The sequence below is a fragment of the Triturus cristatus genome, chromosome 1_2, assembly GCF_964204655.1.
Source record: "Triturus cristatus chromosome 1_2, aTriCri1.1, whole genome shotgun sequence".
NCBI classification, from domain to species: Eukaryota; Metazoa; Chordata; class Amphibia; order Caudata; family Salamandridae; genus Triturus; species Triturus cristatus.
This window is the reverse complement of record NC_140580.1, coordinates 378,462,624-378,606,802: the sequence shown is the minus strand read 5'-3', so window position 1 is coordinate 378,606,802 and position 144,179 is coordinate 378,462,624. Positions and strand designations below refer to the sequence as shown.

At 43.5% G+C, this 144,179-nt stretch overlaps 1 protein-coding gene across 1 annotated transcript; it reads right to left on the bottom strand.

Moving 5' to 3' along the window:
- Nucleotides 1-64,971: 64,971 nt before the first annotated feature.
- Nucleotides 64,972-124,947, bottom strand: PPIF (peptidylprolyl isomerase F). Its single transcript, XM_085604953.1, has 6 exons — nucleotides 124,525-124,947; nucleotides 110,105-110,135; nucleotides 105,086-105,174; nucleotides 69,414-69,510; nucleotides 68,682-68,757; nucleotides 64,972-66,729 (listed from the first exon to the last, which is right to left on the bottom strand). Exons 1-6 carry the CDS (start codon nucleotides 124,729-124,731, stop codon nucleotides 66,573-66,575), a joined length of 657 nt encoding a protein of 218 aa, XP_085461079.1. The 5' UTR covers nucleotides 124,732-124,947; the 3' UTR covers nucleotides 64,972-66,572.
- Between the last annotated feature and the right edge of the window lie 19,232 nt (nucleotides 124,948-144,179).

The following is a 144,179-nucleotide window of genomic DNA, read 5'->3' as shown; positions in this document are numbered from 1 at the left end:
AGGAGAAGAGCAGCATGAGGCATATGGATGGAGAGTGAGGAGTAGAAAAGCAGCATGAGGCATATGGATGGAGAGTGAGGAGTAGAAAAGCAGCATGAGGCATATGGATGGAGAGTGATGAGGAGAAAAGCAGCGTGAGGCATATGGATGGAGAGTGAGGAGGAGAAGAGCAGCATGAGGCATATGGATGGAGAGTGAGGAGGAGAAAAGCAGCGTGAGGCATATGGATGGAGAGTGAGGAGGAGAAGAGCAGCGTGAAGCATATGGATGGAGAGTGAGGAGGAGAAGAGCAGCATGAGGCATATGGATGGAGATTGAGGTGGAGAAGAGCAGCGTGAGGCATATGGATGGAGAGTGAGGAGGAGAAGAGCAGCATGAGGCATATGGATGGAGAGTGAGGAGGAGAAGAGCAGCATGACGCATATGGATGGAGAGTGAGGAGGAGAAGAGCAGCATGAGGCATATGGATGGAGAGTGAGGAGGAGAAAAGCAGCATGAGGCATATGGATGGAGAGTGAGGAGGAGGAGAGCAGCGTGAGGCATATGGATGGAGAGTGAGGAGGAGAAAAGCAGCATGAGGCATATGGATGGAGAGTGAGGAGGAGAAAAGCAGCGTGAGGCATATGGATGGAGAGTGAGGAGGAGAAAAGCAGCGTGAGGCATATGGATGGAGAGTGAGGAGGAGAAGAGCAGCATGAAGCATATGGATGGAGAGTGAGGAGGAGAAGAGCAGCATGAGGCATATGGATGGAGATTGAGGTGGAGAAGAGCAGCGTGAGGCATATGGATGGAGAGTGAGGAGGAGAAGAGCAGCGTGAGGCATATGGATGGAGAGTGAGGAGGAGAAAAGCAGCATGAGGCATATGGATGTAGAATGAGGAGGAGAAGAGCAGCATGAGGCATATGGATGGAGAGTGAGGAGGAGATGAGCAGCATGAGGCATATGGATGGAGAGTGAGGAGGAGAAGAGCAGCATGCGGCATATTGATGGAGAGTGAGGAGGAGAAGAGCAGCATGAGGCATATGGATGGAGAGTGAGGAGGAGAAGAGCAGCGAGAGTTACTAAAAGCAGAGAGATATTAGCATAATGCTCAAGGAAGCAGGTAGTGGGACTGGTGGTGGTATATTGTGTTGGTGATCCTGGTGGTGTTGGTGTGATGCAATGCAATAGGTATCGCATTTGCTAGAGTTTGACCAATTGGCATTGTAAATGACAATGCCATTTATTTATGCGTTTAAACAACACCTGCAATAATAAAAGGCATTGTCATTTACAATACCAATAGGTCAAAGTGAGACCTATTGCATTGCAAATGCTTATTTGCTACGCCACTGCCTGTACCTTCAATATGTTCTAGTTGACGTGATTTGCTGCTGCCAATACTAAAACCACCTAAACAAATCGGTTTATTAGGTCTCGGCCTGGCGAAAGCAGCGCATGCGCGGGCCTGCCACACAGAGGCCTTTTGGAATCGATACGATTCCAGCGTATACGCAGGGAGACAAACGAGACAGAAGATATGCACGCTGGGATTGGATGCTTTACTGGTGGTGTGATACACTGGGGACTTTTTTTTTTTGCCAGTAAAGGCAGTCCCCACGTGCACATCTTCTGCCCTTCCCATGATGGGCCGCGCTTGTTTATCTAGACATCCTTCTGCCGTCACTTGTTTATGATCCCTCCTGCATTTGCCCATTCCACCCCACTCTCTGCCCTCCCTGTCTCCCACCCAATCCTCTTACTTCCCCGATTTCCTTCTCCTAAGCCCCTCCCATGTTTCCTCCTCCCCTCTCTCCTCCTCCCTACCTCGCCACCCTGTTACTCCCCCTCCCCTCTTTCTTTCTTTTGGCTCCACCACTAGTTCCCAGAGCCCCTCTTCTTGTCCCGTGTTGCCTTGCCCCCCCGATGCTGCCCCCGTGCTGGCTTGGGGCGGCCCCACCGGCTCCAGTTTCTGGGCTGATCATGGCTGAAAGCAGGCACAGCTCTGGGCTTTACTTGTGATGAAGTATAAATCAGTTGGACGCACACTACGCCTTGTGTGTAAACTCCTCAGCCAGCCACGGTCAGATACACACCCTTCGCACCCCCCACGAGGCCCTGGCTCTCCAGAGCTGGGCACTGCCCGACCTCCCTGGCTGGTCCTGGTAAGTCCCTCAGACTGATCTCAGCATGGCATGGCGACATCCACGCCTTTACATGCCAGGGCCGTGTCTGTTCTCACCTCTGGTCGGTCTGTTGGTCTTACCTTTCTGCCCTCGTTACGCTGACCTCTGCCTGTCCCAACATCTGCCCTGCCCCCTGTATGTCCCTACCTTTGAGTGTCCTCGCAGGGCGTCATATATGTCGTCACTTCTACTCTCGCGTTGCCCATGCTCTCGCTACCCTCACCTGCCGGCTCTTACAGTGACCACCCCTGTCTGACCTCTTGAGCGCTCACCTGCCTGTCCTCACCTCTGTCTAACCTTGCCTCTACCTATGTCACTCACTTGTTTGCCTTCTGACTGCCTACCACTCACTGCTATCAACCATGCCCTATACTCTTCCTCTCCTGCACATCCGTTTGGCTTTATTGTGCCCATTTATTAACTCCTCACATATGCCGTGGTTCTGCCTGTCCTAGTCACTAATTGTCCTCACTTCTATCCTTGCCTCAGCCTGCCCTGCTCACCTGTCTGCCCTCTCTATGCCAATCACTTCCTGCCCTAATGAGTTTATCTCTCCCTGTACTCGCCTCTACTGACCTCACCTGTCTGCCCTCAGCTTTCCCTGCCCCACTCACCTGTCTGACTCTGCCCATCTCTCAGTAGCCTCACCTGTGCCTTTCCATACCTTCACGAAACTCTGCGCTCACCTCTGCTTGTCATCACCTCTGTCTGACCTTCTCACCTGTGTGTGTTCATTGTGCTCTCCACTGCTGTTAAAATTGATAAACTTTAGGTGTACATAAGCGGCGTTCATTTATGTTCACCACAACCATATTGTTAAAAGTAAAATAACGTTCGTGAACATTGCCTGCGCCATCTTGTTTAGTGGGAATTTCTATGTGCACAAGCTACAGCCATTTTAGCCATCACAGCCATTTTGTACTCTGTTGGTCACCTTTGTCTCACCCTGTCCTTGCTAGCATCCTTCTGACTCTCTGACCAAACCTGATATGTGTGCTGGGGGCTATAAACCCTATTGTCACAACAAACCTCAGTGCCACTTGCTGCCACAAACTCGTTTTTCCTCTCATCTCTGTTTACAGGCAAACCCTTGGACACCAACAGGTTCCGAATACCAAACAGACTCTTGCAAACAGGGTTTATTGCACTGCAAACAGCAAGACTTGTTTTTGCCAACAATGGGACCTGTTTTTATCAACAGAACAGACTCTTAGATCTGGCTGGTCTCACATGTTTTAGACCCTGAAGCAAGGTCCAGCTACCAGATAATATTGTCTGTTTAGCCTGGGTGGGAGGAGAATAACAGTTGGGCTTGTGTGACAACCTGCCCAGGGCGGGGACTCAAATCTTGTGTAACCATGTTGATGAAACAATGTTGGGCTTGTGTGACAACAATGCATTGTGTCAAAACCTGTATAAAAGGAAGAGCCAAAAGAGATGCAGTTAGAACACCTCCCTGAGACATCCCGGTGTCTGCAGTGGACGTGGTCTCCTCATGAGAAATGAACCTTTTTCTTGTCTTCCAGTTTCCAGCTCTTGCCTCGTTATTTTGATAGCGAACCCAAAGTGAATTAGAGGTGGAACCCTGCACCAGGCAGCATTGAGGGTCTTAGGAGACTCGCTGCTTTTCACACTGCCATCACCTCTTCCTGTCCCACTTACACGTGTCCTCCGCTCCTCCTACCCATGCCCTGACGGTGCCCACCTCTGACTGCCCTCTTTGAGCTCACACCTGCCCAGGGCTTTAAGTGGGATGAAAAATCTTGGTGGACTCTCATGGGGGCGTGGCCAATGTAATTAAGTGCGTGGCTTAAAAACACATACCCAAATATGTTGTGCTTATGTGAAACCTGAATCTGCTAAGTAGCCATGTGCCTCACCATCTTTGTGACTACAGTGTCCATTTCACCTATGTTTCACTGACCACGTACATGTCGACCTGCACCTCGAGCTGACCTTTCCCCGCACCCATGCTAAAATGTTCCAGGAGTGTTGAGATGGCAGATGACCTCGCCCGGGGGTTCCATTCCTGTTCAAACTACGCTGCAAGCGGCAGGTGATGTGCCTAAGGCTTAGACTGCCCCATTTCAGCATCAAGCTCCGTGACAAAGGTGATCTGTATCTCCATCCCCGCAAGCTAAATGGACTTTCCACGTTCCTGCTCTTGCGAGGGGAGTGTCAACATCCTATAAGGGGTGCTGCGTGCTCCTTGCAAGTCGAACAGTCTCCCATTACCTACCTCCAGTGGGTCACGGACACTTTTCCATCTCTATAGATTCCTGTGTGAGATTAATAAACCTGCGTTTCTTCACTCCCAGTGGTGTGGTCTCCCATTTTTTAACGTACTTGGAGGAAGCTGTGGACTTGGGTGTTTCCTGCACCGCTGGGTGGTTTACTTCTAAGACCCCCCGGTTCTTCAATTGGTGCATCAACGCGGGGCTCCATCAGAGACTCGGTGGTCTCAGCTTGACGACCCGGAGAGGAGGGGAAGATCGGTAACTGAGGAGTGCACCTTCGGAAAGCAGACCTGAGTCTCCGCAGCCAACGTTGCCTGGATCTTCTTCCCTCTACGGTGTCTTCGACTACAGTGGCCCCAGTCCTGACTGGAATCCCTTTCTGGTCCATCTAGTCTGTCTGAAAAATAAGGAGGAGAACCACCCGGGAGCGGAGAAACACATCGGGTATTCTGGTAGGGTCGCTTTAAGCGACATAAAAATAATTCTTATATACTGATTCAGTTACGCATGCATGTGTCTGTTTTTCTGTTTTCATTAATAGTTTCTGATTCGATCTTTGCAAAGACCGAAGGACAGGTAATGTGTTCCTGATTGGGAACTGTCTGGTTTCTGAGAGAAATATTATTTAAGTACAGTAAACATGCCTGTTTTTAGTAAATTCTGTAAAATCTGTTGTTGTTGCTCGAACAGTCAGGATGTGTTAGAAGAAAGTCAACCAGCCCCTCAAGAGGGGACCCCTAATAAAGAGATGTACATCATATATAGTATTTCCGGTATAATTTATACTAAATTATAGCAGAAATACACAAAAAATAATGCTGAGTTACAGTGGCCTGAATTCGGTTCCTTTGAGGTACCTAAACTTACATATTTGGAAGAGCAGTTGCATAGACAGAAGGTGCAAACAAGTATGTTTGATTCCTTTGGTCTATGGCGGAAAGAAATTAATGAAAGAAAGAGAAGAGCTCAAGCTAGAGAAAATAAGACACTCAGAAAACTTGCTCAGCAAGAAATCGCAGCCCATAGAGGACGAGAAATAGAGAGAAATATAGAGGGTGTGATAGGGAACACCGACTTCACACAACAGGACAGTACCCCTTGCTGCCCCAAAAAATTGACGAAGACGATGCTATGTTGCTTTTTAGACCTTCCGCTTATCATGAGACACAGCAATTGATACAGCCGCAGCCAGCACCTGCCCAGAACGCTCCCATTTCTGACGCCCCAACCCCACCGGCTCAGGTGGAGGTACCTGACCCAGAGACTGAAACCCTTGCCCCTGTAGTTATTCCTAAAATTGTGAAAAAATATGACAAAAAGGGACTCCGAAAGGAGGTTAGAGATTCAGACAGCAGTTATGATTCCGACCCGGGCGAGTATAAAAGGTCACATTCTCCTAGACTCAGGGACGAGGAAAAGAAAAAATAGATCGCATAGCTTACAAACTAATTACCGACTATGCCTCCCCTTCAGACATCCACGCCGTATCAGAGGGTCAGGTACATTCGACAAGAAAGAGCTATTTTTTAGAAAGAATGGCTTACCACCTTATGGCCAAACAGGAGGACCAAAGGGTGGAAATACCGCTTGATTTCCGGAAAATATATAGGCGCTTGCACGATGGCGAATCTACAGAAAATGACAGAGATGCATTACTAGCAATGATAAAAAATACTCTGCATTCCAATAGTCAGACAGAGAGTATTGTTCAGATGCCAGTCAAAGAGGCTGCTCTCATCTATGTCCCTCCACGGGGTACTGGAACAGTCCTGAATTACCCAGATGACCCGAATGCCTGTTCCAGATTAATGTTTAGCTTTGTATATACTCCTTGGACAAAGGCTGAGATGCTACAGTTACGAAAAGATATACCTGACATCAGACAGAATCCTACGGGATTCTTTGAGAGTGTCCAGCAGATACTGAACACTAATACCTTGACCCTAATTGACATCACTCAATTTTTTGGCCTTATATTGCCAGCCGAACTTTGGAAACCGCCCAGATATGTTAACGATCAGGCAGCTTTCCATGGTACATGGGAAGACCTGGAAAGAAGGGAAAAAGAGAGAAAACCTGGTGAAAAGCAGCATGAAGATATATTAGCACTGCCGAAAAGACTGTTAGCCAAACTAAAAACTCTCGCTCCAGAGAGAAAGGTAGATTGGACCCATCTCAATGCTTGCAAACAGAATACTGATGAATCAGTGGTCAGGATGTCGCAACTGAAACTGGTCGCCACCTGCTTATTCAGACTTTTGTTAAAGGGCTCTTACCAACAGTGGGGAACAGGATTATGGCCAGTGAAAGTAGCAGGCCAGCGGCAACGCCCGCCACTATATTGACAATGGCACAATATTACGAGGATCAGTACAAAAACGCAGAAGAAGAAAAGGAGACTAAAAAGAAGAAATTAAAAGAACAAGTGTTGCTTAGCCAGTTAGACACCCGTAATCTCCCCCGCGACACAAATAATGTCCGTCAGCAAAATGCCAGGTTCACCCCGAAAACACAAAACACTCCAGTACAGAACCAGCAATCATATCGATCTGGTCCCCAGTCTACTGATATTTTTGCCTATTGCAAGAAACCGGGACATTGGAAGAAGGATTGCCCGATATTAGCTGATAACATTGCCACAGGCAAAACGCAACCGCGACAGTTCAACACCCCCTCCCGACCCCAATATCAATCTAGAGGCAACAGGTTTGATAATAATACAGAACGCCTGGCTACCCTTCAGGATTATGCCGAAGACGATATTGAAATGAGCCCAGTATATTGATCAGCCTAGGGAGGTCAAGGATGGGGGAAAGAACTAGTGGAGGTACCTGTAGATCAACAGGGACCCGATGTTACAGCATCGGTGGCTGCCGCTAAAGGATGTTTCCTTGTGGATACAGGAGCATCCCGCAGCACCTTGACCACCCCACTGATTCCGAGGGCTCTTCCATCCGGCAAACTAATTACATCGACTGGGTTCGATGGTAAGCCCTCTGTGAAACCCCTTTCCAAACCTACGCCATTCTCTATCAATGGTGCTGACACTTCTGCAACATTCTTGCTATCACCAGATTGTCCTGAGAATCTCATGGGGTTGGATTTGTTAAAACATTACCGTGCCACAATCAGATGTTCTCCAGATAATGTTACAGTCATTCTGTATGACAATATTTCCCCGTGCCAACTATCTGTACAGCTACTCCAACTTCCCGACATTCAGGAAGATTCAGCTACCATCCCAAACACCTTATGGGCAACTTCTGATACTGATGTTGGTACTATCCAGATGCTACCAGTTCACATCACTGTCAGGGAAGGTGCACACTTGCCTAGATTACCACGGTATAAAATATCTAAAGAGGGAGAGTTCGCACTACAAAAAATTGTAACAGACCTCATTCAGGCTGTGGTGGTGGAACAGGTTCCTTCCAACTTCTGCAATAGCCCCATTTTGCTGGTATTAAAACGATCGGCTACACACCAAAAGATGTACAGATTTGTGATTGACTTGCGGGACATTAATAAGATAGTAGTACCACAGGTTGTGCCCTCTCACTTCTCTGTCAAATGCATGGTACACACAAACGACCCTGTGCCTATTTTTCTGCTGTTTTGGATCCAGTTTCCCGAGCTTTGCCTACCTGTCTGCGCACTGTAGTAGCGGCTGCTGTGGCAGTGCGCCAGACAGAGGGTATAGTTCTAGGGTCCCCATTAACAGTTCTGGTACCACATGCCATTGATATGCTGTTGAATAAAACCAAAACCCAACACCTTACTAGTGCCCGACTGTATGGATACAAACCTACCCTGTTAAATGCGCACATAACTATTCAACGCTGTACCACTCTGAATCCCGCTACACTCTTACCCCTACCTGATTCCGACCCCCTCACTCAGCCACCCCATCATGATTGCGTATTTCGAACAGAAGCAGAAACCAAGGGAAGGGTGGACCTTAAAGACACAGCCTTACCAGATGCAGAAGGCCACCTGTGGGTAGACGGTTCTTGCCTGAAACTCCCGAATGGCACCACATCTGCAGCCTATTCTGTCACAACGGCACTTACAGTAGTTGGGACTGCCAGAATATTACAGAAATCAGCCCAAGCGGCAGAGATAACAGCACTTACGCACGCTTGCATCCTCAGTACAGGCATGACTGTAAACATCTACACCGACAGTCAGTATGCTTTCGGGGTAGTACACAATTTTGCACTACTGTGGAAAGAAAGAGGGTTTCTCACTTCTCATGGGACACCTATACAACATGGTGAATTGGTTAATGCCCTTTTGGAAGCCATCACTCTCCCAGCTAAGTTAGCGGTGATCAAATGCGCGGCACACAAGAAAGTTATTGACGAAGTAGGACAGGGGAACGCTCTGGCCGACAGCACATCCTGGAACACAGCCTTAGGAATAATACCTGCACCAATGTACGTCCTAAAATCACAAGCTGAGAAATGGCATGATGCCAGACAACGGATTATTGACATACAAGAATCCGCTGCCATAGAAGAAAAAGAGCAGTGGAAAACAGATGGTATGTTGGATGAGGAGGGATGTTGGAGATCTCAGGACACTCTTAGGTGGAAACTACCAACAGCATATGTTATTCCCTTACTAACAATGACACACTAACCTGCACACATTGGGTCCCAAGCCATGTATACTATGCTCAAGGAAGTATGGGACCATCCCAAATTGAGACCCCTGGCCCAGCGATTTGTCAAGCACTGTCTGACCTGTTTAAGATACAATGTGGGAAAGGGAACAAAGGTTCCGACAGCAGGATTTGCACTGCCCTCTACCCCTTTCGAAGTCCTCCAGATGGATTATATCCAGATGCACAGAGTTAGCAGCTACAAGTATGTCTTGGTGGTATACAATGTATACTATGCTCAAGGAAGAATGGGACCATCCCAAATTGAGACCCCTGGCCCAGCGATTTGTCAAGCACTGTCTGACCTGTTTAAGATACAATGTGGGAAAGGGAACAAAGGTTCCGACAGCAGGATTTGCACTGCCCTCTGCCCCTTTCAAAGTCCTCCAGATGGATTATATCCAGATGAACAGAGTTAAAAGCTACAAGTATGTCTTGGTGGTGGTCTGTGCATTCAGTAAATGGGTGGAAGCATACCCCCCCAAGGATAATACTGCCATTACTACAGCTAAAGTACTCCTGAAGGAATTCTTTCCCCGGTATGGCCTTTGTAGATTGATGCAAAGTGATCGAGGATCACATTTCATCGTCCAGACAGTCAAACATATCTTAGAGGGACTGGGAGTCAAGCAAAAATTCCACGCTGCATTTCACCCCCAGGCAGCAGGATTAGTGGAACGTTATAATGGAATCCTGAAGGAGAAATTAGCTAAGATAACAACTGAGACAGGATTGAATTGGGTAAATGCTCTACTTCTAGCTCTGCTGTCTATACGATCAGTCCCACGATCAGGCACACAAGAAAGTTATTGACGAAGTAGGACAGGGGAACGCTCTGGCCGACAGCACAGCCAGGAACACAGCCTTAGGAATAATACCTGCACCAATGTACGTCCTAAAATCACAAGCTGAGAAATGGCATGATGCCAGAGAACGGATTATTGACAAACAAGAATCCGCTGCCATAGAAGAAAAAGAGCAGTGGAAAACAGATGGTATGTTAGATGAGGAGGGATGTTGGAGATCTCAGGATACTCTTAGGTGGAAACTACCAACAGCATATGTTATTCCCTTACTTACAATGACACACTTACCTGCACACATTGGGCCCCTAGCCATGTATACTATGCTCAAGGAAGTATGGGACCATCCCAAATTGAGACCCCTGACCCAGCGATTTGTCAAGCACTGTCTGACCTATTTAAGATACAATGTGGGAAAGGGAACAAAGGTTCCGACAGCAGGATTTGCACTGCCCTCTACCCCTTTCGAAGTCCTCCAGATGGATTATATCCAGATGAACAGAGTTAACAGCTACAAGAATGTCTTGGTGGTGGTCTGTGCATTCAGTAAATGGGTGGAAGCATACCCCACCAACGATAATACTGCCATTACTACAGCTAAAGTACTCCTGAAGGAATTCTTTCCCCGGTATGACCTTTGTAGATTGATGCAAAGTAATCGAGGATCACATTTCATCGGCCAAACAGTCAAACATATCTTAGAGGGACTGGGAGTCAAGCAAAAATTCCACGCTGCATTTCACCCCCAGGCAGCAGGATTAGTGGAACGTTATAATGGAATCCTGAAGGAGAAATTAGCTAAGATAACAACTGAGACAGGATTGAATTGGGTAAATGCTCTACCTCTAGATCTGCTGTCTATACGATCAGTCCCACATTCTAAGTCACACCTTACGCCCTACGAGACAGTTTTTGGTAGACCTATGAATATTTGGAATGCCCCATCTCCGAAATCCCTGACTGACCTTCCCCAGGAAGTGTTGACTGATTATCTGTACAAACTCACTAAAACAATGTCTTTACTCCATGAACAGGTCCGGGCCTCCATCACAGACAGATCTCAGGGCCCTGGCCATGATATCAAACCCAGAGACTTCATTGTGGTGAAGAACTTTGCACGCACCCAGTCTCTGCAGCCTCGCTGGAAGGGTCCCTTGCAGGTGCAGCTGGTGACCAGAACGGCTTTGTGAGTAGAGGGAAAGAAATCCTGGGTTCATGCCTCCCACTGCAGAAAAGTGGATCCCATAACTGAAGACAACTTGAAAGTACACAAAGAAGTTCTGACCCACAACAGACCAATAGACTGTGACTCTGATTCTGAACCTGAACTAGAACTTTGTGACGAAGGAACAGACGGATACTACCTCCGATCCAAGGCTAAGCTGAAGAACAAGCCCAGCTCCAAGGGCCGTTAGTACTTCATTGTCCATTGCTGCAGGGCGGTAGTAAAACCTGACTGAGGGTCCTGGGTACCCCTAGTAGTGGTTTACCGGGGCAGATATTGGTCAGTGAAGCAACCAACAACTATCGGCGGCTATTAGGGACATTGCAGTACTCTCTGGACACTTGTAGAGCTATTATGGCTGGAGGTTACCATGATGTGAGACAAATCTCCCCAAAACCCGAATATGTCACGATCCGTCCTATTCACGAGTACCAAAGACTACGCACTGCCAATGTTCCCTTCGATGAGGAAACCAGTCAACGACACGGGAACAGTATGGATCCAGAGGTCACATGCACCCGTGATACAACCCCCACACTGAAGAAAGCTAGAAGGAGAGTTTACAGTACCCTGACAATAGTACTGATTGTCCTGACTACGTTAGCTGTTCTGTTCAGTGTCGTGTTCTGGATTATTGAAGATACAGCTCCAGCCCATCACACTGTCCTGCCTCACACCCCACAACCATCTGAAGTCCCTGAACATTCGTATGTTCCGTAGCCTGATTCTCAATTCAACAGACATTCTAAATTCAGTGTTAATACTTTCATCCAAATGCTGCACCAGTTTTATCAAGTTGCGGGTGCAACTGAATGTTATGTTTGTGGACTTCTACCTCATGCAACTCAACACACCGTACAGTTCCTAGTTTTCCCTGCCTCGTCTGCTTATACTTGCACTCTGATGTACAACCTGACAAACATCTTTCCCTCACGTGACGACGCTGGCAACTTGACCACATTCCAGCCCTTTCTTTGGACAATCCATGCCCACAACAATACAATATGTAATGCATCTGACTCAGCACCAATGCGTACCATCATGTCCACCCCTATGCGAGGTACATGGGGTTACACTTTCGTTACCATTCGAGCTAAAACAGTTGCCATTTCTGTCACGCCACGCCCTGGTACATTATGTCTGCAAGGTCAAGGAAGGTAGGAGTCAGTCTATGCAATACTACAATGACTTATGACAATTTCACCCCATATCTCAGCCTTCCTACAGGATTGCATTTTGTGTGTGGAAACAAAGCTTACACGTGGTTACCCCCTGACTGGAGTGGTACATGCTACATTGCTTTCCTCCTACCACCCGCTTTCAACAGAGACAATATGTACCACTGCCAGAAAAGACAATTGCCAGATGTGTACCAGACAGACACCACAGGTCAACAGTTCTATGATGCTATGAAAGGACTGTTGCTGTACTGGGGTCCTATGTCCAACAGCCTCCAGATCAGAGCTCTGGCCGACGTTCCGATGGACGGCTACGGAGCTACAGAGCTGCTGAGAAAGAAGCCGCCGGAGCGCTGTTCACCATGCTGTTGCCATGCGAAAGATCTGCTACTGTACTGCCGTAATCCCGTAATGCTATACACAGGATTGCTACGGGGGTTTCGAGACTGCATAGATATGAAGCATTAAGGTACACAGGACTACGGGGATTATTTTTGTTTATGCCTGCACGCCTGCTCACCTTCTCGCCTCCTTGCTTGCTCGCCTGCTCCTTGCTATTCTGGGACTGGGACTGTATTGGTGAAATGGGTGCTGTGCGGTGGTCTATCGGCACGCTTCGGAGGAGAGGAACGGAGAGGAACGGAGAGGCGATGAGAGGCAAGGAAGTATAGGAGCCCTCGTGACCCTCTCAGATCACATTGTTTCATCTCTGTCTTATCTCTCGCCCCCGCCCTCCAAGCCTAAAAACGGCATTGTTTCTACCTAAATCTCGCTGCACCAGATAATCCCCACACAGCAATGGCGACAAAAGCAAAGAGTAGACAGGCCAAGATGGAATTGGTCAGGGAGCTCCCGAAGTCGACGATTAAGATCTCGCCAGTGCCTAATGGAGGGAGGAGAAATAAAAGGAAAACTCAAAAAACTGCTCCGAGGCAAAAGACTGCTGAGTTACACGCTGAGTTACATGCTGGTAAAAACAAATATAAAGTTCTGAGAGAGCAAAGCGACGAAGATGAAGATGACGAGGATAATGAAGACGATCGGGTGGAGAGCAAGGGGGGGCGAAGATGCAGATATTCTGTCCCCGCTTGAACATTCAACAAAATTAAGCTTATTAACTGCCGCTAACGGTGAGAAAGGCGAGAAAGGTGAAGAAGACGCGAGAGGTGAAGTAAATGGGAAGAACAAGGGAACAAAGACGTGCCGGGTAGACAATGTGGTCATTGATCTATCCCCAGCTAAGGAGATTGGAAGTCAGTCAGCCCCTAAGCAATACCCTCTCTTTTCTAAACCCCTTCTAAAACAGGGGCAACTTTCGAGCACTCCTATACCAGAAGGGACGAATCAAAGGGGGGGAAGCGATAAGTCAGAGCAAGGAGCTTTTAACGCTTTTAACGCCAGAGGGGTTTCAACCAGCCTCACTACAGCCGAGATAGTAGGAGTAGCGCAGAGGGTGGCGCTAGGTCAGGGAGGCCTTGAAGACTCCGAAGAAGGTTCTGAAGAAGCAACTCCTACAGCACTAATTTCAAAAAATAGAAATTCTTCCCACACTGCACTGCCCCAGGTCCCCTCTCCCACTCCGGCTCAGTTGTTCACAAGTCCTTGCCTTATTCGCATTACGAAAACTCCAAGCCAAGAGCTAAGCCCACAGGCTTCTCAGGCCTTTCAAGAGGATGGACTGTTTCCCCTCTCGAGTGCAACAAAAGCAAACTCCATTGAAATTCTGCTCGGGACTATCCTTCAGGAATTAAGGGATTTCAAAAGTTCCCAGGCTCAGGAAATTTCTCAGCTGCACAGCAGGCTCACAAAAATGTGGTCTGAGTCCATTTTGAAAAAAGCCATACCTGAGCTCCAAGGAGATTTAACGATCACAAGAGCGCACTGAGTCCCTGCGCATAAACCAAACAATCTGAAATATCCGCATACAATTTTGCTTAATTTCTCTGATTTTAGGGTGAAGGAGAAAATTTTAAGCACTGCTTATTCTAAGAAATTATTCAAAGCTGACGGCGCGAATAATTTTCGAATTTTTTCAGATAGGTCGGCAGCTTCTGCTCATAGACGCAGGGACTTTGTTAAACTGATTGACTCTTTTAAAAGCAAGGGGGCCCAGGCTACGATTGTGCAGCAATCAAAACTTAAAGTACTGGCCAAAGGGAAGTTTTTTATTTTTACAAACTTATACGAAGCTCAGGCACTCCTTGAAGGTCTAGGTCCATAGCTCACGGCTTATTCTTTTTCTATTCAATGGGCGAGCCCACGACAGGGCCAGGAAGCACACAAGGATGCAACGACATGGCATCCAAAAAGAAGAAATTCAAGAGAAGGACGGAAGTGGGACACGGGGGGGGGGGTACCGTCCGCTCTAAGGGGGGGTTGGGGTGGGAGGAGAAGTGAAGGGGGGTGTTGCAGGGGAAAAATAGAGAGTTCATTTATTGAAGAATCTTCTGTTCTAATTCTAAATTCAACATAGTTTTGGTACGGACAAGGCCTTGCCTTATTATCTGGACTGATAAGTTATCTCATGGTCTGCTTATTTGCACAAAGAAAGGGTTTGCTGCTACTATGTGATCATATTGCTGTTCTGCCTTTTTTGCACAAAAGAGAGGTCTCTGCTGCTATTATATAACTGCACTGTTTATTTGCTCATTTGCACAGAGAGAGGTTTTTTGCTGCTTATTTGCAAAATTATTGCACAACCGTATTACCCATTTTTGCATAAAGAGAGGCTGCGCTGTTTTCATATAACTTTACTGCTAAAGGTTCTGTTGCTATTGCACAACCATTTTTGCTTATTTGCCTATTTGCTTATAGAGACATTCCTGTTCTTTAGTTGCGTATTTGCACAAAGTGAGGTTTCGCCATTTTCATTACACAACTGTACTCCTTATCTGCCTATTTGCACAAAGAGTTTATTATCGGTAATTTTTGTATGATTATTTATTGCTGGATGTTGATTAATGCTTATTTCCACAGGCTGAAATTTAAAATTCCCTTAGCCATATTTATTTACTTCGCCTGCCTTGTCGCATGTTCCATCCTCCTCTTCTTCAAGAATTAATAATATGGTGAAGTTTATTTCTTTTAACACAAATGGTCTTAACAATGTTCGAAAAAAAAATGCTATTGAATGTTGGTTAAAGAATTTAAACCCAGACATCATCTATTTACAAGAGACCCATTATAAAGATCAGGAGGATTCAGATAAAATTCTGAAGAATTGGGCCGGCCATAGGATATCCTCTACAGCTGGGTTGGCACAGAGAGGAGTATGCATATTAATAGGAAAACATGTAGGTTTCACTCTGGCTGGCACAGCCATAGATCATAGAGGTAGATGGGCAATTGCACATGGTAAATTAAATAATATTGACATAATCATCGCTACAATATATGCACCAATTTTAGATAACTCTTTGACAATTTTACAGTTAAAGAACGCCATAACAGGGCTCCCTGGGTTAATATTATGGGGGGGAGACTTTAATTTTCTTCAGATCCCCCAGTTGGACTCCTCCAAAAAAGATCGCCGTCAAAATAAACCCCAAACTGCTTTGGCTATTCAATCTTGTAAATTAGATCTTGATATCATGGATCATTGGCGATTCTCTAATCCTCTTAAACGAGAATATTCATGCCAATCAGCAAAATATAACTCTGCATCCAGATTAGATTTTTTTTAACCTCTCACGATTTAGAGTTATATAATTATCTACATCTGTCCAATGCTTTCTCTGATCATGTGACAGTCTGCATGGAGGTAAAATTGGGACTACAAGATATAAACCCTACTAGAAGATGGTTTTTTAACAATCTCGACCTCCTTGATCCTAAATGGTGTACAGACATTGAAGAATTTATTGAGCAGTTTTTCACACAGAATAGAGGTACTGCCTCATTAAATATGATTTGGGATGCTTTCAAGGCTACACTCCGTGGGTTCATAACATCTAAAGAAATACCAAAGCAGAAGGCAAGAAAGGAGGAGAAAATAAAACTTCAAACTGATCTCACGGAAGCAACTCAAGAACACTACAAGATTAGATCAGCGCACTCAGGGCAAAAACTCTATGAGGCTAAGGGCAGGATGAGGGACTTTTATTACATCCTAGGTGAAACTAATAGCAATCTCTATGCCCAGAAGATCTACGAGGAGAGCGAATACACAGGCAGGCTTTTGGCCTGGCAAGCCAAAGAAAAGCAGGCTCGCAATAGAATAGATCAATGAATTAATCCCATCACCAAATCATATGCTAAGACTACAGGCTCTATTGGTGAGTTGTTTTTAAAACACTATGAGGGAGTCTATCAAGCAACCGAAGGGGCCTCATCTGATTCCATTGGGGAGTTCTTAGAGCACCTGGCAATACCGAAATTAGACGATGACGGCAAGAAATGCCTCACAGAGGACTTCTCAATGTCAGAATTAGATGACGTAATCAGCTCTTTTCCCAACGGTAAGGCAAACGGTGATGATGGTTTTCCTATTGAATTTTTTTTTAAATTTGGAGGAACCCTATATAAAGAACCTTTACTTTTATTGAACGACCTACTCCAAGGAGGTTCCCCGCCAGACTCCTTCCATTCAGCTGTGGTGGTTAGCATTTTAAAAAAAGGAAAGGACAAGGAGAATATAAATTCATATAGACCTATAAGTCTCCTAAATACAGATTATAAAATTTTTACAAAACTTTTAGCAAACCGATTGATTTAATAGTGGGATACCTCATAGCTAACGATCAGTGCGGTTTTATTGCAGGCAGGCATCTCCACTCAAACACAAAGTTTGTATTGGAAGCACTAGATTTTTTTTAAACTAATAAAGTGAAGGCTCAAATCTGGTCTTTAGACGCGGAGAAGGCCTTCGACCTAGTGTCATGGGACTGCCTTTTTGCTATTTTGCACAGTTTCAATTTCCCGGATGCTTTTATCATTCTTTTAAAACATCTATATATGGATTCTAAGGCACAGATCATCATTAACAATTCTAATATTGGGACATGTCTGGTCACTAGAGGCACGCGCCAAGGATGCCCTTTGTCGCCAATTTTATTTGCGCTATTTATTGAACCTTTGGCGATTGCGATTAGGAATATACGGACCGACACAGTCCCAGTAGTTGGTATGACTAATATAAAATTATACGCTGATGATATTGCTCTTTTCTTAGATTCCAAACCCTCTAGTCAATTGAAGAGTCTAAAAATATTCTCAGATTTCCAAAATCTAGGGGGTTATAAAATTAATGTTAACAAGACAGAAATTATTCTAGTAAACTGCACTGTAGACACTTTAATACCAGAATTCAGGCAAATATATAATCTATCCCCAAAGAGGTATTTAGGAATATTTATATCGGATAATCTGGAAGATCTGTTTTCATTGAATTTCTCACCATTGTTAAAAAAGGTGGGGTCTCTTTTAGATTGTTGGAACTTATTACCCCTGTCCTTGATGGGGCGAGCAGCATTAATACGAATGTCGGTCTTACCTCTTTTTAATTTCTTGTTTGATGCTGCACCTTGTCCAATTCAGGTCTCTTTTTTTAATAAAGTGGATGCTCTGATCTCTTCTTTTCTTTGGGCTAAAAAATCTCCTAGGCTTGCACGTGACACTTTATATCTTCCTTTTGCACAGGGAGGGCTGTCCCTTCCAAATATTAGAGAGTATTACTTTGCATCTTTTGCACATCATATTTTTAGGTTTTTTTTCTTAGACACTAACGAAGCAGACAATTTTTTTATGAGGAAGATGCTGTCAGAAATAAAAATAATTGACCCAATTAGAATTATAAAAGATCCAAAGAAAGTTCGCTACAAGTCCCTTCAGCGGATTTTCAAACAGAAAATTCAGTTTTTGAAATTCTACTCTATCCCTAGAATAAGTAATACAACGGATTTGAACAACTTTAACTTTGGAGAAGAGGGAGGTATGGAGAGTAAAATAATAAATCTCTGGAAAGAAAACGGCGTTGTGAATATTGAAGACTTCCTCACCGGTAATAGGTGGAAGTCATGGGATGAAATCTCCAGACAGGTACATTATTCACACTCCACCTTGAATTGGACTTTCTGTATGCTCAATCAAAGGCTCAGAGAGTTGGATATAGGAAATCTATACCACAAAGAAATTATCTCGACCGCTATGAACAATAAAATTCAAAAAAAGATGAGTATCTGGATCAAATTATTAAAAGAGATTAAAGGGCAGGAATGTTCCAGTAGGATCATTGAGAGGTGGAAAAAGAGGGAAAATATTGAAATCAACAAGTTTGTATGGGATAAGATTAATAAATTTAATAAAATAATTTTCCGTGGCGCTAATTTTAGACGCATGCAATTTTACAATAAATGGTTGATCTATAGAACTCCCGCTTATCTCCATAGTATCTTTCCCCTAGTTGTTGATAAATGTTTTCGGTGTGAGGAGAAAGGGAACTGGAAACATATTGTCTGGGAATGTCCTAAAATCCAGCCATTCTGGAAGGAAATTGAAAAATACCTCTCCTCTGAGCTTAAAGCCATTATAATATTCGATGACTTAGTTCCTGTACTAGGCTGCTCTATGAGCCACACTCCATATGATGAGTCCCTTTTCATAGCCTCTCTAATAGCCAAATATCTTATTTTACAGTCCTGGAAAACCGATCAAGTACCAACTTTTCAGGCTTGGAAGGCAAAATTATTACGAATCCAGGGCAGGGAAAGAAAATATGCAGTGAGATCTGGGGCACTCAAGATATATGCGAAGTTCTGGAGTGTGTTTGAAATGTAGTCCTTTTTATTGTATTTTCTGACTGCATTTAATTTTAATTATATCTTCTTAACTAATAGTCTGCTAGATTGTTTCTCCCTACGCATTTCGCACTTTATAATTGCACATTACACTTTACAATTGAGATTTAAATTGTCGAAATTCGTCTGGTTTTTTTTTGGTTTTACACTTTGCATTTTATAATCAAGTTTTGAACTGATGAATTTGGAAAATGTTTTTTCACCTATGTGCCTTGTACCGTATTAATCTTACTACAAATGTGTTCTGTATTGATGATTTTGTTTTTATGAACTCTCAATAAAAAAGAATAAAAAAAAAAAAAAGCCTCAAGATCAGAAGATTAACCAGAGTCCTTAAAGCAACAATTAATGTGACTGCAGGAATACTGACCAACTACTCCGCCGAACTTGATGCCACCCGCATGGTTGTCCTCCAAAATCGTATGGTGCTAGATGTCATCTTAGCGGATAGGGGAGGAGCCTGTCGCATCATCGGCGCAAGCTGTTGTGTGTATATTCCTGATTCGTCACCGTCAGTATATAATGCTATCTCCAAGCTTCACTGAATTGCCTCCGAAATCCATCAAGAAACTGGAACTTCCTGGTCTTGGAGCTCTGGATTCTGGCAACTACTCGTCTCCTGGGGTTGGAAAATGATAACGGTCTTACTGATTCCACTAGCCCTTCTGTTCTTCTGCTGTCTGTGCATCCATTGCGGTCCCGCACTCTGTTCTGTCTGTGCTGTCGGATGTACATCACCTACCACGCTTCAACGCACCAAAGATGGTAAAATACTGTATCAACAAGCTGTAGATGAGCTTATGCGGATCGATATTGACTGAGGTGTTGCCCATGGCAAAAGGAGGGACTGTGAAACCTGAATCTGCTAAGTAGCCATGTGCCCCACCATCTTTGTGACTACAGTGTCCATTTCACCTCTGTTTCACTGACCACCTACATGTCGACCTGCACCTTGAGCTGACCTTTCCCCGCACCCATGCTAAAATGTTCCAGGAATGTTGAGATGGCAGATGACCTCACCCGGGGGTTCCATTCCTGTTCAAACTACGCGGCAATTCCAGCATCAAGCTCCGTGACAAAGGGCAGGTGATCTGTAGCTCCATCCCCGCAAGCTAAATGGACTTTCCACGTTCGTGGTCTTGCGAGGGGAGTGTCCACATCCTATAAGGGGTGCTGCGTGCTCCTTGCAAGTCGAACAGTCTCCCATTACCTACCTCCAGTGGGTCACGGACACTTTTCCATCTCTAGAGATACCTGTGTGAGATTAATAAACCTGCGTTTCTTCACTCCCAGTGGTGTGGTCTCCCATTTTTTAACGTACTTGGAGGAAGCTGTGAACTTGGGTGTTTCCTGCACCGCTAGGTGGTCTACTTCTAAGACCCCCCCGGTTCTTCACTTAGCATAGAGTGCCGCCCGACTGATATTTTGCTGTTTCTGTCATTGCATCCAGATATATAATACAACAAGTAACATCATACCTACAGTCAGGACTATTGGCTTTGTCAATGATTGTTAGTTGCATAAGATAAATAAGCAGCAACTGGGGCTTGTATATAATATTAAAAAAACTTTCACATAAAGCCCTGGTGACACCACAACAATGTTGCTGCTCCTGAGTTCCGAAAAGAGAAGAGAAATCCAGGGAGAAAATGACTCTCTTTAAAGGATTTCCCTTCCCCTATAACGCTCGAAAAAAAGATGGACCTCCTGTGCGAGGGCAAATAACAGAGCCCGATAGAGACCCGTTTCGAGGCCTCCTTAAAAAACTGCCGGTGCTCAGACCCGGTGAGACCCGGCCCACTGAAAGCCCTCCACCTGCCTGATCCCGCCGGCCTTCCCTCGCTTCTGAGTCTCCCATCTCCATGGCGACCTCCTCTGATTGTCATCTATTTTGCCCAGGCCTCTGAACTCACTGACTGTCCTCAGCTTAGACCGGAACTCTGCCTGTCCTATTCAATGACTGTCCTTCCCTCTGCCATCCCCTCGTCCTCTTTTAACACCTGCCCCTCCTCACGCTGTCCACCTCGTCTTCTCCCCTCGGCTTCTCCTAATGGCTGCCTGTCCTCACCTTTGGCTAGGCCTCTCCATGCCCCACTCACCTGTCTCCCACCAGTGTGCCCGCCTCTGCCTGTCCTTACCGTCTGCCCTCACTGTGCCTGCCCTCTTTTCTAAGTACAACTTTGTCCCCCTGCCAGGCTCACCTCTGACTGCACCTATCTCTGCCTCCCAGGACCTGTCTGTACCTCCTTGTTTGCCTCGCTCCTACCTGTCTGTGCCTCTCTCCACTCGTACCTGTCCTCTTTGTGCTGTCTGCCCTTACCTGTCCCCATCATGCATTCACCGCTGCCTGTCCTGACCTCTGCGTGTCCTCGCTTCTGTCTGCCCGGATGTCATTCTTACATTTCTTTCTCCTCTCATTATGTCCATAGCTCGGTCTGCCCGAAGGTTTGCTTATATCCCTTCGTTGGTGTTTTGAAGGCAACAATGAAATACAACAATATCACATAGGATGTTAGCAACTGCACTACTTGTGTTTTTTTTAACAAGGAGATGAGTAATAGAGTCTCAGCCGGTTGGGATGTGGCAAACACCATGTCATCCCAGAACAAGCATTGAAAATGCAATAGGTCTCGCCTTTGATTAAGTTAAAGCCATTTGCTTTGCTAATAGTATTGTATAGCAAAGCAAATGGCTTTAACTTAATGAAAGGTGAGACCTATTGCATTTTTAATGCTTGTTGCTAAAAATTATTTGCTTTGCCAAGAAAAGCACATTTTGCAGAGCTCGTTTGTTCCTGTGTTTAGCCATAGGAATGTGGTCCGTGCAACCCTGCCGGTGCTCAGACCCGGTGAGACCCGGCCCACTGAAAGCCCTCCACCTGCCTGATCCCGCCGGCCTTCCCTCGCTTCTGAGTCTCCCATCTCCATGGCGTCCTCCTCTGATTGTCATCTATTTTGCCCAGGCCTCTGAACTCACTGACTGTCCTCAGCTTAGACCGGAACTCTGCCTGTCCTATTCAATGACTGTCCTTCCCTCTGCCATCACCTCGTCCTCTTTTAACACCTGCCCCTCCTCACGCTGTCCACCTCGTCTTCTCCCCTCGGCTTCTCCTAATGGCTGCCTGTCCTCACCTTTGGCTAGGCCTCTCAATGCCCCACTCACCTGTCTCCCACCAGTGTCCCGCCTCTGCCTGTCCTTACCGTCTGCCCTCACTGTGCCTGCCCTCTTTTCTAAGTACAACTTTGTCCCCCTGCCAGGCTCACCTCTGGCTGCACCTATCTCTGTCTCCCAGGACCTGTAACTCCTCGTTTGCCTTGCTCCTACCTGTCTGTGCCTCTCTCCACCTGTACCTGTCCTCTTTGTGCTGTCTGCCCTCACCTGTCCTCATCATGCATTCACCGCTGCCTGTCCCGACCTCTGCGTGTCCTCGCTTCTGACTGCCCGGAAGTCATTCTTACATTTCTTTCTCCTCTCATTATGTCCATAGTTCGGTCTGCCCGAAGGTTTGCTTATATCCCTTCATTGGTGTTTTGATGGCAACAATGAAATACAACAATATAACATAGGATGTTAGCAACTGCACTACTTGTGTTTTTTTTTAACAAGGAGATGAGTAATAGAGTCTCAGCCGGTTGGGATGTGGCAGACACCATGTCATCCCAGAACAAGCATTGAAAATGCAATAGGTCTCGCCTTTGATTAAGTTAAAGCCATTTGCTTTGCTAATAGTATTGTATAGCAAAGCAAATGGCTTTAACTTAATGAAAGGTGAGACCTATTGCATTTTTAATGCTTGTTGCTAAAAATGATTTGCTTTGCCAAGAAAAGCACATTTTGCAGAGCTTGTTTGTTCCTGTGTTTAGCCATAGGAATGTGGTCCGTGCAACCCTGCCGGTGCTCAGACCCGGTGAGACCCGGCCCACTGAAAGCCCTCCACCTGCCTGATCCCGCCGGCCTTCCCTCGCTTCTGAGTCGCCCATCTCCATGGCGACCTCCTCTGATTGTCATCTATTTTGCCCAGGCCTCTGAACTCACTGACTGTCCTCAGCTTAGACCGGAACTCTGCCTGTTCTATTCAATGACTGTCCTTCCCTCTGCCATCACCTCGTCCTCTTTTAACACCTGCCCCTCCTCACGCTGTCCACCTCGGCTTCTCCTAATGGCTGCCTGTCCTCACATTTGGCTAGGCCTCTCCATGCCCCACTCACCTGTCTCCCACCAGTGTGCCCGCCTCTGCCTGTCCTAACCGTCTGCCCTCACTGTGCCTGCCCTCTTTTCTAAGTACAACTTTGTCCCCCTGCCAGGCTCACCTCTGGCTGCACTGATCTCTGCCTCCCAGGACCTGTACCTCCTCATTTGCCTCACTCCTACCTGTCTGTGCCTCTCTCCACTCATACCTGTCCTCTTTGTGCTGTCTGCCCTCACCTATCCCCATCATGCATTCACCGCTGCCTGTCCTGACCTCTGCGTGTCCTCGCTTCTGTCTGCCCGGAAGTCATTCTTACATTTCTTTCTCCTCTCATTATGTCCATAGCTCGGTCTGCCCGAAGGTTTGCTTATATCCCTTCGTTGGTGTTTTGATGGCAACAATGAAATACAACAATATCACATAGGATGTTAGCAACTGCACTACTTGTGTTTTTTTTAACAAGGAGATGAGTAATAGAGTCTCAGCTGGTTGGGATGTGGTAGACACCATGTCATCCCAGAACAAGCATTGAAAATGCAATAGGTCTCGCCTTTGATTAAGTTAAAGCAATTTGCTTTCCTAAGAGTATTGTATAGCAAAGCAAATTGCTATAACTTAACGAAAGGTGAGACCTATTGCATTTTTAATGCTTGTTGCTAAAAATGATTTGCTTTGCCAAGAAAAGCACATTTTGCAGAGCTTGTTTGTTCCTGTGTTTAGCCATAGGAATGTGGTCCGTGCAACCCTGCACCGGAAGTGTCCGTTTTAACAATGGCCCTGAAAAACAAAAATGCAAACTGCAATCTGAGTCAGTGGGCTTTGAAAGGTAGAAAGATGAGTGTGAAAAGCTGTGCCTCTGATGTAGGCTTTGGAGAGGCTTGTTTCGACACGTCACACGGCAAGGAGTATGGGGGAAACTGATATCTGCTCAGACCTAAATTCTGCCGCCTGATCCAAGGTTGTCTGGGGGGACCAAAAAAACAAAAATACTCTGTTATTGGGGCGACGCTGGCTGTGCACATGCACACAGCTACACACCAATGGGACACATATGACGCTGCTTGCATGAAGGGTAGTCATCTCAGATTGCATTGCAAGTGGTGGCGCCAGAGCAGTGGCTTCCACTGGTGCAGCAGGAGCAGTGGCACTGGGCCCACTGAACACTGATCATTGCTGTACTGCACACTTCCTACAGAGGACATGGGGCCCACGCCACACTGGCAACGCCACGGCCTGATATAATGTGACAGTTTACATGTTAAGATTAAGAAACAGCAAGTTTGACAATGACCAGTATCACCCAGGTCACACTGGACTTCAGTAGACTTTCTGTTTTCCACTTTTGAATTATACAGCCCGCAAAATGCGTCACACGCACAGACACGCATGCGTGACCATCGATACATTATCTACTGAACACCTTATGTTTTTTTTCCAATGTAATTTGCTAACATTCCTTTCTCGTGGACGACTGAAGTGCAGTATCTGGATGAAAACAGCCTGATGACTGAGTGCAAGGGTTACACAAGCCTTAACTCACTACAGACTGGACAGAAGCGCCTGCAGACTGAGGCCCAGGAGAAACCTACACCCACAAAACAAAAAGAACAATTTATGGATGGCAACACCTTCAACTCCCTTACCTTCAAACAGCCACCCCACCAGGGCCCCAAATGCACAGAAACACGAGGAACATGTAAAATATTAAATATATGTCCTGTTAGTGACAAACTAAACATGCATTTGCTATGCAATCGCGGCACTCGCGCTTTAACTGTAAACATCTTGAGCTAAAGCGCGGGTGCCCGGATTGCTTCAAAAGTAAAGAAATAGATTTATTTTTTTCTATATCTTTGCTTTTGAAGCAATCAGCGCACCCGTGCTTTAGCTTGAGATGTTTACAGCCAAAGCGCGAGATCCGCGATTGAAAGCAAAGTAAATAAAGAGAAAAAATGGCGGACACGTTTTTTTTCTCTTTATTTACTTTGGTTGTAATCGCCACAGTCGCGCTTTAACTGTAAAGATCTTAACCCCTTCGATGCTGCGCAGATTCCGCCGCTGTGCTGACGGAATCTTGCGCGGGCGTGGTCATGACGGAATGGTTCCGTCATGAGCACAACTCAACCGTGGGTCATGACGGAACCATTCCGTCATGAGCACCGAAGGGGTTAAGCTAAAGCGGGTGCTGCGAATGGTTCAAAAGTAAAGAATTTTCCTATTTCTTTACTTTTTGAGCAATCATGGCACCGCGCTTTAGCTTAAGATCTTTACAGTTAAAGTGCGAGTGCCGCGATTGAAACCAAAATAAAGAAAGAAAAAAAAAAGGCATGTTTGTCAATGCAACTAACCATAGGAAAGGTGTGTGCACCATTATTCCTGCTGGGGTGCCATGAGGGATACATTTTGATCGAGGCTGAAGCTATTGCCATCCCCATGCTGCAAGGAACCCTCGCTCTGAATGCGATGGAATGTAGCACATGGGAGAAGTGGTGGGATGGCTGCAATGACTAATGCCTTTTCTCAAACAAGCGGTCGCCATGCCATTGTGCGAATGAAAATAAAAGTGTTCACCCAGTAATTAGAAGACACTGTGTCACGCCGCGGAGTAAAAGATCCAGTCCAGGTGGGCAGGGCAAAAAGGAGACAGGGCAGTAACAAGGAGGGACTAAAAAGCCTCACTCGCAATAAAAAGCCAGAATTTACCATAAACGATGACGCAAGCCAATGGCAAGCCAATGAAAATACAAGGCGGAGACTACACTCTGAATGTTATCGATTACAAGATGCATCGCAGCGCGACAGCATGCGCCAGTTGAGACCTAAAAATGAACCAACTGTAAGGAGAGACCTAGAGGAAAAAAAACAGAAAAGTATTTAGATGGAGAACACCAGGTCTTCAGCTATTTTCTCTAGGACCAGATTTGAATGCGCCTCAAAGGTGAAGGAAGAATGTCCCGAAGGACAGGGGCTTTAGTGCAGAAAGACCGGCTACCAATCCTTACTCTTCAGTAAGTTAAGGTCAAGTTAAGGCCAGCTGAGCGCAAAACACGTGTTAACACACTTATTAATTCATCAGTGCATGCTCTCGCCTGATAATCATCCTGAACCTGTCTAAGATGTCAACAACCCCACAGGGCCAGCGCCTCCATGTTGGCGGAGGAGCGTCGTCCCACTGCTTTCTCACAGTGGGAGAAGCAGAAACATAAAATGGTATGTTAAATACCATTTTATGTTTCTGCTTCTCGCATTGCGATAAAGCAGAAGGGTATGCCTGGTTTACAGTCCTGCAGGAGCCCAGGGGAGGAGTGGCTTGTCCACTCTGAGTGCGCTGACTGTTTGGTCGGTCCCAGGGCCGACCAAACCAATCATACGCACTCCTCTTTTTCTCAATGTAGGCTGCATGCAGCCTACATAGAGCAAATGGCCCCCCCATAGATGCCTGTGGGGTCCGCTTCCCAGCCAATCACAGCGCTGCCATTGCAGCGTTGTGACTGGCTTAGGAGAGGGGAGGGAGGCTGCCTGTGGCTGCTTTCTGTTCAGACGGATGACACGGGACAGGCCAGCAAACTCAAAAGTAAGTTTTTATTACCCCCGTGTGACCCCCTCCCCGCGTGCCCACCCCACCCGCGAGTCATACTGGCCGCGACTGCCACCCTGCCCTCCTGCGAATCCACAGAGAGAACTGCAATTATATAATTGTAACTACATTTTTATAGCGCTTACCACAGCTGAGAGCCGTTTGGGTCTCATAGCACGCTCCTCTGGAACCAAAAATGAGCTGTGATTTGGTAGATATGTATGTTTACTGACAGGTTTATCACCCTAGCAGACGTCATAGAAGTGTTCCAACTTGGAGCGGGACATTTTTACAATATACAAAAATTGCAGCTACTGAATGCAAGGTATGGTTGTTGTTCCCCGCGGCCCCGTGGGCCTCTCATACATTGGAAACCATGTTCGCCATTTTTGGGCGCAGAAGGTTGATCCCTCATATATACAGGCCATTGATGGAGGATACTCCTTGGACTGAGCTCTCAGTGCAACGTAAATTGCATGAGAACCTAGAGGCGCCCCTATCGAGGAAAGATAGGGAGGGGATACATGAGGGAGTAAAAGCCACTCTGCCAACATGCGGTTTAAATTGCTGCAATACAATGTGATTCGTCAGGCTTACCTTTCCCCTAGTAGACCACATGTTGTAGACCTGGCGGAATCTCCTCTGGGTGCCCCTGATGCAGTGGGAGGGCAGCAGATTTCCTGCATATAATCTGGAGGTGTCCAAACAAAGACAAATATTGGCAGTCAATTCTTAAGAATCTGAGCATGGGGTGGGGGATTTCTAGAGAGATAGGCCCATGCCTGTTGGGACACATCCCTTTTAGGAAGAAGAAGACATTAAGTAGAAAAATCCTTATTCTGGGGCTGGTACTGGCAAAATGTAGAATAGAAATAGGGTGGCTGTCGTTGAAAGCACCGAAAGTTACTGATTGGCTGAGTGGATGAACGCAGAAGGGAGCCACATGAGTAAGACGCACAAGGATGACTGGCGGGCTTGGGCGGCACTTCCTTCTGAGTTGCTGACACTGCCAGATGAGTTGCCCCCATAGGAAAGTGGGTGACTTGGGACAAGAGGTTGATATGGTTAAAATAGAAACTCTGCAAGGACCTTCAACTTGTGCTTGCATTGTTGCCCTTTGATCAATCTCGATAAAGCACTGTACATGTATATCCTAGAAAGATTGTGTTAGTACCTGAGGGGGCTAGGGGTGGGGGGACCTCAAGAGAAGTTTTGTTTGATATTGAAAATGTGATACGATGAAATTTGTCAATATTGGTGATGTACTTTTGGAAATGCCAATAAAAATCTATACTAGAAAAAACAAAGAAATTGCTTTAACTATTATCACTTTCATAAAGTGGTAATAGGTAGGGAACAGCAATAAAACCTAATACTTACCTATATATATGGCAGTAACACACAACTCAGTAAAAGTGTGCTTAAACTATATGGCTGCCTTTTACGTTTTGTAAACATAGACATTAGCCAATCACATACTGCCTTCTTATTGGCATGTACCGAGGTATACCATGAATTTACCATGGCACAATACATCAATAAGTATTAGAACATTGGAATGTGGAGCACTCCATTGTAGACAATGGAGTGCTCCATGCTTCTACGGGCCGGTAAAGGCCCACAGAGCAACATTCCAATGTTTTACAAAAGCCTCTCGAAGCTCGAGGGGATTTAAATCCCCTCGAGCTTCGAGAAGCCTTTGTTTAATTTATTAGAACATTCTGCCCTTTAGTGGCAGAATGTTCTAATAGCCTTATAGCCCTTCGTAGCAGGGCTATACCGCTATTAAAGTCCCGCTGCTTTTGTTAAAGTCCCTCGCCTTCGGCTCGGGCCTTTAACGCTGCAGCGGGCCTTTAATAGCCGGTATAGCCGGCTACAGCGGGCTACAAGGCTATATTATAACAATTATAACTAAACACTGCTTACACTATTTACACCTACTAACTAAAATGAGCATTTACACCTCATAATATATTTTCCTGGCACAATACATCTACATACCTTCACACACTTTCACGCTGAGTCTGTTATAAGTACCATACTCGACTCTTTGCCACTCCAGTCTATGCTATTACACTCTACACTGTTCCACTCTATGCTAATCCACTGTACGCAACTCACCACTCCACTCTAACACACTCCACTCTTAAAGACTCCACTGTACGCTATTACACTCTATGCCACTCCATTCTACAACACTGTAGTGTATGCCACAACCTTGTACACCCTTCCACTATACACTACTCCATTCTGCTCTATTTGACTCTATGCAACTCCACTTTATAACACTGCACACTACGCTATTCCACTCCAGTGTGCAAAACTACAATTTAAGATGTTCCGCTGTACACCCCTACATGCCATTCCACTGATGTGACACCACTTTCATATACACTACTCCACTCCACTGCAAGGTATTACACTGTACGTCACTCCGGTCTACTCTACTAGACTCTACGCCACTTCAATGTATGCCACTCCACTGTAAATTACAGCAGTCTATTCTATTGCACTCTATGCCACTCCACTCTACACTATTCCACTGTATGCTATTCCACTGTACTCCACTTCAATATACTCCACTCCACTGTAAGGTATTACACTATGCAACACATAATTCTACACAACTCCACCCTATTTCACTATATGACAATCCACTATACGTCATTCCACTGTATGCCACTACACTGAACATTATTCCACTCTACACCACTCCATTGTATGCCACTCCACTCTTAGCAACTACCTTGGTCTACTCTATCCACTTTACACCACTCCATTCTATGACACTCCAGTGTATACCACACCACTGTATGACCCTCCACTGTAGCCTATTCTACTTTACTCAACTCCACTCTATCACACTATACTGTGTGCCACTCACTGTATGCAGTTCCAGTCTACACCACTACACTGTACCTCACTCCAATGTACACCATTCAAATCTGCCCAACTCTACTGTGCGCTATTCCACACTATGCAACTCCACTCTACAAAACTCCACCCCACTCCACTCCACAGTATGCTATTCCACTATATGCCACTACACTCTTCCACACTTTACTCTGTGCCATTCCCACACCACTGCCTTATATGCTATTCCACTCTACACCACTCCACTGCACCCCACTCTAGTCTATGACACTCCACTCTACAATCGCTATTCTAATGTACACAAGTACACTCTATGCCACTCCAGTCTACTCCACTGTACCCCACTTCACGCCAATACACTATTCCACTGTACGCAACTACACTCTATGCTATTTCATTGTACTCCACTCTATACCACTCCAGTGTATGGCATTGAACTGTATGCCACTGTACTGTACATCACTACACAGTACACTACTCCACTCTACTACACTACACTCCTCCACTCTACATTTTTCCACTCAACTCTACAAAACTACACTGTACCCGACTCCACTGTACATCACTCCACTGTATGCCACTCCACTCTACTCCAATCCACTTTATACTATTTCACTGTATGGCACTCCACTGTACACTACTACATTCTACGCAACTACGCTCCACTCTATTCCACTTTGCTCCACTCTATTCCACTTTACTACACTCCGCCCTTCGCCACTCCACTGTACACCATTCCACTGTATGCACTCCACTACACTGTGCGCCAATCCACTCTATGATATTCTACTGTATGCTACTGCAATCCACTGTACGCTACTTCACTGTATAACACTCCACTGTACACTGCTACACTGTACAGCACTCCACTTTTCAATAATCCAATCCACTCTAAAATATTGTATTGCATGCCACTCCATGCCACTAGACCATATGCTATTCCAGTGTACGCCACTACAGTCTTTGGCACTCTACGACAATCCACTATACGATATTCCACTGTACGTCACTCTCCTCTGCCCCACTACAGTCAAAGCTATTCTACTCTACACTACTCCACTGTATGGTACTTCACTCTAAGCTACTCCACTGCCTGCTATTCCACTGTCTGCTATTCCACTGTACGCTATTCCACTTTGCTCCACTCCACTGCACACCATTACACTGAATGTTATTAAAACCTGCGCCACTCTACGTTACTCTACTGCATGCCGCTCTGCTCCACGCCACTAAACTCTATGCTATTCCACTTTACACCAAATCACTCTCCGCCACTCCATTATACACCACTTCACTGTGCAAAACTCAACTCTATCCCACTCCAATGTATGCTATTCCATTGTACACAATTCTACTGTACTCCACTCTGTTCTACTATAACCACTCCACCTTCCACCAATCCACTGCACACCAATGCACTATGCTTCTCCACTCTACGCCACTTTACTGTACACCACTCCACTATACACCATTACACTCTAAGCCACCCTATTCTATGCCACTCCACTACACACTATTCCACTATACGGAACTCCAATGTACGCCACTTCACTCAACTCTATTACATTGTTTGCCACTCCAGTCTATGCCACTCCACTGTATACTATTCCACTGTATACCACTCCACTGCACGCCACTGCAGTGCACGCCACTACACTCTGCGCTATTCCGCTCTATGCCATTCCGCTTTACACCACTCTACTCTGCTATTCCACTCCATGCTAATCCAGTCTACGCCACTGCACTCTACAATATTCCACTCTATACAACTCCACACCCCTCAACTGTATGCCACTCCACTGTACCACACTCACTCTATACCACTTGACTATCTGCTATTCCACTGTACACCGCTCCACTTTACTCCACTATACAACTCTACAATCTACGACACTATCCTCCACTCTACTGTACAACACTCCACTTAATGACACAAAACTGTACACTTTTAAAATCAATAAAATTAAAATAATATATAAATTCAATGTACAAACCAAAGGTTGAAGCTTTATTTGCTATGTAGTATGGCTACCGATTTCAATACACTGTGTATGGAGAGGCGCAAATTTTAATAATTTAAAGGTGTACGTTTAGAATTTATCTTTTTTGTGTAGTTTAAGTTTGGGTTGTATCTGGCAGCTGAAAGGGTTACGTTCAAGAGTAGAGGGTGCCCAAGAAAATTCCACAAAATCTGGGCTAATTGGATAGATCATTATGGTCTGGCTCCCCCGGAGAAGACTCTATAGATAACAGAAGATGGGGACCGATAGTAGACGCCTCCACTTAATCTAACAAGGGGAAGATCCCACAGTGCTGTGCAAGTTTATGCTTCTGTTAACCTTCTGTAATACTTGACATTCCTTACTGCTATATGTGATCACCGAGACTGCATGGCTTTGGCTATACTATGAGTGCACTATGTATGACCTGCTGCAGTTATAGTTCTGAAAACTGTTTGTTTTTCTTATGAATCTTGAAAATAAAGATACATTTTAAAAAAAAATAAGTTTGGTTTGTATCTAAATGATAAATAATGTTTTTGCAATGCAAATGTTTGTGCATAATTTATACATTGATGTTATATCTATAGAATTTAGTCCCTCACTCACCATACTACATTACTTATAACACGCGTCTTCACAATGCGCTAATTATATCCTTGCATATAACATCATTTATACCAAGTCAAATTATAGCTTTCATAACAACACTTATGACATCGCAATTGAAATGATTTCTCAGAACATAGTGCACGGTTGAGTCGTGAGTTATAGTTAATGTAGTATGGTGAGTGTGGTGAGAACACTGTGTATGAAAGTGCATGTCTTATAGTAATTTAAAGGGGTTGTGTTAAGTTAAAATTTAAGTTATAACTATAACTTTAGAATTTCTACTGTTTGTGTAGTTTATATGGTAAAAATAAATTAACTATAACTTATCTCTTACCTTTATTTTTTTCAATGGCAGTATGTAGTTGTAGTTCAGACTTTGTTTCCATAGGAACAGGGTTTTTTGTTTTGCCAATAACTCTGGCGCCATTTGACGAATCCTCACGAAATTTTCAAAACTATTAAGATGCTCATTTCAGCTGATTTCTTGAAAGTTTTAGGGTGGTTTTTCAAGTGGAGGCCAAGAAAAAGGGGGCCGGTCCCAAAACGAGTTTTCCCCCTATGCAAATTACCATAGAGATTTTAGACACTACTACAGTCTGAACTACCTAACGGAATTACACCTTATTTGGGAGAAAGGTGGCTGTTGGTTCAGTAAGCGACCCATTTTGTGAATTGGTGTAAATCCGTTTAGTAGTTTTAAGTTATTAGTAGAAATTCAATATGTATATATAGGAACACTGATTCCCAGAGGATCCGACCGTCCCCATGCTCAAATCTGATTGGCTGCCAACACTTCAACCTGAAAGTGTTGGCTGCCATCTTGGGACTCTACTTCGCCCGCGTCCCTTAAAACATATATAAAAAAACAAAAGGGGGCAAGGTAGGAATACCCTGACCCCATAATTGTGGTCCTAGGGTCCTCTGTGAAACCGACAGGGCCAAAAAGCACGTTAAAAAAAATTTGCTGCAAGAATGCAACAGAGCCGTGAATCTGTGGGGGAAAAAAAGTACTGTCTCACACGCTTATTTACATGATAGCTCAAGAGTGGGTCAGGTTCTGGGTCGTGCAGGCTTTTTTTTTTATTTTAAAGGAGGGTTTGCACTGTGCTCCCCTCCTTGGGCTTAATTATGCCCCAGGGACCACCACTTCCCCGGGGCGAAATGCAAAGAAATGGGCTAAGTTAAATATGGAGCGGCGTGGCCACACTGACCCCTATGCCCCGGGGACCACCACCTCCCCAGGGCAGGTCATTGAAAATCATGGGGTGGAGGTCATGCTGCCCCCCCTCCTGGGGCCCTGGGCACCACCACCACCCATAATGGCAGGCTCCTGCCATGTCCCGGGGTGCCCAGCCCCGGGACATAGCTGTTTGCTTTAGCTTGGTGGGAGCTCACAGCTCCCGCCAAGCTAACGCAAACACTCTGGTCCAGCGAGCGGGAGCTGTCAAAGTGTCCCCACCCACTGGAAGTGGAGGTTTCACTTCTTTGCCTGCCACAGACATGCAGCCAGCAAAAGAGATGAAACTATTGCTCCTGCACAAAGGGAGCTGCCTTTCCAGCAGCTCCCTCCGTGCACCAGCCATGCCGGCTTCCGCAGGAGGTGAGGAGCCAGCTGGGAACGCGGGGCTGCTGTTCCGGGGAAAAGAGCAGAAGGAGGCAAAATAAAGGTCCGAAACAAGCAGAAAGAGGGAGAATAAAGGTGAGAAACAAGCAGAAAGAGGCAAAATAAAGGTGAGAAACTAGCAGAAAGAGGCAGAATAAAGGTCAGCAACAAGCAGAAAGCGGAAGAATAAAGATGAGAAACAAGCAGAAAGAGGCAAAATAAAGGTGAGAAACGAGTAGCAAGAGGCAGAATAAAGGTCAGAAACTAGCAGCAGGAGGCTAAATAAAGATGAGGAATGAGCAGAAAGAGGCAAAATAGAGGTCAGAAACCAGCACCAAGAGGCAAAATACAGGTGAGAAATAAGCAGTAGGATGCAAAATGAAGGTCAGCAACGAGCAGAAAAAGGCAAAATACAGGTAAAAAATGAGCAGAAAGAGGTAAAATAAAAGTGAGAAACGACCAGAAAAAGGCAAAATAAAAGTGAGAAACGAGAAGAAAGAGGCAGAATAAAGGTCAGAAGGGAGCAGAAAGAGGCAGAATAAAAGTCAGAAGGAAGCAGAATAAAGGGTAAAAACAAGCAGACAGAGGCAAAATAAAGGTTAGGTACGAGCAGAAAAGGCAAAATAAAAGTCAGGAACGAGCAGAAAGAGGCAAAATAAAGGTCGGAAATGAGTAGAAAGAGGCAGAAAAATGTCAGAATCTAGCAGAATGAGGCAAAATAGAGGTAACAAATGAGCAGCAAGAGGCAGAATGAAGGTCAGAAACAAGAAGAGAGGAAGAATAAAGGTCAGAAATAGCAGAAGGGCAGAATAAAGGTCAGAAACTAGCAGAACGAGTCAGAATAAAGGTCAGAAATGAGCAGAAAGAGTCAGAATAAAGGTCAGACATTAGCAGAAAGGGACAAAAAGGTGAGAAGCAGAAAGAGGCAGAATAAAGGTCAGAAATGGGCAGAAGGAGGCAAAAATAGGTCAGAAAAGAGCAGTAAGAGGCAGAATAAAGGTCAGAAACAAGCACCAAGAAGCAGAATAAAGGTCAGGAACGAGCAGAAAGAGGCAAAATAACAGGCAGAACGAGCAGGAAGAGGAAAAATAGAGGGCAGGAGCATGGAGAGAAGAGGCAGGAAAATGAGCAGAAAATGAGTGAAGGAGGCACAAATTCAAAGGCAGCAGAGGGTAGCGGAATGCAGGCAAGCTGGACAGGTGGACTGTCACAGGGGAAGCTGCTATGATGATCTGCTACCTTCCATCTCCTTACTTTTTTTTACTGCATACCCTCAGCCAGACCCATTTATACACTGACATACCCATTCACAGACCTACTTGCACACTCACACACCAACTCAGAGTTTCATGCATCCACTGACACACTCAGACACTCATTCACCTACTCACAGATCGATTCAAGCACTCATTCACCCCCTCACAGACCCACTGAGAGACTCACACACTCAAAGACCCACTTAGAGGCTCACTCACACACCCACTCACACACTCATGCATCCACTCACTGACCCACTTAGAGAATCATACACTCACTCACAGACCCAATCAGAGACTCCTGTACTCACTCACAGACCCACTTAGACACTCACAGACCTACGAACACACACTCACAAACTTACTGAGACACTCATGCACTCACTCATACACTCACTGTCAATGGTTAGTGGTTACATTTAGGAAATAAAATCCCCAAAATCCTTAGAAATTCACTTACAAAAACCAAATGTTAAAGGGACATTCTAGTTAGGAAACAACATTTTTTTTAAACTTGGAAATTCACTCAAAAAACCCAAAGGTATGTTATAGTTAGGCTCAGATTTCACTCATATAAAACCAGTGAAATTCAACAGTTATACTTAACTGATCTACCTATAAATTGCGCCATTCAATGCACTGCTTAGGACTTCACATATTACATCACTCATGACATGGTCAGTGACATCACTCATGACATCATCCACAGAAGCACTACACACCCATTCACACCCCTATACAACCTCTAATACACCCAATCACACAACCACTCACATATCCATTCATAGACCCATACAAGTACTCACACAACCACTCATTCATCCATAGAGCCACTCACACACCCACTCAGTCCTACAACCACACACACAACCACTCCCTCACTCATACAGCTATTCACAAAGCCACACTCACCCATACAGCTACTCACACACCCACGTATTCACCCATACAGCCTCTCAGACACCCACTCACTCCCCTGTACAATCTCTCAACACACTCACTCACCCATGCAAGCACTCACTCACCTATACAAGCACTCACACAACCATTTCACCCATTCAAGCACTTGTATCACTCTCCCATACAGCTATTCACTGATACTCACTCTCCAATACAGAAACTCACACGCCAACTCACTTAACCAAACACCCACTCACTCACCCAGTCACTCACATATCCACTCACCCACTCATACAGCCACTCAAACGGAGTCACTCACGTAGTCTTTGTTAGAAGTAGTATCTCTCATTTGTAGTGCACCTAGTATACTAATCTAACTTTTGTAGTAAGTTAGTATATATCTTTAACACTCAATCTCTTAGAAAGCACTTACACTCACTGAATGATGTAACGGACCAGGTCATGGGTGATGTAATATGTGAGGTCATAAGCAATGCATTGTGAGGGCACAAGTTATAATTAGCTCAGATAACTAGAACTGCTGAATTTCACTGGTTTTGTACAAGTGAAATCTTAACCTAACTATAACGTCCCTGTAACCTTTGGTTTTTTCAAAAAATGCAAAAAAATATTGCCAACGATCTGAAACTAAAGCAGGCCAAAAGCAAGCTGGCGAGATATGCCACCCAACAGTGAACCTGCACTCCTTTGCAGGATGCTGTGCACTTGCAATCCAGCAAAATACTGTCAGTCACAGAGCAAGGAGGCAAATCGATGAAGTAGGCTGACACATTGCCCTATTTTGTGTTCTGTGGCGGAAGGAAGCAAAATGTGAATGCCACTTGAACAGATCAATCGGTCTGACCAAAAACCCCTGTACATTTGTATAAGGTTTGTATTGTTATTATGCATTTTTAGGAAACTTGAGGCTGTGGAAACAGCTCAATCTTTCTCTAAAATAAACACATTCTTTATATACTTACTCAGGAACTGAAACAACCTCCCTCTCTCTGTTCAATAGGACTGCTCCATCATTCTTATAGTTCATGAAAGATCTGACAACACACCTTCTAGAACACTAAATCTAGACACCAAAGACAGTCTGAACAAAAGAGGTACTCTAACCTATTTTCGAAAGAAAGAAGAGAACAGGAAACATGTATTCTCTTAATAAAAACTTTAAGAACTTGAGTTATAAGTTGAACAGGGTAAGTACTCACCTTAAGAAGTAATAACAATCCTCATTAGGGTGAACCACTAAATACACTAACCAGGTTCATCCTTGTCAAAGATTTTACCTTCTCACTTTAGTCCTTAAAGTTCCAAGCCACCGCTGGAAAACACACGTATGGCCACCAGGACCTCAGGGGAGGCACTTACGTCTGTAAGTGCCTCCCCTGCAGACAGAGGCCAATAGGAGGGTCCAGTTGCCACTGGTCAGCTAGGCCATTGCAGAAAAAGTCCTCTTGTAGGTTGCTGTGTCCCAAAAACTTAAACTAGAGGTCAGCCTTATGACCCTTCGAGTCCACTTCTTTGTCCTGGGTACAAGACAGATAGTCGGCTCTTTTCCAACAGCAGATTCAGTCCTCTTCTAAAGTTCCATAGGCTCTGGAATGTTCTGAAGTGGATACCTGGAGGTGCCACGTTTATGCCCGGGAATGAAGCCTAAGGAAACTCTAACCAATAGGGTAAAGGTTCCTGGGGTTACCCTACCCACTTTGGAAATTTTCAAAAAGTCATGCAGTGCAGCAAGGCAAGTTGCTGCACTGCGTGAATGGGAGAGAGCCGACGAGTGCTACATTTACAAAGATATGGTGCTCTTCAGCTTTCTCCTAGCGTTGACACACTAGCAGCTGAGTAGCACTAATGCAGGTAACCTTGTGCTATACTGCAAGGATGTCCCATTACGGGCAATATTGTTTTGTACAGTAAGGGATACCTCCCGGCACAAAAACAATTCAAAGAGGCATCTTATAGAATGCATCATACATAGAAAGAGTTAGTAACGGGGAGAAATAAACATATTTCACCTTGTTGAGCTGATCCGTAGTAGGGGTACTGATTTCATGCAATTTGCCAGGTTGAATTTGCAAGTAAAACCTGCACAGCCAGGCTACTGGTGGCAGCCCTGCAGTCATGTTTACACCGTCATTGTAGTGGATGGAGCAATGGGTGCTGCAGTCCAACACCTTGGTACCATGTACTAAGGATTTATAGTGCAGTTAATTGTGCCAATTAGGAGTGTACCAATGTTACCATATTGAAAAGAGAAGTACAATCACGCTACCACTAGTTAGCGGGGGTAAAATGAACAGAGTTTCATAGCCAGCTATAGCGTTCAGCAAAAGGGCAAAAAATATCCGGATGACCATGTAGCAAGGGCATATTTTTAACAAATGCCAAGAATTTGGATTTCTAACTCAACACAGATGCAAACACCTGTGATCCTCCATTCATTAAAAACATCTGAAGACCTCTCTTCAAGATCAGCGTGACCAGAATTAATTGCTTGATCGAAGAACTTCATGAAAGAAGAAAGACTGCAGGATGGAGTGGAGCCCTCATTTATTCGCCCTAGGGGTGCAATGTATGAAGATCCAAATTCATTACATATTCCCTACAGAAGTAAACTTGCATATAGGCAGTTATTAGATCTCGCGTAGGCAGCGCACATGTGCTGCTCTAGGAGATGACCTTTAGAAATTGGTCAGCTCTTTTCAAGCACTCGTGCTTGTGCTGGCATTCACCTTGCGGGAGCTAGCAGTGACGCGCGCGCTAATTGAAAACAGATGGCCCGCGCGCCGCTGCTCGCTTGTTTAACAGGACTTCAAGCACAGGGACCATCTGTTTATAATTAGATACTTAACATATCGCGCTCCTTCATGTAGAACTGCACTGAGAGCGCGGTCGGCTGACGGCACTTTCATTCTCTCGCACTCTACTGTTCTTTCGTGCTTGACATCGGCGAATCATGTTGTTTCAGTTCATGGTGTGGTCCGACCGGTGTCCGTATAGGCGCATGTGGCGAGGTAAGCTGAATGTGATCCGCTGTCTTGAGCGTTAGGTTAAGAGCATAATGTGACTGCTGCTTTCTCCTTTTCCCTGCACGCCTTGAACGCGTTGAGCAGCAGGGATAGAGTCTTCCCCCTGGCACCACCTCTGTTTTCTTGAACACGCTTCTCGTCGTTCGACTGCTTGGCTAGCTTTAGCAATAGGTTAGCCTATAGTGTTCACTGGTCTGTCACTGCTTGTGATTCAACCCCCACCCTTCGAGTAGTGGTGCAGCCTCTCTCCGACTTCATATAAGTTCGCACCCACTAATCATACATTGGTAAAAAGCTTCACACCCACTGTTCATCCATTGGCGAAAAGCTGGTATGTAAGAAGGAAGTCAATGGGATCAATGCAGTGGGCAATGCGCAAGGGGATGTTATTCAGTGGCAATTTTGGGTCCCACTTTTTTTGCAGTTAACACTAGCCACCGTGGAGACAGGCGTGGTGGAGACGTTCAATGAGCTGCTTTAGTCCTTCGTCCATGACAACCCCTGTAAGGGAGCCTGTTGTGCTGCGGGTGCATAGAGTCGTCCTTAATGTTTATGCCGCATGTGAAGTAGTGGCCTTTGAGGGCCGTTACAGTAATAATAGGATCTAGAGTTTTTGTTAGGGGCAGGCAGCGGTAATCATATAAAATAAAGGCAGCGCGTGGCCATAGGAAGGGGGCGCCATCTTGGGCATCTCGAAGCCGGGCTAAAGGGTTGGGGCTATTCAGCACATGTCCTGTGGGAGCACCTAATCACTGGGCGTTCAAACATACTGTGAACGCATTTTTAAGGTTTTAATTTTAAACTCCTCAACCCCCACTCCCCCATCTCAAGTAATTTTCTCTCGATCGAACATAGTGACCACCTACCACCACATGACCTGGTCATTCGGATGTCTCAGCCATGACGTTAATATACTTGGCTTTCAATCTGTTTTACCATGACACTAAATTTGAAAGCCTACAACAAATATCCTGGATAACTGGTCTGTGATCCAGGCAGGATGTAACCTACCTCCCTCCTTCTTTTGTCCCTCTGCACTTCCGTTGTATTACTTACAGAGCTCAGACTGAATTAAAGCATATCTGACCTCTGTTAATGATTCCCAACTCCTGGAAAGTCTGGAGGTGACCTTTCCGTTCCCAAGGTGCCTGCAGTCCTCCCAGGTGATGGGGACGGGCAGCATGCATTCTTGTACCTTGTATAAGGTAAAAAAAAAATGCTTAACACATTTTTATTATAACTTTTAAATATGAGGCACACCCGCCCGCCACTCTACAACATAGCTTAAAAACATTGGCAAAGCCAATAGCTCTTGCTAAACACTTATCAGATCCCAAGGCGAGATCTATTGGCTATGCCAATGCTGGTTAGCTTTGTTACTAATATATTGTTCAAAATATAATTTTGCCCATAATTGAGTGAACTTCCTGAAAATAACTGTTAAGGTATTTGAGTCTATACTGACTGACTTTAACATTTACTTTGATCATTCTGCCACTGACAAGGGTTTCCCTCGGGTGTCGGCTATCCTAAGAGCTTCTCTAGCTGTTGAGGGAAACAAAAAAAGTCAATTCATGATTTTGAACTACACAATTGATTTTTATTTTGCTTTACCACGAGTCTCCAAAATGTAAATAGGTTGGAGATCTTTCTTTTTGACAATCAGGTTGAAAACTTTTGTGGGTGAAAATGGGGCAATCTTTTCCTAACTCCATGCATGAATCTCCAAATGTGTGCTTCTGAACACATTGGAGGCTGGAGAGAAGTTGTTCATAGTTTTGCTCAAGATAAATGTAGAATAGAGCTCTTCAAAATGAATTGAGGAAATGTCATATTCCATAACATGGTTTGACCCACAGGTCTTTCTCTGCGTGCACAATAAGCTCTCATTGTTGCCTGCCCATCTCGGTCTTAGTCCAGACGAACAGGAAATTCACAACGAGGCACCTCATAGCTTTTCTTGGAGGGACTGTCTAGGTACTCCTCCAAAGGCTCAACGTCCACTGAAGGCTGGCTCAGCCCTGGTCATCCGTTAAACCTAAGGGCCCAATTAGGAGTTTAACTGTACAGTGGCGGTTCCAACCTATCGCCGCCCTGCCAAACCCAAGGATGGGCTGCCCGCCAGATTACAAGTTAAACTCTTGTCTGACAGGCTGTTTTGCCGTTCCCTTTGCGGTGCCTTTAAACATAGGCACCGCAAAGGGAATTGCCAAAAACATTTCCTGAACGGCATGGACTTGAAAGTCCATGCAGTGCAGAAACTGGTGTGCATGCACAGGGGGGCACATGTGCCCCCGTGGTGCATACACAGGGCGTGAGGCACAAGTTTGTTTCCTTTATGCCAGGGTTTTCATGGATCAGGAACCGCCATGAAAACCCTGGCCTACAAGTCCCTAAGGGCCCGATTACAAGTTTATTGGTGCGGTGGCAGATCCGTCCTGCCACTGCTCTGCCAAACCCACCAAACTACAACATAAAATAAATAAATGGACGGTGTTGTACACTAAAGGGGCTACATTCTTTCATCCCACTCCAATCTAACTTAAATCAGGGAAGGTGTCGGACACTAAAGAGGCAACATTAACCTTTCCCAGTGCAATAAAACTTAACTCTGAGTAGGTCTTGGACACTTACTGCCCAATTAAGAGTATGGCGGTCCAAGGACCACCCGATTAACACTAGAGGTTTTTTTTTTTTTTTAAACTCGTATTACCCAAAATGTTGCTTGTGGCAACATTTATTTCTCCACCATTCTTGGTTTTTCTGCTGCTGTGTACACTTCTCCTGGGATTAATGTATTTTGCTCGAGTTTTGAAACTTCTTTTCCCAGGAAACATGTTTTTTTCCCCCCTTTCTTTCTTCTACCTTTCACAGTCTTTTTATCCTGTTCCTGGTACTGATTTTTCAAAGTTTCTATTACTTGAGGAGCAGGACATTGAAGATGTCTATGTTAATGGACTTGGTGCAGTGATCCCAAAGTGGCATTGGTGTCAAGGTTCTCGAACCCAGAGAGGCACTTATCTTAGAAGATGTTGGGTTTGAGGCACTTATCTTAGATGATGTATCACAATATCACTTTTTATTTCTTGTTACTATATTTGATTTTTTAAATATTAGAGAACACACTTACAACTCCTATCAATCTAAACACTTCCAAGTCCGACATATGGGATGCCGAAACATTAGTTTTAATGCATTCTTGCACAAGGTTACTGTAAGAAAGTCAATGTGCTGGAACCGCTTTCACTCATGAGTAAAGATAATAAACAGATATGTACATTTTCAATAGAGGGTTTGCTTTGTTTCAATTCACAATTGGGTTCACAGCCATTTTTTAATAACATTATGGTGCACTATAAGTGAGAATGAAGAGTTAATTTTCATACCACTGATGTTTATTTTTTTTAATTAGCGTAGAAGAAGCTGATGGGGTATTCAACAACCAGAACAAGACATGTTTAAGAGTCTGAGTGAACAAGACAAGGTTTATAATCACTCAATATACATTGTGGATAACTATGTGCAAATGTTATGGTAAAATGGTGGTGTGGTATAACATTCACATAATGAAGCGTTTAAAAGTATATTGCATTTTATTTCTCAAATGATAACTGAGTAGTGTATAAAGTCTCAAATTCAGTTTACAAAGAAAATTATAAATGGTGACGTACAAACTCTACACTTCGAAGGACCTACACACATTAACATGAAAATCTTGGTCCTTTAACCCCCTTTGTATCTGCAAATTATCAAACCAGCAAAAATGAAAGAACAAGTGAATGTGTCAAAAAGCATAGTGAGGGCGAACTTTGGATATGCGAGTTAAGCACAGGGCACAATACGTTGAAGAACGGGAAAGCGAAATAAATGGTAGGAGAGAGACAGAAAAGGCAAAGAGGACTGGACATAGCCACCGATCTGTTAGCTGTCCCAGAATTATAGCAGTCATCCAAATAGCCACAGCCATTGCAACTATGCAGCAGGGAAGGACCAAACTATGTGGCAGGTTTGACCAAATCATGAGGGAAGAAATGGCAAATTATGCTGCGTAATGCAGTACATTTTGTGATAGTATTACTTCATTATTGTAATTTTTACACAAGTTAACACTGTCTGGAAAATGATTTCACCTCAGAAGAACCAGTTCAACATCCAAGTACAGCAATAAGCAACAGAAAGTGGACCAGTCAAACCTTGCAAAGGGCCTTCCACTGCACATCAACAAGTGTCACCACATTTTTAGGTCAAGCCTAGACAGAGCATGCACGGTTAGGATGATCTGTTATATGTACTTTGTGGACTTGAACTCCTCCCATCGCTTGTGATTGGTCTAGCAAAAATCCTTGCTTGCTAGTAGGTAATTTGGCTCCCTGGGCCCTCCTTTTTCCAAGTTGTTCATTGCCCTCGAGTATTGCCCGAGTACTTGTAGGCTTCCGCTTGTCCCACTGTAACATGAGTTTAGGGACTACTTTTCTCTTTCTCTAAGAGCATTTGACCGAAGGCTGGATGTTTTCAGTGCTCCAAGGTCTGTTTCTGTTAACAGGGCTGTAAATCATGTTCTTACCTCCTTACATTTGCTGTGCATTCAAAGGCTGAGGTCAAATGTTAGAGGCTGTTTCAGAGTGCGCTGTTTCGCCCCCTCCCCCTTTTTCAAGCACCAAAAGCTAATTTTCTTTCTGACTTCAGAGTGAGGATTTCCCCCCTATCTCCCAAACCCCTCCTGCTTCAACTGTCCCACCACCTTCTCCCTTTCCTCGTGCATTCATTTTATGAAAAAGTCTCATTCTTCAGCTCAGCAGAGCCATCTTCCCTTGATCGATTCAGTAATAGCTGAAGCCAATGAGAGCTTGCTGTATACGAACCAATCATAAAGGCACCTGCCCTATGGCACCAGTGAAGGCAAAAAACAGGAATCGAGTGCAGCCATACATCGTCACCCTGTCCTGTACTGCTTAAAGAAAGCTTCCTTTCACAAGTGCTTCTTTAAACCCCAAATGTGGCAGAGTTTGTAGCATGCAATACAACAACGCTCTGCAAATAGCACAATCATTGACCAACCTTATTGAATCCACCTGTTTATTTTATTTGTGCCGGAATCAGGCACCACCTCCTGCCACAACATAAAGCGATAAGATGTGTATATAGCGCCCACCGTCTCTTCCCTTGCGTGTAAGCAGACACCCTGGCCATCTGTAGTCAATACTTTGAGCTGTGTCGTCTTTCCAAATGGAAGGGGTGGCAAATACACATCAGCCCGTCAGTGTGCTGGCGGATGTCCAATTTCCCACTCCATGTACGTTGATACATTGCCAGTTGTCTTAACTGTCTGAGATACCATGCTCAATAACACCCACTTGCTCCCAGGACCTCATAAGAAAGTAAAATGTAACTGTAAATGTCAAGGTACTTATAGAGCGCACTGTCACCAGACGGCCACCTTGCGGTGTCGCCTTTTGCGGTTTCCTGGCGCTGATACTCATACCGCTGTGGAACTCACATCCTAGTGTCCTTATGATTGACTGGCACAGGATGGTACGCATCTTCGCAACAGTAGATGCTTTTATTATGCTTCGACTTGAAACAAAGTCTTCTATAGGGGCTTTTAGATCACGTGCTGTGTGCTTGATGCCCTTTACCTGTCCTTATATTGCATTTCTAGATACCACAAAAGCAGATTTTCATTCATTGTAAACACATGGACATTTCAGGCCTCTACAATGCTCGGGGTACTCAAATGATCACACCTAACATGCAGTTTGAGTTACTTCACTGTGATAGTTTGTATGTACAAGATCAGCTAAGACCCTGGTCACACGTCGGGCACTGAACCATGTGTTTTATGCATTTTGCATTGATCAGGCATGATTTGCAGTAGGCCCTCAAGACCAATGATTTCTCTTCATAGACTGCGGTTTGTAAACTCAAAGGGCAGAAACCGTAGAGCGCAGAATGTCCACTTCATGGGAGGTCGATCACAAATTCCCATTGCAAGTTAGGAAAACATTCATAACAAGTACATTTCACAGACCAAGAAATGCATTGATGTTGCAGACCAGCAGACTCAGCCATAGTAAAGATAATTTGCAGGTCATGAGTTAATACTAGGTAGAGAATCATGTTAATGTGTCTAATCGAATATGTTAACTCCCCAACTTGATAAGTGGTACAAGCTAGGCAGCGTTCCAGAGGAAGAATGCAGACGTAACCAAGTGCCTGCATGTGTTGAAGCCCACGCTTGTCCAGCAATGCCCGGGGCTCACCGAGAGGAGATGAGGCACTGGACTAACAAGTTTCCTCAAGCAGCAGTGCACTGGTGACATTTCTGAAGCAGCAGAGCATGAGCGTTGGGAAGTGCTTCCAGTAATGTACCCAGTATAGATTTTTAAAACTACTTGCAGAGAAACAAAGCTTCTTAATTTTCACTGAGAATGTAGTGCACAGTCCGCCAGCACATCGGATTTCGATCTTCTTTGGACAGGAGACCTGTCGAGCATCAGCGCAGCACCACCTCCTTATCAGTGCAGCCCCACCTCAGCACCAGCGCAGGCCCACCTCACCACCAGCGCAGGCCCACCTCACCACCAGCGCAGATTGACCTGAGCACAGCACCAACTCCGCATCAATCAGCACCAGCGAAGCACCACCACCCACCTCAGCATGACTCGGCACCACCACAGCATCATTCAGCACCACCTCAGAATCACCTGTGTACTACCACAGCATCAGCACAGCGTCATCAGTGCAGCATCACCAACTCAGCATCAGCTTAGCACCACCTGCTCTCACCCCATCAATTCACCATGTCACATAATTCCACCAAACAAATACACTCCACACATCACACAATTCCATAACTAACAAAGGGCTGTAAATGCAGCAACTCCATAATTATATGGAAAACACTGCAGTCACAAAAATCACATAATGTCAGCTTTTTCCATTAATTTGTATATGGAATAAACCGCAAGTATCTGGATCATCCGAGAAGAAGCGGTGCCCATCCTAATTCACAGACAGGCAGACAGCTAGCTGATCATGAAGCCTATTCCAACCTCTTCTGAGCATCCATCCAGCTCTTATCTCTTCACCCAGTAACTATGTGATACAGTCAAGGAAACTGCATACCACCTTGCGAAGTGCCTCGTCATTTCTAAATGTGTAAATAATTTTTCAAGACAAAATACTAGTATTTAAAAAACATTCCTGCACGTGAGGTTGCTCTAGAGCAGCTCTTCCCAAACCTTAAAACCACAAGCCACTTTTTAGCACCATCAAACTTTTGCAACCCACCTAGCTTTAATAGACATGGGGAGGGCGATTTTTTTTAATATAACCAAAGCATACTGTGTAAGTGCAGGTAATTTACAAACAATACATTTTCCCATTAAAATGGGCACTAGATTTGCACGGATATAGTTTTACTGATTAAACTATATTGCACACAAATGATAATGGGTGGAAATCTGGCTTCAATTAATATTTATCATTTTTGCATCACCAAGTACTGCTGACTGTACAGATAGATCAGTGGCATTGGAACCGGGCACCTGTCTACTACATTGGTTCCCACATACTGCCAGAACTAAAGTGACTAGCAAATTTACAGACCTGGGGCTGGTATTGGCAAAGCGAGAGATTACAATGCGTTGGAAAGCATGACAGGGGCCTAAGGTGGGGAGTTGGCGGGCGGAATTGATTAAATGGGTGCGGAGTGAGGGAATTCTTCGATTGCAACAGGCCTCACGCATGAATAATGACAGTGTATGAGACAGCAAGGGCGTGGGAAGCATTGGTGGCAGCACTTCAGACACCAGATGTAGATTCGGAAGAGGGCTCACTAGAAGGAGAACAAGGGACCCCAACTCCCTCACTTGCATAGATTGTCCAACTAGCTGCAGGCCACTAGCGGCAGTTAATGCGGGTGAAGTCAATGCATATGGTACAGCACTGATTCTGTTCATGGATGTTGCTGGGTTGCTCCAAAGAAGTTGTGCAAATGATTATACTGTGACTATGTCAAGGCTCACTGGTGACTGGGGTGGATGGGAGGGGGGTGGGATCAGCAAGAGACACTGCAGACATCACTTTATGCTGAATATAATACTATGTTATGTATATTGTCTCTTGGAGTTAAAAAATTAATAAAAAGATATTTAAATAAATAAAACAAACAAGTACTGCTGACTGTTTAGTTCATTTACAGGGATTTACACTTTGTTGTGTGTTACACTCTCCAGCAAGGTTGTCACAGAATTCACTTTACTTTCTCTGACTGCAAATTAAGAGAAGTCTGTAAACACCAATGCCCAGGTTAAAAAAACACACAGCTAAAGAGCGAATTGCGAGAAGACAGTCTGACATTTAACATCGGTCTTTAAGGCCAGGAAATGAGACAAATATAAATACAGAGTTTAAAGGCGTCTTTTAGTGCTTGGACTTTCCCCACCTACCAAAAACCGGGTCGGGACCCACAGTTGGGGAAACCCTGCTTTATAGAGCAAATAAAACAAACACGTATTCATTTCCTGCAATTTCAGATAATATTTACTGGGTAGATGGCTACATAGCTCTATTAAAATTATTATCAGGGAAATATGGTTTTGGTTAAAGATTTGTGCTCCTTTCGTGGATTTAGGCCTTAAAACATGCGCCAATTAAGAGAGCCCTCCCATTTGTAATCAGCACTGGTTCCTGCCCCCCCCCCCCACACACACAACTTCGTACCCCACTTTTTAGGTCTCGCCTTGCTATAGCGTAAGCGATCGCAAAGCGAGACTATTGTAAGGGGCATTTAAAAGTGCTCCCAAAAGCGGATTGCATGGCGAGCACGCGCACAATCACGCGCATCGTGCCGCCATGCAATCAGTTTTGCATCGCACTTCAAAGGGTCCGCTCCCCCGCCAAGCACGCGCGCCACGCTCCGCCGGGCTGGTCTTGTTTTGGTTTGTTTTAGAAATCACTGGAATGTAACAGTTGGGTTTATTTATAATTTAATTTATCTGTAACTTATTTCATGTAACATTTTAAACAGAAACAGTTTACATAGCAAAGATGACAGTATATAGACCAATGAGCTGTGGTGGTTAAACACAGTAACTGGCAGTTGTTGAATTTATTTATATTGCTATTTTGATTTCTACGTCTCGGCTACAGACACCTTTAACTGTCAGATGGCCAGCCTTGTTTTCTTTGATGTGGGCTGTAGTTCCTGTACGCGTTTATTGCCAGTATGGAGCGGTTTTCTATCTACGATGGGCGCTGCACTGGTAGCTTTCTCTTTCGCTTATATCCTAAGAAGTGCTTAATGCACCATTTTCCTGTTCACAGTTCCAGCTGTCTCTGGTTTATTTTGTTCTGTACGTGTGTTTGAAATGTCGTCTGTACGGGTGCACCCTTCCGATTGCCTGTAGTGCTAATAAACTTAAGGCATTTGTTTACAGCTTTCATCATTCTTTTATTTACATTTTTCAGATGGGCATATCTCTGCGTTAATGTTTTTTTTGTATGCACAGGGCCAGCGCCGAATCGAACCCAGTTCCCCAATTCCAAAGGCGGCAGCTCTGAATATTATACCACATCCTCTCTCACTAAAGAACCAACATTTTTTAGGGTTGTTTGTCTTTGTATCGCTCACTGAGTTACCCTCCCACTATGCACCCACCCTAAACCCCTTCCTCTTTTGTTTCCCTGAGCACCCCCACTAGAGTGCTGATGTGCTGCTATTATCCGTTTGGGCAGCTTTGAGCGCTTTGAAGCCAAATGTTTGAGCTCTGTGTAGAATTTTACTGTCAAAACGAAACCATGACAAAGAGCCAGAAATAAAAAAAAAACGGTTATTGAATACTGGAGGAGAAAGCTGTGAGAATGAGACACATGAGAGAGAAAAAAAAAGCGAAATGCTTTCAAAGCGAAGACAGTGAAACCGGCAAGGTGCTGGGTAGGAGCTAAGTGTGAAGAAAAAGCAGCGAAAGTGATGCAGGCAGCGATAAAAATGCACACATAAGCGGAAAGCGTTCTTTGAATTCAGCAAAACATATACAGGCCCACACAGACACTAGTGCACACACACATAGGGTTACAGGGATCACTTTAACTGTTCTCAGTGCACTCCTGATGTTCTTTCTCCGTGCTGTGACCATACGTCGCAGGACGGGCCAGGGTCCAAGCGCCATCAGTGTGCAGGAGGTACTCACCAGATTTGCTCCGTGGGTTCGTGTGCCTGTTGCAGAGATCTGGTTGTAATGTGAAGGTCAGAAGTTTGACTCTCTCAGCAGGGTCACCCTAGACTTTCAACCTTCCAAGGTTGGACTCAATGAGGACTGTTGAATTGGGTCTTTTGTAGCAACCGCTATCAGAGAGAGGTGCTTATGGAGCGAATTGAGATGTGCACCTCAAATTGCTTCTGACAAGAAAAACCTGAATCAGTGCAGCGGCGCTGGGGGGTTTGGGGGCAGCGCGGTGGCGCTGTGCTCGTGACGGAACCACTCCGTCACGAGCCACGGTTGAGCTGTGCTCATGACGGAGTGGTTCTGTCACGTCTCCGCCCACTGCGCTGATCGCCCGCACAGGCGGGGAATTAGCGCCGCGTGGGCGGAGCAGCCGCCAACGGTCACAGCATGACGGAACCACTCCGTCATGAGCGGGGAAGGGGTTAAGAAAGGCAGTTGTCCTTTAGAAATGGTAGGCCCTAGTTAACCCCTAAATTGTAAGGCATGTTCCGATGCAATAGGTCTCGAATTTGCTAGTGTTTGAGCTATTGGCATTGTAAATGACAATCTCTTTTATTTATTTGTTTTCAAAACCTGCAAGCAGTGCGTAAATACAAACTTTGTGCTTATAGTAGTTGCTTAATAGAAGCAAGGCTGGCAGTAACTGCGCTTCTTTTACTGTCAGCCTTGCTTCTCGTAAGCAAGGACTACAAGTACAAAGTGCATGTTTACACATCGCTTGCAGGTTTTCAAAACACAGAACTAAAAGACAGGGTCATTTACATTGCCAATAGCTCAAACTCTTGCTGGAGCAGAGTTTTCTTTTAGAAAATTCTGGGGCTTTTGAAGCTCTGGCATGTCTATGCGTTTTATTAATTTATTAATGATTAACAATTAATTATTTGTCTTGTGCAAGTGTGTTTTACTAATCAACCCGTTTGTCCTAACACAAGAGAAAGTTACATGAGGGTTAGCTTATTTGTGCTGTTTTTGTATTTACAATAACGTGCACGTTTTCATGTTTAAATGTTGCTGTGTGCTATTTATTTTGAGCACAAAACGCTGTCTGAATTAATGCTTTTTATGTCGCAAGGCTAGATAAATGCATAACACATAAGGGTATTAGTGGGGTTAACACTGTTTAATCATTATGCTGTAGTAACGTTGTTTTTATTTCTTTTAATTGAGATGGTCTATTGTGGCCTATGGAGGCCTAATCCATGATGGCTAATTTTGAGAGCCTGGCCTCGAGTGAATATGTGAAAGACGTGACGAGAGAGACCCCTGCTGGAAAAAGGTCGAAGACAACTGACCATGGTCCTTCTATGAAATTTTCCATGAGGACGGCAGCAGCTTTGGGTGTTCTCCAAGAACAGTGAAAGTGTCCTTGGCAATCTCGAAAGACAAAGGAGCCTTAGAGGGAAACTCTGAACCGTGGCTCGATGGCCGAGGAGAAACCGGATTAAATATGATACATGTTTTATTTTCTTGGTTCCTGTTCCGTAGTTCACGTCTTGTGACTTTTCCTGAGCGGAGGTTTCCAGATGTAGCAATGTTACATTTCTTCCTCCTCGTTCTGCTCAGTGATACAGTTTATCCTGCCAACTTTGTGTGTTTCTATTGTATTTTTCACTATAAAAACTGTTAGCTTAGGGAGGGATCCCCCCACTCTTTTGGCCACCTTTTTGCCACTTGCCATTTTACCTTTGCCGCGTGAACTTGCGTTGCTGAGGATCGATGCTGAGGACTCTGTCTTAAGAGACTTTACCGAGAGACTGGTCCTGACCCGTTCTGACACTTAGTTAGAATAGGTAACTATGAGAAATGATTTATTTTGATTTACTTTGACTAATTTTAGATAAAGCAATATAATTTTAAAACATGGTGTTGAATATTCTTTCTTGTCAATTATTGAGTACATTTTGATCATTGTTGTATAGATTGTATAGAGTATGATTAAGGATAACCACTATAATTAGGTCCTATCGTCCTAAATATAGATGCAGGGTTTTCTTCCCACAGGTCTTATGCTGGTAGAGTATTTGAGCGTATGTTAGTGAAATGGGCCCTAGCGTATGATGAATGTATGTGCGTGTAACTGTGAAATTACTCTATCCGTGGTAGTGGGTTTATTTTAGGTACCCTGATCTCTATCAATTTCTCTGGTAGCAGAGGATGGTTATAGATGGTTGTCTTGATCTTGATAAGATTGCTTGTATATTAGCTTTTTGATTATTGGTTTATTTTTGATGATATTGGTATATGTACTAATATTATATGTTGGAGTCGTCATGTTGAGTTATATGTAGTGCTTCTGGAACTTGGAAGCTGTAGCAGTTCCGTAGTAGGGCAGAGGGAAGTATATGCTGCTCTCGGGAAAGACGGGATTGTAAGGAATTACGTGTGACAATTGAAGTTGCGCGTTCACATTGTCTGGGTTCGGAATCAGTGACATCGTCGTATGTTACTATTAGAATATATTTCTGGTATATAAGGAGTGTGTATGATAGTGAAGGTTATCTATGAAACTCTGGTCTTAAGTCCCAGGGATCCGTAAGGATTGCCGTTAAAGCTTATTGCGGGAGGAGTAATAGCTATTCTCTGAGCTTGTTTGAGGAACTGGGCAGAGGTAAGCTGCTTAGTTGTTGAGTTATAATTCTGTACAGGGACAGATTGTGCTGTTCTCGGGAAGCAGGATTCTGTGTGCATGTACTATATTTTTCTCGTATGAATGTGCGTGAATGCATATACATTTATTGACTGTAAGACTCTTTGGATAAGTCCTAGAGGAAACAGTTATGCGATGTATGAAAGTTGTTGATTCTTGAGAAATAGACTCTCTTTTACTATTCTGTGGTTAGCGAAGCAGACAATGGAGATGTTTTTATGTTGTAACTAATAGATTTTGTAGAAATTTTGACACACGAAGTCTACTGAGAGTTTTTGTAAAGGAGGGGTAGACGAGTGACAGAGACAGGAGACAGAGACTGCAGCGACTGTTGACGTCAGAAGGTCCGCGCACTGATTGGATAGTGAATCAGAATAGGGTTCGCGCTAGGATTGGTGCGTTGGTGTGAGTCGCGCAAGGATTGGAAGAGCTGTTTAGTGACGTAGACGCTCCAGGATTGGTGCGTTAGTGTGAGTCGCGCTGCTATTGGTTGAGAAACCTCGTATTGTATATTTATAATACGGAGAGAGTAGAAAGTTTTAGTAAGCGCTAAAATGTATTACCAAGAAGAGAAAAAGAAAAAGACGTTCTTTGGAAAAGTTAAAAAGTGGTTTAGCAAGGATAAAGAGGTTAAAACGAGAGAGGGTGAGTTGCTACCTCCAGCGAAAACACCTGCATCCTTCATGGTTGCGAAATATGGATTACATACCTGTATATGGTTGCAGAATTGGGTTAGGTATACTAAAGAAGATGGTGTTCTAGCATTTCCAGAACATGGTTCATTTAATTTGGCCGTGTTGAGAAACTTACGGGAAAAGATGTTATGCTTGGACCCGAAGCCGAGACCTACACAGTTCGAGGCTTTAGTGGAATGGGAAGAGGAAGTGCATGACCGAGAAAAGCAAAGATCTGGAGGGTATTACAGGTACATGTTTGGGAGGAGACATGATCGTGAGACACATCATGATCGAATGAAAAGATGGCGAGATGCTAGTATGACAGAGGGATTATATCCTATGAGAACAGTTGAAGTTTCTGCACCCTCTGAAGAAAGGGTTCCTGAGTCAGATATGAGAAGGTATGGAGAGTATGAGGATGAGGTCTTAAATGACATGATTTACAAGAGACCACCTCCATATAGACCAGAACCAGATGAGAGTACACCAGTTGTTTTCCGATAAGAGATACAGTTGAGAAAGAAAAAATGACACCTGAATCAAGAAGTAGTAGTTCTTTCAGGGAGAGAGAGAATCGAAGTAGTGAGGAAAATGCCAGAAAATTAGCAAAAACAACAACAGAACTGACTGAGAAAATTAGGGAGTTAACGAAGAATCTGGAAGCTGTTACGGTGCCAGTAACAATAGGTCCAGTTATGCCTGTGTTTGATAAACAGAGAGCAGGTGAGAAAGGACTGGTAATTCCATATATTGCAAATGAATCGACAAATTCAGTTGGTCCTTCAGGAGATTCAGATAAAAGAACAGGGAGAAGTGACCTGAGACAAACCAGACATGATACATGTAGTGAACTGTTGGATGTTAGTGAACCTAGTTGTTCAGGGATGCCGATTTTAGAACCGCAGAAAAAAGTGGTTCCAGTGAGAAAAACTGCTGAAATAACAGTTGATGATTTGAATGATTGGATGAAAGTTCTTCAGAAAAAGGATAAGGATTCACAAGTCATTGATGTGGTTAAGTTACGTATAGAATTAGAAGAGCTTGTGACAGGAACAGTTCCAACAGAAATCCTGAAGAGTCATCATGATGGTGAGCTAATGTTCATGTGCAAGAGCATAACATGGAGAGCAAGAAATACACATGATAGACTAAGAGCAATAGCAAATGAGCAAGGAGTTGACATTGATAGAGTAAAGGCTTTGCAGAAAACGTACAGGATGGATTTCACAGAGAAAGACATTGAGAATTTGAATACTTCTGGTAGAACAGGACAGATTAAAGAAATGGTGGCATTATTGAGAAGATGGGGTGATGTAGAAAAGTGGAAGGATAGGTGGTATAAGAAAAGAGAGGAATCTGAGGATAGAACAACTTATTCAGCATTTCCAGTGAGAGAAAAGGAGAAACCAGTGGAGAATTATCCCATGAGAGAAATACCTGGAGGAGGATATGTACATGTTCCATGGACCAAACAGGATATTTTATCATTTACGAATGATTTCCCTCGATTGAGAGAAAAGCCCGTCGAGTGGTATAAGCAGGTAGATAGGTTTGTGAAATTGTCAAAAGTGCTGTGGGTTGACCTGAATAGTCTGTTTGATATAATTGTTCCAGCAGACTTGTGGACTGAGTGTAAAATAGTTGTGAGTTGGCCTACTGAGGAATATCCAAGAGATTCAAGAACAGGGGCACCAGATCCAGAAGTAATGAGGAAGTATGATCAGGTGATGGTATACCTGAAGAGTAAAGTTCCTCCAAAACAGACAGACTGGGTTAAGATAGATCGAACACAACAGGAGGCAAAAGAATCAGTTCATGCTTTTTACGAAAGGCTGATACTGGCTTTTAAACAATTCAGTGGAGATGAACACCTGGGTGACAAGGATTTGAGTCATTTTGTATACAGATTTGTATATGGTTTAAGACCTGAAATTGGTGAAAGAATTCGTGAACACACAGTGGATTGGCAGAGTAAAAAAGTAGATGAGATTCTGAGACATGCAAAATACTTCAGTGATGAAATTGAAGCAAAACAAAGAAAACTGAAAGAGAAAGCAATGTGGGCACAAGTGAAGGTTGCAGAAAGACAGGAAGCACAGTTGGTGGAACAGGCAAATAATCCAGGAAATAATGGAGGAAATAGACCGAGATTTGCAGGAAAAGGGAAAGGAAGTCTTGAGGAAGCCAAAAAGAAGTTCCCGTGTCACAATTGTGGCCAACTGGGACATTGGAGATCGGAATGTCCTAATCCACCATTAAATGAGGGTAAATCCTTAAATCAACAGGTGCAGAATGATGGGAATATCCAGCAGCAACAACAGCAGAAAGTTGTGAGGCAGCAGAGTCAAGAGCCAAAACCGCTCTTACCGCAGAATAGAGGGGTACAAAAGTACAATCAGGACTCGGGATTCTACAATGATGAGCAGGTAAATAAACCGAGACGTACTAACAAAGTACAGCAGTACTTGTTAAAGAGTGAAGGGAGTGAGTCTGAGGGTGATTATTGACGGTGCCGTGGAGAGGAAGAAGAGTGCATACTTGGTGCAACTCTAGAAATAGACCAGGCAGGACCATTTGTGGATGGGAAAATAAATGAGGAGAGTGTTACTTTTTTGGTAGACACAGGTGCGACAAGATCAACTGTCAGGTCAACAGATGTTAGAAATCTTCCTCTCTCGGACGAAGCAATCCAAGTAGTTGGTGTAGCCAACACACAAATCAGAACAAGTCTTACTGAACCAGTAAGAGTACAGATAGGGAAATTTACAGACATGCACAGGTTTATTGTCTGTGACACGAGTTCAGTGAACCGGTTAGGTAGGGACTTATTGTGTAAGATGAATTGCACAATTTTTTGTACACCAGATGGAATAGCTTTTGAGACACCAGATGATGATGTTTTCTACCGAATGACTCTAGAAAATAGAGAAAGTGAGTTAATTGGTGCATTTGCAGTGTTTAATCCGGAGGATTTGCCTCAAGTGCTGAGAGACACAGTGAAAAGAGCAGTTTGGGATTTTACAGGAGAGGATGTGGGATTGATGAATAATGTAGATCCAGTGAAAATTGCAGTGAAAGAGGGAATTACATATCCTAACATTCCTCAGTACAAAATGACACCAGAAATAATTGAAGGGATAACTCCTATAATTGAGAAAATGATTCAGCAGGGAGTTCTGAGAGAACTACTGAGTAGTCCGTGTAATTCACCGATAATGGGACTGAAAAAGCCCAATGGCAAGTTCAGGATCGTGCAAGACCTGAGAAAAATTAATCAAATTGTGGTGGCATGTTGTCCCATTGTGCCAAATCCATCAGTGATTCTGTATCAAATTCCACATGATGCTGAGTGGTATACAGTGATTGATTTGTGTCATGCGTTCTTTTCAATTCCATTGCATCATGACAGCCAGCCGATTTTTGCATTTAGGTTTGGCCAGCGTATTTTAGCATGGTGTCGTATCCCACAGGGGTATACGGAGAGTCCTTCGATATTCAATCAGTTATTGAAAAAATCGTTGGAAAGTCTGATCATGCCTGAGAGCTCAGTGCTAGTACAGTACATTGATGACTTACTGGTGGCATCAAAGACACGTGAAGCTTGTGAAGTGGATACCATAGCTTTACTGAATCATCTGGCAGATGGAGGGTTAAAGGTATCTCCAGCCAAATTGCAATTTTGCAAGAAAGAGGTTCATTATCTTGGACACAATATTGAAAAAGGTCTGAGAAAAGTGACTACTGACAGGATCAGAATAATCAGAGAAATGAAAGCTCCGAAAACCCAGAGAGAAGTGAGAATGTTCCTGGGTATGGTGGGATATTGTCGTCAGTGGATAATTAATTTTTCCCTGATAGCAAAGCCATTGATTAAATTGACAAAAAGTGAAATGACAGATCCGTTAGATCTGGATGCAGAACAAATGGCAGCATTTGAAGAGCTCAAAACTAAAATGTGTGAGGCCCCAGCTTTGGGTATGCCGGACTACGAAAAAGAGTTTGAATTGTACTGCAGTGAGAGAAATGGATGTGCACTTTCAGTGTTAATCCAGAAACATGGGCAATTGAGAAGGCCTATTGCATACTTCTCATCGACACTTGACACTGTAGCCGTGGGGTTACCAGGTTGTCTGAAAGCTGTGGCTGCGACATGCAGAAGCCTGGAACAGAGTGAGGGGATCATAATGGGGTATCCTGTAAGGGTATTCGTACCTCACAATGTGGCAATTCTTTTGACAAGAAGCAGAACTCAGCATATGTCACATAGTCGGCTGACTAAGTACGAAAAAGTGATTCTGGGAGCATCAAATGTGACTCTTGAGAGATGTGTGAATGTGAATCCAGCGACACTTTTGCCGGATAGTGAAAATGTGGGTATAAAGATGGAAGATGATCATGATTGTTTGGATGTGCTTGAGTACTGTACAAAACCGAGACCAGACATAAGGGATCTTCCCTTACCTGAGAATGACCATGTGTTGTTTGTGGATGGATCATGCTTGAGAAATGATAATGGTGTGTTATGTGCAGCATATGCAGTGTGCAAAGTTTCAGAAGTCATGGAAGCATCACCATTGAAAGGAGTGAGATCTGCGCAAGTTGCTGAACTAGTGGCATTGACAAAAGCTTGTGAGATTGGGAAAGATTTGAGAACAACTGTGTTGACTGATAGTCAGTATGGATTTGGAGTGGTGCATGACTTTGGCCAACTTTGGTTACAAAGAGGTTTCTTGACATCGGGTGGAACTCCGATAAAGAATGCTGAGTTGATTGGAAAATTGCTTGAGGCGATACAGCTGCCTAAGGAGTTAGCGGTTGTAAAATGTGCCGCACATGGTTCAGGGGACTATTTTATCACTGTTGGTAACAGATACGCGAACGATGTGGCACAGTATTGTGCCAAAACAAACCAGTCGATTAACAGGGATAGGATGGAAGAAATGTCTTTTCTTTCTGTGATGTTTACTAATGTCCTAGAAACATGGGATGAAGTAAAGCAGTTACAAGATGAGGCAGGAGAGGAAGAGAAACAAGATTGGGTTAAAGCAGGATGTGCTCCAAAGGAAACAGACCATGTTTGGGTCTACAGAGATGGCAGACCAGTAATGCCAAACTCAATTTTGTCGTCAATGGCAAGGATGTATCATGGCCAGGGACATCTGGGGAGGGACGCGATGGTAAGGTCCTTTAAACAAACCTGGTACAATGCAAAGTTTAGGACAATTGCGGAGAGCATCTGTCAAAGGTGTTTGATTTGTCAGCAATTCAACACAGGGAAAAAGACAGTGGTGAGTCTAGGGACAATTGGCAGAGAAGGAGGTCCTTTTACAAGAATGCAGATTGATTTCATTTAGATGCCCCAAGTGAACAGACTGAGGTATGTTCTAGTGGTAGTCTGTTTATTTTCAAGGTGGGTGGAAGCTTACCCGACTAGAAGAAATGATGGATTAACAGTGGCAAAATTACTGTTGAGAGAGTTGATTCCTAGATACGGGTTTCCAGTTACAGTTGAGTCTGATAGAGGTAGACACTTTCAAAATGAACTCATTGGTTTGATTTGTGAAGCATTGAAAATACAGCAGAAGCTACATTGTGCATACCGACCAGAGGCTTCTGGTGTGGTTGAGCAGATCAATGGCACAATCAAGAATAGAATTGGAAAGATGTGTTTAGCCACTGGCATGAAATGGCCAGATGTGTTACCTCTAGTCCTGATGACAATGAGATCTACTCCAGATAAAACTACTGGTTTGAGCCCGCATGAAATAATCATGGGACGTGCTATGCGCCATGCATTCGTGCCTGTGAACAAATTGGTGTCAATAACGGATGACATGATTTTGGATTACTGTAAAGGCCTGGCTGACGCAGTTCATTCTGTGTTTCACCAGGTTGGAGAAGAAGCTACCACACTTGAGAAGAAGCAAGCCCATGATCTGAGTCCAGGAGACTGGGTGAGGATTAAGGTACACAGAAGAAGAAATTGCTTGATTCCAAGGTGGGGGAAGGCCGAGACAAGTTATTCTGACTACAACGACTGCAGTAAAGTGTGCTGGAGTAAGGCACTGGGTACATGCAAGTCATACTCAGAGAGTTCCAAGCCCGAGAGAGGGAACTGGTGAAGAGTATTTTGAAGAGTCAGATTCCAGTGATGGTGAAGATCCTGAAGATACGGAATCAGTGAGAAAAGAAGCAGAGAGAGCTTCAAGAGAATCACTGCGAGTATCAGAGAGAGGATCAGATTCTGATAAAGAGCCTGAAGTTTCAAGTAGCAGTGGAGGAAAAAGAAAAGAGAAAACACACAGAACCCACTCCTGAATCAGAAGAGGAGGAGATTGAAGAACCACTTGAGATTATTCTTGAGAAAACAGGGTCAGAAGAAGATAGAGAGGGACAGATTGCGGAAGACCCCCGAGGAGGTGTAGGGAACATTGATGAGGAGCTAGGTGAAGGGACAAGTAGACAGCAAGAAGATTGCGTGTCGGAGACCCGAGGAGGGACAGAAATAGGGAAGTCTCAAACAGTGGTGGAAAAATCTGTGGAGAAAAGAAAAGCTACTGGGAAACGGAAACAAGAGGCACTTGAAACAGATGATGAAGATGAACAAACAGAAGGTCGAGTTCTGAGAAAGAGAACTTCGATTGGAGAGAAGAGTGTTAAAGAATTGAGGCCGAAAAAGGTTGTGAAAGGAGATCGTTGGCCTAACAACCGAGTGAAAAGGGTGAGATACAGAGTAATAAGAGCAAATTCATCAAAAGCTGAACAAGTGAATGAAGTATCAAGTCAAACTTCGAGAGCTGAAGAAGAAGAATCGAAGAAATCAAAAGAACCAGTAGAAATAAGAAGAGTTAAAAGACGCAACCAAAAGTACAGATCACCGGAATGGTCTTATGTGACACTGTCTGAAGAAGGAAAAGAAGAAACAGTGACTCGAGATAATCCGGAAGTGGTCTTGAGAAAAGTGGTTGAGGAAGATACTGGTGAAATTCTGAAAGTACTTTTGACTGACATTGGAGAAGAGTCGAGTACTGAGGATTCCGACGTTGGAGATCTGATACAATTTGATGTTGAAGAAATTGAAGTGAAGAATGATAAGTATCCAAACTGAGTGAAAGAAAGATTCACTTGGATCAAGTGAACGAGAAGATCATTTGGATAAACTGAAAGCTGAAGAATTGTTGAAAAATTGAAGAAGTTCAAACAGTAGTGAAGTAGTAGAGGCTAAACTAAAATGGCTAACATAGAGGAAAATAGAAATAGATGTGCCTTTTTTAAGAAGTGGTGCAGAATGTGCTGCTGTTGTACTGGATTATTAATGCTTCTATGGGGTGTTTTAATTTTATTAGTAACTTTTAAGGTTGAGTTTGGGATGAACACAGAGAATATGACTAATATTGAGAGGAATTCACAAAAAGTAGTTCCAATTAGAAGTAGTAGTTACATACACAAAGATAGGTAAATTAATAATTTTTCTAGTAATGTTTTTTCTAAACTGTTATATGAATATGTGAAGACAATGGAAGTAAGGGATTGCTACGTCTGTATGCAATTACCTGCATCCGTCTCAGAGGGTGTTACTTATCACCATTTGCCAGCTACATATGGTATTTCTTGTAGTATTTTTAGTAGTGTTTTTTATTTGTTAGGGAAAATAGATTATAAGATGTCTAACAGAGATAGTATTTTTGGGCACTTGCCAATGAACAAAGAGCTGAATCCAGCTAAAGAAGCTAACACTTTTGGTGAGATTTTTATTGAAGAAAAGGGACTAACATTAGATTACATTTTTAAGAATAATTTAACTTGCAGTCTGAAAGAAGAGGAGAAAGCTTTCCTGGATATGGTTGAGGAAAGGAGAGTGAACATGCATGGAAAAGCGGGAAAATATGAAGTGAGTGAGACAATTTGGGACATTGAGATGGGAAAAGAGTTGAGAAATGGGGCTAGTCCAACTTTAGCTCTAGATGCACCGCAGAAGGGTAAACTATGCATTACCAGAAGGAAATCCCAATATGATACATATTTTGTGGGAACTAGTGAGTGCCATGATACATACTTCATTGCGACAGGTTGGGGTTTCAGAGGTGGAGAAGATACGATTTTTCCAGGAGTGTACTATGTGTGTGGGAACAAGGCTTATTACAAGTTGCCTGACCATTGGTATGGCACGTGTTATGTGGGCCTGGTTTTCCCTAAGATTTTTCATACAGATAAAATAAAAGATGTAGAAGATATTAATTAACCTATTAACACGTTTTAAAAGAGAAACTTGGTCTGAAATTGTGGGTGATATTTTTGGGGTTTTGATTCCAGCAGTGGGAATTTCTTTAAATGCTTATGGAATTCGGAAACTGTCCACAGTGGTTGATCGCTTATCGACAAATACCGCAGGAGGGTTTCTTTTGGTGAATACGGAATTAAGTGCCGTACGTGCCATGTCAATGCAAAATCGACTTGCCCTTGATATTCTTTTGGCCAAGGAGGGTGGAGTCTGTGGAATTTTGAAAGTTCAACATTGTTGCACTTACATTCCTGACGAAAGTAAAGACCTGAAGGTCTATATCAAAAATATTACTGATTTGCATGAAGAATTAGTACCACTTGAAACTGGGAGTTTATGGACTAAAATAGCTAATAAGATGATAGCTGTTAAGGATTTTATTGCAAAAATAGGTAGTACTATTATAGGTAGAATATTGTTTCCTTTGTCTTGTATAATTGTTGCTTTACTGATACTAAGATTGGTGTGTGTGTGTTGTAAAAACAGGAGAGGGAAAGAGAAATTGAAAAATGAAAAGAAAAACAAGAATTCGAAAATTTCGAAAAGAGAACCAGAAGAGATTGAATTAGAAGAATTGAGGGAGAGTGTTTATTTAGAGACTAAGAGAGATGATGAAAGAGTGATTGGTGTTTAATGTTGTCTAAGGGGAAAAGACATTTCTGATTTCCTAAAATGGGACTAAATTTTCACTAATTTTTTTTTTTTGGGTTTATTTGGTGATAAAATCACCAAAGGGGGAATTGCTGGAGTAGAGTTTTCTTTTAGAAAATTCTGGGGCTTTTGAAGCTCTGGCATGTCTATGCGTTTTATTAATTTATTAATGATTAACAATTAATTATTTGTCTTGTGCAAGTGTGTTTTACTAATCAACCCGTTTGTCCTAACACAAGAGAAAGTTACATGAGGGTTAGCTTATTTGTGCTGTTTTTGTATTTACAATAACGTGCAAGTTTTCATGTTTAAATGTTGCTGTGTGCTATTTATTTTGAGCACAAAACGCTGTCTGAATTAATGCTTTTTATGTCGCAAGGCTAGATAAATGCATAACACATAAGGGTATTAGTGGGGTTAACACTGTTTAATCATTATGCTGTAGTAACGTTGTTTTTATTTCTTTTAATTGAGATGGTCTATTGTGGCCTATGGAGGCCTAATCCATGATGGCTAATTTTGAGAGCCTGGCCTCGAGTGAATATGTGAAAGACGTGACGAGAGAGACCCCTGCTGGAAAAAGGTCGAAGACAACTGACCATGGTCCTTCTATGAAATTTTCCATGAGGACGGCAGCAGCTTTGGGTGTTCTCCAAGAACAGTGAAAGTGTCCTTGGCAATCTCGAAAGACAAAGGAGCCTTAGAGGGAAACTCTGAACTGTGGCTCGATGGCCGAGGAGAAACCGGATTAAATATGATACATGTTTTATTTTCTTGGTTCCTGTTCCGTAGTTCACGTCTTGTGACTTTTCCTGAGCGGAGGTTTCCAGATGTAGCAATGTTACATTTCTTCCTCCTCGTTCTGCTCAGTGATACAGTTTATCCTGCCAACTTTATGTGTGTTTCTATTGTGTTTTTCACTATAAAAACTGTTAGCTTAGGGAGGGATCCCCCCACTCTTTTGGCCACCTTTTTGCCACTTGCCATTTTACCTTTGCCGCGTGAACTTGCGTTGCTGAGGATCGATGCTGAGGACTCTGTTTTAAGAGACTTTACCGAGAGACTGGTCCTGACCCGTTCTGACACTTAGTTAGAATAGGTAACTATGAGAAATGATTTATTTTGATTTACTTTGACTAATTTTAGATAAAGCAATATAATTTTAAAACATGGTGTTGAATATTCTTTCTTGTCAATTATGGAGTACATTTTGATCATTGTTGTATAGATTGTATAGAGTTTGATTAAGGATAACCACTATAATTAGGTCCTATCGTCCTAGATATAGATGCAGGGTTTTCTTCCCACAGGTCTTATGCTGGTAGAGTATTTGAGCGTATGTTAGTGAAATGGGCCCTAGCGTATGATGAATGTATGTGCGTGTAACTGTGAAATTACTCTATCCGTGGTAGTGGGTTTATTTTAGGTACCCTGATCTCTATCACTCTCGCAAATGCGAGGCCTATTGCATTGCAAATGCTTGTTATTATACAGCTCTCAGTAGCTTTTTAAGTATATTTGGAGTCAGAAATAAAGCAATCTAAGAACAAGAAGCAGGACCTCTGTAGGTGAATATCAAGGAGGGGGCTGAACTAAGGCCCTACCATGTTTAACTCCCAAATACTTTAACTTTTAGGAATAACACGTGGTAATACCAACCCCAACCTCTAGATAGTAGACATATGCCTGTAGTCAACGACGACACAGGTGGCAAACAAAGGGATATTTATATAGAATGTGCAGGATCATCAGGTCTCCAGGCTATCTAATGTATAGCACACTCATCTGCAAGCATTCAATTGCTTATTTCAGCTTGAAGGATCTGCAACATATCTTGCTGGGGTACGTCCATTGTGCCACACCCTTTAAGGCAGGAAACGTGGTCACTTATCACCAGTACCCGAAGGCGGGAGGCCACGACACTCATTTTTGAGGCCCAGAATTTTTTTGTCACCACACTTTGACCCAGAGCAAGGTAGAAAATCACCCACAGAAAATGAAAAAGGAAGAAGTAAAAGATAGGAACACAGTAACGCAGGGGTAAAAAACAAAATTGAACTTCCAGGAGTGAGGTAGACAGAAGTGTAGGGAGGTGTAAGTAGTAGGCATGATTGCTAAAGGAAAAGTTAGGACTCCTGCACTTTTTTTTTTTTTTTTTTTTAAAAACAAAATTTAGTTCCATTGGTTACGATTCATGAAAAGATTATATTTTAAAGCCCTGTGTCTTTGCCACACAACAATTTACAACACTGGTCAAGAAACCTACATTAAACACTGTTCACCCATCACCAATCTTTGCGTGTTAGATCTAGACGGCATTCTTGGTGAAGCCACCTTAATTTAAAAAGACCACATTAGGCGGTCGCTCTTTTGCGGCGGTGTCAGCTGCAGCATGGAATCCCATGTGGATTACTCTGAGTTCAAGCTAACCTTACCATCTTAAGAAAACATCTTAAAACCTACCTGTTCACGAATACCATTTAGTTTTTCGTGAGGATTTCTTCCCTTTTCCAGAACCATGGACCACTTTTTGTTTCCTCGTTAACTTTCAACTTGCCCACATCTGCGATCCGCTAATGCACTCACCAGTTCACCCTAGAAAGCCAAAGCACAGGGCAGATCTGAAGCATAGCTGCTTAGGGTTTGACTGGCAGTACGGTAGAGTTCATCATTCTTAAATCCCCTTCCTCCTAATGCCTTTAGTCATTCCATTGCACCACTCTAGCCGTGTTAACCTAGTGTGGGGACTCACTTATACTATCCTTCTTATCATCATTGGAAGCAGACCTCTTACGGTTCCACGGTGACATCAACTGGGACAAGAGAGGCTGGGATAGATCAGCAGCAGATGGAAGTATGCCTCAGTACACTACTTTAACACTGGCAGCATGCATGGTCACTTTATACTGGATGACAAGAATGGAATGTCAACAGCCAATGCCCTACATATTCCATCAGGACAAGCGATATTCCTTCCATCACAGGCTTCTTCTCCCAGTCTAACACACATTTCCAAGCTTTGTACCACACATTGTACCAGAAGAGATCATCTCTGCACTATCCTAATCTGGTCTTATATTTCTTCAAGTTAAAGGTCCAAGCCCACAAATACTTGTCAAGCAAGAGTTCTTAAGGTGAATTAAATGATCGTGTGCAAGGGTTCGCTCCTACACTGAGCAGCCATACCCAAGGAAGCTTAAATTGAGATTATATCTTTTAAAAAACGAAATTTAGAATATTTTACCCCTTGCCAAAAATCGGTCGTTTTCAGCTATATTTTCCTGCAACCTATAATTTCGAGGAAATAAACAAAGATGAAAGTAGGTCAGGAGAGGACCAGGTTCATAACGAAGACAAGTGAGGAGTTATTAACAAAATATTGTTTATTATTGAAAATAGGCACCAGACAACACGTGTTAAGTCACTTTGAAGGTTAAATGTTTCCTTGTGCATCCGTGTACAGTAAAACATGGACAAAAATGTGCACTCTGGAAAATGGTGATACAGCAGTATTATCCTTAAACCTCATGCTGCACGAACAAATTTAAACATATTTACTTCCTGGCATCATTAATTGGTCTCATACGAATACGTAATTACCAGACATGAGAGTGAAACTGGTATACTGCAATGGTCTTATCCCCTGCTGTCGAGAGGAGGGAATGTGGGAGGCGTTGCTCTGAATTTGCAAAACATACTTCAATGAACATACAGATTTATATTTTACAATCCACTCAACAGAATAGAATGCCCACTTGCACCATCAATAATGGTGAACACAAATTTTAAGATAAGCTAAATCATTACTTTTTATCCCAGAGGAGTAGGTGGTTTTCGAATATGCAAATAAACTAAAATAGCTTATCAAGTTAGCCGCTTTGGACAACTGGCCGTGGTAAAAGTCAACATGGTGGAATGGCTTGTTTTTTGGTACAGAATGTGTGTGTATTAGGACCAACAGGACAACCACAGAAGCCAAGCGGTCATGCGCATGTGTGGCATTCGAGTACATGCAGCAAGAGAGAGGCCCATTTGACATTGCTTTAAGCTCCATCATAAATCAGGGTTATCACCACCAGAAGCCCATAAGATATCCATTCAGGATATCAGATTTAAAATATACTTAATTTGTTAATCTGCCAATACCAATCAGAACACACTACCTGTATGAACCTTTCCATTACAGGCATGCAGTCATTTACAAGCATGGGTCAATGTCCTGTATGGGCATACTTTGTCAACGCCTATATTACAAAGTTCCAAAAACATTTCTTGCAAAGTTAATATGCCCAGTTCTAAAACGTATATGTTAATGCATGGAGTTCAGGTGAATTTTAAATTAGCTTCACAGTAATATCAGGATTTTCTTTGTTCAAGTCTGCCCAACTCGAGAGGGATTCACAATATTTTCAGGACAAGAGCTGTTCTCCAAAAAGAACTCAAAATAGAAGTGATCAGTACGGCGTACATACTTCTTCTACAATCGGACATCATGGTAGGAGGTAAAATTGGTTTTACCCAGAGAATAAATACGTATCTAAGGTTAATTATATCTAGACTATCCAGATAATCATTAATAGCCACAGGTTATATAAAAACAACAACACATTAACACCTCGGTGTCACTCACACGAAATTCACTGAAAGAAAGAAAAACAAAACTTCCACACGCAGGCACAAGGTGAAAATTCGGTTGCGAAGCAGTAGTAGATCCTACGAGAAGGCAAATGGCTCCCAAAACATCTTGTCCGTCACAGGAGAGAGGCACATATAATGGGCAAAAACTGTAAACATTGTAGCATGCTTTCCCTTTCCCACAGAATAATACGATTACCAGTCACCAGAGTGGCATAGAAACAGTTCACATCTCACACGTGGCCCACCGATAACCGTACCCCATTCTTCACAGCTTCTAATGTTCTATAAATTACAAGTCCCAAACATCTACAGTCCAGGTTCTCTCCAATCACATAGAATGGTCCTGTGATTCCGGCAACTGCCCACAATCTGCTACTACAATCCTTTTGGAGGTCCTGCCGTTCTTGCTGCCCAAGTTTTCCATTTTCTTTACTACATTCATGCCATCTTTGACATACCCGAACACAACATGTTTATTGTCCAACCTGTGAGGAAAGAAACAGGTGGAAACGGATGAGTAAGGTCAGCGCTCCTCCGAGTGACAGTCTGCTGTGGTAGCACATGAACTATACCTGATGAGACAGGCCTTCACTTTTTTTTATGCTAATGCATACACAATTCATATTCATTAACAATTATGACCATTTGTAGAGGTTGCCCATTTACTTGCACTCAACAGCCGCTCCACTCAAGCCAATTTCTTTAAAATTCTAGAAAAATCCATTAATACTGTGCTGATGAAGTATTTGGAGGAACAAGAAATCTTGGATGGCCACTGCACGGAATCTGCTCTCATCACAGCTTCCAACCACATTCGGATGCAGGTAGATCGGGGGGGGAGGAGAGGAGAGGAAATCAGCGGTGTTGATTCTGCTTGACTTAGGCAGCTTTCGACACGGTCTCCCCTGAAAGAATGATCCTACGCCTGCGAGAAGTGGGGGTCTCAGGAAAAGCTCTACAGCTTCTTCAGTCTTTTCTTACAGACAGACGGTATACAGTTAGCTGTGGTGGTTTTAAATTCACAGCCTTTGCTCTTCCATGTGGGGTTCCTCAGGGCTCTTCGCTCAGCCCCACCCTTTTTAATCTTTGTTACCCCTCTAGCTGAATTGGTGAGATCTTATAGATGTCAGGTGTTGTCATATGCGGACAACACCCAAATTATTGTTTCTATCACCAACAACCTGCAGGTAGTTGCCGAAAAATTCAATGCTGCAAGTTGAAGATTATTTGCTGGATGAAGAGCAACTCTTTAAAGAGCACCACAAATAAGACTGAGGTACCAATTTTCAGACCCCAGAAGTCCATCTGGTCTAATGCATGGTGGCCTACAGAATGTAGACGTCTTCCTGACCCTGTAAAAATGGCCAGAAATTTAGGGGTAATTTGACGAAAATCTGTCTTTTGATGCCCAGGTCAATCGTACCGCGAGTACGTTTTTATTTTCTGAAAATCCTAAGAACCCTTCCACTTATCCCACCAGAACTTCATCGTTCCACTACTATCGCCCCAATTACTTTCCGGCTAGATTATTGTGATGCCGTCTACCTTAATATTACGACTGCATCTCTGAACAAACTTCAGCTGGTTCAGGATGCAGCTGCAAGACTGATCTTAAACATCCCTAAATATCAATCTGTCCGAAAAGGTATTCGGTCTTTACATTGGCTCCCGATAAAAGAACGCATCTCATTCAAGACCCTTACTACAGTTTATAAGGCAGTACATTGCAAGGGTCCTTCCCAACTCAAATCTTTGTTCCACCGATATATCCCCGGGAGGACCTTGAGATCATCCACTCCGCTTAAACTCGCAATACCTAGATTTAGAAGATCCAGATTGGGAGGTCGTGCTTTTTCGGTGACCGCTGCCAAGCTTTGGAATCTTCTCCCCTCTGCCATCGTCAATGCTAGTTCCCTCTCTATCTTTAGAAAACTCCTGAAAACCTGGTTATTTCCCGCTTAACTGGTGGCTGTGGTCCCTCTTCCTTTCTACGTCTGGTTAGTGCCTTGACACCTATGAGTATAGTGCGCTCTATAAATGCTATCTTATCTTTAGGTTGACATTACAGGTGCTTGACAGGGCCCTCTGAAAAGGGATTGATTGGTGCATTCCCTGTGTTGACTGGCAGTGGGATGTTCGGTCCTTGTTCTGCCATGTGGTGATAGGCAGTTTAAAGAGATGGGTATTACATGATTGGCAGAAACCCTTTTTCAATAAACCCGGGTGGCGTGGCAGAGCTCTGCAAAGAGACTTCAGCCTCCATGCCCTCACAAAACAGTGACGACAGCTCAGATTCCTACAAGATACATGCAGAAGGCTGCAAAAGGCCGGTCTACTAATGGTAAAGGAATAGATTGGACAGCTACACAGGTTTTGGGAGATTCAAGATTTGCACTGCGACCAACCTACTTACTATCTCCAATTCAGGAGTACTTACCACTCAGTCTCGGCTGTGCAGATGAAAAACTGAGACCCGTTGGTGTTTGGGCCAGCGTTGGCCATCGAAAGGACACCTACGACAAAAGAAACACTTGTCATACTTCTGTGAGCCCCATCACAATTCCTGCAATCTTTTCAATCAAAATACTGGCAGAAAACATTGCAGAGCATGGTTAAGAGTCTAAGCCCTTACAAACGTTGGCCTCCAGGTAATGCAGACTTGGATGCAAACGAATCTGTAAACGGTGGTGGTAACCATTAGTAGTCAAGGTTTTCCAAAGCAGAATACACACCACAAGTGCCTTAAAGCAATTCTGAAAGCCATGTACAGCAAGTGCCAAATCATTTTAATACAAGAAGTCAGTTGTACAGTCCAAATAAATGTGTTTATTTTTAAAGTGAGCAGCATTTCATTTAGGACAACGAACGCATCAGTGAAAGAGGCTACTAACCGGGGGTCAAGTATGAGGACATTTGTTTGGGGGTGGTGCTTACTTTAGTCGACAACAAACAGCTGCCATGGAGGCCTATCCGTGCAGACTCAAAAAGACACCAAGCAATCAGCATCCAGATCTAATCACTACAGATTGCAAATAAGCCACTAAAAAGTGCCCACATAATCCTGAACACTGTTTAAAATGAGACTCGAGCTGCCCTCACTAAAGAAAAAAATATATATAAAAAACACACAACAAGGCAAGAGGTAGGTGGGGCGCTTCCATATACTTACCAGAGCCAGTGTGTTTTAGGATGAAGTTCTCATCTGGAAACCTGCTGCCATAGATGGATTTTCCGCCAGTACCATTGTGGTTGGTGAAGTCCCCACCCTAAAATAGACAAAGGTTTTAATAATACGAAGCATTTCCTTTTCTGTACCCGAGATGGCAGACAAAGCCAACAAAATGAGTGTTTTTCAACACCTCTGACTGAGGCGATTCACTGCAGAAACACAGCTTATCCGTCATATGTGGCTAAAAGCAGGCGTCTATCATTTTTTGGGGGGGGGGGGGGGGTATTACTCCAGCCTACCACAACCTAAATCTAATCACAGAGATGCACACACCCCAAAGTCTAGTTCAGTCTTGCGGAAAAATGGTGCATGGAGTCAGCAAAAGGGAGGATCCAATTAAAAATATTGGCCGGAAAAACCCTTTAATAAAACCCATCAGGAATCTAATTCTTTAAAATATGACAACACTAATAAGGTAAATTAACAAATGGCACTTGATCCAAACTGTGATAACACATCAAGCACCTCTCTTGATGCCAAATCCAGAGAGCTGCTTGATGCCACATCCATAGATTTTTACTACGACAGACAATGAAAGACCAGACCAATATTTTGAAGTCCAACTGTAGCTTGGTGAATGTAATTACCGCTCCTCAGGTTTCCATCCTCACAGCAACATGTGCTCAGTGCAGATACTGAGATTCCAGCTGAGACCGCACACGGCTGTGGCGGCCCCGATTCATTCGGCTTTTTCCAGCGCTTTGGATTAATTCCAATTGACCGTCACCCATTTTACGAAATCATCGTTTGATGTTCAACAGTGGATCGGGGCTTCGACCCTGTTTACCCCACAACCCGGGCTTCATTCATCAGCGCCCGCTTTGCTTCCAGTACAGACTTAAGGGATCTTGATAGACTTTGCCCCATCCATTGCTGACGATGGGACCCTCTAACTGCCACTATTGACAAATCACCAACGATAGTTGACTTATCCTACTGTTCTGCGCGTCTTCCTGCTGGACAGCACTCCCTCATTTTAATTTTGGCAACCCGGTCCTGATGATGGTCCTGAATAAATAGGTCCGAAACGCCATCAACCGATCTCACAGCGCAACTTATGGCGCATACTCCGCTCTGGTTCTTCAAATATCATTTACAGTCCCTGTACAAAATCATTTATGTTGAACCATTGAACACTGTATATAAACCTTTGTCACCTTGTTTTTTTGCGCCGCTCGCTGTATTTTGCACTAGTCACTTGCGCCATCACTCCCCCTGTCACAAGCACACTGTGCACCATAGCCCTCTTGGGTTGCCTTCACAATTTATGCTTGCAGTGCTGCTATAACTTATGTATAAACTATGTCTTCAAAATATATGATGCCATGGGCACCCTTTTACAAATAATCAGGAGTCTCCCTCTCGGTTTCTTGTAATGTCTTATACATACTAATTGCATTTTCCTTTCTCAGTGAACCCAGTTGGGATATTGTTTATTTATAGTGCAGATACCAAGCATTAGAATTGTTGGTACATAGAGCAGGACTCAAAACACCTCTTTTGGACAAGTGGTTGAAAGGAAAGTTGGTGCGGAGATTAACGATACAAGTATTTGCAATGCAATAGGTCTCGCATTTGCGAGACTTTGAGGGATTGGCATTGTGAATGACAATGCCTTTTGTTTATGTGTTTTGCAGTGATGGCAAATAAAAAAGCGGCCTCAGTTTTTATTTTAATTTATTAAAACATTGGGGCCAGGCCCGCCCTCAGACGGGGCTCTGGGAGGGCCGCGTTTGATGATATATAAAAAATACAATAATGAGTAAATGGGCAACGAGCTACAACATCATGCCCGTGCATATTAAATTAAGCGGGCGCCGTGATAAAGCATGGCGCCTGTGTATATTAAACTAAATCAAGTGATCAAGCAGGCACCCTTAAAGGAAAGCACATTGTGCCTGCAATAGGAGAAAATCATTAAAGAGATCAGTGCTCACAGACTGTAGATAAAACAGACCATGTAACACCACAAGTAAAACGTCCAGTCCTCATGGGAGGTTTCCAATGCAGGCAAGGCGGTACTAAGGGGGGACTACTAAGCCTATTCAAGAATCAAAAGCAACTATTCAGAAAGGACAGTAACAGGAACCAAGCGAAAAGATGGTCCGAGCTTCAAGTCGATACATGAATACAGTATGCCTCGCAGCGGATGCGCTGCCCAGGCTCGACCTAATAAGGAGGCCATATAAGTTGATTTCCGGAGATACTTAGCATTAATACCACCCCTGAAAATGTACATTGTCTTGCAAATAAGCATGGCAACAATTACGGTGTTCAACCATAACTGAGTCTGTTTGCTTGTCGAGCACAAAAAAAATATTAAAATGCTGATGGTGTTGAGGCATGGATTATTGCGATCGCACTTAAGCGATCACAGATGTCTAGAGTTTGTCCAAGAAACACCAGAAAATATGGGGCCCATGAAGGGAACATTGCAATGGGACCACGGCTCGAGTCGGAGGTACACACAGGGGGGGACAGCGTCCACCCTGCCAAGAAGTTGAGCCCCACTCCAAAAAATGTTGAACTCGTCCTGGTGTAAGTTTGAGACACCGGGATTCATTCAGCAGCGCCTGCTCGTTATCTACTTTCCTTCCAATCAGCATCATGCAGACAGGGAGGGGGTTTATGTCAGATGCGTTACTCTGTCCCAGTGCAAAATAACAATTTAAATACCAGTATTTTTTATTTGTTTTACAGCGCTAGTCATCGCTTGTAGGGTGCCAGATCACTTTACAGCAAACATATATATTATATTGTTAATAAATTACACAAGTTTGTAAATCATTCGTACAGGATGTACATAAGACAGTGAGGGTTACTGGATGTAGGAGTCACTTATCACCCTTCATAGCGCACTGTGCTATACTAGAAGGATTACAATGCAACTGCATGTAACAAAAGGATCTGGGTGTTCAAAGCAGTAACCTACTTACCCATCTACATAAAATACCTCCAATCTTTCAACCTCGCACTGGCCGAAACCCAGCGCATCCATAGAACCAGAGCAGGCGGAAGATCCTTCTCTCACATTGCAGCCAAGACCTGGAACGAGCTACTGGCAGACATCAGACGTGCCCCCTCTCTAAACACCTTCAGGAAGACCCTCAAGACCTGGCTCTTCGGCAAAACAGATCTGTGGACACCCCCCCCGCCCCCCCCCCCCCCCCAGGACCTTGAGACCCTCACGGGGAGTAGCACGCTTACAATTCCCTGATTGATTAATGGGTAAAGGAACCTGTCATGCGCCATGATGTCACTTCCTGTGATGTCACTTCCTTTAGGGCTTGTGCCCTGAATGGGACTATATATAAACTTAAGGCTGACATTGTGATCTCTTTCCTACACTTTATTGTTGGTGTTTACAACAAATGTGACACTTTCGGGTGTAGGTAAGACTGAACGTGTATGTATAATGCACATTGCATCTATGCCATAATGGTTAACATTTAAAATAACAATCAAAATGCAATACATTTGCAAAATGAAACTCCATGCAGAATTTTTGAAACTGTGTTTGTTGGTCGGGTAGCGCTTCTGACTCACCCATTAACCTATCAGGCTAACTTATAAGGGCATCCCTTGATATTTTGAGATGTCTAGACTATTTTAGCGTTTGGTGTGACTAGATTAATCGCAGTGCGGTACTCTTTAAATGCCCTTTTGGGGTGGAAAAACCTGCTCATATCCCGTGCAGACCACAGGATTGGTCGACAAGGACTGGCGAGATACTGTATGTACATCAATGACAATGTTCAGCACACATGTAAAAATGCGAGCAAACTGTGGCGCTTCTGAAACACTACTCAAATACTTCTGCTGCACAAACTTTAAAGAGCAGCACACTACACGAGTAGAACGTGCTAACAGAACATCTACTACTGACAAGGGGCGAGAGCACAAATTAGCGAGGTCATGAAAATGAGCGCCATATTTAGTTTTATGGCAGGGTTTCTCTGAAGCTCGCATTCCCAAGGGCAGGTGGCGGACGGATATAGTGCTTTGCGTGATGTGGTTTACGGCTCCAGCCTAGACACCGCCAATCACCACCAGACCAAGTTCTGGTGACGAATTCGGACTAATGAAAGCAATGTAAAGTGAAATCTCTTTTTGAGGTATCTACTAACTCCAGTCTGACGCTCTTTGGGATTGTAAAGATTTTGAAAATGAGCTTCACGGTTTGAACGGAAATAGCACTGCCCAAAACGTCAGAGGATGTAGCAGATGAACAATGTTTAATGAGCAGCAGAAAGGCTTATAGTTTGATTTCCCTGTGCCGTGTAACTCATCAATTCCATCTTTTTTTCTCCCGGCATTTGGAGTCCTGAGTGTATTATATAATAAACAGGACTAATGGTATTCACGGAGAAAAATGGGACTATGCGCTTTTCACGGAACCGCGTCTGCTTCATCCTACATTCAAATGTTGTACTGTGAAATACTGTACACGTGCCATTGACGTACAACAAGTACTAATTACCTTCAATTATGAATGAGGAGTCGCCCACGTCAATGCCTCGTGCTCTTGGAACTCTCGGCTGCCTCCTCTCACTCCCAGAAATGGACGCCGAGTCACTGCAGCTCCGAGTGCAACCGAAACTAAAGACAGACTGGGGAGGGAGAGGGGGGGGGGGGGGGGGGGGGGGGGGAGTACTAGACGGGCGGGAGAAATATTTTAACGCCACAAAGTAGCTGTTCCACCAAAATGACAGGTCTTCCAGTTCTAAGTTTCAACAGCAGAACAGGCCTCGACAAGAGAGGCTGGTTTGTAGGAGATAGTGGGAGGCCAAAAATATTAACAGAAAACAACTTATACGAATTCTGACAGAGAGGCGGAATAAATCCCCCCCACCAAACATGTTTTTCAAAATTTGAGAGGAAATACTTTGATGGACAAAGATTAATTTAGAAGCTGGTGGTAATGGAAATAAGGTCAAATTGGTGAGCCGCCCTAAGCCTTTACCATAAAGGAAGCAGGAAGGGCTCTGTGCGTACAAGTCTTATTGTGTTATTACCCATAACAAAAACGCAATAGTGGCGTACTACTCCAAATACAATTGACAAGGGTAAAGGCCAGTAACCCAAGTTAAACACTTCTCTGTAACAAAGGTGGACCTTTAAAGAAAAAGACCCATTTCAACATGCCCTCAGGCGTGTTTGTACAGGGAGAGGGTTTCAGGGCATTGACAACCTTTCCTGCTCAGTTGTTACTATTGAGCAACAAGAGTATGGTGGTTTCGGTTAGGCCTGGGCGGTAAATTCCGTTCCGCTCGCGGAATTTGCGTAATTTGCGTAATTTCGCGTTCCGCGGAGAACACGAAATTGCTCAAAAGTCTGCTTTCCGCGATTTCGCGAAATTTTTGCTTGTTCGCGTTCTCAAAATGCGTGTTCGCGAGATATTTCTCCCCGAGCACGCAAACATCAATTGTGAACAGGAAAAAAGCATCGCGAACAAGCAATTCCGCGTGTTCGCGGAATTTCTGCGTGTTCGCGGAGATTTTTTACCGTTTCGCGGAGATTTGCGTAACGCAATTCCGCAAATTCCGCCCACCCCTAGTTTCGGTCACTGAAAATTAGTACATCAAATGACGTCACATTCTTTATTCATATGCGCAGCAATTTGGGGCAAGTGCAGATAGAAGGGCCAATCACTGCTCAAACCTTGCAGAGGAACTTTCTGGCCGACTGCGTGCAAAGATTACCTTTTACTGATAATACGCTCCGAGCCCTGCAGCGTTGGTGTATGCACAGGGTCGGACTGGTAATGCGGGCACTCGGGCAACGCCTGAGGGGCCGGGGTCCAGTTCCAGCTGTGGCCTGCTTTTTTGTCCAGCCTGTGGGGCTGATTCGGGTGGTTTCTGCATTGTTTGGATACCGCCAGCGGCCCAGTGGGTACCTGAGTGGCCTTCCTGGAGGCAGATGGGCCTCCATTACCTCCCTTTTATCAACGGGCAGAGACGTCACTCCCCTGCTCTCGCTGGGCTGGCCAAATAATGTATGCATATTGAGCAGGGGGGACCGAGCAGAAGTGGCCTCACTGGTTTTCAGCTGCGATTCACCGTTGTAAACTAATCCGTGCATTTTATTTTACCCCCCCCCCCCCTTTTTAATAAAATTTCGCCGAAGCAGCGTTTTGCGAAAGGCAATATGAAAATGTGGGCCACATTTTTTTTTAGCGTACCTCGGCTGATTTTTAATCCCAATCCAACCCTGTGTATGCATGCCTTCATTTGATGTGCACAACAGGCACCCGGTGACACACCACATTCCTGCACTATGTGGATATAAATTATGGACTAAAACAGAGTTCAGACTTTATATGAACCGCTCATTCACCACACAGACTTTCAACCATATAGATGGCAGAGGCCCAGGCCTACATCTAGATCCTTATGGAGTTTCCCTGGACCTACCACGCAGAGCATTTTGCTCCATTACTATTTTGGGTATAGCATCGACCAAAGATTCCAGGTAGAATGGGGTGGAAGTGTTCTCCAGTGCAGTGCTAGTTCCTCTGGCATTCACTCGTTTCTATTTACTACCCCTCCTAGTTCACTGGTGCGTAATTTTAGCCTGTTGAAGAAAAATATATTAAGATTGCGTTGTTCAGCACTACGGGTAGCTGTGACCAGAGTGCCTTTCATTTGAGCCACAGTGCAGGAGTCACACTACAACTGTGCCGGAAACTTTCCTCCAGGATGGCGATTCCCTTTGAGCACCCTATGAATACCATCAGTCACACTGGTTAGCCACTCTTCTGGCTGACATATTGGTACATTCTTATGCCGACTTCGGCAAGTGGCATGAGTGACTAGGACTGGATGTTCCCACTGGAAAAACATCTCTAATTGTTTCCCAAACACAAGACTGGTGGCTGCGTTATTGGTATTACTATGATGCGTATTCCTGTAATTGGACAAAAAGTTGTGGATAACCCACTCAATTTTCATTTTGTCCTACTTTGTTGATCCACAGAACTTTGAGTTCTCATGAACGGATACTTTCCCTGAAACATTGAGGTGCTAGGTTGCAATGACATCTCCAGGCTTTTCAGATCAGTCTGGATTTCGCACCCTTGAAAGGTGGCAAATAGTCCGTTTTAATCACTTGCACTAGTTTATGGTTTCACATGGTGGAAGAAAGTGTATAATACAGATTCAGCTACTAGGGATTTGTTATGTTGCTCCATCAGGACTAATCGGTAACGTCAATCGGGCAAAATGCTGACCTCTACACCAATGGATGACCATGGGGTGTTATGTCATCTTCCATCAAAACGAGATTAGACTTGTATTCTCCCTCCGTCACATTACACAACTGGTACCTATTGACAGTATTCCTTGAACATGGTAGCCACATCTGGGAGCCATAGTTTTGGTTATGCTTTAGTGAACTTGGTGTGCCAACTTGACCATTTTGCGCCATAGCACTCCTGGGACTACAATGTTGATTTGTTTCAGTACATTCAATCCCTGTGACACTTAATTTAGGATGCCACCTATAGAGGGCGGACAATACTGCTCAACTGGCTTCATCGTTGGGCAGGAGACCTGCCAAAAAGGTCTTCCACCGGTTTTCTTGAATGGCTGAAAGAGCTCTCTGTAGTCATTCAGGTTCCTTGACCACCACCAAAATAGCTTCCTAGTCGATTGCCTTCGGGCATGGGGATTTGAAAACTAGAAACACAGGTTCTTCTGTGTTGCACAGAAAAGAGTGGGCTTCATGCATTTGAGTGTAAGATCTTGCAGAAATAATCAGGTTGTTTGTTGATGCCTGGCCTGTAGAGAAATGTGAAAGGGTATTTTTTGGATCTGCAGTGCTAGGGGAGTACTAGACGGGCGGGAGCAATATTTTAACGCCACAAAGTAGCTGTTCCACCAAAATGACAGGTCTTCCAGTTCTAAGTTTCAACAGCAGAACAGGCCTCGACAAGAGAGGCTGGTTTGTAGGAGATAGTGGGAGGCCAAAAATATTAACAGAAAACAACTTATACGAATTCTGACAGAGAGGCGGAATAAATCCCCCCCACCAAACATGTTTTTCAAAATTTGAGAGGAAATACTTTGATGGACAAAGATTAATTTAGAAGCTGGTGGTAATGGAAATAAGGTCAAATTGGTGAGCCGCCCTAAGCCTTTACCATAAAGGAAGCAGGAAGGGCTCTGTGCGTACAAGTCTTATTGTGTTATTACCCATAACAAAAACGCAATAGTGGCGTACTACTCCAAATACAATTGACAAGGGTAAAGGCCAGTAACCCAAGTTAAACACTTCTCTGTAACAAAGGTGGACCTTTAAAGAAAAAGACCCATTTCAACATGCCCTCAGGCGTGTTTGTACAGGGAGAGGGTTTCAGGGCATTGACAACCTTTCCTGCTCAGTTGTTACTATTGAGCAACAAGAGTATGGTGGTTTCGGTCACTGAAAATTAGTACATCAAATGACGTCACATTCTTTATTCATATGCGCAGCAATTTGGGGCAAGTGCAGATAGAAGGGCCAATCACTGCTCAAACCTTGCAGAGGAACTTTCTGGCCGACTGCGTGCAAAGATTACCTTTTACTGATAATACGCTCCGAGCCCTGCAGCGTTGGTGTATGCACAGGGTCGGACTGGTAATGCGGGCACTCGGGCAACGCCTGAGGGGCCGGGGTCCAGTTCCAGCTGTGGCCTGCTTTTTTGTCCAGCCTGTGGGGCTGATTCGGGTGGTTTCTGCATTGTTTGGATACCGCCAGCGGCCCAGTGGGTACCTGAGTGGCCTTCCTGGAGGCAGATGGGCCTCCATTACCTCCCTTTTATCAACGGGCAGAGACGTCACTCCCCTGCTCTCGCTGGGCTGGCCAAATAATGTATGCATATTGAGCAGGGGGGACCGAGCAGAAGTGGCCTCACTGGTTTTCAGCTGCGATTCACCGTTGTAAACTAATCCGTGCATTTTATTTTACCCCCCCCCCCCCCCTTTTTAATAAAATTTCGCCGAAGCAGCGTTTTGCGAAAGGCAATATGAAAATGTGGGCCACATTTTTTTTTAGCGTACCTCGGCTGATTTTTAATCCCAATCCAACCCTGTGTATGCATGCCTTCATTTGATGTGCACAACAGGCACCCGGTGACACACCACATTCCTGCACTATGTGGATATAAATTATGGACTAAAACAGAGTTCAGACTTTATATGAACCGCTCATTCACCACACAGACTTTCAACCATATAGATGGCAGAGGCCCAGGCCTACATCTAGATCCTTATGGAGTTTCCCTGGACCTACCACGCAGAGCATTTTGCTCCATTACTATTTTGGGTATAGCATCGACCAAAGATTCCAGGTAGAATGGGGTGGAAGTGTTCTCCAGTGCAGTGCTAGTTCCTCTGGCATTCACTCGTTTCTATTTACTACCCCTCCTAGTTCACTGGTGCGTAATTTTAGCCTGTTGAAGAAAAATATATTAAGATTGCGTTGTTCAGCACTACGGGTAGCTGTGACCAGAGTGCCTTTCATTTGAGCCACAGTGCAGGAGTCACACTACAACTGTGCCGGAAACTTTCCTCCAGGATGGCGATTCCCTTTGAGCACCCTATGAATACCATCAGTCACACTGGTTAGCCACTCTTCTGGCTGACATATTGGTACATTCTTATGCCGACTTCGGCAAGTGGCATGAGTGACTAGGACTGGATGTTCCCACTGGAAAAACATCTCTAATTGTTTCCCAAACACAAGACTGGTGGCTGCGTTATTGGTATTACTATGATGCGTATTCCTGTAATTGGACAAAAAGTTGTGGATAACCCACTCAATTTTCATTTTGTCCTACTTTGTTGATCCACAGAACTTTGAGTTCTCATGAACGGATACTTTCCCTGAAACATTGAGGTGCTAGGTTGCAATGACATCTCCAGGCTTTTCAGATCAGTCTGGATTTCGCACCCTTGAAAGGTGGCAAATAGTCCGTTTTAATCACTTGCACTAGTTTATGGTTTCACATGGTGGAAGAAAGTGTATAATACAGATTCAGCTACTAGGGATTTGTTATGTTGCTCCATCAGGACTAATCGGTAACGTCAATCGGGCAAAATGCTGACCTCTACACCAATGGATGACCATGGGGTGTTATGTCATCTTCCATCAAAACGAGATTAGACTTGTATTCTCCCTCCGTCACATTACACAACTGGTACCTATTGACAGTATTCCTTGAACATGGTAGCCACATCTGGGAGCCATAGTTTTGGTTATGCTTTAGTGAACTTGGTGTGCCAACTTGACCATTTTGCGCCATAGCACTCCTGGGACTACAATGTTGATTTGTTTCAGTACATTCAATCCCTGTGACACTTAATTTAGGATGCCACCTATAGAGGGCGGACAATACTGCTCAACTGGCTTCATCGTTGGGCAGGAGACCTGCCAAAAAGGTCTTCCACCGGTTTTCTTGAATGGCTGAAAGAGCTCTCTGTAGTCATTCAGGTTCCTTGACCACCACCAAAATAGCTTCCTAGTCGATTGCCTTCGGGCATGGGGATTTGAAAACTAGAAACACAGGTTCTTCTGTGTTGCACAGAAAAGAGTGGGCTTCATGCATTTGAGTGTAAGATCTTGCAGAAATAATCAGGTTGTTTGTTGATGCCTGGCCTGTAGAGAAATGTGAAAGGGTATTTTTTGGATCTGCAGTGCTAGGGGAGTACTAGACGGGCGGGAGCAATATTTTAACGCCACAAAGTAGCTGTTCCACCAAAATGACAGGTCTTCCAGTTCTAAGTTTCAACAGCAGAACAGGCCTCGACAAGAGAGGCTGGTTTGTAGGAGATAGTGGGAGGCCAAAAATATTAACAGAAAACAACTCATACGAATTCTGACAGAGAGGCGGAATAAATCCCCCCCACCAAACATGTTTTTCAAAATTTGAGAGGAAATACTTTGATGGACAAAGATTAATTTAGAAGCTGGTGGTAATGGAAATAAGGTCAAATTGGTGAGCCGCCCTAAGCCTTTACCATAAAGGAAGCAGGAAGGGCTCTGTGCGTACAAGTCTTATTGTGTTATTACCCATAACAAAAACGCAATAGTGGCGTACTACTCCAAATACAATTGACAAGGGTAAAGGCCAGTAACCCAAGTTAAACACTTCTCTGTAACAAAGGTGGACCTTTAAAGAAAAAGACCCATTTCAACATGCCCTCAGGCGTGTTTGTACAGGGAGAGGGTTTCAGGGCATTGACAACCTTTCCTGCTCAGTTGTTACTATTGAGCAACAAGAGTATGGTGGTTTCGGTCACTGAAAATTAGTACATCAAATGACGTCACATTCTTTATTCATATGCGCAGCAATTTGGGGCAAGTGCAGATAGAAGGGCCAATCACTGCTCAAACCTTGCAGAGGAACTTTCTGGCCGACTGCGTGCAAAGATTACCTTTTACTGATAATACGCTCCGAGCCCTGCAGCGTTGGTGTATGCACAGGGTCGGACTGGTAATGCGGGCACTCGGGCAACGCCTGAGGGGCCGGGGTCCAGTTCCAGCTGTGGCCTGCTTTTTTGTCCAGCCTGTGGGGCTGATTCGGGTGGTTTCTGCATTGTTTGGATACCGCCAGCGGCCCAGTGGGTACCTGAGTGGCCTTCCTGGAGGCAGATGGGCCTCCATTACCTCCCTTTTATCAACGGGCAGAGACGTCACTCCCCTGCTCTCGCTGGGCTGGCCAAATAATGTATGCATATTGAGCAGGGGGGACCGAGCAGAAGTGGCCTCACTGGTTTTCAGCTGCGATTCACCGTTGTAAACTAATCCGTGCATTTTATTTTACCCCCCCCCCCCCCCCTTTTTAATAAAATTTCGCCGAAGCAGCGTTTTGCGAAAGGCAATATGAAAATGTGGGCCACATTTTTTTTTAGCGTACCTCGGCTGATTTTTAATCCCAATCCAACCCTGTGTATGCATGCCTTCATTTGATGTGCACAACAGGCACCCGGTGACACACCACATTCCTGCACTATGTGGATATAAATTATGGACTAAAACAGAGTTCAGACTTTATATGAACCGCTCATTCACCACACAGACTTTCAACCATATAGATGGCAGAGGCCCAGGCCTACATCTAGATCCTTATGGAGTTTCCCTGGACCTACCACGCAGAGCATTTTGCTCCATTACTATTTTGGGTATAGCATCGACCAAAGATTCCAGGTAGAATGGGGTGGAAGTGTTCTCCAGTGCAGTGCTAGTTCCTCTGGCATTCACTCGTTTCTATTTACTACCCCTCCTAGTTCACTGGTGCGTAATTTTAGCCTGTTGAAGAAAAATATATTAAGATTGCGTTGTTCAGCACTACGGGTAGCTGTGACCAGAGTGCCTTTCATTTGAGCCACAGTGCAGGAGTCACACTACAACTGTGCCGGAAACTTTCCTCCAGGATGGCGATTCCCTTTGAGCACCCTATGAATACCATCAGTCACACTGGTTAGCCACTCTTCTGGCTGACATATTGGTACATTCTTATGCCGACTTCGGCAAGTGGCATGAGTGACTAGGACTGGATGTTCCCACTGGAAAAACATCTCTAATTGTTTCCCAAACACAAGACTGGTGGCTGCGTTATTGGTATTACTATGATGCGTATTCCTGTAATTGGACAAAAAGTTGTGGATAACCCACTCAATTTTCATTTTGTCCTACTTTGTTGATCCACAGAACTTTGAGTTCTCATGAACGGATACTTTCCCTGAAACATTGAGGTGCTAGGTTGCAATGACATCTCCAGGCTTTTCAGATCAGTCTGGATTTCGCACCCTTGAAAGGTGGCAAATAGTCCGTTTTAATCACTTGCACTAGTTTATGGTTTCACATGGTGGAAGAAAGTGTATAATACAGATTCAGCTACTAGGGATTTGTTATGTTGCTCCATCAGGACTAATCGGTAACGTCAATCGGGCAAAATGCTGACCTCTACACCAATGGATGACCATGGGGTGTTATGTCATCTTCCATCAAAACGAGATTAGACTTGTATTCTCCCTCCGTCACATTACACAACTGGTACCTATTGACAGTATTCCTTGAACATGGTAGCCACATCTGGGAGCCATAGTTTTGGTTATGCTTTAGTGAACTTGGTGTGCCAACTTGACCATTTTGCGCCATAGCACTCCTGGGACTACAATGTTGATTTGTTTCAGTACATTCAATCCCTGTGACACTTAATTTAGGATGCCACCTATAGAGGGCGGACAATACTGCTCAACTGGCTTCATCGTTGGGCAGGAGACCTGCCAAAAAGGTCTTCCACCGGTTTTCTTGAATGGCTGAAAGAGCTCTCTGTAGTCATTCAGGTTCCTTGACCACCACCAAAATAGCTTCCTAGTCGATTGCCTTCGGGCATGGGGATTTGAAAACTAGAAACACAGGTTCTTCTGTGTTGCACAGAAAAGAGTGGGCTTCATGCATTTGAGTGTAAGATCTTGCAGAAATAATCAGGTTGTTTGTTGATGCCTGGCCTGTAGAGAAATGTGAAAGGGTATTTTTTGGATCTGCAGTGCCCATTTTTCAAATTTTGACAGGAGTGAGATGACATGACTTGAACGCTAGAATGAGCCTTTATAATCAGTCACTAGTTAGTACTCTATTTCCATATGTACATAACTGAAAATGGACAGAGCCCAATAAGATAGCCTGGGTCTTCAATTCAAGAATACCTTCCTTTCAGGTCCTCGCTAATCGCTTGCTGAGAGTTATATGTGATTGGATACATCCGGATCAATGCGGCTTTATCCCGCATCGTAATACCGCTCTCAACTTGCGGCGTCTCCATGGCGTCCTCGCTAGGGCGGAGTCCTTCTCTGAACCGGCCATATTGGTTTCCTTAGACGCCACGATGGCCTTTGATACCATCGAGTGGCCATTCCTTTGGGCCGTTTTGGCGAAGTTTGGCTTTGGGGAGGGATTTATTAGTTGGGTTAAGCTCCTCTATGCTGGACCAATGGCTCAGGTTGTTGTCAATGGGCGGGTTTCTCGGCCCTTCGCTCTCGGGAGGGGTACTAGGCAGGGGTGCCCGTTGTCCCCTCTGCTCTTTGCTCTCGCCTTGGAGCCGCTCGCTGCCTGGCTCCGCTGGGAGCCCTCGATCAGAGGGATCCGGTGGGCCCCGGGCTTCGAGGATCGGGTCTCGTTGTACGCGGATGACATTCTTTTGTACCTCACCTCGCCGCGGAAATCGCTCAATGTGCTTTTTGATGTTCTTACTTCCTTCAGGAGAAATTCGGGTTTGATAATTAACTGGTCCAAATCTTGCGTGTATCCCATCTCTGGTTGCCTTCCTCTCTTGCCGCCTCGGCTTCCGATCCAAACATCTCAATACGGCTTTAAATACTTGGGGGTGTACGTTTCGTTGGATCCGGCGGCCCGCTACGAGCAGAATCTCCTGTCTCCCCTCCGGCGTTTGAGGGTGGATACGGCTCGGTGGTGTAAGTTGCCCTTGTCTCCACTTGGTCGTGCAGCACTGTTTAAAATGATGTCCCTTCCCAGATTTCTTTACGCACTCCAGAACTCCTTCGATATAATTCCGGCGGCCTACTTTAGGGAAGTGGAGAGTTTGCAGAGGAGACTGGTTTGGGACAGTCGTGCGCGCATCGCTTTGGCAAAGCTGACTCTTCCCTGGTATGACGGGGGCATCGCGCTTCCTGACATTAGAAGGTACTATTGGGCCTCCCAGCTGGCTGCCATGAACCATGCTACGTACGCTCCTGGTTCGAACCCGGCATATGAGATTGTGGAAATATGGATTTTTCTGGTGAGTTATGTCCCCTATCTTGGACCCCAACGGTTCTATGTGCATGTTACAAGTACATGTATGTTCCCTCCAGTTCCAGTTATGAAGACGCAAATACATGTGCGTCCACCGTTAACATGTCCTCTGTTGATCCGCCATGAATGGGCCGGATATTCCATTCCTAAGTACGAAAGGCCACCGCCTTTATATGGTTCACTTATGCCATTTTACAGTCCAGGCAAGTAGGCCCTGATTCTGTCATCAAGCTTTTCTTGCCTTCTGCTTCTGAAAACTCCAGTCTGAGCCTGCATCCGTGACCATGAACTTTGTCTCATTCTCTGCGCGGCTCACGAAGCCTGACATCAGCCTATTCTCTGCCAAGAACTGTATTTCACCTTCGGAAATTATCTGCTCCGTCCCTCAGCCGATGCATTCCTGTCTAGTAGTTTAAGTAAACATTCCTTCCAGCTACCGAGCAAAAGGCCCGGCTTCTCTGTCTTTATGCAAGTAATTCATAGTCCTGTTACCATGGAATATTCCTACCCCCTCGCATTTAGTGTAGACACTTAGACGCTTGTACACGCACGCACAGTCAGTATAGAATAGATTCTGTCCGAGTGTCCTTCTTTTATGGATAACATAGTTCTTTAAACATAAGATGTTAGATATGATTTGGGATTAGGTTGACTTGACCCCCCAGACTTTTCGTCTCCACATGTAGAGCTAAATGTCAAGTCCCCTTCACCCCCTAGTTGCACGTCAATCACACGTCATGCTGCTGCGCGCGCATCTATGCCAAGTATTATCTTATAGATCCACCTATATATGACATCATAACCAATTATGTTCCTTTTTACTCCTTATTACACCCATTTTCGGTTACGCATATGAATCGTCATTTTCCTTATCAATTGTTACGCCTACCGCATTCGTTTCATTGTAATGTATGTTCTATAAAAATCATTTGTCAATAAAGTATGTACTTCACTTCCTGAACCTCCGTGGTGATGGAACTTGGAGCAACCAATTATAATCGATCATTGGAATAAAGCCCATTCCGAACCTCTAATACCACGGATTCTGCCTCTTATTTTACTGAGCTATTTTATTATGTTTCTGTATCAAATTAAGTCCCGGTAATGAATTTTATTTACCACATGAATGGCGCCCGAACAGGGACACTTTCTCATCTCACGCGCCGGCGGTGAGTTGCAGGCCCGGTCTCCTGCCACAGCTGGACGGACAATAACGCGTACCAGCAGGATTTCCTGTATCTCCCTCCGGTCAAGCGGGGGCGACTGAGGCTGCGATCAACACCCAGACGAGGCGGTGAGAAGTGCGAAGTATCCCGACCAGAGCCTAGCTGAGAGAGCAAGATCCGAGGTATACAGAGGCCCACCAGTTCGAAGTCGAGTCCAGTTTCCGACGAGTCGAGTCCAGTCCGGTCCAAGTTCAGTTTCCGAGGCCTTCCGTTTCCGAAGCTACCCGGTGAGTACCATTACTGGGGAGGCATTTCTGACGTGCACATAGGTTGTGCCGGTCAAGACGGGTTTGGGTACACAAATCCGGTCTGCACTGTTTTAGCAGTGTATATGTACTGTTTAGCAGTATATCAAGTATTCCGAAGTATCTAGTTATTGTCAAAAAATTATGCTTGGGGATTAGTTATGCAGACGATCATCATTGTTAGTTATTTTAAAGGTTACAAAAATGTTTAATGTTTAATGTTTGATGTGTTAAACGTCCTGCATATCGTGGTGTGAATGGTTGTTCATTATTGTGCTTTTGTACTAAGTGTGTTCAAGATTAAGTATCGGATCAGTTCTCAATACACCGCTCTTTTCAAAACTAAGACAGATCACTACAAGAAAAGGGGTACTCGAAGAAGCCGTTCCTATTCCTCCTAGGGACACTCCAGGGTACTTCATGTATCATAAACATGGCTTAGACGCTATATTATTTCTTGATTTATGGGTAGACTACACCAAGGAATTACCAGAAAGTCAGAGGTGGCCCACAGCGGGGACCTGGGATGCAGAGTGCATCATGAAAGTCGAGGAAGAGTTATGGAAAAGGAAAGTCAGACAGTCACAGAAAGACGCCATTGAGTTATGGCGTAAAGAATCTCATAGACGTACAGAAAAAGCACTCCGACAGGAAGAAAAGAATAAAGAGAGTTCAAATAAAGTTCGAGAAAATTTATTAATTGAAGAAGGTATCCGAGTGAAATCAGAACAAGTAGACAGACAAAGAAATGCCCTTATGAATGGTATGTATCCCCTTCTGGCCGAAGGATTACCTAAAGCTACTCCAGAAATACCGAAAGACTTGCCGCCCCCATTATTCCCAATAAAGGTACACCCTAAGGGGCATCCCAGAACCGCAGAAGATGTCTTTCTCTCCTCATATTTAGACGACGCAGCTCCCGAATATGCTAATTCCGCCCCACATAGACCGCATACCAGGGAGGTTCAACGCCAAGATCCAGTACCCATATCCCTACAGCAACAGATCGTGTCGCAAGTTCCGGCAAGCACATCTGTTTCTACATCTGTTCCTACAGCTGCTTCTATAGCTGTGTCCACACCTATAGTTGCTGTGTCACGTTCAACGAATCCTTTCACACCCGACACCCCAGATGGGGCTGCGGGAGGTGCTAGTAACATTTTTTCTACGCCAACCAGAATAAATAAACTTACTTTTCAAGAGTCAGCACATTCACGTACCCCCAAACTCATAAATGCCCGTACGCTTAAGGAACTTCTTATAGATTGTAGATATGACCCTGTGCCCGGCAAAGAGGACGAAATGATGATGGCATCATTGCGTATCAGGCGAGCCGCAGTGTATTTAGGGAAGTTACCAGGAATGACTGCGCATCTAGATAAAATATATCATTTTGTCCAAACAGGGCGAGATCCAGAATGTATTAACAGAGCTATGGAATACCAGAAAGTGGAGATACAGGGGGAACTGTTACGTTTCCTCATAAATTGTGTGATCAGAAATGAAGACCGACCGGGGGTAGACCCGGAAGCAATGCAAATTCTTACCAGATGGAGCCAGAATATATCAGAAGGTAGACATGATAAACAAAATTGTATAATAGCCATGTGCCGAAAGATCCGTAAAGAAATAGAACGCCTACACGAAGAAAGATTAGCGGTAGACGAGTTCGAACAAAACGAGGAGGAAGGGTCTGGACTGCCCGCAGGACAGTCAGACACCATAGCCTATGTAGGTAGAGGAAGATCTTGTAATAGTAATAGATGTCCTATTGACCCGATACGTCCGATATGTCCAGATAATAACAGGAATTTCCAAATACCTATAATTAACATCAGGTCTAACGAGCATTCGTTCCAAGCCGCCGACAAATTACTCCGAGAACGAAGGGGTTATCATTTCCTCGATTCTATCAATGAACAAGATTTAGCTAGGGCAGCTGTCCATTGGGTGGACAGTCCCGGAAAATATAGTGATGATACAGTAGCACGTACATTTTTGAATCTCACCCCAGATGAACAGCGGTTAGCGGGGATTTATATGATTCAACAACTCATTATATTATATCAGAGTCAGCATTCGGACCCTGGTCCCTTACCTGACATATTGACTGAATTGCTTATGAATAGATGGAGAGGTTCAGGTACTAAATTAATTAAAGAAATTCTAGAATCAAGAAAGCAGTATATTCTTTTTGTATGTTCAGACCGTGTCTCATTGCCCATCAAGGAAAGAACCACGTATTACATGGATAGACAGAATCCCTTACGAGAAGTGCACCCAATAAAGGGCGAGGACAACGAGTTTAAGCGCGTATTTGTATATACGCCCATATCGAAAATAGAATTGTTAGAAATGAAGAAAGTGGTACCCAGTCATGACAAAGATCCAGCGGGTTTTCACCGAGAAATTAAAGACATGTTACTCATGGGAGAGTATACCTATCCCGACATTATGACAATATTAAAGGTATTGATGCCTGCTGGCATTTATGAGAAACTCAGGGAAAAGGAGTGGGAGGTAGGAGACCAAAAGATAGAATGGTCAGTATTAGAAGCGGAAGAAAAGGCCCGAACTGCAGGAGCAGGACTTGGGGATAAAACTAAAGCACTACCAGGTTTACTAGTACAGGTACTGCCACGTTTACTAACTACGAAAAAGGAAGATTGGGGTACAATTTCAGCCTGTAAGCAGAAGCAAGATGAAGACACTAGTGATTACTATGCCCGATTTGAAAAATGTTTTGGTATAAATAGTGGCATAAAAGCAAGTAGCGAATCATACCCACATCTGTTTGTAACAAAACTAGTGGAAAATGCCCTGCCCCAAGTAAAGAATAGAGTATTAAAATTCGAGAGTACCTGGCAAGGTAACACTCCATCACAAATGTTACAAATGTTACAGTACCATCACAATAGAATTAGAGAGGAACAAGAACATGAACACAGACGCATGAAAGACACGAAAATGAAAATGCTAGTTTCTCAGACAGTTCCAGCTGAAGGACATAAAAAGGGTATGACACATTCCGGTGATTCAGCAGGACCTGTAAAAGGGACATGCAATTATTGTAAAAAACCAGGTCATTACGTACACGATTGTCCAGTTTTGAAACATAATATCACCATAGGTAAAACACAAGAAAGACCACGGCCACCTAGACAGGACCAGAATGAACAAGGAGCTCCGCAGCATGCACAGTCCATGCCAGCTTCACAACAGTCTATACAGTTTGTGCCAGCTGCACCAGCGCTGCCTGTTGCTGCCACACAAACCACGACACGACAACTGTACCAGACCGCACAGTACGACTATCCTGATTATCAACGATACGCATGAACAAGCCTAGAGAGGGAAGTTGACTTACCCCTTATCGAGATCCCTGTAGATCAAGAAGGACCTTATGTACATAGTGAATTATTAGGCCAAGACAGAAAATTTTTACTCGATACAGGGGCAAGTCGAACAACCATAAAACGTAGTGAAGTTCCAGGGGCACCCCTCTCAGGCTCACAGAATATTTCCCTTGGTTTTTCAGGAAAACCTATTGTTAATGAAGTGTCACAGCCTCTCCCACTTACGATAGGACCTTTGACCCGAACTACAGATTTATTGCTTACTAAATCATGTCCAGAAAATCTGTTAGGAATAAAAACACTGAAAGCTCTAGGAGCTATAATATATGTTGTTCTCCGGAAGGAGTAAGGTTGTTTTTACGTGATTTTAAAGGTCACTATGTGTCTAGAGACATGGATCCCCGACTGCAGACTTTACCTACACATCTATGGGCACAAGGCCCTACTGATGTTGGATGCATGAATATTACACCATATCGAGTCACATTAAAGGCAGGAGTGGTGCTACCACGAATGCGACAATACAAGTTACCACCAGATGCTGTAGTGGCTTTACTACAAATCATTGACGAGCTCATTACCCAAGGAGTAGTTGTAGAAACAGACTCCAATGTATGTAATTCACCGATAATTCCGATTCTTAAACGAACAGATCCAAAGGCCCCGCCAGTATATAGATTGGTTATTGATCTGCGCGAATTAAACAAATGCATTGTGCCACAATTTCCTGTGGTCCCAGATATCTCGTCATTACTGACAGCTATTGATTCCGAAGCAACATTCTTTACTGTAATCGATCTCAAGAATGCCTTTTTCAGCGTCCCAATAGATCCGGAAAGCCAATATTTGTTCGGATTTAGTTTAAATGGGCGTAGCTTTAAATTCTCACGCGCACCTCAAGGATTTACAGAAAGCCCCAGCATCTATAGCCAAGCACTGAAACGAGAACTCGACAGTATCCACATGCCAGTTAACACTGCCTTGCTTCAATACGTCGATGATCTGCTGATCACCGCGAGAAGCGAACCGGAATGTGAAAAAGCATCACTGACAGTTTTACAATTTCTAGCCGAAAAGGGGCACAAGGTGTCCCCTTCTAAGCTGCAATTCTGTGTCCAGCGAGTTATTTATCTTGGACACTCGCTGTCCAAGGAGGGAAGGCAGCTTACACCCGATCGCATTCAGTTAATAGCTAACATGCCAATACCCAAGACACAAAAGGAGGTGCGGGCTTTCATAGGCCTCACGTCATATTGCAGGCAGTGGATCCCTCAGTACGCATCTCTAGCAAAACCACTCATTCAGTTGACAACACAGGAGGCAGCCACGTCGACTGTTCTCCCTTGGACTCAGGAACATACACAAGCTTTTGAAAGCCTAAAGAAAGCTTTATGTCAAGCACCTGTGTTAGCAACGCCATGTTACAGAAAACAGTTTACACTCTTTGTTACAGAACGCGAAGGTACTGCCTTGTCAGTACTCACACAGGAACAAGCAGGAGCACACAAACCATGTGCTTATTTTTCTAGTACATTAGATCCCGTAGCTCAGGCTTTGCCTGCATGCCTAAAATCAGTGGCAGCGACAGCTTTAGCAATAAGACAGAGCGACGCCATAGTGTTAGGACATCCATTGACAGTTCAAGTACCACATGCAGTAGAGGTTCTTGTAAATAGAACGCAAACACAACACTTGACTATTGCGCGACTCACTGGGTACGAACTAACATTGTTTCAGCCACATATAGAAATCAGACGCTGTAACACATTGAATCCTGCCACACTTTTGCCAGTAACCGGAACAGACCCACTAGCCCATGACTGTATTGAAGTTATTACAATAACGACGAAACCTAGACAAGACTTAACCGATGTCCCATTGTCAGACCCAGACCTGACATTATATGTAGATGGTTCATGTATGAGAACAAATACAGGAGAGTTGGTGGCTGCTTACGCAGTCACAACAGACACTGAAATAATTGAAACTGATCGCATAAATATCTTGTCAGCTCAAGCCGCAGAGCTTATCGCTCTGACACAAGCCTGTATTCAAGCCACAAATAAAAAAGTCAACATATACACTGATTCACGTTATGCATTCGGAGTTGTACATGACTTCGGCGTGCTATGGCGAGAGAGAGGTTATTTAACTTCCCACGGTGCCCACATTCAGCACGGACCCCTCATTCATGCCTTATTAGATGCAATACATCTACCCACTGCAATATCAATCATGAAATGTAAGGCTCATACGAAGATTACTGATATCATTTCTCAAGGCAATGATCTAGCCGACAGAACAGCTAAACAGACTGCTCAAACTCAAACCTCCGACATGACAAAGACAATAGTCCCGATGCCGACACATTGTATGACAGTTAAAGATCCTACTCTTGACGTAATTGACATACAGACACATGCTACACCAGACGAAATAAAGAAATGGACTGAATTAGGAGGGATCCAAACGGACCAAGGATGGATGATGAAGGAAAAGTCTGTGTGGTTCCTTCCTGATTCAATGGTCCAAGTTATAATTAACACTATACATAGTCCAGCACATCTAGGAGAAAAAGCTATGCTAGACAGCATTCAACGCATTTGGTTCAATAAACATTTGCGAGCAGCAGCCAAACAAAAGGTCCGTACCTGTATGATCTGTTGCCAGTTCAACCCAGGAAAAAGCGTTCCCGTAGAACAGGGTGGATTTCATCCTCCTAATCACCCTTTTGAAGTACTCCAGATGGATTATATCCAGATGGAACGATGTCGAGGATTCAAATATGTTCTCGTAGTTGTCTGCGCTCTGTCCCGTTGGACGGAGGCATACCCGGTTTCAGATTACACTGCCCCGACTACTGCCAAACAGTTAGTTCGAGAATTCTTCCCACGATACGGTTTACCACGTGTTGTTCACTCAGATAACGGCCAGCCGTTCTCATCCGAATTAATGAAACATGTTTCACTTCTGTTAGGTTATCAGTGGAAATTCCACTGTGTCCGACACCCCGAGGCAGCAGGTCTCGTGGAACGACATAATCAGATACTGAAAATCAGATTGTCCAAAATATGCAGAGAGAAAGGTGTCGACTGGGTAGTAGCGTTACCAGTTGCACTCTTTTACATGAGAATGGTAGCACACTCTCGAACAGGGCTATCCCCGTATGAGGTGATCTTCGGCAGACCACCAAATATGTGGGGGACGCCTATACCACGCAAAATAACTGATATTGACTGTAATATGCTGACAGATTACTTGGCTTCCTTGATGTCTGCACTACAATCTTGTCGTTCACAGGTAGCTGCAGCCTTTCCCGACAACACTGAGGTGAAACCCCATGACGTAGTTCCGGGGGACCTTGTGCTTGTGAGAAATTTCGACCGAAAGACTCAGCTGGAGCCCAGGTGGAAGACACCCCAGTTGGTCCTGCTGACCACAAGGACAGCCGTGAAGATTGAAGGCAGAAAAGGATGGATTCATTCAAGTCATATCAAGAAATTTCATGGACTTCCTGCAGATGTAAATAGCCCACCTCGTGTGTCTTCACCAATTGACTCAAAACTACCTCTGGCTGAGGCCGACAGTAAAGAACTCTATAAACTAAAATTAAGGCCTAGACCGTCGGACGATTTGATTGTTTAAGTCCTCTCCTAGGTGAAGCGGTTGAATCTGTCTCCGACATGTATCCCCTAGACCTGAATCATGGACAGTCGCGAAAAATGATGAAACGACAGGCGTATTGTAAATCACTGCGTAACCATTGCATAGTGACATTATTAATCTTGTTTTTCTTAAGTCTTTTAATAATTACTGCAAGTATATTGTTGCACATATATTACCCTATTGCCAGAAACATTTACAATGTTACTGCCGAACATTCTTTTAGTGACTTACCTCCGCATGAACTGTCCTATAGACTTGCGCTGCGCAATAACACTTTCATTAGTATGTTACATCATTCCCACCAGACTAGTAATGCTACTAATTGTTGGGTGTGTGGCCGGCTCCCTCCCTATCAGAATTATGAAGGAGTCCTGCCTTTCTTCCCACACCCGTTTACACATAATGGCTCCTGTGGAGCGTGGTTTAGTTTAATCAATTCCATAGACTCAGATACAGCCGTTTATCAAGACCATTGGGTATGGGGAAATCTGAACCTAGTTTTATTCAAAGTCTGTTACCCTGACAAGGAGGGTCGCCCCAAAGGAACAGGAACTGATCTAGAAAATGAAGTATATGGATTAGGTAACTTTACACCTAATCTCATGATTCTAAATGTCAAAACCGAAGTTGAACTAGTTTTACCAACCATGTCAGTATTCCCAGCGAAAGGTGAATTGTGTGTAAGAAAGGTTGGTTCCATACATATGGGCCATAGTAAATGCACTACTATAGTAGAATTCAGTGATCAAGGTAAATCTTCATTTAGAGCTTATCGCCACTCCTACTTTATATGTGGTCAGACTGCATATATGCGTCTACCTCTAGATTGGGATGGTACCTGCTACATTGCATTCCTTTTGCCACCTGTTTTCCTAGCTCCTCCTGATTATTATAGAAATATTCATTTAGTACACAACAGAGAGCGGAGAGATCTCCCAATTGTCGATTATACTGAGACGGCATGGGACAAGTACGTAGATTTTAATAAAGGCATCTTTCCCTATATAGGTACTGTTACTAATAGTAAGCTGATACGTAGATTAACTAGAACCCTTGAAGCAGTAGTGAATGAAACTATTTCCGCCTTAGGCAATTTAACAGAAGAGCAGTCTGCTATGCGGATTGTTGTGCTTCAAAATCGTCTTGTCCTTGACGTCATCCTGGCTGATAGGGGCGGAGCTTGTAGGGTCATCGGATCAAGCTGCTGCGTATTCATACCAGAAAATTCGCCATCTGTATATAAAGCCATAACTCGCCTTCATAAGATTGTAAGCCAGATACACCAGAATCCAGGCACCTGGACTTGGTCCGGTTGGTTTTGGAGTGTATTATCTACCTTTGGATGGAGGGTCCTATCCTTCCTAGGTATTGGCCTTCTCATACTATTCAGTTGCTGCTTATGCCTGCAATGTGGACCAGCGATTTGTGGTCTGTGTGCCACATCGTGCATTCCACATCAAGATTTTCATTCAAGATCCCGGAAGAAGAAAGAAGAACAAATGATGCTATATGAACAGATCAATGGATTAATGAAGATTGATATCTCTTGACGGGCAAGTAGGGGACAAGGAGGGAATGTGGAAATATGGATTTTTCTGGTCAGTTATGTCCCCTATCTTGGACCCCAACGGTTCTATGTGCATGTTACAAGTACATGTATGTTCCCTCCAGTTCCAGTTATGAAGACGCAAATACATGTGCGTCCACCGTTAACATGTCCTCTGTTGATCCGCCATGAATGGGCCGGATATTCCATTCCTAAGTACGAAAGGCCACCGCCTTTATATGGTTCACTTATGCCATTTTACAGTCCAGGCAAGTAGGCCCTGATTCTGTCATCAAGCTTTTCTTGCCTTCTGCTTCTGAAAACTCCAGTCTGAGCCTGCATCCGTGACCATGAACTTTGTCTCATTCTCTGCGCGGCTCACGAAGCCTGACATCAGCCTATTCTCTGCCAAGAACTGTATTTCACCTTCGGAAATTATCTGCTCCGTCCCTCAGCCGATGCATTCCTGTCTAGTAGTTTAAGTAAACATTCCTTCCAGCTACCGAGCAAAAGGCCCGGCTTCTCTGTCTTTATGCAAGTAATTCATAGTCCTGTTACCATGGAATATTCCTACCCCCTCGCATTTAGTGTAGACACTTAGACGCTTGTACACGCACGCACAGTCAGTATAGAATAGATTCTGTCCGAGTGTCCTTCTTTTGTGGATAACATAGTTCTTTAAACATAAGATGTTAGATATGATTTGGGATTAGGTTGACTTGACCCCCCAGACTTTTCGTCTCCACATGTAGAGCTAAATGTCAAGTCCCCTTCACCCCCTAGTTGCACGTCAATCACACGTCATGCTGCTGCGCGCGCATCTATGCCAAGTATTATCTTATAGATCCACCTATATATGACATCATAACCAATTATGTTCCTTTTTACTCCTTATTACACCCATTTTCGGTTACGCATATGAATCGTCATTTTCCTTATCAATTGTTACGCCTACCGCATTCGTTTCATTGTAATGTATGTTCTATAAAAATCATTTCTTGTCAATAAAGTATGTACTTCACTTCCTGAACCTCCGTGGTGATGGAACTTGGAGCAACCGATTATAATCGATCATTGGAATAAAGCCCATTCCGAACCTCTAATACCACGGATTCTGCCTCTTATTTTACTGAGCTATTTTATTATGTTTCTGTATCAAATTAAGTCCCGGTAATGAATTTTATTTACCACAAGATGGATAAATTCCTGCTTCCCGGCGGTAACTATAACAGAGCGCTTTACTCTCGATCTGTCGGAAGGACCCTCACGGGCCCTACTAGGATTGCGGTACGTGTGTGGAAGGCGGCGAATGTAGCTGTGGGCTGGAGTGAGCGTTTAACGTGTGCTACTCCTTTATTCGCCTCAGAGCGCTTGGGAAGCCTCTGGACAACGAAAGGCTTTGAGCACTGGGATACGATCGGCATTAGCAGAGTGGGGGACCTATGGGTTAAAGGCGCGGTTAAATCCTTCGCGGCGCTTCAGAGCGAGTACGAGCTTAGTGAAAGGGAGTTCTTCCGCTATGCCCAGGTTCGGCACGCCCTACTCTCGGTCTTTGGGGAGGGGACCACGGTCCCGGTTTCTTCGCCTCTCGAGGACCGTATACTCGACGGACACGTCCCCGACAGTACTATCTCCATGATTTATAAAAAATTAATAAATAATCGGGCTGATCTCTTGGTGCGACTTCGGGAGGCGTGGACGGGTGATGGGGTTGAGTTGGACGACGAGGACTGGCAGTCTGCGCTGTCATCCCCTAAGGAGGTTGCCATCCCGGCCCGTCTCCGTCTGGTCCAGCTTAAGATTCTGCATCGTGTCTATGTGACGGGTCCCTGTTTGGTCTCGATGGGGTTTTCTGACGACGGGCTCTGTAAGCGTGGCTGCGGGCTCAGTGCCACCTTTCTCCACATCCTCTGGGAGTGCCGCGAGGTGGCGGAATATTGGCGGCAGGTGCATGATGTTATGAAACGAGTCACTGGGGTCGCTCTGTTGCCGGAGGTGCGCCAATGTGTTCTGAATGTGTGGGAGCCCAATGACTATAATGCGGCCCAGGCTCGGTGGGCGGCCCTTGGAAACATGATCGCAAAGAGATATTGCGCAGCTTTGGGGTTCCCAACGGCCTCCCACCGTGTCCGTATGGAAGGAGAACATGGACTGGTGCATGTTCAGGGAGAAGACGGTGTATGTGGCTCGTGGTAAACCGGGGGCGTGGGGTAGAATCTGGGGTCAGTGGAATGTGTATCGAGGGACTATCTGTTCTCCCCCCCTGGTGGATACGTCTGAGGTGGCCTTGTCCCCCTGATCCTTGAGGGTTCCTTGCGTAATTTGTTCATCTGTGTATAGATTTGGTTTTCCCGTGGCCCCACCCTCCCTCTGACCCCCCCCCCCCCTTTTTATTGACCACCCTAGGGTGGTCGGGTGTGGAGTTCCTCTACTGTGGTTAGACGCCCTTTCAATGTTTCTCGCCTTGCTTTTTGTTTTTCTTTACTTTTGTTGATATTTATGTAAAACTGGTATATCCTGACGTCCCTTTTGTGCAGTCTGATCTTCTGTAATTTAGCGGAGCCCCTGTGGGCCAGTCATTGTTTTTTGACCTGCTCGATCATTTCTGAATACTAGCGGCCGGCCCAGGAGGTTGTAGGCCCGTGCTTGTACCCTTTTTCTCTGCACAATAAGAACTTTAAAAAAAAAAAAAAAATGGAATACCTTCCTTTCATACTCTTTAGTCACCCCAATTGCTGTTTTTGTTGCTGCAACAACACTGCTCCATTTCCCACAAAGCTGGCATCCACCACTAAGTCAGTCCTCATCTTTGAATCATAGTACTTCCTTACAGCATCGTTCAGCATTGCGTTCTTAGCTTAATGGAATACTTAATGAAGCAACAACCACTATCTGGGAGCAAATGAGGTCAGCTGGTGCAACTGCACCGTGACGGGTGCAAGGCCAGGCTTTATACACTTGTAGTACGTTGCCACGCATAGAAAACTTTTAAGTTCTCTCAAAGTCTCCATTTTGAGGTCAATAGCCTTCTCCAGGTCTATGCTAACACCACTCAAGAAGACATTACCACAGAAATGCATTTTGTCGTTAAGAAATTCACACTTTACCATGTCTAGGGTCAGGCAAAATTCTTGGGTGCATTGAAGTGTAGCTCTTAGCAGACAGTGATGGTCAGCAATACATTTTTGAATTGATAAGACTATCACACCAATACTAATTCGGAAATGGATGCTCATATTGTGTTCTGAAAAACCTCAGCTGTTAAACACACAAAGGTTGCGGTAGGCCGGCTTCTATCCTCCCGATTCAGCTGGTGATATCCTGCATTCGAATCACATTTGGAAAACCAGAAACATCATTAGATTTATTGCTATCATGATGGAACCTTCCCGCCTAATACTCTGAAGGGGCAGGCGTGGGTTAATGCAAATTCTTACTTGCACCCCTAGTCAGCGCCCAGTGCGGTGGCGCCGTTCGCACCGCCCTAGAGCCAGCCCTGCACATCTATATGGTGCATGGAGGGGCTGGTAGTCTGCCCAGAATGGGTATTTGCCCTGGGGCCCATGCTTGAGCTCTGCCTTTGAATTTCTCATATTTAGTACAGCTGTGTGTCACTCATGTGCTAGATCCAGGTCACGTGCAGTCGGAACTGCAGAGGGTGTCTAATGAGTATCACAGGGGTCATTTTTGGAAATGATAGGGAGTGATGTCCTTTCAGACTGGATGGGTTGGCAGCTCATTTACCCTATAACCTCCCAAAAGTGAGATTTTAAACATTTCCTTAAACTAACCTGATCTGGTGAGGCATCCCTGGGTCAGCAGTTTATGGAAAATGTCTCCATGAGAAGAGTAGGTCACTGCTGCGCATTCTATCCTGCTCTACTGGAACTGGAGTGTGCCATAGGACGGTTCCAGCCAAGTCACTTGGCAGGCCAGTGATATTCCCAGCTGGTGGCATGTTGTGGCTGCTGCAGACCAAGCCAGCTTATGTGAGGTAACAAGAGCGGTCAGCGAAACAGAACATCCATGGAAGAGTCCCCTTGATCTGTAGGGGTCTGCAAATGCTCAACATGCTGGAGTGTAATGCAGCAGGAACCCGGTGGAAAAGAAAACAAAAACTCAGCATTCTGGCTGAAGACAGCTAGTGGAACACGAGTGCGGTAATCTCTAAGGCACCCAAGTAAATCACATGTAGACAATATCTCAGGAACTGTGCAAGGGTGGAGGAGGATGGGACACGTCCGACTCACATAAGGGAGGCCATTATTTTTTGGGGGAAGGCTCAAATGTCCGGCACACTAACATTAGGAAGTAAAGAGGACCAGTATTGCAGCCCATGAACCAGACCAGAAGTAAAGCATACGTTAGGAGTGGAGAGACTAAGGAATTAGTTCACAATGATTATACAGCGAGGGAAGTCGCTTACAGGGGTATTGCTTCCGCAAAAAAGAGGAAGCAGAAAACTGGTTCTGCAAAAGGAAGGCGGCTCTCTATTAGCTGTAAAGAATCAACACAAAGTTTGAGGCAGAGCAGTGGACAAAGCAGCGATAATTCAAGAGCAATTGCTAAACAAGTTTCCAAAAACACACACTCCGCCCTCAAGATATTACTTCAAGGCTAAAGCAGATTTATGAGGCGGCAGTATTTTTCATATTGTGTTTTAAGCATTCATCAAACCTACCCTTTGAATTCGAAATGGATAATGTATGCTCAGCCAACTATTTCCATCCAGCAAGACTATTAGAGAACATCAATTTAAAGCATGTAGCGTCAAAAGACAGTAATCTGACAAATACACCATTTTAAACTGATTACATTTATTTATCAAAGGTGATAGACCTAACAATACGGTGGACAACATCTAGATTTTAGGTACAGTTGCAGGTTCACAATAGTGATTGCCGAGATGTTATCTATGCCTTCAGTATCCCTAACAAACGTTGTTACAATTCCCACTGCAAGGTTTTACCTCTAGCTAAATTGGACTAAAGTGAGACATTTGGAGAGGGAATAGACGTGGATTGAGCAGGTCTTAGAAAATAAAGATACATAATAGACCCAAAATGTTACAGAGTTTATGCAATTTTTGAAAAAGATTAGTTAAAAAAAAAAAAAAAGCAATGACAAGATTTGAGTTTCAGAGGGAAACAGAAAATGAATCCAAACACGTTCCTCTCTCAGGACATAAAGAGGGCTATTAGTTGAAACAAAGAATCCGGTGACGATCCAGGAATTTTTTTGTCTTATTCAGTAAAAAGTAGGTCCTAGAGGTGGTCTTAAAAGCCAATTCCCTTCTTTGTAGGTGCTTTATTTTTACATTGCCTCCCTGGCAGAGGCTCAGTAGTAGAAGTTAGAGAAAATAACGGACAAACGCAAGAGTTTGGGGTCAAAGGTTCATAAGAAATGTCTAGCAGGGCTTCTCATATTTGGAAAAAGATGCATAATCAAAGACATCTGGAGGAGGTAGAAGAGCGGATTCAGACCATAAGGAGGAGAAATTGAGCCGACTGTTGATAAATAGGGAGGAATCATACTATCTAGCATTATGTGATATCTGGAGGGAGCGGGCAAATGGTACAAAGAGGTTATAGTGCCATTCAAAAAAAAAAATAATTTGGCCAGTTTTCCAGGATAGTCTGATTTGTAATAGCCAGCTCAACATTATTTGAGTTGGAATTTATTTATCTACCAAGTCATTTCTGATCGTTGGGTAGTCGGTCTCTCCTTCCATACAAAATAACATAACATGGGCAGCAAGCTCAGCTCCTATTGGATCCTGAAGTGGTACAAGAAATTAAGACAAATACTTTTTAAATTCAATGCCCACTCAGCCTTATGTGGATTTGTATGGATTCATACAATGCTTTTGCTGGGAATTTTGATACGAATAACTAAATGTAGATTGTTGGATGAGTAATGTAATTCATATTTACACGGGGAAGTAAGTGAACAACATCTTGAATACGAGAAAACTATTGAAACCCTTTAGGTCTGGAATTCTTGGGTGGACAGGACTGAAAAGCATAAGGATGTTTTTGATCCAATTTACAAAAGCATTGTATTTGGCAGGTAAACAAGGAGGCTATTTTGTGTTTTTGTTCGAGCTTTAGAAAAGAAATAGGCATTTTCTAATTTGGAATTGGTTCACCGGTTTGTAGATACCCAAATTCGCCCTTCAGCAACTGGCTGAGCTCAATTCATATGTTGCAGCAGAGGAAATTTATGAAGCCATCTTCTGTTTTTTGATAGGAAAGGCTTTGGGCCTGGATGAGTTATGAGCCATAATATATCAAACCATTTGTGAGAAGATTACTCCAATTTGGCAAGACCGGCTGTATTCAACACATAAGAGGTGCCAGAACTCCAGACTCTTCGGATGAGGCCATGAGCACATTGATTTTAAAGATCCCAAGAAGTGTGCGTTATATCGATGAAACTCCTGCTGAACTGCCACTATAAGATGTTTTTCTGGCATGTTAACAAGGAGATTCAGGAAGGTAGCGGGTGACACTGTTTGTGGTTCAGAAAGGCTTCATGCCATGGCAATGCCTGCCTTAGCAACCTCTATTCATTTAGGCTCAAGTGACCTACCAGATGATTGTGAGATACTATTAGTGATTTATACCCTGGACACTGCTAATGTATTTGATTTGTTAAACTGGGACTTCTTATGAAAGGTTCTCCAGAATTCCAATGTGGGAAAAGGCTTTAAGAGTAGTTAATGTGCTTTACAGATCTAGGTCTCTGTGCTCAGAAGAAAAACGAAGCTGGCCTCGCCGGGATTCCAGTCTGGCGCTTGCACAATACCGAGTTTCTCCTCCAGGTACTCAACCTACTTAATTAACCTAAGAGTTTGCGAAAAGTTGCCAAACAGGGGCCACTTGGACAATGTCCAATTCATATTCTGGGTGAACCAGGGTGCATAAGCATTGTTGCAGAGTCACCGAATAAGCTATTTATAAAAACATGCAACCGCTGTGGGAAGGTGATAATCTACCACAAACTAACATAACCAGTTTTTTTTGGCAATGTCATGACCTCACCGTGCATATACTTGCCAGAATGTGTGTTTACATTATGGTTACATAGAAACGAGCACAGAATGTGATCAACAAACGGACCTCAGTATCACCCACAAGGTGAGTTTCTTCGCCTGTTTTGCTCGACACAGATCCTATTTGGTCTCCATATTACTTCCTTGCTTTGCTGACTCAGGTGGGATCACGTTTTGGATCATTCAGGTACTGTTTGCAACAACTACATCTGCTGCACGGCTTAAAGCAGAACATCACTGTAAAGCCATTGTTGTGCTGTAGAATCAAGTAATAAGGGGAACACAGGAACAAAGTTGCCTAAAAACGAAAATGATGCTAGACCCTCCACAATTTGAAAACTACAAAAAAACAGAAGAAAAGTGGTTTCAATTTTAGCAGGGGAAATGATCAGGAAATGCTTCCATTGGTCAAAAAATAAAATCACAAATTTCTGGTCACAGAAGCTGGCCACTAGTTTTAGACAATTGGAATCTCGAAATCTCCAGTCCTGAAAAAAAACCCACTTCTTGTGCTCCACCTCCTGTTGAAATTTTTACCTTAACTGTTGACGATGCTGGAGTTTCGGACAAACCACATAACATACCCGACTAACCATTTCAAACTTTAACCTGGCCTCTAATGGGAGTCAATCCGGCACTGGAGTAGAAGTAAAATAAAACCAAACTTCCAGGCTCAGGCAATAAGCCTGGCTGGGGTATGCAGCACTGCCTTTGAAGAGTGAGAGATCTTAGCTGGCCATCAGCACACTGCATTACTAGAGTCCTGCTAGGAGGGGGCCAAAGCCCGAATCACCACCCTAAGCTCCCCTGCCAGGAGAAAGCCATGGTCCTTCGGTGCGGAGAAAAACGTTCAATAATGTGAAGGCTTCGCTAAAAGGTGCTGGATGTCTCAAATCAATGGCAAAAATAAATACAATTAAAAGTTTAATTATACAAATGAATACAGTGCCCCAGTCAATTCACAGGTGCTGCCAGGGGCAATGTAAATGGCCTGGAGGCCAAGTAGTATTTCATGGGGCAAACAAAGGGGGGGGGGGGGGCGGGGAAATACCACAAGGCCAGATTTAGATTTCCACCCCTCACAATTTCTGAAAGCAATTTGTGAAAAAGGAAGGGAATCAGCGGATGAACTAACTACCTAAATCTGTTCAGACCTGGTCCCATGATCAATAGTATCAAAATGCTACAGAGCAATCCAGAGGAACTCCGAAACAGGCACCTCTCAAGCATGCCGAGGTATCGTACCACACTAAGAGGGTATTAGTTGTTGTGCCTCCACTAGCCAGAGAATGTTCTCAGAAAATATTTTCTTAAATTATTTCTTATCACTCACTCTCCAACCAATCATGTACAAGGACCTATAAATTAGCAAATGCTCTTCCAAGAAATATTTCCTACAGATCATGGTTTTTAAGATTATCTTTGCAAGTTATGATAAAACCAACACTAGTACAGGGCAAACAATGTCACATTGCAATCCAATCACTTTATCAACAATAATTCATTACCGTCTCTTAAATATATCCTCGTTCATTTACCAGCCTTTTCTTCTGCTTAATGCATTGATTTTTTTAGCCTCCTTTTCGTAGCATGCTCAGTTGAAAACAGTCATTATTTTGGTTGCCAGTGTGCCAGCTCTTTTACACCCCCAGTATTTATCTTTGCTGGTGCAGTGTCTCCAACTCCCCTTTCACCCAAACTGGAAACCACGCCGCACATGGATTCAAGAATTCAGCACAATATCCCAGATGACGTCTCTGGCGCTTCACCTTGTGCTTCTGGTTACATTTGTGCCGCGGCTTGCAAGCACAGAGGTGGCGGCTTCAGGTAAGGGCTAACAGCGAGGTAAACAATGGCAGAAATGGGAGTAATTTAGGAATCATAAGATGGTGCTAAAAGAAGTTGCTTTGCGTTTACAGGACTTTTAGCCACTTTTTTGTGCTACTTTTGCGCCTTCCCTCTGTGAATTTCTGATGCCGGGGAGACCATTAAGAGGGATTTAAACCCATGTGGCGGTCACTAAGAGAACCACGGCGAAGACACAGACACACACCTGCCTCCTCAATGAAGCAGGGGTTCATTCTGAAATCCTTGGCAAGACAAAAAAACTGAAGGGATGGAGAAAGGAGTATGGAGGCGGAGTTGCCTTGCCTCCAGAAGAACAAGGCTCCATCTGCACCAACAGCACCTCTGACAGAGCCTGGAGATGATTCTGCTCCACCGCACAGGCGCGTGGAGCGACCAGGAGCACCCAGAGCCATTTCAAAAGATAAATACTAAAGTCTTTGTTCAAAGCTGATCATAGCTATACACACATACACACATACACACACCTCTGAGGCTGCACCCTTTGAGAAACTGAGGCCGAGACAGGCCCTTTAAGAAATTAATATCAACTTTCAACCATCCTAGTGAGGACACAAAGCAACAGGAAGGGAGTGAAATGAAGGAGGTGTTAGTTGGGGAGGGCGCTAGGTCTCTGCGATTGAAATTGCAGTTATATAGCACTTACTACCACTGGCGAGGCATGGAAGCGCTTTACTCTGGGCAGCACACTGCTCCAGAACCTAAGGTTACTTGATTAATTCAGTGTTACTGGTTATTGTTAGTTATTTGGGATTAGTCTTGTTTGCTCAGTAAACCACTCCATGCATTTATTCCAGTTTCTTTGGGATAGATTACATGAACGGGAGTTAGGTGGGATCATTAGTGGTGCCGCGGCATGTCAGTTCATGCAGATGGTCTCAAGGTTAGTAGAGGAGCTTGAGAATTTCAGATATCGTTAGGTTGCAGGGGTATGATCTTGAAAGACGAGGTTGTGATCTTTGATATGAGTTGTGGGCATTTTTCAGAGACATAATCATGGAGATTAAGGCAAACTTGGATGTGCCCAATAGTAGGTTGTGATGTTTGAGAATAATAGTAACCAAGTTGGAATGAAAAGAAAAGGAAAAAAAAAAAAAAAAAAAAAAAAAAAAAAAAAAAGTGCTTCTGCTCTCATCATTTTTATTGCGGCAAAGCAATATTTGAGTCCTTGACATATTGGAGTCCTTGAAATATTTGGTCCGGCTCGAGTTTTCCAAGTGATATTAGTGAGGCACACCTGTGTTTAGTCACAAAAATTTGTCTCTGCAGATGAATTAAATCTATTGTCAGTTTTAACGAAACGCGCTGTTGAAGAGCGGTGCAGGTGCTGTACATATTGTAGGACAAAATCACAGAGAAACACTACACCTCTCCAAATTAAAGAAGGACATCCCTGAAAAGGCCCGTTGCGCTGTCTAATTAAAAATACAATCGCCCTGCTTAGAAATGATGGCACTGTCATTTACTATTAAAGCAACATCTCTGAATTTTTGTCGAGAACACAGCATCCATGTGCTAGTTACAAAGATTGATGACATGGAGGGTTTCTGAAATGCAGCCTTCACCATGATCCATTAACTCCACCTCATCCCCTGCCCACATCATGTGCTGTTCCTATGGTGACTTCTTCCATCTTCAGTACAGTCCATCCCCGTAATGCAGAGGCAAATGTATACATTGATAACGCGCATCGATGGGTCCATGTGATTGCCTGTGCTTTAAACAGAAAGTAAAGCACCAAAAGGAACAGAAAATATAGGAAATGGTGTGGTAGTGGAGTTGGCATAATGGGCTCTGACACCCAATAAACAATGAGGATAACAATCACAGATTCCCAGCAGTCACCCACGTGCTCACCTGACACATGAACTGAGGGATAACTCGGTGGAACGTGGACCCTTTGTAGCCGAAGCCTTTCTCGCCCGTGCAAAGTGCCCTAAAGTTCTCTAAAATGAAAAATTAAAGGGAGTAATGAGTCTGGGGAAAAAAAACACATCAAGCATTGCAGAAAATCTAAAGCACCTGCATCAAACTATAGGAACACCCAATAAGCATCTCAAGAAAACATGGGCAGAACTGATGCACGACTTCACGGTTCAATGTAAGCAATCGGTCACATCTTACCAACAGCAAACATGCACCCTCAATTCTCCCAAGAATCTACAAGCAATTCACTTTAGTGTGTGCCGTCAAGCACATTAACACTGAAGCGATAAGTGGTGTCCATATGGATTGAATAAAAAGCCTTGCGGTTGGCACTGGAGGGGACCACATCATAGCCGGGGGACTGGTTGCTAGAAGAAACATTGGACAGCATCCCAGAGCAGACTAGGCAAGCACTGTGGCTCTCCCCTAGCACCGTTGCCCCCACCTTGTTGGTGCTTGATAAAAGAATGCATCCGAGTCCTTTTCAAAATGGAGGATACACAAATATAAACACAATTAGCGTGAAATTTCAGCCGGACAGACCAGGCAAGGCGGATAACAGCACTCTTTCCACACCTAGGGTGACAATTTCAATCCGGACTACCGGAGAAAAAGCAGTATATGACCATTTCTCCAGGTTTTAGCAAAGGGTGCATGCTTACCCCAATCCCACTTAGCCTTAGTGGACAGTTTCCAGTTCCAGCCTGCTTTATTATTCACTTTCTCAACTCCTTCCCAGTCATAGCACGTAACACTGCCTTCATAGGTCTCGCTTTTGAAGACATTGTGGACAACACCAATACTTCGTGTGCTGTGGGTCAGCCCACTACTTATTGGCTGGCTTGGTCATTCATTTGCTTGCATCTTATTCTAGGACTATTCTGCTCTACTTGGGCTTGCCCCCATCGTGGAGCATAGCCTCTTTACCATCCTTTTGATTGGAGGACTTTTACTGCTCACTTTCAGGGAATTACTTTATTTTGCCTTTAAACAACCCATGAGAGTGCATCGGTTTTCTTACTTTTCCCTTGTGCTGCTTCTCCCCCCAAATCTCTGCCCTCTGTTGGCTGCTCCACTTAAAGTATCCCTGTCCTCACCTCACTCCCATCGTTCCCTCCCACCCCCTGCTGATTTTTTCCACCCACCATCTCTTCTTCCTCCATTGCTCGCCCAGCAATCTTTTTTTTTTTTTTGGTACAGGACATTTCTTACGAGGAAATTACACACACATTTTATTTTTACCACTTTAAGATGTTAGTCTAGATTCAAATGGTATATAAAAACAAAGAATGACTGCACGAACACAGGTCATCACCCTGCACCGCCGTAGAATCATGATAGTTTTCAGGCTTTTTTTCTGCTGAAGTACGACATTAGGAGACAAGTATTTTTTGGTTTTTTGCCAACGTGGAACAGAATTATTAAAAAGCATGGCCAAAGCAAATAGGTGTGCATCGGCAAAGAGAAATGGCAAGACCAAGTGACTGTCCATGCATGTTATACCTTCCTTCCATTTCAAATTGTTTTTCCCACTCTTACTCTGTAACAGCAGTTCCCACCTCAAGTTCTCTGGCAGATATCTCAGCTGTTGGCATTTGCTACAGGCGTACATTACATCCTTCAACTCCCCTCCCTCACATAGTTCCTTTGCTCCCTGTTCATTACTTCTTGCCTTTTCCTGTGTGACGCGAGTATGCGTAAAGAGCTCCCTCCCCAATTCAACACCTAACCAGCCACATGTATTCCCCACTTTCTCTACCGCAAACTTTACTCCACTGAAGATATCTTGCTAAATCCACCAAAGGGTGCCCTTGATGAAAAAAATAAATAAATAAAGCCACAAAGCACGTGAACCAGTTTCCTATCATCTGCTAAGTGCAAAATCTCCAACCAGCCTGCTATTATTAAACACTATGACCTTTTCAAAGAATTTCTATCCTTGATAGGATCAAACGACCTTGTGGACAGTCTAAGTGCCCATCCACTTTAGTTTTAATTCCTCAACTGGATGCCAACAGAAGTGTGCCAGCCAGCTGCAATAGCTTTCCTTGCCTGCAGACGCATGCAACATCAAGCTCAGCTAACTCCAGTCTGCATCCATTCCACCGGGCTCACATGTGGTCCAAGACCTTTCCATTGACTCTAGCTCTTTCTAAACTCCTCATTCCTTAAGACTGCCCATCATGAAGACTAGAGTCATAGCCTGGGGAGGGTGCTGGCTCATCTAGTCTTGTAGCCTGGCCTGCTTGACCATTCTTCGGGCAGGTGCACCCGACACTGGTCTTTAGCTGCTGGCTGTGAAGAATGCCATCGCCAGTCCTTCAGTGTATGGAAAGAAGTAAGGACACACTCCTTGCATCAACATGGTCCTCGTAAAAGTAGGGCGAATCGGTGAGATACTAACCCCCACCTGAAAAAGTACATTACCTCAAAGTGATATACTTAGTGGGTGTGGAAATTCCTCCTATACAGTTTACCTTTAAAATGAGTTAACATGCAGAATCGGTATTTAACCACCGAATTCTGCACATATTGCCTTTGTTTTCTTAGCCCGAATGTTAATTAAGGTGATGAAATTCGTGTAGCAGTTGGAATTTCGCGTAGCGCGAAAGTCCAACACAGTGTAATTACGCTGCGTAATTAGGCTCCAATTCGCCGCAAACGTATAGAGCCGAAGCACGAGAACAACCACACTGCGAGCAGCTGCTGTCTGAGGTAACTGTTTTTTGGTGCTTTAGTGCAAGAGGCGTCTTCGCATCAAAAATGAGGGGGAAGTTGTAGTCCTTGCTAAATTAAGGATTTACAGTTTGCCTAATTACGTGCAACTCTTGCGAAATGTCACATAATATGTAAAAACAAATTCTAAATTACACACACACCAACTTCTTTCCAGGTCTCTTTCCTCAAATTCTCAGAGGTCTGACCTGCTGGAGTCTTTCGGTTGAAAACTACAAGGCTGTGACATTTATCACACAACTCGTGTTTCCAATTCCTATGCAAACTCCCAATGCTCAGGGCTTGTAGACTAGTCCTGCACTTGCAATGAGGGTCTAAGTCAGCATGCCTACTCCAGAGCTCTCCATTGCCATTATACCAAGTTAAATCAAGGATCATAGAAGGAGACCACTCTGTACATTAAGGGACGGGTCAGATCATGTCCCCCCCCCCTTCTAATTTATCACAGATGCCCTCTTTGTTTGGGTGATGGAGGCCCAGGGTCAGTGGTCGCCAGATGCAAGGCTACAACTACTCTACTACCCAAGTCAAATAAACATTTGCAACACAATATGGCTAACGCTAAGGTGCACAAACTAGTAACTTGTACAAGTTCTGGTGCAGCATTATTGGAGGACATTCAATTTTTACTAGTGGACTGCGGTTGAAAATGGAGGAGAGATTCCTTTATTATGCATTGGTGTGCTTGAAATGTCAATTTTCCTGTAGCTAGCCCAGTCTGTCAGTATATATGTGTGCAATGGTGAGGGCTGAGGCACATGAAATAAGGATCACTTCGGCCCATGATTCTCTTACACAATCCCATTATCTGGTATTGGTTATTCCATGCTCTATGAATTTCTGTAGAAAGCAATACCCAACCGGGTATGAAACTCACTGTAGATATACTGTTGATTTTAACAGAAATCGACAAGACCCAGAAAATGGCAGTTCACTCAGATGGAGCTAAAATGGCTTGGTTGCATAACTGTTACCAAAGGCAAAGGATTTATTTTCACCCATAAGTGTATGAGCAAAGTTTCAGTTCTACTGCTCTTCCCAAATGTCACTAGTAGAACGTTGCGGGCCCTTCTGAAAACAGGACACCGTGAGGTTTGCTGGCCATCCAGTGCCTGGGGAAATAAACATCAAAAGGTAAGGTGACAAATCACTCCGATGTATTCGGACGGGAAACTAATCGTAATCAGACTCAAAGTGTGCGATTACTGATGGAGAGCAGGCGCTTCAAGCCGCATTAAATTTATTATCATATTTTTAAAGAATTAAACTATAAATTGACAATCCGGTCAAAGGAAAACAATTTAATTGTAGCAGCAATCCAGCCATTGGTCTATATAGTGTTAAAAACGAATCCCACTAATTTCACTGCTACAGATAAGCAGAGTGAATTTAAGTTGGTGTGTGTATATATATCCACACATTTAATGAAATGCTAGTATCATCTGTTTTTTCTTGCTGGACTGGTGAAAGCCCATCTAACCGATTTAATCGGATAAAGTCAATGACAGAAAGAAAGAGAGGAGGAATCTTAAAGTCCCCATCAGAAATCATTCTCAAAACCTTTCATCTAACACACACACACACTGCCTCTTTACATACCAAACAAACCTGTTCAAACAGGTTTATGTACAAATCTTACAGTTTACAGTGTCCGTCACACATCTCAACCCAAAATGAATTTCGAGTCAGTGCGAGGAATTTGGATAATTGGGACTCCTCTGACAGTATTTTCCTCTCCCTATAGAGGATTGTTTCTCTTAGCACTTATGCGCATTATTTTCAATGTGTTTTTCTTTGGATTTTAACACAATCACTTGTGTTCCGAGTCGTAATGTTAAATTTGTTTATTTACATGTTGGATGTAATCTCTTAATACATTACTCTGAACTCAAAATTAAAAAAAAAAAAAAGTGCTGCATAACAATTCAGGCCCTGCCCTGGGGCACCCTTGCATCACCTTTATATTCATGGTGGTTTCACACCTGGATAAACATGAGATATTTCTGTTTCATTCACTCAGTCAAAAAGTCAAAACCTGTGTTTGAGAGTATTGGGTGCCTCTCCTACTGCAAACAGACGGTTTCAGATTTAAGGTGTAATATAGAATGAAGACATGAAAATGACATTGATAAAAGTTACATGAAGCAGAAAGAGGAAACAGAGGAATCAATCTTTCAATCGCGGCATCCTACAAATATAATGATCAAATCTTACCTGCCGTCTTGGGAACCACATCGGATTTCAGCTGAAAAAGTTACAAAAGAAAAATAATCTAAATAAAACATATTAACAAATATCCATAGTCCTGTAAGCTTAATTTACCTCAAATGTATGAAATGAGGGATTCCTTACAATATTCAAACAAGTGTGAGGAGGCAATCTTGTGTATAGGGTTTGACCTGTTACTTTGAATACGCACCCCCGTGAAGACCTTATAACAGGCTTAAACAAATGGAGGAAGCGGACAAGGTTGGACCTGTCAAGGCTGTACTTTTAGTTATTGATAATTAAATAATAAAACATTTATAGTGTGGACACCAGAAACTCAATTGTCTTTAGCAGCATAAAGGGGATATATACCAACCTTCATGAACTTTTGCTACATAAGAACCACCATACCTGGGGCCCCCTGTTGCCTTCCCGTTCGCTGCCACCCCCTTCCTACCTTGGTCACATACGCTTGCGCTTCTATATAACCTCACCGCTACCCATTGTTCACTGTTGCAGCGGTACCCATACTCGACTACGACACTGAAGCAGCATTCTCCTCCAAACACTCAGCACAGACCGCCCAGTAAGCGCACGTTCTATCCAACCACTGCACTGGAATGACTAATTCTGGTCCTCGATCCAACACTACCCCGTACTCCGCAGCAAGCTTATACAAAGACTGACAAGTAACAATTGTAAAGGTATGAGGATAGTCATGTATTAAAATGGAAAAACACGTTAAAAAAAAAAAATCAGGTGGGGGGGGGGGGGGGGGAGTGGGGGTGGTTGTGAATAATGATACCCGGACCTCAGTCTTGGCATATTCTATTACTTCACAGTTTAAGCCATTTTTGAGTCCGCTTACATTTGAATCTTCCCCTGTGGACTTCTTGCATTATTGACCATTATTCAACACTATTGATATTTTCAAGAAGTGTTTTCTTCCGAATTGATTTTTTCCACTGCATTTTGACAAGATTTTAATTAAGTGACTGATTTTTTTTAAAAAGACAAATTCATTTTAAAAATGCATACATATACGAAAATTATCGAATCTGGTCGTGTTGCATCTATTAGCAACTTTTGCTTCTGTGTCAGTGAGCATGTTTGAGTACTTGGCTACTACGGAGATAGATGTACTAGAGGAACCCTGTAGTTGTTTAGGCTGTTCCTGTAGGATCAAATGTAGCAGTTCTGACTGGGACCATTCATCGCCTCTCTGGTTTACGTTGGATTACCACAAAGTCCCTTGCTGTAATTGCATTACCGCGATTTAAGACTCAGCTTTGGTCGCTCATAAACATACTGAGGGGCATAGGCTTGGCTTTCATGAATGTGCCTATAACATGGAGAGGTGTCTGGCCATCACAAGTGTTTATTCCACAGTGTCCCAACAATTCTTGACCATGAGGGAAAGGCCACGAGACATTTAAGTTTAACACCATTGTATAAGAGGCAATGCTGCTTTGTCCCAGTCCTCTGCAGACAGTCCTCACTGATCACATAAAAAGCTGAAAAATACTCAGTTGTCCGAAGGGACCTCACAATCCGCTCAGAAATTCAATGCTCATTTTCAAGCTTCCACGGATCGGCCATGCCCTCCTTTCCATTTCCAACATTCATCAGAAGAGCTTTAATACATTCAAATATGGACAATGGAAATATCCTACATGCCAAGTTGCCATCATATCAGCTGCAATGTTTGCAGTTCAAGATGCAGCAGGCTTAGCTTGTGTTTGACTGGAAGGAAAACAGTTCTGGTCTCAAGTTAAGACGGCACTGGTTAATGGTGCATTCAAACTAGTGTGTTTGCAATCTGGCATCTTAGGAAGGGGGTGGGAATCTTACTATATACTTTGCATATATCAGCAACTTAGTAAATGCTTGACATGCAAACTGGAAAGTTCAAACATATACAAATGTATGCTCTCTAGATTTCTTCTAAACTGTTAATCTGCTACTGCTGGACAGCCGGTATCGACCAACGTTCAATTTGCAGTGTTGCGCCGCTGGCTCGTTCCGGTTGTTCCTATATTTATTTATTTATGTCATTTAAAGTACAAACAAATCCTAAGGTTATAATTATAGTTTATGAAACGATCACTTAATAGACCAGCCAACAGAATATAGGGCCTTGTTATGATGTCGGGTGGAAAGTTTCCGACCAACACAGTCTCGGAAACAGGGGCGACCGGCTCCCGGTCAGCGGTTCCACCGAACCAATTACGATGCGATTGAACACGGTTTGGTCAGACTCCCACTGACATCTATGGGAGCCCGTGCTCCGCCCGACAACACAGGCTCCTATGGGGTGTGAGCGGAAAACCCTGCACCCAGTGGCAGGCACCCCATTGTGCCTGCCACACAGTGCAGGGTTTTACTGGGGGGTGGGGGGTGGGGTCCCTCAGGTATCCCCTAGGGCCCAAACCAGAGGCCACAGGATAAAGCAGGGGCCTACCAGGGGCCCCCAAAGTCAGTTTCCGACAGTCTTTTTGTGTCGGACAGGCTGACTTGGAAAGGCTGTTGGAAATCGGCGTCGTAATCGCTCGGTTGGAAACGCTGTCCGATGCGGTTACGACTGTCACAAATGCTCCGAGAGCCAGTCGGAACAGATTCGGAAAGACTGCGTGGGTTACAATCCGAACATCGTAATAGATCGGGCGGATTGTACACCGACCGACTTGGTTGGAAGCGTTCCGACACGGTCAAGGAGATTCTGACTGTCGGGAGGAGGCTTTCCGCCCGACATCGTAATGAGGCCCTAAATGTTTTCCAATCATGTGGGAACACCTCACTGAGAATCATAGAACAAAAGCATAAGTATTTATTTTTCTTTAAGTTTCAGAGCGATGCATGTTCCCTTTTGAGTACCTAAAGCACTGTCTTGACAGGAAAATTTGCTGTAAGCAAGCATGGTCGATGGGTGAAGTGATTGCCTAGATGTTCTTTACTACAATCCATTTTCTTTTACAATTTTAAGTTCAAGTAAGCTTAAAATGTTTAGTCTTCAGAAAGGTTGCCTGAAAAGTTCACGCTTTGATTTGGATCTCGGTTTTAGGCACAGAAAGCTCTAACACCAGGGTCCTCGACTACCAAACATTAACTTTGTGTCTCAGACATTTGAAGGGGCTTAGGTTCCTGATGAACTTGGGTTCCTGCTCTGGACACCGACTGGCCAATGAATGCAAGTAGTAGTAAGTAATCTTTTTATCTGTGGATCTTCTGCATGATGCAAGGAGCTTAAACGTAACCCTCCCCTCAGGTAACAGCAAACACTGGCTTCTTGAGGCTATATTTTGTGGTTTCATGAGGCTGTATTTTGTGGAGCTGCAAACAGATCCGTGCTGCCAGATTTTACGCTGTTAGAGCCTATTGAGCAGTATCAAGAGGGAATTGTGTATATGATGTTGTAATAGCCTAAGTTGCACACAGAGGTCAGCTTGGAGAAGTGGAAGTTGCTTGGGGTTTTTTGTAATGAAGGACAGAGCTGTAAACGGTCTACCTTGACCACAACATTATTTTGTAGCTTTAGAGTTGGCATGGGAGAGAATGAAAGATTCCTTACTTTTGTTGGCACTGGCAGAGGTGTAATAACCACTGGGACCCAGATGAATCAGGATAGCCCGCTTCCGACATCAGAACTCTGCTTTTTTCTCCATCCATGCAAGGAAAAGATTTTCTTCATCCTTTGGAACACGGATTTTGGAGCATGCAAAGATGCATTCTCTTGGCTCTTCAATGGGAACGCCGAGTGAATCACTAGTGTTAGGTCATGAACTTGCTACTGTTCCAAAATGGAACTAAATGGGTTTGTACAGAGCACAGATATACCACAATTGCACCAAACAGGCAGTTTGCCATACGTGCAAAGCAACAGAAGCACTCGGTTTGCAGAGCAAGACTATTTATGGATCCATTTACTTCCTCTATACAGATAAACTTATTTTGTCACAGAGGAGCAAAAGTACATACTAGGCCAAATCATAGCAATGGTTTCCACCTGTAAATATCCACGCTCTGCATTTTTGAGAAACAGGAGCTCAGATCACGAGGGTTCCAGGTTCATCATTCCATAAGAACTGAAAAGGAATCGGTTGAGTGGCTGAGTTTTTACAATTTTGAACCATAAAAACTGGACCAAGATTTGCCCCTTTAAGATGCGGTCGTTTCTCTACCAACTTTCATTTCAATAAACGCAAAAACATGGTTTGATTTTTTTAGCGGCGGGTCTGACGTCGCAAATTATACTGGTTGCTCCTACATTAGAAGTTATCAACCAGCATGTTGTGTAACTAACAAGTTTGAGTTTAAAGTCCTTCCCACAAAAACCTGAACTGGAGAGTTCAATCCTTGGCAGTCACATGAAAAGATCTATGGATCCTGGACCTCCGTGTTTACCTAACCAGTTGGCCTAAACAGGTCTCCAGCAATGTTTGCCACATATTGGTACATGAAAATGTTGGCACATGAAGTCATTCAGATGAACTTCGGTCATCGGTGTCTCAGCAGAGTTACACAAGAGGGCTTGTCCAAACGAACAGGATTAGGTGGAAAGAACGAGGGTGCTTTTTTCACAAATATTATCGGGTTTTCCTCAGCCATAATCTGTTGCCATTAACTGGCAGGCCTTAACCATAACAACGGGTCACTGTGGAGTCAAAGCCGGTCTACAAATAAGCTAGGGATGGCAATGGCCTGCCTTCAATAATAGTTCACTTTACGAAAGCAGTCTGCCAGTGTTTAGTATGTGGCCACAATCTGCGATGGCCAGTGACTCACACAATGGCAAAAGTGCCCCAGCCTGTTGTAATCTATAATCACACAAATACTGCAAGCAGTGAGAAAAAAAAGCGAGCGTTGGGTACACATGAAGCACAGTGCCCTGTTGACACGTCCATGTCTGTGGCATGCCACACAAAGAAAGGCACGCTTATATAGTTTCCCGGTCAGAAGGCCATCTTTGAATGGGATTTTTTTTCTTCATTTTATCTACAATGAAATGATGCAGTACAGCAAGAGAACATAGAAAGTTTCAAATTAAATGTATTTTCCACCTCAATTTCAAAAGTACTTACCACGAATTTAAACATCTGTTTTTAACTCTAGTAGAAATCAATTTACTCTCAATTCCCAAAGGAAAGTAGCCATACTCCTCACTTCCAAACTTTATCTGAAGCCCTGGGGCAGGCTAAACAAAAGCCTGCTTGCATTTCTGCAGCACAGCCTGTAAGCAGGTGCACTAGAAGACAACTTTGGCAATTATAACACAAAGATCATATCCATTCTCCCAGCAGGCCTCAGTACAATTGACAGGCTGGCCTTGGTACTAGCATACCCCATGGAGTGGGTATAGAATGGTTCGAAATAAGACGTCCTGGAGCCCAGGCGTGTTGGACTCCCAGTTGTGCCTCTAGATACACTCCTGCAGACTACTAGAACCTTCTATGTTTAGAACTGAGAAGAAAGAAGTAATGCAAGCTCTGACTCTGGACCTCTGAGGCAGAGAAGTGCTCAGGAATCCTTGCAGGAGCTGGGATTCGTGTTGCAGAGTTCAAAGTACTCTCTGTTACAGGTCTGGTATCTTGGCATGGCCAGTACCTGAGCTGGATGAATCCGGCGGGAATTGGGATCTCAACGCCCAATTGCTATCAGACTTGGAACAGGATCTGAGAAGCCAGTCTCCAGTTTTATTTGCCTTGCCTGAGTAAATAAATCAGTCTTAAATATGGGAGAGCCATATTACAAGCCAGGCTGGCAGTCCTGCTATCTGTAATCCGTTGATGATTTATGGTCACAGGATGCTGCGCATTGACTTCAACGGTCTAGTGAAAGCTCCAGTGTCTGTCTGCAGGATCAGGCGCCAAGGTGAGTCAGGGACACGATCTATTACAGTTCTCTTAACGAAGGGACAAAAGGTGTCCTTACAGTGCAACTGCAGAGGGGTCAGACGCTGGGTCTGAGTGAGAGTACCAATCACACCGACAGCACAGGAAAGTGCAGACATTCCCCAAGAAAGCCACAAGTTTGCCGGAGACGCTTGCACCCTCTGCGATCTGCCTTGAAGACCAGTTATTAACAGAGGGATGGAGGGTGTAAGAAAGCCTACCGATCGTTATAGCTGATTTTCAGAGAAATTGAAAGGCCAATCAAACCTTCTGAAGAGTCCGTTTAGGAGACCGCCTGGGATTGGAGGCCGCTTGTGAGAGAGTGGCTTGGGCAGCGACTCTTGACATCCAGATGTACTTGGAGTGTTCAATTGATCTGGTTTACTATAGAGCTTTCTATTTTCGATGAGTTTTTCACTTGAAATGTTCGTATTTTTGCTAGTCCAGAGATTTTAAAGGCACTTTCCCAGTAATCTTTCTATGGGTATTTCACTACTACGGAGGACTTGGATCCCCTATGGTGTGGCATTAGGGCATCTTGTAAGCATGCTGCAGCTTTCTGTACGATCGCTTACCCTGCCAAAACCCTGGCTCTCGATCACTCAGGAACTTGGACACTTCTCTTTTACTGCTGGCCATTTACACTGGAGCAGATGACTGGCTGGAGACAGGCCTTGTCCCACTGCACGGCCCTTTGTGATGTACCAGTTACGACCCTCACCTCACCCTTGCTGCACTAACATTTTCCTCATTATTTATCTAAGGAGATGGTCTTCCAGCCCTACTCTACTGCACAGCAAGACCAAAGCACGCAAAGAGGCCTCCCGTTTTCAGAATTTCAGGAGAAATAACCAGTGGTCTTACCTGCCACATTGCTCTAGGGCTACAAGGCTGGGGGCAGCTTTCTTCCTCTTCACCTCTTTATTCAAAGTCAGCTGCAACGTACACTAACCTTATGTTACAAGTATTCGGTTAACAAGCGCCTCCTTCTAGTGGGACCTCTTACATCAAAGTGTTAGTGGCTGAGCTTGACTGGGCGAAGACCGAATGGAGATAGCAACTGTGAAACATGCAGAACATGTACATGCGGTCACGTAGATGTGATTGAACACGAGTTCTAGTAAATGGATGTAAAGCTGTGGGAAGGGTGCATACCTTTGGCCAGGAGGCCTATAAATGTTTTACGGGCAACATGCTGCCAACTGGTTGGCCTTTAGCACAGTGATTTGCCTGACATGAGTCAAGCAGCGTTATTGTAAATGTTACCGGTGTGGCGGACTTTGCCGCAGTGGTAGATGCAAAGGAAAGGTGAGGTGAACCGTGTGATTTTTGGTACTTGCTAAAGCAGCACAATTAAACTTTACTATTTCTGTGAATCGAGCCTTGGCGATTGAACCTGAAATATGCTTCTTTTCAGGTAGCTATTTTGAACAGTTCCAAATGCCAAGCATGAAAGAGGGCCCTATGTGTGTATCCACTTGTGTTAAATGCATGGTTTTCACATGGCAGCAGCTACAAATCTTTGCACACTAGGTGATCTTGGGTTTATACCCTATTTTGACTGGTCTTGGAATTTACCTACTGCATCATTTCCCACATAAGGTACCAAAATTCTGTTCGCTTGGGGCAGCGTTACAGAAGGTGCACATGGGGAGTGTTTCAGAACAGGTCTGGCAGTTGCAATCTGTAACTGGTATTGCCTGGTTACATTTTATGGGTATCCGGTACCACTTTTGGATGTATCTGGCATGGTGTGATTGAGAGAGGAGCTTCTCCATTGCCTAGTTAGGCTCCTCAGCATTGCTTGCATGAATTATTGTCAGCAGCTTCCAGAAGTCCATTGTTCAGCAATTGCTGGTTTGCAGTGTATTTAGTTTCGTGTCATTGCATACATTTGTGAAGAGCGGGGCCAGATCGTTACCCACTTAGGCAAGATTAGTGCAATTGGGAAAAAATTCATTGTAAAGGTTTAATTTTAGAGTACAGACGAGTTTAAAAATCAGACAAATTTCCCATACTCAATATTTAGGTGGAAGGTTTATTTTAGTGTTTCAAAGACAATTACCATTTCATCTCACCTAGCTTGTTCATGTCAAGGCCACCTCAATCCTGAGAGCCGGATGGCAGACCTTTCATTCCAAACTGTTGGGATTCCTCTGAGGTTTGGCATGGTCAGGGTGAGGGGCTCTGGGTATGTGAACAGTGTTCAAGGAAAAAATGGGGGGGGCGAACAGGACTTTGTAAAGAAGGTCCAGCTATGTGTGCCCTACAATATACAACCAAAAGAAGCATCAAAGCTGTTCCTTAAGCGAGTGAGACGGACCATGTGGTGTGCATACAATCAATGTAGATGCCACAAGGTTGGATATGGGAGCCCTCACACAACCATCAGGATGTCGTACCTCACGCACCCATCAGGATGTAGTGCTTCATCATGGGGCTGCTCCTACGTCGAGTCGGCTGGTGCAATACCCGACGGGCTCCTTGTTAAGGAGGCTTCATAATAAATTGATTGAGACAGCACTCCCTTCCCTATTTTAATTTTCCACTAATTTATCTTCATCTACATTACAATAGAGCCCCTCACTCCCACCTCACCTAACGGCTGTTTGGATAAAAGATCTCCATAAGAGCGCTCCCTAACAAGGAGCCCGTCGGGTATTGCACCAGCCGACTCGACGTAGGAGCAGCCAGATGATGAAGCACTACATCCTGATGGGTGCGTGAGGTACGACATCCTGATGGTTGTGTGAGGGCTCCCATATCCAACCTTGTGGCATCTACATTGATTGTATGCACACCACATGGTCCGTCTCACTCGCTTAAGGAACAGCTTTGATACTTCTTTTGGTTGTATGTGAACAGTGGCCAGGTTATGGGGTTGACGGACAGTTGGAGGATTCGTATACGGAGGAAATAACTCAATCGTCCTGAGCCCCTCACCAGAACACAGCTTTGTAGCTGTAGCATTGTAGGGCATTTGTGCTTGAGGAATATTATATTTTGTCACTGGTACTATCCTTCTGTACAGCACAAACTACTCTACAGCACAAACTCTGCACACTCGCATGCTAGCTCTTCGACTGCTCGGTCACTGTCCTTTACATGGCCTGAAAATAGGTTACTAATCTAGCATAACAGATCAATTACTGTCAAAAGTGATTTTTGCCTATCACCCAAAGCAAAATGTATTCTCTTAAAAAATACGCTTTATTAGGAGAAGAGCACCTTTAGACAAGCAGCAAAAATAAATAGTAAAAAACGCACTCATTAAAAAGAGAAGATCTAACATTTTGGACCACACTGCAAATCCCAGCATCAGACATTTCTTTCCAACTTGACCCCCATCACGTTTTCCCCAACTTTACCAGCTGAACGTTAGAGTTCTTAGTTATCACACAAGCGAGACAGGAGGTTCCATGTTGGTCCTAGAAATGCATAAATATCAATAAGAGTGGCGGGACGGGGAGCGAACCCTTGCTCCCAAGATCAACTATGACAGTAATAAGGGGTAACTGTTCCTGTGGTGCTGTACCTCCGGTTGGGTGTGTGGTAAGGGGGGGAGCTTCCTCAATAGGAAGTGATGCTCACACACCCATGAAGGGGTCATGCTTCATCATTTGGCTTAGCTCCTTGTGGGGTCTGCGCTGCAATACCCCATGGGCCCCACAAGAGGGCTCTTTAGGACATCATTTAAGTAAAACCAAGCCGTGATGGTGAGTGCGGGTGTGTGGTGGATAAGTGAAGAGGTGAATTAAAACTTCCTAAGGGGTACCACAAAGTTATATTTAATCCACGGTCCCCTCTGTAGGGACAAAAGGTGCATGTAGATTGTGAACTTCTAACAGAGAAAGGCAATCTACCAATGTGTATGGGTCGACTTGTTTCACGCCTCAGTGGTCCAGGGGGAATACATGGCGTTTCATCAGGACCAAAGAAAGTGAGAATCCCTACCCTTAGTCAGGAGTTACGTGGGGGGTAGGTTATGTGGTATTCAATAAATATCACAGAAAAAAAAAAAATTCTATAATGGAGGCGAGTCACATAGGTACCTACAAATCAATTGGCCAAAGATAGGGTGTCAACATTCAACCTTCGAGAGAAGACATAGACCTTAGAAATATTCAATTGTAATCAATTGCATGCCCCCCGGTAGAAATCAACAGGGGGTGCATGATAGCAGTATTATTTTCTTAAAATCAGAGCATGTTAGGAGCGCAATGCAAAGCTCCTATGGTGCAATGTGTCAGACATCCCATAAACTAAGGCGAGTAGCAATACATTAAAAATGATGATACATAGTAAAAACAGGCACACATATGTACAGGACAGAGTAGTGGACAAAAATAAGAGTAAAGATATGGTTTTACCCTCCAAATAGGAATAATGTGCACCTTGGGTCCAAGCAGAAGACTGAGGCAGTGCTGCGGCAATAAGTTTCAGGTATATTACGCCGGGTGAAAACCGTAAGTCACAATATCACCCCCTTAGCGAGTGTGCACACACACGTTTAGGGCCATTTGCTGGCCCCCACTTTTGGTCCTGAAGAAAGCAATTCAAATTAATTAAATTGGCTGAAACATGTAGAGCTAATTTGAGATGTGAAAGACCATTTTTTTTTTTTTTTATCTCCTTCATATCCACATTTTGTACTTAATACTGCCCCATGAACCTGCTATTAAAATTCTCCTGGCTAGAAGGGGTGTCCTGGAGACAGTCTTAACTCATCTATTTCACATATTGACACAAAAAGAAAATCCTGCTCTGCTGTAATCAGGCTTTGTAGTACACCTAGGATGCACTCTGCACCCTAGGTGGGAACCCAATTAGGAAGCATGCCACCAAGTAGGTTGGTGGGTGAGGGCTCTTTTAAAAAACTGAATGGATTTTTCTCACAGAAGAATTACTGAATGGATTCTTCATGCAGTTTGATTTCTAGCTTGCTCTTGTTGTTTATTATCCAATTTGGACTCTGCATCAACTATTCCACCTCCCGGGGATATAGTTACAGAAATGCGCTGGGGAGGGGGGGTGGGGGGAGGGTTGGAGGCTCCAGCCACCCCCCATGCAGCCCCGGGAACCACCACCTTCCCGGGGCTATGTTTACCTTCCCTTGACATAGGGTCAAGGGAAGGGTGGCCATACAGCCCCTCTTCGTAAATTGAAAATGAAGCTGGCAACTTGCAGAAGCCCCACCCCCATTTTCCACTACTTTAAAAACGCGCCTCCTTGCATGCTCTTGGTTGGATGATGAAGTCCCCTTTGCTGCTAAGAATACTTAGGGGTCAACTAGCCCACCTGTTACCTCCAGTAAGCCCTACACAGCGGGATTGCTGAGAGGTGGTCGGAGGCCATGCCCCTTTCCCCACCACTCGGCAAATGCGCCTCTCGTCGCACTGCTGGTGGGCGATAAGGTCCCCTTGGGTCCCAAGGGCCTCAGGTCCAAAATGGACTTCATCCCCCAAGCAACAGTGCGCCAGGAGGCGCGTTTGCAGAGGAGTGGAGAAAGGGGGCGTGGCCTCTGACCACCTTTCAGCAATCCAGCTAGGTAACCCTCACCTATACTGCCTTTCACATACACAGTTAGTCACCCAAACTGACAAGCACTCAATCACCGACACAGCCATACAGACACTCACTCACCCATACAGATTTTCACACATGCACTCACTACCCCATATATGCACTGACTCACCCACTCACTCATCCATACAGGCAGTCACACACCTCCTCACCCACACAGGCACCCAGACAACCAAAGAGATAGTCAACCAATCACTCACCCATACAGCCAATCACCCATACAGCCATTCACGTACTCACTAACACACTCATACACCCAGTTAGACATCAACTGACAGACAGATACATTCACACCAGTCACTGATCCGCACATACACAGACACCTAATCACTCACTCATCCGAACAGTCACTCATGCACCCACTGATTCACCAATACACCTTGGTATATATACATTTAACACTCAAACTTTTTAAAAATACAGTCACTGGATGATGTCATGACTGACGTCATTAGTGATGTCATTCGGATTGTCATCAGTGATGTCACTGACCATGCCATGAGTGATTTAATATGTGAGGTCATTAGCAGTGCATTACGGGGGCTCAAGTTATAGTTAACTCAGGTAACCATAACGGTTTAAGTTCTCTGGTTTTGTACGAGTTAAATGTCACCTTAACTATAACGTCCCTGTAACCTTTGTATATATACACATACATATATACACACACACATATATACATACACACTTTTTCATGTTTAAAGTAGGTTATGATAAGGGGGATTACCATATTTAAGTGACAGATATATCACTTAAATGTGGTATTTTTCCCCCTTACCAGAACATACTTTAAACAGTAAACATAAGAATAAAGCACTTTAAAAAGTGCTATTGAGGAGTCTTAATAATTCCTGACTAATAATTAAAGTAAACAAAAACATAAAGGCCATATTAAAAATAAACACAGGCAATTTTCTATAAAGTTCTATTTAGGTGTCATGACCGGTCCTTTGCAGAATCTGAAACAAGCAAATGGCCGGTATTTTAATCTGACAAAGGTGACAGCCATAGTTCTGAGTGACACAGGCAACCTGAGTTTCGTTCTTGTGGTCTACTGTCTATCATTCAGAACAATTCAATAAAAAACATCTGTTATTCAGTAACCCTCGTAGAATTCTGTCTTTGTGGCCATATGCCGGGTCGCACTTGCCTACAGTGCAATGTGGCAGTTCCAGAAGTGTGTGGGTCATTTTGGGGGGACATTTGTGGGCCTACTTTAAGGTATGGTGGACTTGGTTTTTACTGTTAATTTTCCAACTATTAACACAAACATTACCTACAGCAAGGACAAATGCAGTTTCCAATACCTTCCAAAACACCTACACAAGTTCAAAACCGCCCTAATTTGCACTTGGTGGCACCATTTTTCAGCTATGATTCACCATCTGAGATCATTAATGATAGTTTCTGGGTGCCAATACTACCTTCTTAATGGGAGACAAATAATTACTATATGGTGGCATTTTTGATGCACTTTATTACTTCTAAATGTTATGCATTTACTTAAGGAAATTAAACTACGTAGTGCATTGTGGTAGCATTGGTCACGTTCTGCGAGGTTACTTCACTTGCGTCCAAAGCGAAGTGAGGCCAATTTTTGTGACATCATATATGAAATCAGTAGTAACTTCTAAATATTTGGAAAACTTGAAGACCTTTGCACAAAACCGAAGCCCAACAGGTAGCCAGGACACCCATCCTTACTTGCTCTCGGCCTGTAAGAGTTCCCCGAAGTCGACCCGAACTTCATACAAGTCAATTCTGAAAGCTGTGACGATGGTTACTTTTCAATAAAGCGATAACACGAACGCAACAAATTCAGTAAAAGTAAAAAGAAGGAAATGTGAATATAGGGGACAAAAAAAGCACCGCCTCAATTGCGGTTCAGTTGACTTCTGAGGTACTTTAAATGTCCAAATATTATTATTAGGTTGGATCAACATTTTGAACTTAACTGCCAAAGATGCATTTTGTTTATTCTGAATAGAGTCCGTCCCTACCACTGATGGCATTCTTTTCGATTTTAGAAATATTCTGTCACAGTTTACCTCCCTAAAATAGTTAACATGAGTGAAACTGGCATGCCTAGACCACCTGTGTTTTTTTAACCGTTATCAGCAAAAACAATGCACGTCGTGGGCGCTGGGGAGGGGGCATAATGGAATTCAAAGAAAACACATAACGCAGTCAAACTCTAGAACCAGAAAATGAACATGGAAGCCATCTTAAACAAAAAGTGACATTTCTTTCGCAAAAAAACTCAGGATAGTCGAAAGAAACACACCTCCCTGAAGTTAATCCAATAGTTTTTAAATATTTACATTATATGAAGTGTTGCTCTGCGCCAGTACATTACATATTACTTTGGCAAAGTAAATCACTTATTAACTATCTAGATACATGCTTCCCGCGCTCTACTATGTACAGATTTTATGTTTACAGTTTTATATGGCGCGAATTCAGCCCAAGGGCATTGAAGCGCTTTACATTAACACCAACTCTACAAGGTCATGGTAATATTTTTAGGCTTGTTGAAATTATGAGGTCGGCAGCTCTGGCCGCAACACCACATCCTCTCCCGGTATTGTGAGATGCGAGTTATTTTCACCACTGCTGCGAACGCCAGAATACATGTTCCATTAGAGTCTGCAGTACCTAACCCCAACGCACAAATGCTGGCTGACTTCAAGGTCTACCAGTAATGCACAAAGTTACATAAGAAAGGTTACGAGGGAACTCGCGTCTAAGGAGGCAGCGCCTCCCGCCTCCAGGGCCCGCTCTGTGTGCTTCAAAGAGTCGAACAGGGGAGAGGGTGCGAGTGACAGCAGGAAGGGTGCGAGTGACAGCGGGAAGGGTGCGAGTGACAGCGGGAAGGGTGCGAGTGACAGCGGGAAGGGTGCGAGTGACAGGCGCTGCTTTCCGCGCCGCTCTCACCGCTGCAGGTTCAATATTTACCTCGAAGGTGATCCGTCCCAGCGGCTGCTGGTCGGCCTCCACGTCCATGAACACCACGGGGTTTCTGCGTCGCTCATTTCCGTGCTCGCCGTCGCTGTCCCCGCCGTTGTTTCCCTCCTTGTACTGGCTGCAGCCGCGGCTCAGGGGCGCGGAGACGACGGCCCGGCAGGGCACAAGCAGCACGCGAGCTAGGCTAAGCGGAACCATGTCTCCGGCTACACACACCACGCAGAACTGACAGGCTGAAGCCGACTTATGTTTGTACCGACCGATCGCCTTTTATATCAGGCCGACACAGTGACATCTACAGGCAGCTGGGGACCAATCAGACAGAGCACACCAGCAGCACACGTCCCAGTGTTAAACTCACTTCCGGATCTAAAGAAAAGAGGCCCGTGTACACTGGAGCACATGGCTGGACACGTTCAAATCGGAGACTCCTCCCTGTCACGGGATCCCTCTCATAGTACTGGTGACAGCTTAAATATGTTAACTTTTTTTAAGGCGAATTGTTTAGTTGTAGACTGGAAATCACCCAAATATAGCACTCAATCCAGTTCGAAGCCCATACATATGGTCATACAGTTTTAAAATTAACAACGAATATATTTTGTCCGTTTAATATCTAATGATATATGTTCCATGAATAATATTTTTTTTTATTTTGCATTTTTTTTTTTGTGAGGTGATACCCACATTCAATGAGCTGTTAAGGTTCAAGGTTGGTAACAAATGCAGCTTAACACAAAACATTGCGATGAGACATTATGAAATGTGGTGCAGTGATTTTCAAATACTGCGCAACACAAACATTGCAGTGTGATGTTATGACATGTGGTGGTGCATTGCTTTCTTAAAATAGACTTGTTCACGAAATGTTGCTTTAGAATGTAAAGTAGTTTTGAATAACAGCACATTACGTACAGTCGTAGGCCACCGGGATAGCTGCAGATTAGCACAGTCCGAGTCAGGAGGGCAGAACTTTGAAACTGGCGCTGTGCCAAAAGCGCAGACTGAGCTTGAAAATCACCCCTGATGTCTGATTAAAGGTTGCCACTTTTGCATGAAGAAAAATCAATAGTTAAGCCCAGCTGACATGATAGTGACCCACTCAAATCACAACACGTTTTATTCGTAAAAAGTAGTAGACGTATACCCCTCTTTTTTTTAGGTCCGGTTTAGGAAAGACATATATATATATATATAGCTATATCTGTAGATATATATTGCCTACTGGCGGTCGCCAGTAGATAGTTATAGTTAGGACCTAGTTTCCATAGAAAAAGCGTTTTTTGTTTTCCCAATAACTTTGGCGCTGGATGACAAATCATCGCAAATTTTCAAAACTAGTGGGGCGCTCCCGTCAGCTCCTGTCTTGAAAGTTTCGTGGTGATTCGGCAAGCAGGGGCCGAGAAAAAAGGGAGGTCCCAAAACGTGTTTTCTCCATGTTAATTCCCATAGGAAACTTTAGACACGGCTACAGCCCGAACTACTGAACGGAATTACAACAAATTTGGCAAAAAGGTAGTGCTTGGTTCAGAAAGAGCCCTTTTTTAAAAAAATGGTGTAAATCCGTTCAGTAGTTGCGGAGAGAATCAAAATATAGAGGTAAAAAAATCAATTTCCCATAGGAAACTTTAGACACAGTTACAGCCAAAACTGCTGAACGGAATTACACCAAATTTGACAAAAAGGTGGTGCTTGGTTCAGAAAGCGCCCTTTTCTTTTTAAAAATGGTGTAAATCCGTTCAGTAGTTGCTGAGAAAATCAAAAAAGAAAAGTTTCCATATTTATGACCGCGGTGGATCCGCGGACCCTCCCGACTACGAGATTTATTCTAATTGGCTGTCAATACTCCAAAGCAGGAAGTGTTGGAAGCCATTTTGTGACTCGGTAGAACCGAGTCAGAAGTAAACAGGGAAACAAAGGTGACAAGAAGAAAAGGGGGCAGGGTAGAAACACCCTGACCCCCTAGGCCTGCTCAGGGGGTCCCACAAGGACCTTCAGGGCCCAAAAAAGCATTTAAAAAAAAAAGAAAACAGTGGAATGCGCGGTGGATGCGCAGATCTGGCAAAAAAAAAAAAACCTGAAGCAAGGGTTTTCTCGCTTTATTTTTTACCCCCCGGGTGGGCCAGGTCCCGGGGGGATTTGTATAATGTAAAGCGGGGGCCCGTGGAGGCCCCCGCAGCCCCGGGGACCGCCACCTCCCCGGGGCTTTGCAAAAGATGTGAGGGGGGCCATGGGGGCCCTCCTCCTGGAGCCTTCGATGGCCCTGGGGACCGCCACCCCCCAGGGCCAGCTCCTGCAGTGTCCCGGGGTGCCCACCCCCGGGACACTGCTGTTTGCTATGGTAGGGCGGGAGCACGTCTCCCGCCCTACTGTAGCAAACTATGGTTTGGATTTTGGAACTCTTCCAAAATCCAAAGCAGAATTGCTTTTCCACACTGGGAGCTGCATGTCAGTAGCTCCCCATGTGGAAAAGCAATGCCGTCTCTCGCAGAACGCTGGAAGTTGGCAGGACCGTGGGGGCACTGGGGCTCCCCTCACGGTCCCCAACGAAGTGAGTAGGCCCCAAGGGATGGGGTCCCCAGGGCGAATAAAAATTAGTGGTAGGAGCCGGATTTAAAAAAAAAAACAAATTGGAGTTGCGTCCCATAGCGCGGCGCTCAGCGCGGCCCCCTGATGTGAACACGAGGGGTGCACGACTCCCAGTGTGGCCCCCTGGTGCACACGAGGGGTGCGCGGCCCCCTGGTGTGCACACGAGGGGTGTACGACTCCCAGAGCGGCCCCCTGATGTGAACGCGAGGTGTGCGCGACTCCCAGCACGGCCCTCTGGTGTGAACGTGAGGGGTGCGCGACTCCAACCGCACTGGGTGCGTGACTCCTAACACAAAAATGTAAGATTTTTTCATTAAAAACCTATATTATATTTTAGCATTTTGGGTGGCTCTAAAAAGAGCCTTTGTGTTTATTGGGAGATTTTTGTAGGTACATGTAAGTGCCGATGCAGAGTCTTAAGTTGTTGAGAAGGACTCTGTTTATCTTATCTGTGAAGTGTACACCATCACTCCTGTAGATACCATCCATATCAAAACGCAGATTGTTGTTGTTAATGGACCCCATTATCTCTGAGATAAGCAGAAACAGCTTTATCGACATTTTTTCTAGCTTTCTCAATCTGTGGACAAAATTGATTGGACCATTTCCATTTTTGTCTTTGGCATATGTTAGAGTAGACAAAGGCAGGTTGGGGAAAAAGCAACATCAATTCTGCAAAGGTGTCCTTCATTAGCATTTCCAGACCTACCCCAGTCAATGTGCCTAGGTCATTGCCACCACAGTGCACAATCATGAGGTCAGGGGGTTGGAAGTGCTTAAAGGTTTTAACCAATGGCACTTTAATCCTCTCTGTCCAATCCATTTAATATCTACATTTTGCAAAGCTAGGTCTTTGTCAATACCTCTGCTTTCAGCATACCTTTTGCACCAGAAAACATAGCTGTGCCCAACAATCCACACTGAAAGCTTCTTGAAGGGTTCTCTGAAGGTAATCAAAAGATGTCTGTAGGTGAGGTAGGCAGGGGGTAGAATGAAATCTATTTACAATGCTGGACAATATGCTGTTTTTAAGAAAGTAGAGATTTGATTGGCTGTTTAAGAATACTCTACATTCAAATATAGGGTGCATTTTACTTTGTTTAGAAAGCATGCTTGTTATTGGTTATTAAGAAATGTTTGAAAGGTACAGCAGAAAGGATAACGGCATGCTTTGCAAAGTCAACCACACCTGCTGTTGTCATGTGCAACATTGTGTGGTGAACTTCTGACCTGGCAGCTAAGTTGAATGTTGCATGACCTGTTGCTATGGAAACTGACATTAAGTACAAGGGATGAAGATGTTAGTTGAAAAGTATTATTCTCTATGACCAATGGAAAATCGTTTTTCAATTTGAAAAACACTGGGAAGCAATGTAATTTGTGGGTTAGGTGTAAATGTATGGAAAATTGGAGGGAAAGTTTTCCGTTACTGGTTTTACATTGGAGAGTGTGCTCATCTACATTCTCTGTGTGAAAAGAAAATCCTGACTGAGTGTGTGAGATTTTTCATTCAACAGATTTATTTAAAAGGTGAGTTATATTTTTAAGAGATTTATGTAATATAAATTTGACATTTTTATGAAACTTTGCTGGTTAAATTAATGTATTAAATGTACAAATGCATATTGGAATAATTTCTATTGTATTTGAACTTTGTTTTAAAAATAGTATGTGCACTAATATATATATTATTAAGTTTCTTGAAAGGTATGGTTGAATGATGCTTCTTATTTATTATTAATTGGTTGAATATGCATGAAGAATGTGTATTTTCAAAAATGTTTTTCTAAGGTGCAGTTTATTAGGCATGCATATTTTTTGAATAAGGTATAGTTTAATAAAATGGCATTATTATAGATAGTTTGGTAAAATGAGGTACAACTGTGCTGTTTGCAAATTGATCATATGAGGTGTTAATGGTTACAATTCTGTTATTAGTTTGTACAGTTTGTGTGGTTTTAGAAATCCTCATAAAAAAAGGTGTTTGATTACTCTTTTTAATTAAGTCTGTTGAGAGGTACAGTTTGATGATGTTGCATATTTCTAGATTTAATTGGCAACATGTAGTTCAAAAGAAAACCACTACATTTTACTCTTTCTGGTATGTAGTAGTTGTCTGTTTAAGTAGATAGTATGTCATGAGTCATGTATTTGTTTAGATTGTATTTATATAGTTGTATCTATATTTACTAAATTAATGAGAGGTGCCTGATAGAGGAGTGCAAAGGTAGTGAATATGTGATTTTATAAGTGCATGAGAAGTGTTTTTGTGGTTCTATAATGTCCAATTTCGTAGTTAGTATTTAGGTAAATGTGAACAATGTATACAGTCCCATAACCCCCTGCAGTCTACTGATTCACTCATGCAAAAATGCAAGTAGTAGCCATGCAGTTATCTAATCACTGTGTAGAAACACAAGCACTTATAAACTCACCCTGCTGTCAACTACCATCATTCTACCTACTCAGTCACTGTCTATGCACTTGCACAAAGATTCAGGCATGAAGAGACACTGTGCTACAGTTAAATGTGCACAATCTATTCAGGCCCCTAACCCCCTGTACACTACTGATTCACTCCTGTAATACTCTAAGTAGTACTCATACAGTGCCCCAATCACACTGTCACTCTCTATCCACTCTTGCAATTATCCTGACAGAACCATGTCCTTAACTAATCTCTGTGCCAAACACAAGCACTTATAAACTCACCCGACTGTCAACTACTAGCACTCTATCTACCCAGTCACTGTCCATGCACTTGTGCAATGACTCAGGCATTAATGCACGCAGTGCTACAGTCAAATGTGCACAATCTATGCAGGCCCCTAACCCCATGTAGACTACTGATTCACTCCTACAATAATTCAGATAGTACTCATGCAGTGCCCCAATCACACTACCAGTCTTTGTCCACTATTGCAATCATCGTGACAGAACTATGTCCTTATCTAATCTCTGAGCTGAAACACAAGTGCTTATAAACTCACCCTGTTGTCAACTACCAGCACTCTACCTACTCAGTCACTGTCTATGCACTTGTACAATGATTCAGGCATGAAGAGGCACTGTGCTACAGTCAAATGTGCACAATCTATGCAGGCCCCTAACCCCCTGCAGACTACTGATTCACTCCTGCAATATTCCAGATAGTACTTATGCAGTGTCCCAATCACACTGTCACTCTCTGTCCACTCTTGTAATCATCCTGACAGAACCATGTCCTTATCTAATCTCTGTGCCGAAACACAAGCACTTATAAACTCACCCTGCTATCAACTAGCAGCACTCTACCTACCCAGTCACTGTCCATGCACTTGTACAATGACTCAGGCATTAACGCACGCAGTGCTACTATTAAATGTGCACAATCTATGCAGGCCCCTAACCCCCTGCAGATTACTGATTCACTCCTGCAATAATCCAGATAGTACTCATGCAGTGCCCCAATCACACTGTCACTCTCTGTCCACTCTTGCAATTATCCTGACAGAACCATGTCCTTATCTAAGCTCTGAGCCGAAACACAAACACTTATAAACTCACCCTGCTGTCAACTACCAGCACTCTACCTACTCAGTCACTGTCTATGCACTTGTACAATGACTCAGGCATGAAGAGACACCGTGCTACAGTCAAATGTGCACAATCTATGCAGGCCCCTAACCCCCTGTAGACTACTGATTCACTCTTGCAATAATCTAGGTAGTAATCATGCAGTGCCCAATCATACTATCAGTCTTTGTCCACTCTTGCAATCATCCTGACAGAACTATGTCCTTATCTAATCTCTGTGCCGAAACACACGCACTTATAAACTCACCCTGCTGTCAATTACCAGCACTCTGCTTACTCAGTCACTGTCTATGCACTTGTACAATGATTCAGGCATGAGGAGACACTGTGCTACAGTTAAATGTGCACAATCTATGAAGGCCCCTAACCCCCTGTAGACTACTGATTCACTCCTGCAAAAATCCAGATAGTACTCATGAAGTGAAGTAATCACACTGTCACTCTCTGTGCAGTCTTCTAATTATGTAGCCAGTACCATGTCCTTATCTAATCACTGTGCAAAATCCATGCATTAATGATTTCTCCATTCTCTTTTCATGCAGTACTCTAATTATCCAGTCAGTACCTATGTACTCATGCAATAACCCAGGTACTAATACTTACAGTATTACAATCATCTATCCAATATTGATGCAGTCTTCTAAACACGTAAACACTACTTATTCAATGGATTGTGATTTCAAAAAAAGTGTTTAAATGGTTTTTATGTAGAACATGTTTGTTTACTAATACAATAGTATATTTTATAGATTTATTTTAATAATATTATATATATTTTTGTTAAACAGATATTGTTCATCATCATTAAAAAAACTTACCATGGCTAAAAAAACTGAAAAGAGGAAACAACATAAAAAGGAGTATTATTTGAAGAAAAGACAACAGCAAGAACTAGATGAACATCAGCATGTGGGGAAAAGAAAAAAATCTTGCGGTAAGAGAACAAAACAATGTATTTAAAACATTTCAAAGCCTAGAAGCAGTGTGCACAGTGTGGAAAGTACAAAGAATGCCTTAACAACAAAAAAGAATAAGAAGAAAAAAAGCAAGAATAATGTGAAATCACATTCTAAGGAAATAATGTATGGTTAAAGGAGGAAGACTCAGTATGAAGAAATTAGAAAGAGAATGTTTTACAATAGAGTTGTGTCTAATTTGTTGAAAGATGTGAAGAAATATAAAAAAAAAGAAGCATTTTATAAAAGAAGAAACAGATTGAAAGTATTGTGGAGAAGGCTTTTAAATTAAAAAGGAAATTATTCATTTTAGTTTTAAATAGAATTCGATCACTTGATAAGGCAATACATTTTATGAAGGCCAAAAGTAAGAAGAAGAGACTAATTAACAGAAGTAACTTTTGTGATATTTTTTGGGGTGAATGGAAACACAGTTCAAGCTCAGAGCCTTTTTTTAATGAAGAGAGTTATTTTCAAACCAATACATTACTGCTTGCAGTTGATACCAGTGGTCGAGCTTATGAGGTTAGAAATGGTTGTCCAATTGAGAAAGAGAAGATGGTTCCCAGAAATGTAGAAGAAGTGATAGCTGATGAAGTTCTAGGGAGACGTTCTAAAGCTCCAGTGTATACTTGGGATTGTAGTATTATTTGTAGTATACAACAGGAATCTATTGATATTTATTGCAATTTCTTACGAGAGTATAGTAAAAAAAAGTGTTAAACAAAAGATTAAGATGTTGCAAGGACTAGATCCTTGCAGAGTTAGAAAAAATACTGGTGTGCAATGTCATTCACTAGCTTGTCTTTCAAGAAAAGTATGTCAAAGTGTTTTTCATTATTTTAGAATGTTAGCAGTACATCATTCTCAAATGCGGAAGTTAGTGAGAAGATTGCTTTACGCAAAAAGTCCAGCAATAATTTTAAATGACTTAAACAGTGGTCTTTTGCATGGAACAGTATCAGATGTTAAAAACGTTTGTGATGAAATAGAGTTTCGTTACTTTGGTCCTGAAGAAGTGAATGGGCAAAATGAGACATTGATAGAAGTAGGTGTTGAAGAAAATGTGGAAAATAGTAGTACAGAGAAGTTTGAAGAACAAATTACAAAGTTTAAGGTAATTTCGTGTGAAAAACCAAATTACACTTGTATTTGTTGCCGACTAACTCACTATAGAAATCAGACTAGGACTGTTGATCTGTATTTAAAAAGTGAAAGAGAAAATAATGATAAATGGAAGGAATTTGCAACTTATTTCTTGGTAGAGGATTGCTTTGATTTGGGTACTGATCAGCGTATTTGTAAATATTGTTATAAAAAATTAGACGATAATAAAATGCCTGCTAGAGCTGTCCATAATAAACTAGAGTTAGTAACTATTCCTCCTGAACTGATAGATTTAAACACGTATGAGTCTATTCTGATTCAATGTGTGCACCCATTTCAGGCTATTGTTCGCATGGAGCCTAAAATAGGTAAATTGCCTCCTACAGATTTACAGAGAGGATTAAAAGGTAGAGTTGTATATTTACCTCTAGATTTAAAGAAAAATATTGAAACTATTGGTGTAGAGAATGTAGAAAGTGAACCACAAGTTATTCTAGTTAATGGTGTTCCTATTAAGAGTAAGAAAATCTGGCAGGAATTAGTGGATGTCAGGAAAGTGCAAAAGGCCACATTATATCTTCTAAAAAACAATGATTACTACAAAAATATGTATGTGGAAGAAGAAGAAATACTGTTAGGAGATGATAGTGAAACAACAAGTGGTCAAATTGAGAAAGTGGACATTTCAAAATGTGAAGAAATTTATGAACATTACAGTGTACATCCACTTCATTCAAAAGAAGTGATGGGGAATACTATTGAATTATTCCAAATGAAGAAAGCAAAGGGGACTCCCATGAGTGTATGGGAAAAATGTTTGGGAGCTCGTTGTTTTCCGCAGCTGTTCCCAACTGGTAAAGGTGGCCGATATGACAAATGATCAGTGCAGATTCCTGCATCAGAATATCGGACGACAAGATTGTATGCAGAAGATCCAAGATTTCGACAATGTATCCCATATATATTTCATCTTTTGTTTGAGAGTGACTTGTCTGGACTTTCATATGCAGTCAACCACATATTAAAAACAGGAGTACATCTTCAAAATGTTTCTGCAAAGGAATTTATGGATAAAGTACATCAGAGAGACGATCATTTAGAATCTCAACTGATTAATTTGATGGCATGTCATCGCGATACTAATGAGTATTGGTATCGTCGTCATGGAGAACTTAAATGTATGCTAAGGAACTTAGAACTCCTACATGGTTTGTTACCCTAAGCTGTGCTGAATACACTTGGGATGATTAACTTGAATTTCTTCGGGAAGCAAATTCAAATATTAAATATATTGAATACAAGACACCTGGAGAATTGTGCTTTTTGGATCCTGTAAATGTATGCAGATATTTCAACCATAGGTTTGAAGCTATGATGTCTTTTATCTGCAATAAAAAGAATCCTCCTCTTGGAGAAGTTATTGATTTCTTTTGGAGAAAGGAGTATCAAGCTAGAGGTGCTCCTCATATACATATGCTGTTATGGATCAAGGATGCACCCAAATTTGGAACTGATTTGGAAGACACTGTTGTATCTTTTATTGAAGATTATGTCACATGTGTTATACCAAAAAGAACAGAAGAAAACACCTTAATGCAACAAGTGTTACGATTCCAAAGTCATCGATGTGGCAAATATTGTCGATGGAAATACAAGTCGAAGGAAAAGTTTTATACCAAATGTCGTTTTGGATTTCCACGTCCAGTAATATCCAAAGGAAGAGTAAACAGTTTCATGTCAGCAGTGAGACATACCATCACTAGAAAATCTCCCAAAATGATGTACAATTTGAGAAGAAGTGAAGAATCAAAGTATATCAATGATTATAATTATTACAGTAATTCTCTCAATGTGGAATGCTAATATGGATATCCAGTATGTTGCGGACAATTGCATTGCTGTTGCTCGGTATGTAACATCATACATAACAAAATCAGAAAAGTCGGAGTTGAAAGAAATGTAGTAAGAAATTTCCCACGAGAAGAGTCTTAGTAAGAAATTGTACAGTTATAGTTTGAAGATGTTATCCCATCGAGAGATTGGAGCGTACAAATGCTCGGATCGGTTGTCGTCTGCAAGTTTATATTCAAACTCAAGAGGGATCATTTGGGTGAGTCTAGGTCTTGCTGCAACGCGAAATCGGGTACTTAAACCTATACAAGAAATCAAATATTTAGCAGTAAATGAACCGGGAAGTACACATATTGTCAAAACAAACATGTTGGATACATACTATCCAAATAGAAGTCATCTTGAGAACATATGTCATTATAAAGTGCTGCAATTTTACAGTTTTAAGAAAAATACTACAGAAAACATAAATGAAGGAAAATATGCAGTGATTGGTTCAGAAGGATGTTTGGTGAAACATAGTAAAGGAAATGTGATTAATCTCAGAAAACTGAGTTGTGATACTGCTGATAGAAGAGAATTTTACTATTTAGCACTTTTGCAACTGTTCAAGCCTTGGCGTACGGAATTGGAATTACTTGGAGATTTTCAATGCTATGAAGATTATTTCAATGCATGTAAAGATAGCATTGAATGCCCAGTTTTTGCAAATTATCTCAAATTATCTCAAAATGTTGAATGAAGAAATTGATCAAGAAACTACTATTGCAGCTGAGATTACTAGAGACAGTTCTCAAGACAGTCAAAATTCTGGTACCCTGAGTCAAGATCCACTAGGACAACCAATTCTTGAGAATGAAGCAGCAATCGCCATGAATGAATTGGAAACAGCAATGCATCAAGCTCAGGAAGATATTATGGACTTAGAAAACTTGGAAGAGCAACTAAATATTGAACAGAAAGAAATATATCAGCAAATTAGACAACAGATCGACCATGGTTTTCTTCATGAAAAGAAAGAATGCACATGCACATCATTTCAACCAATACAAATGTATATCAGTGGTCAAGCTGGTAAAGGAAAGAGTTTCTTGATTAAAGTTTTGACCACTTATCTACGGAAAATAACGGACTCACATTGGTCTTATGTTGTAACTGCTCCAACTGGATTGGCAGCACACAACATTAAAGGAAATACATTTCATCGTTTACAATTGCTACCTGTGGAACATAAAAATAAATTGTAATATCATAAGCTATCTGGAGAAGCTTGTAATGAAGTTTCAAGAGTGCTAAAGAAAATGAAACGTCTCATTATTGATGAGATGAGCATGGTCTCAAACTTATTGCTTGCCTTTGTGCATTTAAGAATGCAGAAAATTTTAAAAACAGAATACGATGTCTTATTTGGAGGAAAACTTGATAGTTTTTGGTGATCTACTGCAACTTACTCCTGTAAAAGGGCAACCAGTATTTAAAACGCTAGTGCACGAAGACAGCAGAAAGTCTTTGGGAAGTGTTGGAAACGTTAACATTTGCAGGCACATGCATCAAGCAAAATACCGGTCGCAAACGGGCAGATTCTCAGAATCTGACCCTTTGCTCCCGGTATTTTTGCATTTGGGATGCATCATCCCAAATGCAAAAATCGCTATTTAAGGAATCTCAAAATTGGGATTCCTTAAATAGCGATTGCATTTAAGGAATTCCTAATTGAGATTCCTTAAATGCAATGCATTACAGTTTAAAAAATAGCGATTACGCTATTAGCGTGAGCAAATTACCATGAGGCTGGACCTCATGGTAATTTGCGAAAACTTAGAAAAATGCACTTATTTGCATTTTTCTAAGTTTCATGGTACCCACACACATGCCCTTAGAGCATGTGTGTATGCAACATTTGTGCAGAGTGAACATACATGGGTGCAATAGGGTGTCATTTTGACACCCTTGCACCATCGAAATTGCGGGAGCAATTTGCGAGTACCTACTGGTACTCGCAAATTGCTCCCGCAATCTCTTATTCATTCCTATGGGCCTGGAGGCCCATAGGAATGAATGGGAAGACATTCCTTAATTGCGACTCGCAATTTGCTAGTCGCAATTAAGGAATTTGTGGGAATCGCTATTTCTTTAGCGATTCCTACATGCATAGGGTTTTGCTATTCCTTAATTGCGATTCCTTAATAATCGCTATTAAGGAATCGCAAAACCCTATGATGATGCATGTGCCTGTTGGTCTTTTGAGTTCAAAGAACTCATTAAAATATGCGACAAGCAAATGATGAAGATTATGGAACCATTCTTCAAAACATAAGAATTGGAGTATTGACAGAACATGGCAAACAAGCTTTGCAAAGTTGACTACTTACCAACTTGTTTCCAAATGGAAATATAGTTCCTGCAAAAATATACAAAAAAATTGCAGAAAATAAATCTATAATCTGCCTCATGCCAACACTGCGAGAGTGTGGTACATTCAATGAAGAACTTTTAAAGCTGGAAAATGAACAAATAATAAAAATGGAAGCCATTGATAAAATAGAGCATGAAGGAATTACTATTATTTTGACAGAAAAACTGAAAACAAAATTGGATTCTTTAGAAAAATCTATATCTAGAACTGCTAGTTTAGAAAATAACTTATATGTATGTGTAAACTGTCAGGTTATTTTACGGCGTAATTTGGATGTGGAAAAAGGTTTAGTAAAAGGAGCAATGGGAAAAGTTGTTGATTTTGTTAATTATCAAAAAAAAGATGGAATTGAATGTTTGAAAATAAAATTTGATCAGATTGAAGAAGTAAAAGAAATTGCTCGTTATTCTGCTCACTTTTTTGCTTGTTAAAGATTTGTATGTTCGTAGAAAACAGTTTCCTCTTTCTTTGGCATATGCGGTGACTATTCATAAATCTCAAGGTTTAAGTGTAGACAGTGCTTTGGTAAATATTGGAAGTACCGTATTTAAAGAGGGTATGGCATATGTTGCTTTGTCCCGAGTCAGAACTTTATCTGGATTGCATTTGATTGATTTTGATGAGAGAAAGATTAGTGCAGATGTAAATTGTGTAAGAGAGTATAATCGGTTAGACTGTATGCTCCCAATTTAGGTGAATATCCTGTATGTGAAAAGCGTGTAGTAGGTCGAAAAGGAAGGTATGAGAATATCTGTAGTGAAGTTAAAGAGAACAAAAAAAATCAGGATAATGTTGAAATTTCAAGCAAAAAGAAAAAGGACACTATTGAAGAGATTGTCGGATATCAGTTAGAAAATAGTTCAGGTATCAACTGCTATGCCAATGTAGTGGTAAATGTAGTATTATTTCTAGAATATCTGCAACAGCAAATTATGGAGAATCATGAAAAAAGGTTTTTTTCATTGTTGCGTTCTATTTTTGCAAAATTGAGAACTGATAAAAGTAAATTACAAAGTGTTTCTGATATTCTGAATCTTTTGGATATATGTTCTGGTTCTACACAATTTACAGAGTATGTGCAACAAGATGCTCAGGAATTTCTAATGTATATGCTTGCAGTATTAGAAGAGGAAAGAATACAAATTGAAAATATATTTGGACTTCGTTATAAATGGGAACATGAATGTGAAAACTGTAGGTTTACTTCTACCACAAACATAGACACTGAAAGATTTATATATTTAACAATTCCAGACTGTAAAACAGTGTCTTTCAACAAATTAGTTAAAGCAGCAAATCAAAACATGGAGTGTACCCAATGAAAATCAGAAATGTTATCAACACTATTTATAGAAAAATGTGGACAATATATCATTTTGATGATACAATGTTGTACTGCTGATGGAAAAAAATTGGAAACTTTAATAAAAATTTTTTAGCAAGTATATCAGGAAGAACTTTTGTAGCAGTAGCAATTATTTTCCACGATGGACCTTCTACAACATCTGGACATTACACTGCCAATTTAAAATGCAATAAAGGATGGACATATTGTAATGATGCTCATTTAGTTTTTAGATATCGTTTGCCGAACGAATGACCAAATTCATACCTAATATTTTTAAAGCCAAAGTTCTAAGAACATAATATGGCCCATTGGGAATATGTTAAACTGTATTAATACGATTACTTTGGACAATTTCAGTATAAAGGATTTCAGGAATATCATTTGGCCTACAGGAAAGATATCAATATGAATTAAGCACTTTTCTGGGATATTCTGACAGCATACATTTTAAAGAAGATCATTTAGAGTACATGGAAATTATAAAGAATTGTTGATTGAATTATTGTTTCAGTTCTTTCATATTGTAGTAACAAAATTCTCTTACAAAGAAGCATTTTATATATGTGTGACTTGTATTATATGCTATGTTAATGAGGATGTTATTTTTATGCAATGTGCAGAGATAGTTCACTATGTTGAAAATATTTTTGACACGGATTTGTATTTTTTTCAAACAATCTTATTGATTTTTTTGTTGCCCGCTGTTATGTGATGAGTAACATTGAAATCACTATTTATAGTAAAATTCAATATATTCTGAGAACAGCAAAAAAGGCAAACAAAATAATTTATATTATGTTTAAATGATGTTGTATTTATATAAAATGATAATATTATATATTATAACTGTATTTTTTCTTATCTTTTACAGATCCTAATTCTAAAGTTAAAAAGTTTTTAAACTTTAAAATAGAACAAACAACTGCAAAATCTTTTTACAATATTTTGATATCTACTTCTGTAAAGGTAAGGTTAAGTAATCCAAACACTATCCATCCACTACTACATTCATACACACCTTTAAACACCTACTCACTGCTTATTAATGTCTAAAATACCTCAGGTACTAAAAATACAGTCCACCAATCACTATGTGACTGGTAATGCAGTTTTTAAGTCATTTACTACTAGCACGTACTAATTCAATACCTCTCTCAGTACCCAAGCAGTTATGCATTTTCTCACATGATCTCCTTGCAATACTCTATATATAAATATATATATTACCTACTGGCGGTCGCCAGTAGATAGTTAGGACCTCGTTTCTATTCAAAATGCGTTTTTTTCTTTTGCCAATATCTTTGGTGCCATTTGACGAACCCTTTCAAAATTTCCCCCTCAAAAAAGGTTCATTGAGGTCAGCTCCTGTCTTGAAAGTTTCGGGGTGATTCATCAAGCGAGGGCTGAAAAAAAAGGGGGGTCACAAAACACATTTTCCCCATGTTAATTTTCATAGGAATTTTATTACAGGCTACAGCCAGAACTGCTTAACGGAATTACACCACATTTGGCACAAAGGGAGCTCTTGGTTCAGAAAACAACCTTTTTTAAATGATGTAAATCCATCCAGTAGTTGCTGAGAAAATTTAAAAATACAAGTTTCAATATCTGAGCACCGAGGAGGATTCACTCTGATTGGCTGCCAACACTCCAAACCAGAATATGTTAGCAGTCATCTTGTGACTCGGTAACCGAGTCACAAGAAATCATCAAAAAAGAAGATGAAAATGAAGAAAAGGGGGCATGGTAGAAACCCCGCTGACTAGCCCTGCTCAGAGGGTCCCACAAGGACCCCCAGGGCCAAAATGGCAGACTTCACGCTGGTGTGACGAATCCTGCCGAGAAATTTTTAAAAAATGAAGCGCGATCTCCCGCGCTTCGTTTTCAAACAGCCCCCGGATGGGCCAGGTCCTGGGAGCACTCACCAATTAATTTGCGGGGGCCCCCTCAGCCCCGTAGACCGCCACCTCCCGGGGGCTTATTGAATCTACTGCGGGGGCACGAGGCCCCCCAGGGACCGCCACCCCTCGGGGCTTCCTTAATAAATGCATGGGGGGTCCCAACCCACCCCATGCCACCCCGGAGACCACCACCTCCCGGGGCTTAAATGTAAATGGGCGGGGGGCCTCGCGGGCGGCCCCGAGCCCCGGGGACCGCCACCTCCCCAGGGCTATAAATAATAATTAGTGTGGTGGGGCTCAAGCCCCCCCCCACTGCCCCGGGGACCACCACCTCCCCGGGCACTTAATAAATTTGGGGGTCCGTTACAGATCCCCGGGCCCTGGGGACCACCACCTCCCTGGGGCTTTAAATGTGTTGGGAGGGGGGCCGCCCCTCTCCTGGAGCCGATGATAGCCCTGGGGACCGCCACCCCCCAGGGCCAGCTCCTGCAGTGTCCCGGAGTGCCCATAGTAAACTCTGCTTTGCTTTATTGAAGCGAGAGCAGGAAAACCTGCTCTTGTTTCAATGAAGCAAAGCAGGATTGCTTTTGAGCAAGGGGAGCTGCATGTCAGCAGCTCCCCTTGTTCAAAAGCAATGCCAGCTCCCGCAGGAGGTGGGGAGCCAGTGGGACCATAGGGGCATTGGGGCTCCCCCCACAGTCCCCAACACAAAGGGCCGGCCCCGGGTGATGGGGTCCCCAGGGCCAGAAGTGGCCAGGAGGAAAGCAAACGGCCCAGTAAAAAACAAACAAATAAAAGAGGCACAGCCCTGGGGGATGGGGTCCCTGGGGCCAATAGAGGCCTCAGGTGGGGGGCCACGCAGCCCCCCTCCTTAAAAATAAATAAATAAATATGTGGCTAATGGGGTCCACACGGCCCCTTCCCGTTTTTTCCCCTTAAAAACTGGTCAGGCCCTGGGGGATTGGGTCCCCATGTCCCCAAATATTGTAAAAGAAAGGGGGCCACACAATCCCCCTTCTAAAAAAATAAAATGTAAAAAAAGCTGGCATCTTGCCGGAAGTCCCTCCCCCTCCCTGCAGCACTCTGCAAACGTGCCCCCTGGTGTGCTGAAAGATGAGGAATTAATTCCCCTTGAATACCGAGGGTCCCTGGGGGCCAACAGGCCCACCAGGTACCTCCAGTATGTGCCACAGAGCTGTATTGCAGAGAGGTGGTCTGAGGCCACACGTGGTGGGGCGATGAGGTCCTCTTGTGTCCCGAGGACCTCAGGACACAAATGGACTTCATCCCCTGAGCAGCAGTGCACCAGGAGCTGCTTTTGCAGAGTGGTGTAAAAAGGGGTCATGGCCTCGGACCACCTCTCTGCAATGTAGCTCTGTGGCGAATACTGGAGGTACCTGGTGGGCTAGTTGGCCCCCAGGGACCCTCAGAAATGAAGGGGACTTAATACCCCAACTTAGAACGCACCATGAGGTGTGTTTTCAGAGTGGTGGGGAAAGGGGGCGTTGCCTTTGTCCACTTCTCAGCAATCCCACTGTGTGGGGCTTACTGGAGGTAAGACATAGGCTATTTGGCCCCTAAAGGACCCCCAGCAGTGAAGGGAATTTCAATCCCCATCCAAGTGCGTGCCAGGGAGCGCGTTTGCAGAGTGGTGGACAGATGGGGCGTGGCCTGCTATGAGAACTTAGCAATCCTATTGTGTGGGACTTACTGGTGGTAATAGGAGGGGTAGTTGGCCACCAAGGTTGTCGTTGGGGGCCAATGACCCCTCTTGTTACCTGCAGTAAGTCCCGCACAGTGGAATTGCTAAGACGTCTAAGTAGGACATGCCCCCTTTCTCCACCACTCTGCAAACGTGCCTCCTGGCAGACTACGGAATAGGGGATGAAGTCTAATTTACTCCGGAGGGACTTTGGGGGCCAAGAACCCCTCTTGGTACCTCCTCTAAGTCCTATACAGCGAAATTCCTGAGCGCTGGTCGGAGGCCCAGCACCCTTTCTTCACCACTCTGTAAACGTGACTACTACTTAAAGAAGTATCTTTCTGCACCTCTGACTTAGAGGTAGTTTTAGTCCCCCTGCACTATTATGTACCAGGGCCTTACAGAGGAGGTCATGCCAATGACAGGGGTACCCCAACACATAGTGTACCCTAGTGTATGTAGGTGTTTTCACTGTATTCTAAGTGTCTTTTAGCATAGCACTGTCTCTAGGCCCGATCAGTCAGAGTCAGTTACCACCAGTACCCGTCAGCAAAAAGTTGGGGGCACAGGGTGACTTTGCAACAAGGCCTCTTTCTGCTCCTCTGTTGGTTCTTTGTGCACTTCTCTAGCCTCTTTCTGCATTTCTCTTGCTTCTTTCTGCACCTTTATTCCTCTTTCTGCACATGTCCTACCTCTCTGGGTATAGTTAGAAATTAGCATTTAAAAAACCTTTGAAATTCACTGAAAAACCACAGGTTTCAGGGACGTTATAGCTAGAAATAAGCATTTAAAAAACCTTTGAAATTCACTGAAAAACCATAGGTTTCAGGGACGTTATAGTTAGAAATTAGCATTTAAAAAACCTTAGCAATTCACTGAGAAAACCACAGGTTTCAGGGACGTTATAGTTAGTTGGACACTTCACTCGTACAAAACCAGTGAAATTCGGCCGTTATAGTTAGTTCAGCTAACTATAACTCGCGCCCCCGCACTGCTGATGACGTCACATATTACATCACTCATGACATGGTCAGTGACATCACTGATGACATCTCAAATGGCCGATCCTTCTCCCACCTTGCTGCGCATTCCTAGAATGACCTCCCACTCCACATCAGGACCTCCACATCACTGCTGGAATTACTTTTACTAGTACACTTGTCCCTCCATCGCCCTCAGCCAGATTCAGATAACACCCTCCTAGTGCCCGAACACCCTCAAGGGTGACAAGTCGCGCTCTACAAATCCTCTAACATAACATAACTGAAATATATGGGCATTCAGTATCTCTTTATCTCTCATTTAGAGATTATCAGGGAATTCAAAGAAAGGCCATTTTTCTGCCAATTGTGTTAGCGCAATTAAAAAAGTGAACGGTTACTACAAATTTAGAACCAAATTAACAATGCCATTCAAGAACATTTCCACGTTTTCTGAATTTACCGGTGTGAATTAAACACCAGATTTGGTTGGGCACTTATTGGCAGAGTGAAGTGCTATTACCGCATTTTTTAAATTAGTTAATGCTGCTTTTTTTAACTCCTTCAGCGCTCATGACGGAGCCACTCCGCCATGACCCACGGGTGCCGTGTGCTCATGACGGAGTGGTTCCGTCATGCTGCGGCCGTTGGCCGCCGCTCCTCCCACGCTGCGCTGATTCCCCGCCTGTGCGGGCGATTAGCGCAGTGGGCGGAGTCATGACGGAACCACTCCGTCATGAGCACAGCTCAACCGTGGCTCATGACGGAGTGGCTCCGTCATGAGCACAGCGCCACCGCGCTGCCCCCAAACCCCCCCCAGCGCAGCGAATGGGTTAAACAGAGAAATCATGTTCAGTGCAACTCTGTCCCTCACAATAAATATGTTTTACCCACCTTCTAAAGATCTCTAAATGAGGACACCATGATATAATGCATCCAATATAGATCAGATTGCTAATGTATTTGCTGCACATGTATGTAATCTTCTGGACTGTGGTTAGAATGATTATACATTATCTTGAAGGTTTAATGTGCCTTCTGCAAAACACATGATGTGAACTGCGGGTTACATGTTTGTATCCTAAACAGAACCTACAGCTTTCTGAGATGTTCTAAATGTGATCTGGTGAAATTTGACAAGGCACACGGTACACACTATTTGTAACACCTTTGGTGCGAAACAAAAAACAATCACTTTGTGGTGTTAGTTTTGCGTTCC

What these genes read in the sequence shown, in the direction of transcription:
- PPIF (XM_085604953.1), bottom strand. Translation starts at nt 124,731, where the DNA reads ATGGTTCCGCTTAGCCTAGCTCGCGTGCTGCTTGTGCCCTGCCGGGCC. An exon ending in TGGGACGGATCACCTTCGAG is followed by an intron (nt 110,136 to 124,524) that starts GTAAATATTGAA and finishes TAACTTTTTCAG; the next exon opens with CTGAAATCCGATGTGGTTCC. An exon ending in TGCACAGCCGAGACTGAGTG is followed by an intron (nt 66,730 to 68,681) that starts GTAAGTACTCCT and finishes CTTTCCTCACAG; the next exon opens with GTTGGACAATAAACATGTTG.